The sequence below is a fragment of the Balaenoptera musculus genome, chromosome 2, assembly GCF_009873245.2.
Source record: "Balaenoptera musculus isolate JJ_BM4_2016_0621 chromosome 2, mBalMus1.pri.v3, whole genome shotgun sequence".
Taxonomy (NCBI): Eukaryota; Metazoa; Chordata; class Mammalia; order Artiodactyla; family Balaenopteridae; genus Balaenoptera; species Balaenoptera musculus.
In genome coordinates this window covers 25912986-26039945 of record NC_045786.1, presented here as the reverse complement: position 1 = coordinate 26039945, position 126960 = coordinate 25912986, and the positions used below count along the sequence as shown (strand labels likewise).

The window sequence follows — 126960 nt, the reverse complement described above, 5'->3', positions numbered from 1 at the left end:
TAGCACTTATGTTCCTTGTCCTTAGTAGGTTTCCAATAAACCTGATTTGGAGGGATGATTGAATTTATTGAATGTTTCTACAATAGTAGAATAAAGGGGGAAAGCTTTATCAAGGACAGCTGCCTTTCATCGTTCTCATGATCCTCCTTTTACTTGGAGTAAGGAATCTGGGGCATTGTTGGGTGGAGGCAGAACTGGCAAAGTGGTGTTTATTTTTTGACTTGTAGAACAAAACAAGAGAGAGCATCAATAGTGGAGGAACCTGCCCATTTGGCCAGTGATCTGGCATCATGGGATGAACCTGCTTATAGCAGCTTCTCTCCCTAACCTCCTAACAGCTACTGGCCAAAATTGCAGGTTTATCCATTGTTTATTCTCCCCCTACTTTCCCTGTCTTGTACACATATATATACACACAAGCGTACTCCTTGAAATTGGAATTACTCCTTCAGCTTCTATAATGGAAATTAATTGTATGACTTCACACTCTCGAAAGCCGACTATAGAGGTACCACTCCCTGCTAACCCAGCCTCGAGCTGTGGAGACTCACGCATACATTCTTCACCCTTCCTTGATTATTAGAGATAAAATGGAATCTCAATGCAGTCTGACTCCCTACAACTTGTCTTTTTGAATAAATCTCTAATAATCTCTCATTTTAATTTCATTACAATAATACGATCTTCAATTATGGGCTCCATGTCTGAAACAATCCCTCACTCTCAAGGCCAAGTCCTGTTCCCTCCTCATGGTCAGAAATGCAGCCTCATCCAACTTTGCAAAAGAGGATGACCCTCAAGAATGTTCATGTCGGGGGCCTGAGCTATGAGGGTAACCTGTGTGTGACCTGAGCTAAGTGATTGAACTAGAGCATGACCTCTCTTTTAGGCCAAACACTCTATGATTCTAGAAAAGTTCATGGAAACAAAGGCATTTAAAATACCTAAAGAATATCTGTTCAGGTATATGTAATTGATTGCAATTGTGTGTATGTATATATATATATATGCAGCTACTGAATAAGGAGAATCAGCTTTCCTTGTTGAGTCTCTACTAAACTTCAGATGTTGTGTTAGTTGTACCTTTCCTGGCATAAATCTCAGTCTCGAGCTGCTTACAGACAAATAGAGACAGGCAGGAATGGACCACAGCCAGCTTCAAAGCCTAGGCTTGACAAGGGAAATGGATTAAAATTCACAGCAGATAGGAACATACTGGCTTTATTTCTGATTGATTGATTGGTGAATTGATTGAGCGCAGTACCTGATTAACCTGCAGGCATGTAGACAGAGGTTCCAAAACACGTTTAGGGTTGGGGGTGGCAGAGAGAGTTATTGGCCCTTGGAAGAATGTGGGCTGTAGGCCACCAGGACTACGGACTCGGCCCCTGTGCAGAACCACGGGTCGAGCTCGCCATCCTGGCCCCCCCGCCTGGGAGCACGCTGCCCAGTCTGCTGCTTTGTGGAGAAGTCACCTTGTCACTAGAGAAAACATATCCCTAAGTGGATCTGTTGGTACTGATCACCTTGTCCACACATCAGTAATCAGAGCATGGGATTGTTGCCCACGTTTGGGAAGGCGACAATGGGACAGCCCTTGCAAGTCTACCCAAGAAAGGCAAGTCCCCCCCTTCCCTGGAGGGAGACAAGAGAGCTTTGAAGCTCTGTTTCACGTGGCCCTGAGGAGGCAGCTGCCTCTTACCAGCGGCCCCCAGGAGCTTCGCTCTAGGAATCAGTCAGCCACCAAAAGTCCATCAGAGAGGATCATAAAATGTCTGTGATTCGCCAGGGCACCTGGACCATAGAGACAGGCTGGAAACTTTCCCCCCTGTTTCCACTGCTGCTGGATGCAAAGTCCAATGAAACCAATTTCTGATAGGCCCATGGGAGAGAGCATTGGAGAACCCATATCAGAAAGGACTGAACATGAATGCAGTGTAATGGGTGTGCCATTATTGCAGAAGTACTAATATTAGTAATTAACTCAGTCCTGCCTGTTGGGAAAAATGTGAGTCAAGGCAAGGGTCTCCCCTACCCAACAGACCAGAATAATTTCAGCAGGTTAAAGGGGGCCCTGTTCATTTGTTGTGGGAGATATTGAAACAGTGCTTAGAGGAAAAATTGTAGCTTTAAATGCTTGTATTATAAAATAATAGAGGGAAAGATGAAATGAAGAATTAATCAATCTAGAAGAATACAGAAAAGGAAAAACAGGAATAAAGCAAAGGAAAAAAAAACAGAGCAAATAGAAAGCACACTGTAAAATAGCAGAAAATAATCCAAATACGTCAGTAATCATTATTAGTACAAATGTGTCACATCAGTGATCACTATTAGTACAAATGTGTCAAATGCCTTGTTAATACAGAGATTGCTAGATTGGATTTTTTAAATTTCAGTACATGCCATTTACAAAAGAATCTTGACACAGAAAAAAACTGGAAAAAATGCACCAAGCAAATGTTAACCAACAGAAAACTGGAATAGCAATTTTGATATCAGACAAAGCAGACTCTAAGGCAACCCTTATTTGGCATGAAAGCGTTTGTAGTAAAATGATAAAAGGGGCCATCTGTATGTACCCAACACTCCAAATATAAAGCAAAATGGACAGACTTACAAAAAGAATCGACAAACCCACAAATACAATGGGAGATTAACACACACCCTCTGAAAACTGAGGAGTCAAGTAAACTAAAAATCAGTAAGGGAAATAAGGGGAGAATTGAAAAATAAGGATGAATAATAATCTGTGTCCACGTAAAACTTTATCAAGTTCTTACAAATACTATCTTGACACTGACCTTAGAAAAATAGGAAGATACACTGATCTACATTTTATGAAACAGGAGCAGAGAATGTAAGTGACCGTCCCAATCCAGTCGCCAAGCTAGAAACAGAGGCAGAAGTGAAAACCCTTTCTCCTGACACCAAGGTAAAGCCTCTCTCCTATAAATCAAGCGTCCATCCCAATTCCCTAATTCCTTTTTCTTATCCTTTTTCTTTTACTGCCTAGCTCAGATGTTAAGAAAATAATTATGTTATTATGTGTAAGTGCTTTGGGCACTTTGGTGAAATGAGCTTTATAAATAAGAGCCATTTCTATCTATATATGAAGCTGATCAGATTTTCTCCCCACCTGGGCCCTCCACATACTCTCTACCGAGTATTTACATCCCTCATTCATAGAGATGAATTCATGGAAGATACTGATACCGAGCAGGGCCCTGTGGGGCTCCTAGGCACAAAAGCCTTTCTGTGTCCCCCATTTCTTGATAACAGGAAATAGGCTTCATTCAGCCTCCATTGACCTTCCCTGCAGGTTCAAACAGATGCTAAATCCGGGAAGGGAGGGGACCGGGAGACAGGGGAGGAGCAGTCAAAGAAACAATAGTGCAGCCTTGGGGCAGGGTCCTGGTTCCCCCTCAAGGGATACACATAACAATAACCTTTGAGCTGTTTTGCAGACACTGAAGCCCCCACCAGGTGGGGAAGTTAACTGTGTGCTGCCCACGAGCACGTAGACCCCAGACCGGTTGGAACCAGAAGGTCGATGATGCTGACTCCTACTTACCTCACCACGAACCAATCAGAAGAATGTCCACCAGCTGATCGCGCCCTCTTTGAACCATTACTATAAACTCCTCACTACCCCCTCCAGGTTGGGACACACAGTTTTGAGGGCATCAGCCCCGCTGTGGCCCCCTTGCCTGGCCAAAACAATAAAGCTATTCTTTTCTACTTCACACAAAGCTCTGCTCTGAGAATTAATTCGGTGTCAAGGTACAGAGGCTGGATTCGGCTTCAATACCAATGGCTCACCAAGGCCAGAGAAATGGGCCAGCATAGCAGAATGCTTCATGTGCACTTCAGAGAAGGGTGGGAAGGGAAATCGTCATTTATATGAACCAAAACGCTGGCGATTTTTGCTCACTAATCGTCCTCTTTCTTTCCAAGACTGTCTCCAATCCTGCCTCAGATGCAGCCAGAAGCACTTTTCAAGCTATAAAGCAAACAGACTGCTTCCTGAAGTTTTCTTCTCTAAGAAAAGTACCTTTAGGACCCTTCCCCACTGCCCAGGTCTGTGAGCATTCCTTCTGGAGCCAGCCTGCTCACACCCTCAGAGCTCCTGGGAGCCATCAGCCAATCCCAAAGGTGACCTGGGATGGGCCAGTGGGAACGCAGGAGCCCATCCCTGTCTGGAGACGGGCCGGCAGGCTCAGCAGACAGCCACCAGCCCCTGACACAAAGATGGTTTGGTGCCCTGGAGCTCCAGCCTCAAGTGGGGAGGTTTTCTAGGAAGTTGAGAGGAGTCAGGGCAAATCACAAAAAGAGAAGCCAATGTCCATTGTCTCTCCTTCTAAACCCCATACCCTAGGGCAGTGAGCAATTTTGCCCCCAGGGGACATATCTGGAGACATTTCTGGTCATCACAGCTGGGCAGGGGAGGGCTGATACTTCATCAAATAGCTGGAGGGAAGCTGCCAAACATCAGGGCAGCTTCTCCACAGCACCTGGCCCCAAACGTCAGGAGTGCCAAGGCTGAGGATCCCCGCTCTCGGGGGAGCAACGTTTTTGGTATCCTCACAAGACTGCCCTCCTGGCGTGTCAGAGCTCAGACAGGCAGAAGTAGGGAGTGAAACTCAGACTTCCATCTCTCTACCCCTCAACCTACACAAATTCCTCCATTTACTGCCTCAGGATCTGAAATGGAAAAAACAAACAAACAAAAACAACAACCTTCTCCCAAAGACCAGAATATACGAAGGAATGAATTTAGATCTCCTAGTTTCATGCTGCCACTAATCTCAGGAGGAGGCCAGCCAGAGAGACAGGCAGCTCCAAAAGAAGGAGCGGGGTAGTGAGGTTCCAATCCCCACGTAGCCACAATGAAGGCTGAAGCTGTCAGAGCTTGGGGTCCTTCTGGATAAGGGCTTTCCGTGTGTTTCACACAGATACCTGTGAGCATTGAAGAGTTTTGATAATTCCAGACGTCCACTCACCTCTTCATCATCATAGAGGAATTTCAAGAGCTAAAAGTGCCCATCCAGGATGGGAGCTGTGGTCTGGCCTGGAGACCTGGAGAGAACGTGGTCTTGCACGGCCCTTCATGATGGTTAAGCCCGAGGTTCAAGGTGGATGTGAAAAGAGATCTGGGCCCACCTGAAACCTGGATTCTCAGTCACCAAGCGCCTGTGTAATCCCCACAAGTCACTTCTCTCACAGTCTCAGCTGTGAAATAAGGGGGTCACCTGCCTAAATCCCCTTACACCTACACCATTACGTTTAGAGTAAAATTCAACTCAGAGTACCTCCCAGTGTGAGCCCAGCCTCTGCCGCATGCAGTCCCCCACCTCCTGCCCACCTGCCTCCTGCAGGTCCCTCTCTGCATTGCGTTCTCCATCCCAAACCTCCTTTCTGTCTGCAGCCCCTCTGCTCTGCTCTGGTACATTACCTGTCTCGAGTCTCCAGGACAGGAATGCTCCCTTCCGTGCTATGGCATTTGCCACACAGAAATTAGCCTGCTTTTACATATCTTTCTAAACAGCCCATGCCTTATAAGAACGGGGGGCTTAATTCACTTCGAATTCCTGAGGGTCCTGGCAAGACCTGGCACACAGCAGGTGCTCTAAAGATATTGGATGAACAGATAAATAAAAATGGGTAAAGTTCCAGTGATTTCCCACCAAAAGCTCTAGGTAGGTGCCTACCCCCTCTGCGTGCCCTTTGATGAACGCAAACATCTAGAGCCTTGTAAGTAGCCAGAGAGAACACTGCAAGTCAGGACCCACAAAAATCACAGGACAGCAGAGGACCTTTCTTCTCTACTTTCAAGCAGGTCTTGGTGCCAGGTTTCCAAAAGGAGGGGTAGAGAGACAGGGATGAGGGAAAGCTGAAGTTAATAAGAACTAAGGTGAGTAATAAAACTCTTCAAAGAAGCTGCTTCTCAGTTCAACAGAGTGTTTTTCCTTTTTATCAATGAATCAAGTTGCTAGGGCAGGAAGGGCAGGGGGAAGTGATGGGAGGGCTGGGAGGGAAGGTGGATAGGAGGGGTCGAGGATGCCGGCAGCCTGTCATCTCCATGACGCGGACAGCTGCTTTGGTTGTATTTTAAACGGAATCGCATCCCAGTGTAGACACTGCGTCTGGATTTACGATCCACCCCGTGATCTGTCACTTTTATATACACACACACACGAGGGAGTGGAGTGGTTTCCATAGAGAGGAAATATCACGGCCCACTTACGAACAATACAAGAAAAGGAGCCAGCGACCCCAGCGTAGACAGAAGTTCGGGGGGATGGTCCTGGGGCAGACCTCCCGGTCCTGAAGCTGCTGCACATCTCACTGCGCTTTTCCACTCCGGAGGGAAGTCCACACGCGGGTAAGGTTTTGGTTGGGGACTTCTTTATGAAGGATAAATTGATTTGCCCTAAATTAGGCAGGAGGTGCTGGGGACTGGACGGGGTAAGAGATGAGAGTTGCAAACGCCCCTGGGGGCACCGTGCTGAACGCCAAGGTCTGTGTTTTAAATAAGAAGTTGACTCTAAAGGGACCATGGGGAAGTTTCTCAGGGGGGAGCAAAATGATCCTCCCTTCGTTGGTAGAGAGACCTGCTTTGCAAAAGGTAATAGACTGGAGGCAAAATGGGTTCTTACAAATGTATTTTTCTGAACAGAGTCTAGTTGTGAATATGAAAATTGTGTTTACAAATGGGGTGGATGGGAGAAGGTGTGGGGTAGAAATTTCAGGGTACAATGCCCCGCTGCCTGCCCGAGCCGGAGGATGCTTGCATTTATTGGTTACCAAGGGCATCTCCTTTCATTCTCTCGATGCACGTGTGAGGCAGGTAATGTCTCCTTTTTAGGATGCGACAACTGAGAGGTTAAGTGGTTGATGGAAGGCATTTGAGGGTAGGGGAGGTTCCCAGCCCAGGTCCTCTGTCCTCAAAGCCTAGAACCCTTTTCCCCTGGCTATGCTGGGGACACTGAAGGGAGGGGACAGATGTCTGTAATGATTAGGTGCCACCTGTGAAGGGGGGGGACCATAAAGATGGATGTTTGCTGTCTCCATCTGATGTCCAAGTCTTCTGAGAAATCCTGTCTGCAATGTTCTCCTCTAACAAAGCAATCCAAGAAACACACACCCATACACACACACACACACACACATGCACACCCCTCTTCTGAGAATGAATGAAGTAAGAACATGAATGCGAATGCTGCCAATGACAAGCGTTATCTGTAACATGTCAACTTTCTCCTGGCCGCTCTTCCCTCTTGGGGGGAAGGGTCTTTCATGAGTGAACCCTCTCTGCTCACTTGAGGGTGAATTGCTTGGAAGTCTGCGTGTGTATATGTGACACATAAGCGCTTCCACGAGTCCACAGCTCATTACTATAATACCTTTTGAAATGCTTTAATGCCCCCTAGGTTCAGCAGTTACGTTTTATAAAGGGTTTTCTAATTGAACATCTTATCAGTGTTTGCAGACGAGCTGGGTAACATGGGGACTATCTCCGCCTTCCTCGCTGCTAGAAAACAGGGGCTGGCACTGGGCAAAGCCACAGAGTTGTGCATTTGCCTTCTCGCTTCACTTTTTTCCTTCGAGTACTCTCTCCCTTGCAGGTGCTCTGAATTTCAGGCCAGCCCAGGTTCCTCAGTGCCTCTCATCCTAGGGCGTGACGTGGCTGTCACAGCTCTCAGAAGTAAGTGTGTATCTTCAGAGAAGCACTGCTTATAATAACCCCAAAGAATGGCTCAGTTTCAGGTATCCAAATGAGAAAAATAAAGATGTAGAACTTTACCTCTTAAATCTAACTAGGTGGGGACCACTTGTTTTAAGAGCAGGTAGCAGGGAAATCTTAAACCTTTGTGTTGTTGCACCAGGGTAATGGCAAAAGAATCCAAAGAACATAAGAGGAGAAACTTGCTTAGGAATCAGACTTTAGTGAGGAGCAAAGGACATTTCTGTTCTTTTATGCTGCAAACGCTAAACAAAACTAAACAAGGAGATAGACAGAGAGAAGGGGAAGAGCCTGGAACTCAATCCCCTGATCTCACAGATGGAAATACTGGCACCCAGAGCATTTAATTGCTGAGCAAGTTAGTGGGAGGCCAGGGCTGAGTCTGGTCCATGAAAGGAGTGGGGTACAAAGCGATAGAGTGACAGAGAAGACAATTTCCCCACCCGTGTTAACCCTTTCTTTGTCAATTGGTTTTTGGTTTTTAAAATCTTTTCAGCCTTAACAAGCCCTTTGAAAGTTCTTCCAGGCTTTAAGATGCCTCCAAGGTGTAAGGTAGCTAAAGCCACAATTCATGCTACTTTTATGCAAAACAACTAAGGAGCTCCTCCGTAAATGATAAAGCAGGAAGTCTGGTTATTGACACAATACTGACAGAAAAAAAAAGTCCACTTTTCCACAGTCAACACAAACCCCTGTAAAATGTTCTCAGGGAACTGGACACACAATTCTAAGGAGCTCAGAGATGGATTGGAACACTGAGAAAGTGGTTCTCAAAGTGTGGTCCATGAACCCACTGCCTCAGCATCGTCTAGGGATGTGTTAGAAATGCAGACTCTCAGGTCTCACCCCAAACCTGATTCAGAAATGCTTGGGATGGGGCCCAGCAGCTGGTGTTTGAACAATCCATTCACATGATTCTGAACACTCTGAAGCTTGAGAACCGCTGACTTAGAATGAGTTCAAGGCAAGGAGAGCCTGTCTGGGTTAGGATGGAGCAAATGGTGTATAGACAAAAAGGAAAAGCCAGAAACACAAGACAACAAAGATATGGGTCTGCAGGATCCAATTACCTGGCATATTTGTATATCTATATTTATATTATATTGCTATAATTGATATAATTGATATTTATATTATATTATTTATATAATTTATAGTATATTTATAGATATATAGATATAGACAGATCACTTCTGAGATGGCTGTGTGTGTACTGAATCTTATCCTAATAGGACCTGGAGATGATTTATATATAAACAGTTATGAACCAACCGTCTTCATTAAGTATTTGGTTAGACCAGGAGCTTTTCCATTTTAACTTAATCTTTCACTTAACCTTTATGAGGTAGTTATTATTATCCCCAATTATCAGATGAGGAAATTGACGTTCTCAGAGGTTAACCAATCTGCCCACCGCCCTCAGGCAAATAAGGACCAAGTTGGAAGTTGAGGCTACGCCCGACTAATTGCAGAGTCTGTGTTGCTTTCCCTGCGTGCTACGCAGCTAGTTCATACATTTGGATTGTTTAAAGCAAGGATCAGTCATCATCAGGCTTGTGAAAATGCAGATTGCTGGCCCCAGAGTTTTTGATTGACTAGCTCTGGAGCAAGACCTGAGAATTCTTCGCATTTCTAACAAATTTCCACATGATGCTGCTGGCCCAGAGACCACACTTTGACAACCAGTGAAGTGGAACATGAACAAAGCCCTACTGGATCTGATCCATTTCCTCCTGAGCCCTAAGCCCCCTCTCACACCCTCTTCCCACATTGCTCTTTTCTGCTACAGGGAGAGATGCTGATACCGGCCCACTTCCTGCTGCTACTGCTGCTGCTTCTAGGGGCCCCCAGGACAGGCCTCTCCCAAAAGTTGTACAAAGCCGAGTCCGTCTTCAGCTGCCTCAACACAGCCCTGTTTGAGGCCAAGAAGAGCCAGCTGGAAGGTGCGCCCCTGCTGAGCAAGAGAAGCTTCCCCTCCCTGCCCAGCCAAGACTCACTCTCAGGAGAAGACCAGGAGAAGGAGGAGGAGGAAGACAAGGAGAAAAGGACCTTCCCTGGCTCTGGGGGCAGCGGTGGGGCTAGAAGCACCCGGCACAAATACCTGTCCCAGGGGCAGCTCCGGCGGAGGCTGTACCAGGACAAGGCCAAGAGTGACCAGCGCACCAAGTTCACTCTGTCCCTCGATGTCCCCACTAACATCATGAACATCCTCTTCAACATTGCCAAGGCCAAGAACCTACGAGCCAAGGCAGCTGCCAACGCCCACCTGATGGCCCAGATTGGGCGGAAGAAGTAGAAGCAGAGGCCAGAAGGAGGGCGGCCCATCTGGGACAAGGACAGAGGTCAGGGTGGAGGGGAGGGAGGGTTGGTTCGTATTGGAGGAATAGGCCCTGTTTTCCAGGCTGCTTCACTGCTCAACCCCTCTGCTCCTTCCTGCCTCTGGCCCAGCTCCCTGCTCCTCTGTACCTGCACACACCAATGCAGTACAGTCCCAGCTTCACAGATACCAGGCCATTGATGTCTCCACCTACATTCTGCATCTCCTCTCTCTTCCCCACGATGAGAGGCAAAGGTCATGCACTCCTGTCCTCCATGCTGCACCCTCATGACCCAGTGCCCGAGAAGAGGGCGTGCAGAGCCCCTCTCCCCTCCACACACCCACCTTCCCCAGACAAGGCCAGAAGATGAGGGCACTCAGCATCCCGCCACCAGACCCCTTCCTTCCCCTCTCACCCCCATTAAAACCGATGGCTTCTTGAACCCCTGGCTGGTTTCAATTCCTCTTCCTTCAGCCGGCTGCTTTCAGGTCTCTGGGCTTGGAAAGGGGACAGCTAGTGAGGGAGGTGACACGTGAGTCCATTTCCAACTCTCCCAGGACAGGAATGGTTCCTGGAGGTTTTAGGAGGGCTGAAGAAGAGCTTGGGAAAGGCCAAGCTGGCAGGACTGTGCCGGCTGTCGTTCAATCAAGAGCCATCTACATGGCCTGGTCCCACCCAGGGGCACAGCCTGGGATCTGCTGCTGAGTGGGCCCCTGGGTTTAATGGGAGACACCCCCAGCTCCTCCATGCTTGCTAGGGATTGGGCCACCAATCTTCAGTAGGCGCTTCTTGAACCCATGGTCACTGTCCAGCCCAGTGCTGGACCCAGTGGGGGATATTGATGTGGGAGGCAAGGCCTCTGCTCTCCATGACTCAACAGTCAAAGTGAACAGACAAAAGCAAAATTTGAAAAGAAGCAGATACCACCAGGGTGTATATAAGTGATGAACGGCAACTTGATAGCAATTAGTGTAAAAAAAACCATGAGGAATTCAGAGCAAGATGAGAAGATTTAATATGAGTAAAAGTTCAGTAGAAATGGACATCGGCAAGAACTCTGATGGCCTCTGGCAGCAAAGCCTTCTGCATGGTGACAAGTCATGAATACATAAAAGGAACTTCCGCACGGTAAAATAAACCACATACACACACACCAGCAACTAACCCCACCACCACCAGACAGAAAGTCAAGAGACAAATGAATGACAGATTTGAAAAATGTTTGCCACTCATGTAAAACACAAATGGCTTACTGATCAAATATATAAAGAGCTACTAAAAACTGAAAAGAACAACCCCCCCCCAAAATAAGCAAGGACATGAATAGAGCATACACACACACACACACACAAATACAAATGATCCTTAAATGTATGAAAAGATGCTAAACTTCATTGCTAAGAAAACTAATTAAACTTGCACTCATATAGAATTTGTCACCCATCAAATAGGCAAATGTCCCTGTTTGACAACTGGCCCACACGGTGATTGATGAGGTGAAAAGCCACCCTCCTCCACTGCTGGCTGGTGGGAATATAAACTCTGAGAGGCAGTTTGGAAATACTTATTAAAATCACAAGTTCACTTTACCTTTAACTCAACAATCCTGCTTCTGGTGGACATTATTGGCAAAAGCAAAACTGTGCATTTTTTAAAATGTTAAGCTAAACTTGAAAATTACCCCATCTCTTAACAGAGCCAACGTTCAAAAAACCGAAATGCAACTGTTGTTTCCATCCTGGGAAAAAAACCTCATGATAGAGCAGAAAGAATCCTGCCCGAGACTCAGAATACCTATGTGAGTCTGGTTTCCTCTTCTTATGTGCCTCTGAGCAAATCCTTTAACTTGCCTCAGTGCTGATGTACCAGGAAACCTCTTTATGAATGTGACCTCATGGAGTTCTCGAGTATATTTTAAGGTAGCTATTATTTTTTTCCATTTTGAAGATTTCTTAAAATTTGCATTTAATATTTATTTTTGCTTTAATAGTGCATATTCTGTTCATGCCAAAGGTGCAAAGGACAGGAAGCAGGAGATTAGCTTGGTTAAGGAAAAAATCAGGCAGGTGTGACATTTCCATGAACAACCGAAAACTAGGAGAACTTAAAAGTTGCAGCTGGTACCCCCAAGCACGCCCAAGTTCACAGTTGTCTCCTCAGGACCTTTGGCTAGGTGAGCAAAGCCTTGATAACAGCAGCCTCTAGCGGACTTTGATAAGTGGCTTTAAAAAGTTCTGTTTTGCTTTGTTTTGAATCACGGTACCTGCATCACAAAAGCTCCAATCAAAAGGGTGATTAAAAAAAAAGAAGGCACAGATCATTGCAAATGCCAGATTTTCTCTTGCTCTTTTTGCAAATACACCATCACGTATAAGCTAAAATGTATCTAAGGTGGTGAGGTTTACTGGCAGGGGAAGGGGAATGGCATATGTAACAGAATTCTAGAGGATTCAGCTTTGCACCTGAAGCAAGAGATTGGAGCCCGGAGAAGTGAGGGAACTGTCCAAGGTCTCCCAGCTGGTAAGTGACAGTCAGATCTTTCTGGCCACAAAGCCTCTGCTCATCGCTCCATGCAGAACTGACCCTTCACGTGTACAAAGGGCATAAAAACACGAGCCATGTTGTTGCCTTACAGGGCTAGCACGAGCCCCAGTGAACCACAAACGTGGAAGCAGCTAGGAAAGCCCCACACAGATACTAGGACTTATTATGTCTTCAGCAGGTGGGTCTGGTGTTTAGAATGCCCTCAGAGCCTTACAGGTGATTTAAATGTGAGCAGAAGCATCTGCTTAATAAACTAAGGAGAATTTGCCAAAGCTGGACCCACCAAGAACAGTGGGAAAGCACAGGTTTCCTGCCGGAGGCTCCTGCTGAGCCCAGCATTCTGCTGTCCGCGCTCCAGTCCCCAGAATGGACCCCGTCACAGTCACATCAACAACATGTGAGAAGGTAGAAGGCCACATCCAGAGATCACCACCGCTGCCATCTGCCACCCTTGAGTTCACCTTGTAAAACCAAGATTCACTCTCGATTTCACTTTGTAAAATCATTTGCGGGGGCGGGGGAGGGGGGGGAGAATTGTGTTGAGCTCCCTTGAAAAAACTGGTTTAAGCTCTCTTTTTAAAATAAAGTGAGGCTCAAACGCCAAGTGAACCTTCTCCAAGGAGACAAGTGCATGGATGACATGATCTCCAAATGTTCTACCCAACAAGAAACCCCACAAACAAATACCAACAGCCGACAACGGTGCCTGCTTCATGGCAATGGAATAATTTTGGAAGCTGTAACCAAATAATCAGGGAAAGCCGAGGGATACCCAGAATTCAATCAGATATTTTATGTAATTCCAAGAAATGGGAGGTATGTGAGCTCAAAAGTATGTAGTATTAAACTAAAAGACATTGATTTATATTAAGAGCCAGAGAAAGACAAAACCTAATCAAATGGTGTAGCTAGCTACCTTAGTAAGAACCACAGATGGAATCGGACTTGAAAACTAACCGCGTGACTCAAATCTAAGCGTGTGCTATGGGACACTTCGTTCTTTTTTAAATGTATTTTTATTGAGGTGTAATCAACATACACCGTCATATTAGTTTCAGGCATAGGACACAATGATCCCACCTCGTCCTTTAATTAATGAAGTTTCTGTTATGGACTGTTGCCTAGGGTTCAGCATGTCCATGAGAGCTGCAAAGATCCTGTCACAGCCACACACACACTGATTGATCTCACTTTAAAATCCTGACAAGACGCCTCAAATGGGCTTTTAAAGCTGTTCAGCAATTAGGCCACATCTCTCTACACCATTCACATGCCTACTGTCCTAGACTCTCCCTCCTCTTCTTTCCTCAAACCTCTCATAGATCCTCCCTATCCAGTCTCAGCTGGTGACCTTGCTTCCTACTCCACCAAGGAAATTGGATGCTTCAGAAGCAAAATTTCACAATCCCACCCCACATCTACCTACCTGGACTCACACACTCTTCCCTCGTTTCTACGCTAGAAACCCACATGCCCACCCACTCCTGGTGGAGGGCCACGCTGTGCTCTGCACCAGCTTCCCATCCCCTCTCACCTGCTTACGACATTGAGCCAACAACTGGCCCTTCTTCCTCCCACATCGTCAATGTCACCCCACCCGCTGCCTGGTTCACATCGGCACAGAAACCTACACAACAGCCTACAAGCCCTTGACCCCTTCCGGGCGGTGGCCATCCCTTTGCTTCCTTTGACAGCGCTCCCTTGGAAGTTCCCTCTACTTACCTCTCATTCTCGAAGTCAGACGTCCATCACTATCCTTCCACTGAAACTGCTCACGAAGGTCAGCCAGAATCCCCACGTTGCTGAATTCAGTGGTCAAGACTCCGCCCTCACGCTTCTTGATCTGTAAGCATCACTCGACCAGGTGAACCACCACCTGCCCCCCGCACACACTTTTTTTCCAGCCTGGCTTTCAGGACATCATACTCTGTTTCCCTCGTTCCTCAATAGCCCCTCCTTCTGAGTCTCCTTTGCAGGTTCCGTTTGCCAGGTATGTTCTTCCTCCAGGCATCTGCATTCTCCCTGTGTCACTTCCTCCAACTCCTTGTCAAATGCCTGTTTCTCACTGAGGCCTTTAGTAACCACCCTATTTCAAATTGCAACCTCCTTTCCCCTTACCAGGCTCTATTATTTCCTTTGTGCACTATTGTACCTGTCACCTTTAACATGCAATATAACTTACTTATTTATCATATTTATTATCTTTCACGCCACCTTCACTACCATATAAACCATGAGAGCAGGGATTTTTGGGGGGGCGGGGCGGGAGGGCTTAATGTTTAACCCCGGTGGTCAGAATAATGAGGAACACATGACAGGCACTCAGTAAATAACTGGTGAATGAGTTAATTAAATAAGGATTATCAAAGTTCTTGTGACAAGGAATCTGTGCATAATTAGCATTTAAAGTACAGTATGTATAATATTTAAGAGTATTTGGCCTAAAAGAATCATAGTCAGCCTTATAATTCCAATTTTAAATATGTAAATTGAGTAAATAATTCACACCTGTGATCTTAAATAAAAATCTTACTAGTTTATAGACAGTCTGGAACATATAAGAATACTAATCACCATATTTATAGTTTACTTTATTCTATTTTAAAAGAATTAGGGCTTCCCTGGTGGTGCAGTGGTTGAGAGTCTGCCTGCCAATGCAGGGAACACGGGTTCGAGCCCTGGTCTGGGAAGATCCCACATGCCGCGGAGCAGCTGGGCCCGTGAGCCACAACTACTGAGCCTGCGCGTCTGGAGCCTGTGTTCCACAACAAGAGAGGCCGCCATAGTGAGCGGCCCGCGCACCGCGGTGAAGAGTGGCCCCCGCTTGCCGCAACTAGAGAAAGCCCTCGCACAGAAACGAAGACCCAACACAGCCAAAAAATATATATATATATAAAAGAATTAAATTTTTTTTTAACTTTTTATTTTACACTGGAGTATAGTTGATTAACAATGTTGTGATAGTTTCAGGTGTACAGCAAAGTGATTCAGTTATACATATACATGTATCTATTCTTTTTCAAATTCTAAAAGAATTAGAGTTCTTGGGAAAGTTTGTCAGACAATTAAAATTCTTAAAATAAAATAAATTTATAAATACAACCTAAAATATTTGAGCATTTATCTAAGATTGCAAAGGGCACCAAAAATTCAAACATATTCCCTTTAAAAGTGATTATTTAACTTTGCTAAACTTAGAAATAATAAGATTTACAAGCTGAACTTAAAAATTTAAGAAATTTTTAGGATTTTAATCTTAATTTTAGTAGTTTATTAATTTTTAAAAACAAAAGGAAACTTCTAAATGGTCTTTTCTGAGTTTTCTAAATGTCTTTTCACACATGTGCGCACGCCCACACACACACACACACACACACACATTTAGATGCCCTCTAGAACACTAAAAAAACAAAACATACGAACAGCAATTATTTAAGCATTTCACTAGCGCCCTCCAGTGTCTAAAGAGAGAAATAACACATGTACATAAAAACATTTTTTCTTAGTAAAAGCCTACTAAACGTTCAGACTACTATGTAGGATATTCACATGAAAAAATATATTTCATCAATGAGAATTTACTACAGTATTTTCAATATAGTGAGAAACCTCATAGTGTATCTCCACTCTCCCTATATTCCCAAGGGGCCACAGGCAACAGGTGACGTCTGATCTGGGTTTGAAGTCGGAATTATACCCCACGGTCACAGAAGGAAAGAGGAGAGAAAGTAGTGAGAAGGAGCAGAGGCAGAGGAGAGAGGAAAAAAAGAAAAAAAAAAACGTGCTGGGAAGGGGTGAGCCGTCTAGCTTGAACGGAATGTGTGCGAACCCGGTGAAGAGTGTCTAAACATTACTTCCACCAAACTGCAGTCATTGGCCTCCGTGGTGACAGCAGTGTGAGTTGAAAATAAACAAAGTGGTACATTGTTGGAATGAAGCTCTTAAGGGCCACATCTCAGCGCAGTGATTTTGGTTCGTAAAAGCATCTACCAGGAAAGTGTTAAAGATGGAGCGGCAGTTCTCGGGTCCCGGGGGCACACGCAAGAAGAAGGTGGTAGCATTGCACTTTGATAAATCTCACAACAAGAACCACAACGTTAGGCCTCCAGCCAAGGCTTTAGAGCCTGTTACCTTCAGTTGCCAGCCGGACCAAAAGCACTGACCACGTGGAGACCAAGAGAGCATAACTGGACGGCCCAGGCTGAAAGGTCAGCCCTGTAGATGAATGAGGCACCTGAAACCTACCTACAATCAGCCCGAGAGCAACACCGAAGCCCAAGCGAGCACCTTTGCAGAGTCTTATTTATCTTACTTCCCACTAGTAGACTAGTAGACTAAACATCATGGATCTTTAAAATCTAGCTAGTCGTTTTAATGCATTTATAGCTGTTTTGTCCATTTTAAATTATCACCTGTTTAATACCCAAAGTTAATTCCACGAAGTGGTTTTTGAACTTAAATCCTCAGATGACCCTCCCTCCAATTCCCAGCTCTTCTCATTTAGCAAGTCCATAATGAAGCTCAAGAATCTGCAATTTTTCTCAACGTCTTAAATGGCTCCCATGCAGGGTTCTGCTGGCCATGCTTCCAGAACACGTCCTCAAGGACAGAGGAGCTGAAAGAAATCACTTTCACCTTCTGACCTGCAGGACACACAGATTCAAACTTCTGAAAAACCCAAGAATATTCTTGTTGTTTGTTTATTTGTTTGTCTGTACAAAAAGCAAACTGAGACCTTAAGGCCTTGGAAGAAGGAAAAGATTCATATTGAAAATACTCATTATTTAATCAATGTACAAAATATATATATGGGGAAATAACATTAATAATCATCACATGCTATTTTCCACCTCAGGAACAGGAAAGGGAAAGCATTCACTTTAGGGTTTCACAGTCACTTGGTTGAAAAAGCAAAGAATAAAGCCAGGTTTCCATTCTGACAAAAATAAAAAAGATGAGCCCCAGAAAGTCAAAGGACTCCAAAACTTTGAAGGTTCACAGGGAGCAGTGCTGAGTGACACTAACAGACAAGGAAATGTGGGCTCATTGTTAATATTGACCCATTTGATTGGAACTCGGGGTCTCACTTGACTTAATTTCCTTTTTCTGCTCATCAAGGGAACTCTAGCCTTTAAATGTAAAGCATGACACTTCAGCTTAGTATTCATTGTCACCAGTCAGATCTGCATCAGAAACTTCGCCCCACTTCCTCGTAATCCTTCTCCAAGACTGCCAAGTCTTCCCTGGCTTCTACAAACTCGCCTTCCTCCATGCCTTCCCTAAAGTACCAGTGCAGAAACGCCTTCTTGGCGTACATGAGGTCGAACTTGTGTCCCAGGCGGGCCCAGGCCTCCATGACCGCTGTGCTGTTGCTCAGCATACAGACAGCCCGCTGGACCTCGGCCAGGTCCCCTCCTGGCACTGCCCGGGGGGGATGACCATTGATGCCCACCTTGAATCCAGTTGGACACCAATCTACAAACTGGACAGAGTTACTTGTCTTCATGGCTGCAATTGCCGTGTTCACGTCCTTGGGGACCACATCCCCTCTGTAGAGCAGGCAGCAGGCCACGTACTTCCCCAGGCGAGAGTCACACTTGACCAGCTGGTTGGAGGACTCGAAGCAAGCAGCTGTGATGTCCGACACAGAGGGCTCCTCGTGGTGGGCGTTGTCCACAGAGATGATGGGAGCGAAGCTGGTCACAGGGAAGTGTATTCTAGGGTAAGGTACGAGATTGGTCTGGAATTCAATCAGGTCCATGTTCAGGGCCCCCTCAAACCGGAGGGAAGTGGTGATGGAAGATACTGCCTGACTCAGCAGCCTGTTGATGCTGGCATAAGAGGGGTGTTCAACGTCAAGTTTGCGATGGCATATGTCATAGATGGCCTCGTTGTCCACCAGGAAGGTACAGTCCGCATGCTCTATGGTGGCATGGGTGGTGAGGATGGTGTTGTAAGGCTCCACTATAGCCGTGGAGATCCGGGGGGCTGGGTAGACAGAGAACTCCAGTTTAGTCTTCATGCTGTAGTCTGTGGAGAGCTGCTCCATTAAGAGAGATGTAAATCCTGATCCAGTGCCTCCTCCAAAACTTCGGAAAATCAAAAATCCCTGAAGACCACTGCACTGTTCCGCCTGGGGAAAGTAAACGAGACATAAGAATTCAGCCAAATAAACCCAGAAGCAGTGGTAACCGTGGGACACAACTAGTACCCCAAAACAAACAGAAACTTTCAGAAAGAACTGGTTTACCATCATTAACTCAACACAAACATATTTACTTTGAAACATACTTGAGTAGTTACTTCTGGAGTGCGGGAAGTGCTTAGAGTTTTACTGTAAGCAAAGCATAAATATTCAACTGTCTTTTGCTACCCTTGATGAATTTATCTGTATGTGATCTAAAGTAAGGTCTTTATCAATAACAAAGAAAATGACAAGCAAAATATTGAAGTAATATAATCTCCCCCCCCACCACCAGTAGATGAAGTACCTTTCACTTTCATACCCAATCTACTGTGCTGGTGTAAAAGGTACTGTATTCCCTAATGATTATGCCAAACATCAAAATTTTTACTAGACAAAGGATTCTCCAGACACAGGTCCTTAGGGAAGAATTAACTGTCAGTAAAGAGTAACTAATCTCCAGGTAGGATGTGCTTCCTGTTAACTTTACAAATCTTAGTAACTATTGGAAAATGACAAGTTTTAGAGTTCTTTGGAAGTCTCTGATAAAAAGATAAGCCATGAGTCAGCAGAAGCAAGAGTAGATAGGGGCTAGTCATTAAAAAGAAGGAAATCCTGCTGTTTGTGACAATGTGGGTGGACCTTGTGGGCAATTAAGCAAAGTGAAATAAGTCAGACAGAGAAAGAAAAGTACTGCATCATCTCACTTACATGTGGAATCGAAAAAAGCCAAACTCATAGAAACAGAGAGTAGAATAGTAGTTGTGAGGAACTGGGGTGAGGGGGGAGATGCTGCTCAAAGGGTATATACTTCCAGTTATAAGATGATTAAGTTATTGGGATCTAATGTACAGCATGGTGACTGTAGTTAACAGCACTCTGTTGTAAACTTGAAAGCTGCTAAGAGAACAGATCTTAAATGTTGTCGTCTCCACACACACAAAAAGGTAATTATGTGAGGGATGGATGTATTAACTAACCTGATTGTGGTGATCATTTGGCAATATATTCCTGTGTCAAATCACCATGATGTACACCTTAACTTCACACAATGTTATAGGTCAATTATACCTCAATAAAACAGGGGGGGAAATAAAATAAAACATTTCCTCATAAATATAAAAAGAAAAACAAAATAGTCGATGGGGGCTGTACAGTAAGTGCAAAGGCTTCTTTCCCCTGCCTAGTAAGGAAGGTAGTCAGTGCCCACATCAGGACCAGCCGAGCTTTGAGCATGCGCAGGAGGCTTCCGGGGAGAGGTTGGGTGGTGATGGAGGCGGAGGTAGAAAGTGCTGCTTGGGCAGGTCCCGCAGGATCACAGGCACACAGGCACTGCCTGTGGAAGGAGAGAGGAGCCACTTGCCAGCTTTCGGAGCCTCTCCAGCACCAGATCGAGGATCTCCGGCCCCACAGAGTAGCGACCACGGGCGTAGTTATTTGCAGCATCCTCCTTTCCGCTGACGAGCTGCTCCGGGTGGAAGAGTGAGCGGTACCTGCCTGCACGGATCTCGTCTGCCGAGAGGAAAGGAGGTCAGTGCAGTCCACTCCATCCCACCCCTAACTCTTGCACAGCCCTGTACCCTGACCCGCTTTCTCTCTGCTAATGTCCTATAAAGAAATAGATTTAAACTGCCCAACTGGCCTTTCTTAATCGAGGAAAAGGTATAATTATCCCCATATAAATTGAAAGCACGTTTTTCCGTCATACACCCTTTATTAGTTTCTCAGGGCTACTGTAACAAAGTACAACAAACTTGGTGGCTTAAAACAAGGGAGATTTATTGCCTCATAGTTCAGGAGGCCATAAGTTCAATGTCCAGATATCGGCAGGGTTGGTTCCTTCTGGAGGCTCTGGTGGAGAAACTGCCGCGTGCCTCTCTCCCAGCTTCTGGTGACTGCATACAGTTCTTGGAGTTCTTTGCTGGCAGCTACATCACATCATCTCTGCCCCCATCACAATGCCCCCTTTCCCTGTCCGTGTGTTCTCTCTTCTCATAAGGTGTACTGAGGGGACCACCCTGCTCTTAGAAAATGAGTGCTTTTCCTCTTAGGCAGGAGCTTCTAGGTATCTGATGCCAAGGCCATTGGGGTAGATCTGCATAAATACATGTCATGAAGCCAATTTTATCATTATTACTTATAATTGTTATATGGGCCATATATCATCCATATATGCAACCAGATCATTGGACATAGGGCCTCTCTAATCCGATATGACCTCATCTTAACTATGCAAAGACCCCAGTTCCAAATAAACTCATATTCTGGGGTTCTAGGTGGATGCAGAGTTTTGGGGGGACAACATTCAACCCACCACACATGCGTGGCACTTTTGCATTTTAAGATAAAGAGCCAGCTGTGTGCTGGAAAAGCATACCAATCTAAATGATTAGTTATACGCTTCAAAAGAGGCTTTCACAAGAAAAATAGAGCTGGAGGAATCAGGTTCCTGGACTTCAGACTATACTACAAAGCTACAGTAATCAAGACAGTATGGTACTGGCACAAAAACAGAAATATAGATCAATGGAACAGGATAGAAAGCCCAGAGATAAACCCATGCACCTATGGTCACCTTATCTTTGATAAAGGAGGCAAGAATATACAGTGGAGAAAAGACAGCCTCTTCAATAAGTGGTGCTGGGAAAACTGGACAGCTATATGTAAAAGAATGAAATTAGAACACTCCCTAACACCATACACAAAAATAAACTCAAAATGGATTAAAGACCTAAATGTAAGGCCAGACACTATAAAACTCTTAGAGGAAAACAGAGGCAGAACACTCTATGACATAAATCACAGCAAGATCCTTTTTGACCCACCTCCTAGAGAAATGGAAATAAAAACAAAAATAAACAAATGGGACCTAATGAAACTTAAAAGCTTTTGCACAGCAAAGGAAACCATAAACAAGACCAAAAGACAACCCTCAGAATGGGAGAAAATATTTGCAAATGAAGCAACTGACAAAGGATTAATCTCCACAATTTACAAGCAGCTCATGCAGCTCAGTATCAGAAAAACAAACAACCCAATCCAAAAATGGGCAGAAGACCTAAATAGACATTTCTCCAAAGAAGATATACAGATTGCCAACAAACACATGAAAGGATGCTCAACATCACTAATCATTAGAGAAATGCAAATCAAAACTACAATGAGATATCACCTCTCACCAATCAGAATGGCCATCATCAAAAAATCTAGAAACAATAAATGCTGGAGAGGGTGTGGAGAAAAGGGAAGCCTCTTGCACTGTTGGTGGGAATGTAAATTGATACAGCCACTATGGAGAACGGTATGGAGGTTCCTTAAAAAACTAAAATAGAACTACCATACGACCCAGCAATCCCACTACTGGGCATATACCCTGAGAAAACCATAATTCAAAAAGAGTCATGTACCACAATGTTCATTGCAGCTCTATTTACAATAGCCAGGACATGGAAACAACCTAAGTGTGCATCAACAGATGAATGGATAAAGAGGATGTGGCACATATATACAATGGAATATTACTCAGCCATAAAAAGAAATGAAATTGAGTTATTTGTAGTGAGGTGGATGGACCTAGAGTCTGTCATACAGAGTGAAGTAAGTCAGAAAGAGAAAAACAAATACCATATGCTAACACATATATACGGAATCTAAAAAAAAAACAAAAAACATGGTTCTGAAAAACCTAGGGGTGGGATAGGAATAAAGACGCAGATGTAGAGAATGGACTTGACATGGGGAGGGGGAAGGGTAAGCTGGGACGAAGTGAGAGAGTGGCATGGACACATTTACACTACCAAATGTAAAATAGATAGCTAGCGGGAAGCAGCCTCACAGCACAGGGAGATCAGCTCTGTGCTTTGTGACCACCTAGAGGGGTGGGATAGGGAGGGAGACGCAAGAGGGAGGAGATATGGGGATATATGTATATGTATAGCTGATTCACTTTGTTATAAAGCAGAAACTAACACACCATTGTAAAGCAATTATACTCCAATAAAGATGTTAAAAAAAAAAAGAGAGGCTTTCACAAAGAAGCATGCAAACTCAAATGCCCACACCACTCAGTGCAGTTAACACAAATGCCTAAAGCAGGGAAATAGCGTGAAGATGTCAGTAGTCTGTACAACCAAGCACAACCCTTGCTGGTTTCATTCCCTTTTAAAACCCCGGGCAGCACAAGAAAACATCAAAACACAGCATGTCTGAGGCCCGGGTCACACTCTCCTATCTTAGAATTATCCAAACAGCGTGATTCCTGAAGATTGACGCAGCGGCATTTGAGGGCTAGGGAGGTTCTGGGAATGTTGCCCTGGTTACAGCGGGTGGGATACGCATTGCATAGCAGTTCAGAGCATGTGCCCAAGAATCAATTTCCTGGGTGCATGGCTGGCCTTCCTCACTTAGCTATAGAGCAGTTACTTAGTGTCTCTAAGCCCCAGTTATATCCTCTCACAAATGAGGATGATAGCAAGACCTACCCCAGTGAGTTATCATGAGGATTAAAGACCACAGAGCATGATGCATGGCCCATATAACAATTATAAATAATAATGATAAAATTGGCTTCATGTCATGTTTTTATGCAGATGTACCCCAATGGCCTTGGCATCAGATACCTAGAAGCTCCTGCCTAAGAGGAAAAGCACTCATTTTCTAAGAGCAAGGTGGTCCCCTCAGTACACCTTGCTCTCCTGTATATGACCATGTACATGACCACAATTTGGTACACCCCTAAATGTTTAAATTTAATAAAACTGAGTTGAAATTACTTTTAACTAACATATGCACACCAAAAAACAACCACCAAAGTTGGGATGTTTTAAAGATATATTTACAAACAAGTGGGCATATAATTCCAGGTAGACTATTTGCTTCTCACCTGAAGCAATAAGGCTGAGTTCAGCTTAAGTAGAGAATCTATGGAAGCCTGCTTCTTCAAGACAATGTCCAATTGAGTTCTTGAGGGTGGTTAGTTCCATAAATTCTTTCAGTAAAATCCACTTTCAGGGAGATCAGTGATATAGCACCACCATTCACAAGTACACAAACTTCTGCCATGTTTCCACCCTGCTCAGAGATCATGTACCTGGCCCAGCATCCTTAACCAGCATCCACCGGGACTTTGGTGGTTTTTAAACATGATTATTATTTGATGGTTCCTTGGCTTCCTTACCTCCATTCCAGGTTAAGCCTTCTAAGACTCCCCTATATCAATGTCCTCCTCATTTTCAAGCTGAAACAACACTCACGGGTGTCTGGATGTGTCTTTGCTCATGGTTTCCATTCTCTCTCACCTGTGAACTATTAAAATCCTCCTGCCCAGTCTTCCAGACTCAGAGGAACTATCACTTGGTCCATAAGGTCTTTTCTGATCTTTTCCATAGAGGTAAAGCTCAGGCCTCACTTCCTTCAGTTCCCTACACACCACCTCCTCAGTAAAGCTTTCCTTGACATTCCTTTTGAAAAACAGCCCCCTCAGCCCACATGCAATATTCCCTTCCCCTATGGCCCTGCTTTGTGTTTCCCCATGCTCCGATTGCCACCAGACACACTATTTGGCTTTTATAGGTCTGCACCCCACTAGAATGTAAGCTCCAGGAAGACTGATACTATATATCTCTCCAATGTCAAGAGAGTGTCTAGCCATATGAGGCACTTTTATTTGTTGAATAAAACAAGGAAAATCAGTGCCTCCTCTCTAAACCCTGGAGCTTATGGTGCTTTGTTTGGACCAGCTCAAGATCCTCAAAATTGCCCTCCCTCCAGGCTGAGTTCTAGAGGATTGGGGAATTTCTTCTGGTCTTTGCCTGCAGACTGTCTCTCCTCCAGCTTGCTTAGCTTCTGATCCTGGGTCCTCCTATTTGCCTAGGTCTTTGGATTAGCACAAGTTAAAATATCTGCTACAATATTCATAATGCTGGGATGTGGCCTCTCACATTGCTCCTTCAGCTACATTTACCAAGGTCCTCTGGAGACGTATTCTACCCTGCCCAGCATCATGGCACACCAGACTCCAGCTAAAGCTCACAGTTGCACACTCCCATTTGTTTGAAACAAAAATTCAGATATTCTCTTAGGGCACTTATAACTGAAGTTAGAATATGACGTGATTGCCTCTCTCAGGTTCCATACTAGTCTTGCCTGTTCTTGAAGCCATCAGTAGCTCCTTATTTTTAATTCTTTCACAACATTTAGCGGAGTAATACTGAATCAGTATACATCTTGGCCTTGACATTTCTTAACTTCCACCTATTAATTTAAAATAACCTTTCTATCATTTCCCTCACATTGACATCAACGTACTTTCTCCATCAGTTTGTTACTTGATTCTGACTTCGTTCTGATGAGGAAATGAACTCCAATCCAGATTGTATTTTCCAAAGATGACTGTAATGATATTTCCTATCTCACTTGTGCTTCTAGAACCTCACTATTTCTTCATCAAGAGGTGAGGTCTATATCCCTTCCCAGGATGGATCTTTGTAACCGCTTCAACCCATGGAGGACAGCTGAAGTGACACAATGTGACTTCTGAGGCCAGGTTATAAAAATGCCATGGACTTCTGCCTTGTTCTCGTGGAATGCTTGTTCTTGGAACCCAGCTGCCATGCCACGAGGACGCCCGAGCAGCCCACAGAGACCCCACAGCCCTGGCTTAGCTCTCAGCCAACAGCCAGCCCCAAATCGCCAGCCAAGCGAGTGAGCCACTTTCAAAGTGAATCTTCTGGTTCCCACTTGAGTCTTCCTTCCTGACACCATATGGACCAGAGAGGGGCTGTCCTCTGAACCCTGTCCAAACTGCAGATTCATGGACAAAGTAATGGTCGTTGGTGTTTTAAACTGCTAAGTTTGGAGGAAATTTATTACACAGCAGAAAATAATTGATACAGAGTACCAAACCCAAACCCACCCTCCTCTGTAGTTTTCTCTGAAGTCAGCAAGACCCTTTCTCTCCCCAGCATTTCGCCAGCTCCATTTCAAGTGTTTTTGCACGAGATACTACAACATCTGCTGTTAATAATCATAAGTAATCATTTTATAATCATTAATCATCATTTCCCCACAATTAGAAGAGTTATTTAGCTCCTTCCTTCTTTGGAATCATGTTCAACTATTCTATTCTCTAAAGCAGGTAACGCAAATTTCAGATTCTTTGTCAGAAGCTTCTAGCAACTGGCTTTCAAACCCAGGAAAAGATTTAGTGTTCTGTTACAGTAGATTGTGTGGAGAAACTAACAAGGTTTTCATTCTTTTCATCACACAGAAAAAGGAGCCTAAGCTAGTCTTCCCTTTGGGTTTGTTTGTCATTCTGATCACCCTAAGTGTCCACTGAGAGATGCTCTAAATTTGGAAAAGGGCCATATGATCCCGTTCAGATAGATTCATATAATCTGATGATCCCACCCACTGATACTTGCTTGTTTGGGTTGTGGATCCGGTTAAGTACACTAGAACGTAAAATGTACATTACCTACAACAGTTGGCTCCAGGTCCATGAAGAGTGCTCTGGGCACGTGCTTCCCAGCTCTGGTCTCACAAAAGAAGGAATCGAAAGATGCACCCGTAGGCTCCGTTTTGGCACGTGCCTGCGGATCCTGCCTGCCGTCGAGAACAACGCCATCTGGCTGGATTCCGTGTTCCAGGCAGTAGAGCTCCCAACAGGCATCCCCAATCTGGACGCCAGCTTGGCCAATGTGGACAGACAGGCACTCCCTCTGAAATGAGCCATAGTATTTAAATTACAGCTGTGCACCTTCCTAACATGATAACACGAGCTACATCACTCAGCATGTCCGCTCAGGGCTGAGAGAAAGCAGGCTAACGTACGCCAGCAAGAGAACTTTGTGATAAAGCTAATGAAAACTGTCTCATGGAAACCAAACACCAAGGTACAGGTAAGCTTCAGGAACAATTAAACCAAGGACTCCAGTTCAAACAACATAAATTAAGCACCTATTGTGTAATGGGCTAAGAATGAGTTAAGACATATCACATATGAATAAAATCAAGCTTTCTCACCCAGAAAAAAAATTAGTTACTGGAAAGGAATAAAACCAAAATCAATGTACAGCCTGATACATGTTAAAACCCACTGCAGTAAATCTCATATCTTGAGATTTTACATTTACTGTTCATATGTGCTCTAAATAAGGAAGGATGTTCTAAGCTTAAAAGTAGTGCAAAATTTACCAAGGAAATATGCTATAGATTTAATAACCCCAAAATGTAAAAACTCCATACTATAATAAACAAAAATACTGATGTATATAAAAAAGGATTTATGTATAGCCCTTCATATATGAGCTATACATAAGGCAATTTTATATACATCAATTAAAAAATACTTGAGACATCTATTAGATAAATAGGCAAATGACATAAATGAATTACAAAAGAAAGAAATGATCTAAAATGCAAAGATTTAGGCACAATGGCATTCACGGTATCATTATTTATAAGAGTAAAAACCAAGAACCAATCTACTTAACCATTTACCTATTGTTGGGCATTTAAAGGAAAGTACATCGATACAATGGCATGCTATGCAAACTTTCAATAGTTACCAAAAAATTGCATGACATGGGAAATGCTTATGTTAAAATGTTACGTGAAAGCGTACAAGTTATATAATTGTATATAAAGTATGATGTCAAATACATTTAAAAATAAGCTTACTCAGCCATAAAAAAGAATGAAGTAATGCCATTTGCAGCAACATAGATGGGCCTAGAGATTATCACACTAAGTAAGTCAGAGAAGGACAAATATCATATGATATCACTTATATGTGGAATCTAAAAAAATGATACAAACGAACTTCTTTACAAAACAGAAACAGACCCACAGACATAAAAAACAAACTTATGGTTACCAAAGGAGAAGAGGGGAGAAATAAATTAGGAGTTTGGGTTTAACAGATACAAACTACTACATATAAAATAGATAAACAACAAGGTCCTACTGTATGACACAGGGAACTGTATTCAACATCCTGTAATAAACCATAATAGAAAATAATATGAAAAAGAATATATATGTGTATAACTGAATCACTTTGCTGTACACAAGAAACTAACTCAACTTTGTAAATCAACTATACATCAATAAAAATAAACAAATAAAATAAAAGTAAAAATAAGCACAGAAAAAAGTCTTTAAAATGCATCAAAATATTAACTCTAGTTACAACTGGGTAGAATTTTTTTTCCTGTTTAAACTTACCTATTTTCTTCACCCTCATTAGCCTCCCCTCTCCTATCCCACTTTTAAATTACCATTCTTTTTTTTTTTTTAAGGCAAACAACTTTTTTTTTGTAATTTAAATATCTACTCATCTAAGAGAGGGGAGAAAAAGTTAAATCCTAAAAATCTAAAGGGACAGCAATTGCTGGCTTTAATATCGTTGTGTTTTGATTGCCAATGGTCATGGAACAAGTCTGTGCAGAGGGTCTTACAGGGTGAGAAGTCTGTCTACTGCATCATCAGGACCCTTCAGGCTGTCTGCCTGATATGCTGATAGGCAACCCCGCCCTCCTCTGTCTGTCCGTGGCTGCACTTTCCCAAGGTCTGAGATTCAACCACAAAAAGACCACCGATTGGAGGAGGGGAGGGAGGTCGCTGTGGCCAGTCGCAACCCTGCCTTCTGACCCGGACTCTGCTCACTCTTCTTGTGCTCAGCCGCACAAACCCTGTACTTTGTCTCCTTGAGTCACAGGGCATAACAACACAGCGCTCTGTGCTTTATGAGGAATTCGAGTTCATTACCTGAGTAGAACTTCCCTCTGATTTCTTTTGTATGCAACCATGTCTCTCATGACAAAGGCAGTGAACTCAATTTACAAAGCACTTCACTTAGTACCAACCAATTTTTCCAACCTCTATCTGGCACAGAAAAATCAAAGCAACATATTCCATCATCAACAGCCTTCTAACACCTGAGTCTGCAAAGCACAGCTTCATTCCTCTCTCCTCCCAAAGGACTTAAGATGATCTCAGTACATTAGCTACTGTAATCAGAACAAAACTTACCCCAATTCCTAGATTTAGGTACAAACTTAAAAGTGGCGGGGGGGGGGGGGGGCGGGGCGGGAGGAAGGGGCGGTGAATTCGTTGTTTCTGCGTCATTAAAACCACTTGCGTGTAGATTTCTCTCACAACATCCTTCCACGGCTGTTTCCCCACCCAGTCCACAGGGCATGCACACAGGGCACTTGCTCTTAATATTTACAGTAAAAATAATCACCAACATGAAAAGCAATTGCTGCTCCTCATGGGGACTGTTCTCCCAAGTGATATAGACATAGGAGGGAAACTGAGCTTTTTGAACTTGGCAGGAATACTTGGCCCAAGAAGGACCAATCTTGCCCATCCTGGTTTGAGAAGCAGCTGAGTTTATCTCATAACTGTGTCCCGGGGACAGAAGGCTATCTCCACCTTATTCTTAGCCTTTTCCTCCTTTCCAAACTATCTGTTAAAATATTAGTCACACTATATAAAAAAAAAAGACTGTAAAATGCCCACTGAATATCAGTAGTGATGTCACAGCACATTAATAAATGCTGCTTTAAAGCTTATTGGGAATTACTAGGACAGCACAATTTTTTAATTACCTTTTTATTTTGAGATAAATATGAATTGTAGATTCATGTGTGGTTATAAGAAATAATGCAGAAAGAGCTCATGGATCCCTTACCTGTTTTCCCCCAGTGGAAATATCTTGCAAGATCACACCCAGAATATCAAAACTGATACAGTCAAGACACAGCATTTCCATTACTGCAAGTATCCCTGATGTAGGAAGGCATAATTTTTAAGAGCAAAATATAAAATAAACATCCTTAAAATGTTGGAGAGAGAGTCCAATGGGGTGAGAAGATCAAAGATGAAAAAGCAATTTGAATGCTTGCTTCCGTTTAAGAATTAAAAATTCTAAGACTAAAAATTACTGTGACTGGAACATAAGAGATAACACTATTGGTGGGAACATAAATTGGTGCAGCCACTGTGGAAAACAGTATGAAGGTTTCTCAAAAAACTAAAAAGAGAACTACCATATGACACAGCAATTCCACTCCTGGGTATATATTTGAGAAAAACAAAAACACTAATTCAAAAAGACACATGAACCCCAGTGTTAATAATAGCATTATTTATAATTGCCAAGACATGGAAGCCACCTGAGTATCCATCAACAGATGAATGGATAAATAAGTCGTATATATATATATATATATATATATACACACACACACATATATACACACACACACACAATGGAATATTACTCAGCCATTAAAACAGAACAAATTTTTGCCGTTTGCAGCAACATGGATGGACTTGGAAAATTGAAATAAGTCAGACAGAGACAGACAAACATGTATGATATCACTTATATGTGGAATCTAAAAAATACAAGAAACTAGTGAATATAACAAAAAGAAGCAGACTCATAGATATAGAGAAAAACTAGTGCTTAGCGGAGGGGAGAGTGAAGGGGGGAGGGCAATTTAGGGGTAGGGGACTAAATGGTACAAACTATCAGGTATAGAATAAGTGACAAGGATACATTGTACAACATGGGGAATAGAGCCAATATTTTATAGTAATTACAAATGGAGTATGACCTTTGAAAATTGTGAATCACTATATAGCACACCTGTAACATATAATATTGTACAGCGACTCTATGTCAATTAAAAAAAAAAAAAGGAACCAAGAGAGTGAAAGGAAAGTGAATCATAAGAGGTGGTCCCCAAACAGAATTATTGTAAGTAACTGTATTAATTATTGTCCCCAAAGAACTAGACTCAAGAGAGGACAACATAGAGGTCCCTGCCCTTCACCCAACCTCACATTTATGAGCTCAGCAATGGTGACCTGGGTCTGAAGTCCCCAGAAACTCTGAAAGCATAACTAAAAACGAAGCCACTGATTTCTACAGAAAAACCAGCACACTCGGTCTAAAGCAAAAACTAAAGGAAGGAGAGGATCTTGCCTCAGTGCTTCCGTTAAAGGCAGTGAACCACTACAAATCAACAAAGCTTGTCCTAAAAGCAGCAGAATTATAGGTGAATAGATGAGATTCAGAGCAGATTCAAAGCTGATCCAAACACAGATATTTAAAAAAACAAATGCCTCTTTAAAAATTTCTTCTCTTGTGTTAGGAATCTATGAAGAATTGTTTGGTGGGGGAAAAGAGAGACACACATGATGAAAAAAAGTTGCTACAACTGCTGACAGCAACATAGAAGCCACTTACCATGCTGATCTGCAGGTGCCCCGCTGCCCAGTGGTACTGACAGGAGGAGCCACCCAGGTGAGCTTTATCAAAGGGCAGGAAGTGACTCCACCTGAGGGCTGAGACGCTTAAAGCAGCACAGCCTCTTTTCAGTTTTTCAATTCTCTGGTGTCAGAGGAGCTGTGATGGGCCTGCCTGAACACCCTGTGATAAAGTCTGTGCACAACTACCGATGAATTCTCTAAATCTTATCCAAATCTGCTTGCGATGTATACCTAGGTTGAAAATAACAAATGTCTTTAAGAAAGAATCCTCCTCTTGTATTAAGAATGTATGAAAACCAGCATATGTATCGCTTGATAAGCAGTTTTACAAAAACAGAGTTTGATTTATCTAGATAATATAAGGGAATGGATTTTAGAATGCTTGATTTACGTATTAATTTATATCCATATACTAGTTGTTGAATATGTGTAATATCAACCTGCATAGTGATCGGTGTCATTGCAAACTGCTGAAGATTTTGGAAATAATCTTTGAGGAAATCCCCCCCTAAGAATAGTTGTAAATCTATGGTTGTAAATCTATGGTTAAAGAAATTTGGGTAACATTTAGGTCCAATTAAGATAACAGGAGGGACTTCCCTGGTGGTCCAGCGGTTAAGACTCCGTGCTTCTGATGCAGGGGAGCGGGTTTGATCCCTGGTCAGACAACTAGACCCCGCATGCTGCAACTAAAGATCCCATATGCCACAACGAAGATCCCGAGCACAGCAACTAAGACCCGGCGCAGCCAAATAAGTAAATAAATATATTTTTTTAATTAAAAAAAAAAAGGTAACAGGAATATCTTCTCAGGAAGGGAAATCTAGAGTCTGATTTCAGATAGATAGATAGATAGATAGATGATAGATTGATCGATAGATAGGGACTGAAATTTTATCAGTTTTCTCAAACTCTGTCCTGAAGAATATGTTAAACAGTTTCCTCAAACCCTGTCCTGTTAATACGTTAATATGTCAGGGAACATTTGTCGTGTATTCAGCGCTATCCTAGGCAGGGTAAGACATTGCATTTGGGGGCAGGGACATTCAGACACTAGAACGTTGACCTCTTGTAGGATCAAGACAGTTCACCAGACTTTTCATGTCTTGAATAGCCAACCTTCAGAATAATCCACTGTCCTTTGCTCTGTTTCTATGGTACCCAGCAATTTTCTGATTAAAATTTGCCTTCTATTCACTGCTTTCCTTGTGTATAGGCCAGGGCCTCTTATAATAGGAATTCAGTAAATACAATACTTGTGAGTAACTGAACAAAATAGTAAGTTCACAAGTGTCTGAAAATTGGAAAGGGATGTTCTGACTAAAACAACAGTATTCTAGTCACTGATAAGAAATCCCTCCCCACTGAGAATCCCCACATCCACATTCTGGATTACCTATCACTGTGGGAATTGATTATCACAAGTTCCCAAAGGACTGATCATCTCCTTTTATACCATCGAAGAGCTGAGGACAGATTCTAACTTCGGATGATCTCAACTAAGTACTAGGTTGAAAGGATGAAATTGTTCTTTCTGTGAGTAAAAAGGTCAAATATCAGCAATTTCATATGGTACAATCTAAATCCTTGCATCCTATGAAGCTCTGTCTGGTGGAGACCAACTCCCTAGATGACATTTCTGTACTGTTTTACTCTAACTGCTACAAAGCAATACTTTCTTCCTTAATTTTTGGGGAGAGATAGAATAGAAGTGATTCTTAGCCATGGGCATCTTGCTCTCTAACTTCTTACCCTTTTTAAAGCTAAAACTTTTTTCAATATTTGTAATAACCTATAAGGGAAAAGAATCTGAAAAGTAATGTATATGTAATATATATTATATATATATATAAAACTGAATCACTGTGCTGTATACCTGAAACTAACACGATATTGTAAATCTATATTTCAATTTAAAAAAAAACTATAACTTTTTTTCCTTGTGTCATAACTGTAGTGCAAGTTCAGTACCTCATGATTTAAAAAAATTATAAAACACAGGAAAGTTTAAAAAAGAAATTTAATACCCAAAATCTGACCACCTAGAGAAATTTTAATACATTGATTTCATCTTTTTCCTCTGTTAAATCTCTGTAATTCATAACTGAATATACCTTTACATTCCATGTTTTTCTTTTAAAATTACAATACACTATTCTATTACACACTTCATAGTTAACTTTTATTGGCTGAAATATTCTTTCCAGTGGATCAACCATAATTAATCATTTTCCTATTATTATTTATTTAGATCGTCTTTGTTTTATCTGATATTATAAACAACAATGCCATTAATATCTTCATGTTTTAAGGGAAACAAAACTTTACTTCTACCCTCTTAGGGTATCCAGTTGGGCATGAGAGTTAAAATGACAGAATTTGAATTAACAGGAGAAAAGCAAACAGATTTTTACATGTACAGAGGAGCCTCCATAGGAAAATAAAGACCCAAAGAAGGAGCAAAACCTTAGTGCTTATGTACGAGGTTGGACAATGAGAGGGAATTGTGGAAGAGTAAGTAAAATACACGGGGAGACCAAAGGAAGATAAGAGTTATTTAAACAAGTTCCGTTTGTACAGAATTCTCTGTCCCTGACTCCCCCCATCCTCCTGATATGGGGAGGGCCGCTATCACAGGGGAGATTTATCTCCTGCTTTCATGAAGAAAGGGGGAGGTCAGAAGGCCCTTCTTGCACCTGGTGTTCTTCAAGTGCCTGCAGCTAAAAATAATCCTCCTGCCAAAGCGGCATGTTTGGGGGTGGCATATATTGCCACCCTTCAATGTATATACAATTTTATTTCTTAGGATGGATTCCCAGAAAGGGAATCAGAGTGTGAAAGGGGAGGTGATTTTTAAAGCCTCTGACATAAAGAAAGCAGTATCTTAAACCAAAGAATGTGCTATTTAACAATTTTCTTTTTTATTTGAGAAGGTCCTTTACTTGCTGTAGTGCCTTCTTATAATTAGAGGATGAAGGCACTTGGACTCTCTTCTGCTCTGGAGACAGGAGGTCCCATAATCAGATTTACTGGTTTCCTAGAGACAGCCCTGAGAACACATTTTTCCAATACCTTTGGTGACCCGGGATTTATCTCACATGAATAATTCAGCGTGTGCAAACCTCATTTTACTTTCAACCTCTCCCCACATGCTAAGAAAGATCTAAAATGCTTCCAATTTGCCTTGGCTTGTGATGAAAGTCCTAATGAACTGTGAACTACTAATCGGGCCTTGGAGATTTAGGAATGGAGTCAGAACTAAATCCCAGGTCACCCGTTTTCAACAGGGAGACCCCCTCGACTACCCTCCCCTTCTAGTTTCTATAAAGTTAAGCGCCTGGAGGTAGAAGGAGAGGGGCGGGACTCCACGTTTCCTAGCAACCGCACGCCGTCCCCTGATTGGCTGGTCGCCGCGCAGCCGCCATTTTCAAACCCCGGAAGATGGCGATGGCAGAGGCGGCGGTGGCGGCGCCCTCCTGACAGGAACCCTTCTCCGGGCCGAAGCGGCCGGGCGCCGTGCGGCTCCCAGCGGGCCTCCCGGGCACCCGGCCACCGCGCCGCCCCCTCCACGCCATGGAGCCCGAGCTGGCGGCCCAGGAGCAGAGCCGGCCGCGGAGGCGAAGCCGCCGGGCCTCGGGACTCAGCGGGGGCGGCGCCGCAGAGCCTTCGGCCGACACCCCCGGGCCGGGGCCAGACGGCAGGTGAGCGCTGGGGGCGGTGGCGCCTGGGGACCCCTGGCGTCGGGTCCGAGGCTGGGGCGGGGGTGGGAGGAGGGGAGGGGCAGGGGAGGGCCGGGCTGCCTACTCTCCTCCCTCTTCTCCCCCCTCCCTCTTCTCCCCCCCTTTTTCCTTCTTCTCCCCCTTCTTTTCCTTCCTCCTCCTCTTCCCCCTCCTCTCACCCTCCTACCCCTCTTCCTATCATCCTCTCCCTATCATCCTCCCCCTCGTCCTTTATTTCCTCTTCCCACGCCTCTCCTTACTACCTCTCCCCTTCCCCCTTCCTCCAGTCTCCTCCCCTCCCCCACCTCCCTCAGGGGGCCTTGGAGATCCTCTGCACATCCGGCAGGTTTCGGGCTCGAATTGGGAAGGTTCCTAAATGCCCACGGGGAACTGCTGGGTCGGGGGACAGAAATCGTCCCTCGAGCCAGAGGACTTCTACCAGACGCCAAACTTTTAGCCTAAAAACGAGCATTAATATGAAAAGTTTTGCCGAGGTCAGAGTCCCTCCTTTGGAGCCCTGGCCAAGTCGGTGCTCAGCGCAGCTCACGGCCCCAGCCTCCTGGGTAAAGAGAGCGAAGAGGATGGTCGCCGACTTTTTAGCTGTTGACCCATTTCACATTCTGTCCCGTGTGTCTGCAAAGGAAGGACACTAGCCGAGGGTTTCAGAGGCTGTGTCTGCAAGAGGAGAGGGTGAAAAAGTGCTAAAGGCGTGGCTTTCCCCTCACGGTTTTGCAGAGGGTGGGTTCCAGTGACTGGCAGTTGGACCTTACATCCCTGAAGTTGTGTCCTCATCCATCAAATGGGATTATAAGAGTACCCACTTCCTGTAAATTGTGAAATTAAGTGAGGTCATGTGTGTAACCCTGTACACAGAGAGCTCTCAACAAATGTTAACTGTTATTTGTCGATTTTTATCTATAATTCCACATCTGCTCCATCTTTTCAGAAGCACTGTGGTCCACTTCACATTATTACTTGAGATAAACTGCAGTTCCTTACATAATTTACATTCCAGTCATGCCTGGATGTGCCAATCCCTTTTTTTTTTAAATTTATTTAATTAATTTATTTTTGGCTGCGTTGGGTCTTGGTTGCTGCGTGTAGGCTTTCTCTAGTTGCAGCGAGCAGGGGTTACTCTTCATTGAGGTGCACGGACCTCTCACTGCGGTGGCTTCTCTCCTTGCAGAGCATGGGCCCTAGAGCGCGTAGGCTTCATTAGTTGCGGTGCGTGGGCTCAGTAGTTGTGGTTCAGAGGCTCTAGAGCGCAGGCTCAGTAGTTGTGGCTCACAGGCTTAGTTGCTCTGCAGCGTGTGGGATCTTCCCGGACCAGGGATCGAACCTGTGTCCCCTGCACTGGCAGGCAGATTCCTAACCACTGCACCACCAGGGAGGTCCGCCAATCCCTTTTTGAGAGAAAGGAAAACACCTTACTTTCATGGACAAGGCATTTATAAACTCATTGTAAGTTATCATGCAGAGAGAACAGTATCTTTTTCATTAGATATTGATTTTTATTTTGAAGTTTACGATAACCCTTGCCTGAAACTTTTATACTGATTACAGCCTATATTTAAGAGGAAGTGAAAGAGCAGAGAGAGAGATGTCATCATCTCTGAGACTGAGAAATAGGAGAATCGGGAAAGCCTAGTTAAGGGAAAATGAACATAGAATTTCAAAAACATCAAGTGGGGCAGTGTTAAATTCATTGCACCTGCCTAGTGCCAGGCATTGTTGTAGATACTGGGAATTCTGGTGAACAGGTGAAGTCCCTGCTCTCCTGAAGCTTAAAGTCTGCTTGGGGAGGAAAGACAATAATGAAATAAATAATAAAATATCAGGTGGTCATGCTGTGAAGAGGCATACTAAGGGGGATAGAGATAAGGAGAGGGTCATGTTGCTGTTTTTAAAAGATCACAAGGAAAAGCCTCTCTGATGATAGCGATGATATTTAAACAGAGATCTGAAGAAATTAAGGAACAAAGCCATGTGAATATTTGGGGAGAAAGGCAGTAAGTGCAAGTAGAATCCTATATGGTATGTTCAAGGACTGCAGAGAAGCCAGGGTCGGGCTTCCCTGGTGGCGCAGTGGTTGAGAACCTGCCTGCCAATGCAGGGGACGCGGGTTCGAGCCCTGGTCTGGGAAGATCCCACATGCTGCGGAGCAACTAGGCCCGTGAGCCACAACTACTGAGCCTGCGCGTCTGGAGCCTGTGCTCCGCAACAAGAGAGGCCGTGACAGTGAGAGGCCCGCACACCATGATGAGGAGTGGCCCCCACTTGCCGCAGTTAGAGAAAGCCCTCGCATAGAAACGAAGACCCAACACAGCCATAAATAAATAAATTAAATTAAATTAAATTAAATAATAAAAAAAAAAGAAGCCAGGGTCACTAGAGTGGAGTGAAACAAAGGGCAGAAAGGTAGACGATGAGGTCGGAGAGATGGCTGGGGCCAGATCGGGTAGTATATGGTTGACCGCCAAAAGGACTTTAAATTTGAATCCATGGTTGGGAAGCAGTAGGAAATTATGTGATCTGTCTTTTAAAAGGATCACTTTGTTATGTGGCAAGGATAGAATCCGGGAGACCAACTAAGAGGCTATTGCAGTTGAGACATCCGAGTGGTAGACGTGGTGGAAAATATTCATATTTGGGATGTATTTTTAAAGTAGAGCTGACGGGATTTGCAGGTGGATTAAATGTGGAGTTAAGAGAAATAGAGGAATGAAGAATGATTCCAAGGTTTTTGGTCTGAGCACCAGAAGAATGGGTTTCCATGTTCCTACAAAGGAAAGACCTGGGGAGAAGTTTGCCTTGGGATATGTTATAAGACTCCTATTATAGGAGTTCATCACACCAGTTTCTTTTTTTCCTTTTTCTTTTCTCTTTTTCTGCTTTTTTCTCTTTTTTTAAAAAAAATGTTTTATTGAAGTATAACAGTCGAATGAAAGAGGGCATGAATCGTGTTTTGCTCAGTGAAATTTCATAAAGTGAGTGCATCTGTGTAACCAGGTATAAATTGGGGGGTTGTCAGCAAGCAGACTTGAAATCACAGCATTGCAAAGTCATCTAGATAGCGAGTCTGAATAAAGAAGAGATTGGGGGGCTTCCCTCGTGGCATAGTGGTTAAGAATCCACCTGCCAATGCAGGGGACACGGGTTCGAGCCCTGGTCCGGGAAGATCCCACATGCCACGGAGCAACTAAGCCCGTGCGCAACAATTACTAAGCCTGCGCTCTAGAGCCCGCGTGCCACAACTACTGAAGCCCGTGCGCCTAGAGCCCGTGCTCTGCAACAAGAGAAGCCACCGCAATGAGAAGCCCACGCACTGCAAGGAAGAGTAGCCCCTGCTCGCCGCAACTAGAGAAAGCCCGCACGCAGCAACAAAGACCCAACGTGGCCAAAAATAAATAAATTAATAAATTTATTTATTTTTTAAAAATTAAGAGATTGGGGACTTAACCCTGAGGCACTCCCCACATTTAAAGGTCGGGGTAATGAGGATGCTCGGAGGAGCAGCTGGTGAGGTAAGAAAGAGCCAAGTGAGCTCAGGATCCAGGACGCCAAATGAAAGAAAGGATTGTGAGAAAGGACATGGCAAACTATGTCAAATGTGACTTATAAGGAAGGACTGGAAAGATTAGTTAGATAAGGAATGAAAAGACCATTAAATCTGGTAATGAGAAGAGCATATTGACCTCGGATAATTTCCATGAAACAGTTAAAATATTGAATTTAGAATGTTTGTAGTGGGTTGAGAAGAGAATGAGGTGTGATTTGTTCCGGAAATATGTGAGTGTTAGACACTAGGAGTATGGAGATGGAAAATACTGTCCTTACTCTGGAAGAACTTATAATGGTATAGGGAAGAAAGTTAATAATTACAATAGTGTATGACAGCAGTTACTATAGCTGTATATATATGACGCAAATAAAAGGAGAACTTACCCTGACTGGAGAGGACAGGAAATGATTCCCTGTAGTAATCCCTGAGTCTTGGAGGACCAGTTTAGAGCATAGGTGTAAATGGGTGACATCGTATGGGGAAGGATGTTAAATGTTAAAAGGCCCTTAAGCAAATGAACATGATGAGTTCTAGGTATCATAACTAGTTCACTGTGGCTTGACACTAGTTGTGTAGGAGAGAGGACTCAGACCCAGAGGAGGTAGTGATGAGAGATTATACTGAAGAAGTAAGAGTCACATCATGAAGGGACCTTGTATGCCATGACAGTAAATCTTAGGAAAACTATTCCCTAAAAAGTGCTCATACACATAAAATTTCAGATCTGTGGACCCTTGCAGCCCAACTATGGATACCAAGTTAAAAACCCCCAAGTGAAGATGATGAATTGGTGGGAACTCTATCTGCAGTAGCCTAGATGAATGTTTGAATCTGATGGCTGGCAATGAGATTGGAGAACTTGAAACGCTAAGTGTGGGTTCCATTTTCAAGAACTCTCGCTGCAACTGGAGAGCAAGAAAGAATAATGGAGGCAACGCAAGCTTGTGGGATAGAATCTTAAGAAGGGGTAAACTTGATATGGGGTGGGGGTGGCGGGGAATAAGCAAGTACAGGGAGAGGTTGAAGAGACAAGAGAGAAGAGATGATGAAACCAGCATCATCAGTGACCAGCAAGGCAGAAGAGGATGGAATCCAAATTAAGGGTAGAGAATCTAGCCTGGCTAAGAGCTAGGTAAGTTTGGGGGATGGGGTATGTTGTAAGCAGGAATTTGAGGGCTTTCCCACCAGGGTTCTATTTTTTGTGTGAGGTTGGAAATGGTGTCAGCTGAGAAAAGGGTGGTCAAAGGCAGCATGAGGAAAGTAATGACGTTAGAAGAACCTTGGAGGGGAAGGATGTAAGATCATCTACAAGAGCATGTGAAGTGTGACAAGATAGTGTCAGTTAATAGTGGGGCAAGACACAACTGTTTAAGCATAACATCAGATCCAGAAATCATAAGGAAAAAGATTGATGTATATGACAATGTAAATATTAAAACTTTTTCTAGACAAACTCACTATACACTAATTTGAAAGACAAAAAACATACAGGAAAAGGAAAGTATCACCTTTTTTAAAAACAGTGTTCACATACTATAGTTTCACCCATTTGAGGTGTATAGATTCATAGACGTGTGCAACCATCACCAGGCAATTTTAGAACATTTTCTTCACCTCAGAATGAAAACCCATACCCTTTATAGTTATTCATCCCCCTCCCCAACACTCCTTTCTTGCTTTACCCCAACCTCTAATCTACTTTCTGTCTCTATGAATTTTCCTCTTCTGGACATTTCACATGAATAGAATCATGTGGCCAATTTTAGTGAGCCATCCTTTGCCCATTTTTAAAATTGGGTTATTTATATTTTTTATTATTAAGATATAAGAACTCTTTATTCTGGATACAAGTCCCTTATCAGATACATTGTTTGCAGGTAGATATGTTCTCCTATTCTGTGGGTTGTCTTTTTTTTTTTAATTGAAGTATAGTTGATTTACAAGTTGTGTTAGTTTCTGGTGTACAGCAAAGTGATTCAGTTATACATATATACATATATATTCTTTTTCAGATTCTTTTCCATTATTGTTTATTGCAAAATATTGAATGTAGAGCCACGTTCTATTCCTCCTCCAGCGGCAGCCATGGCGGCAGCTCGGGCATTGTGGGGAGGGGGACGGTGCCGGGCAGAACCTCCCTGAGGGCTCCCTCCTCTGCCTCCTCCTCTCACCGCTCCGCTGCTCCATTATTTCTTCAAATATTTTTTTCTGCTCCTTTCTCTCCTTTCCTTCTGGTACTCTCACTACATGTATATTGGAGCAAAATCTGGTAGATAAAACAAAATTTTAATAAGGGGTATATTTAAACCAAGCAATTATAGGGTTTTATCTTAAGAAAGCAGTTGCATAGCATATGTAGATGTATGTACAAGGAAGTATATCACAACACATTTTTATAGTAAAAAGTTTAGAAAAAACAGGAGAAAATTAAATACATTATACTTTTATACAATGAAATATCATTAGCTATAATAGTTTTTAAAATCTCTTCATAATTCAGATGGAGTTTATTTGGTATACTGTATACAGTATATTTGGTTGTTAGTTTCTTTTTTGTTGTTGTTTTTGGTACATTTCCTCTGTGTATCTGTGCAGGTTTTCTCTAGGGCAGCAGTTCTATAAGGTTGGCATCTCTGATAATCTAGCTTAACAGAGGAGGGCTGGATTCTTACATCGCCTTGTATATAATGTGTTGCAGTGTATAAAGTTGAAGTATATAAAGAATGAAGTATATTAGTAGATAAAGAAAATCTGCCCTGACATTTTCAGTTCAGTAAGGCATGGGTACTTTAATAGCCTTTTCAGATAATTGAGGATATTCTTTGATAATACACCAGAGCTTGACAAGTGGTAGTTTCTTAACAGGTGGCTGCAATTTAGAATCTGAAACCATATCAATGAACTTTTCATTCTCTGTTACATTAAAATCCATTGGTCTGTTAAAACTTTGAATAGATCTTTTTTACCCATCCTTGATTTTGTGACATTATACATTTGTCATTTGGAAAATATTGGCACACGGAGTTAAGCAGATCTTCTAAAGGTTGATACATACTGTTACATGCTATCAGAAAATCACAATTATTAATAGTACCACCAATCTCATGTGAAAGCTTTTAAGTATTGGGAGGATGCCATGCTCATAGTGATGGGTACAGTTGTCAAAAAATTCTAATTTTCATTTGAAAGCCCAAATTTTTATTTGGCAGCAGCAATACTTCATTGTAGATAAATGTCCGCAAAATACTCAAGTGAGAATGACAGTTTATCTGTTAGTCATTCTCTCAAGTAAAAATATTGTTCTCTGCAAAGCTAATTTGGTTCACAACCTGATTGATCACACAATTGCTTTTCCTCAAGACAACCTTATTACACTGGCCATTTTCCCTTACTCAGAAGGGATAGTCCCCTGGAATTTGTATCGTTACACTTGATTCATTTATATTTAATATCTAATTCTTATTCTTTGTCTCTGGCTGCTTTTAAGAGTAGAGAACCAAGGATATGACCCAGTGTACAAGTGGAGGACTTGGCCTTAAATAATAGAGCTTATCCACTATAACAAGAGAGAAGAAAAGGTCTATGGTTGGTAGACTGGACAGTGTAAATATGTGGGATATAATATAATAAGGTGCAGAGTCAAAGCTGTTAGTGAGGTGGGAGTGAGGGAAGGAGTATTGGAAGAGTAAAGAGAGAAAGGTTTGAAATAGTTATGTCAGACGGTAGGCGAGGAAATGACAAGGGAAATCTAATAGCGTTGCTGAGCAGAACTGAGGATCACTTGAAATTTGTGGTCAGGAATTCAAAGTGAAACTAGGCAGCATGTGTGTGTGTGTGTGTGTGTGTGTACATGTACATGTGTGCATATTACTGTTTACAGGGCCTGCCCTTTAGTCAACCTATCCACGTGGTTGGAGCTCATTTCCAGCCACATCCGTTGCCAATTGTTAATCCCAGCCACCCAGGTGAGAAACTGGCTAGACTAGAGAATGAGCAGGGAGTAGAAATGGCTAGGATGTGCAGAGCCTAGGAGAGATGGCTTACTGTTTTAAATCTGTACTAAGTTAAATAACGTATTATTAAGCTGATTTGCCTCTGCTAAATATTGATATGGGGGATTGCTTCACACTGAGGTAAAAAAATTTTTTTGAACATAATGTGTGTGATTACTATAGGATATGGCAGGGGCAAGATAATTAGGGAGAAGAGTGGAGATATCTGGAATCCACTGGGGTGTAAGCTTCTGTGCGGCTGCCTCTTATGTGGCAGGCCTCTCGCTCCTTTTTCCTCTTCCGTCCCTCTATTTTTGTTTTTTTTGTTTTTTAAAAATTTTATTTATTTATTATTTCATTTAATTAATTAATTAATTTGCACCGGGTCTTTGTTGCGGCAGGTGGGCTCCTTAGTTGTGGCATTCATGTGGGATCTAGTTCCCTGACCAGGGATCGAACCCAGGCCCCCTGCATTGGGAGCGTGGAGTCTTAACCCCTGCGCCACCGTCCCTCTCTTTTTGTTCTGGGTAGTAATAGGCCAGGGTCTTGTCCTCAGGCAGCCCTGGGCCCCACCACGTGGCCCATAGCTCAGAAGGCGGCTTGCTTTTCTGGCCCAGTTTTCCTGACACTGAGTTTGTTCTAGCCCCAGCTTGGACTCAGCTAATTATTTTCTCTGGGAATGTACATTCTTTTAGACTGTGACCCACAGCCAAATAAAACATTAGCGTTTAAAGAGTTTAGGCTTCACAGTCAGACACCTTGGGTTCAAACTCTTGCTCTTGAGGACTTAATCTCTGTTAAGTCTCACTTCATAGTGTCTAGCTCATTAGTAGTATCTATCTCATAAGGCTGTGATTAATCTCTTTAAATCTCACTTCATATAGTATCTGTCTCATACGGTTGTGAAAATTATGGTAGGTAATTCAAGTAAAACATTAGAATAGTACCTATACACAGCAAATACTCCAGAAATCTTAAGTGTCATTATTTTTGTTTTCTGCAGGAAGCACTAGAGCTATAACTTACTTACCCTCTATCAAGGAATATTTAGCAATTAGCTCTGTTGTCAGTTTTTGTAGAGGTGGTACAGTATAGCTGGTAACAGCACAATGCTAGATCTTTGACTTTTGTTTTCCTAGTGAAACTGATGAATTTGTAGAATGGACATCCAGGGTTAAAGGTATATTCTTAAGCCAAGCTAGCTGTTCTGTTAACTTAGAGCTGAGGATTCCTGTTGCCTTTAAGGGAATTTAACTTCTTGGATGGACTATTTTTCAAAACATTTAAAAAACTAAATTAGGGTGTTTAAGCACAAATTGAGCCAATCCTTGATAATCCGGGATTGTCATTATTATTACTATTTATATTAATAGTTACTGAAAATAAAAGGATGCCCCCACTAGCTCCTAAGGCTGTTTCCTCCCACATTGAAATGACTGTACTTTTTAACAGTTTTATTGAGATATAATTTGCATATCATAACATTCACCCATTGTAAGTGTGCAATTCAGTGATTATTAGTAAATTTATAGACACAGTTCACTGTTAGAACATTCATCATCCCAAATACTCCCTCACGTTTGTTTGCAGTTTGTCCTTGCTCCTACCCCCAGACCTAGGCAGCCACTAATCTGCTTTCCATGTCTATAAATTTCTATTTCTGGACATCTCATATAAATAGAATTATACAATATATAATCTTTTGCATTTGCATGTTTTGCAGTTTGTCCATATTATGACATGTATCAGTATTTCATTCCATTTTACTGCTAAATAGTATTCCATTATATGAAATGAATATTCCACATTTTGTTACTCCTTTTACCAGTTGCTGGAGATTTGAATTGTTTCCAGTTTTCGCTATTACGGATAATGCTGCTGTAAACATTTACATACAAGTCTTTGTGTGGACATATGTTTTCATTTCTCTTGGGTAGATTCCTAGAACTGGAATTGCTGAGTCATATGGTAAGCTTATGTTTAACTTTTTAAGGAATTGCCAAACTGTTTTCCAAAGGCTACTAGACCTTTAACGACGTAGCTTTTAGATATTTTTCTCTTCCCTCACTCTTACTTGCTGCTGGCATTATCCCCTGTACCCTCTCTCCTGAATCTGATGCTGTGGGCAAGGCAACCTGATAAGTATATTAGAAATTCGTAACGCAAAGGCATTGAATGATAGTCTTGAGTATTAGTGTAGGATGTTGTGATGTCTGGAATGTGTGTGTGCATGCTGGTTTCTAGATGCTCAGCTGTGTTCTGGACTAGAGATGTTCCAAGATGTATCTGTTATTTGGGACTCTCAGATACAGGTGAGAAAACCCCAGTGTGGTAGAGGAGATAGTCTACATGATTATCAGCTCCACCAGGCTCTTTCCAAAGGGGAGAGGAGACAATCCCTTAAGATGCTAAGCAGTCAAAACAGTAGGAGAAGTCTACTTCCTCAGATATTAGACCCAAATAAGTGAATTTTGTCATTGTTTGTCTAATTTGAAAAGCACTTGAGACCCTGAGTAGTTCAGCACCCCAAATACCAGCAAATGTTATCTATAAAGAATAGTTTACACCATTCGATCTATAAGATTGATACATTCATGGTACCCTTGGCATTTACAGATTACATTTTTAATTTAGCTATCTGAGTTACGTATAGTTGTTTGTAATCAGGCTGAGAAATGTGTTTGAGTTGCACCCAACAGCTGCATATCAGTACTACTGTGTTCTTTCTTGTTTTCACATAGGAAGTAATTTTTCTTAACAGATCTGGAGGCATCCCAAAAACTTTTCAGTTATGCTTTGTCATATTTCAAATGCCCCTATGCCTCAAGTCTTCTTTTTTGCTAATTTCAGTGACCTACTCTGCTATACTCCTATCATCAGCCCTTCTATTTTGCTCGCTTTTTAAAAAACATTACTTTGCTAACTCAGTTTGGTTGTTTTCATTGTAAAACCTTAAATACCTATCTTATTATAAGCCAGTATCTTTATACTTTTGTGGTTTATTTTCCTTTTTAATTAGAATAGTCACTTATATTGTCTGGTACACTTTGTGAAAATGTTGCCATTTATAAATCTGCCATTATAAAGCCAATTCAGCTCTTAATTACCTGCCATGATAGAGGAGGGCAGTGACACAAGTCATAATCTCTGAAAATACAATTTGGTTTAAGAATGAAATAACAGGATGATTTTCTTTTGAACATCAACTTTGCCATTTTAATTACGCTTTGTTTAGACTAAATTTAGTTTAGTGTAAAAATAATAGTTTGAAAACACACCAAATGATACAAAAGGAAGTGTGTTAGAGGCCAAGGAATAATCACAATGGGGTTAGTAGGAAACACAATTAATATACCAAGCTAGTTCCTTTAGGTATTTATTTTATGCTTTAACTGTTATAATTATTTGGATATATGAAAAAAGGGGATTGGACAAAAATTCTTGAAAAGATGAAGAACTGTCACTTCTTATTTCAGCCTTTGAGCTCCCTTTTAAATGGACTGTACTGGGTATCTTCTAGAAAGGCCATTTTTAATGTTTTATGAAATCAAAAATTTTTCCCACGAGGATTTAAAATAGCTGTGTTACATTTTGAGTCTGACCCCTGTGAAAAAATGACTATATATCTTTCCGAGATTTTTGAAAGCTAGCACTGACTCACATGCTTTCAGGGCACAATTTGTTTTTTGGGTTCCTGTTTTACATGAGTTTTCAAAATAAATAGGTACTTGTTATTGAAGTAGGAAAAAATAGCATTACTGTAAAGCTGATTACAACTGGTGCTGGAAAGAATCTTGCCATCCAATTGGAAATATTTTTCCAGTTTGTTGACCTGTTTAAAATTCTGAACAGCTAATTCTTTCCAGCTTTCAAACATCAAATTCATTCTAAGGTCAGTATGGACAATTCTAGGGAATAAAGAAATGAATAGCTTTGGTTTTGTGTTCTCCTTAATACTTGTCTTACACCTGAAAGGAAGTGTTTATTGACTATTTTAAGTGCCACTATGATTACTACTTTGTAATGAATATTTGTATTACATTAAAAATAATCTTCTGAGAAATCATAATTGTTGCTTCTCAGCCCAGTCCCTACTGGTGGCTCTTTTTAACCGTGTAGTATATGATAGCACTTACCTAGAGCAGTGTTTTTAAAAAGTGTGCTCTATGGACTCATAAGGTATGAAAGTCCTGTTTTCCCTGTAATCTTTTGGCATTTGCTTATAATATTATTGATATTATCTATGTATACTATAATACTATATCCATGTATTCTTTTTTTTTTTTTTTTTTGATTTATTTATTTATTTATTTTTATTTTTGGCTGCGTTGGGTCTTTGTTGCTGCGCGCGGGCTTTTCTCTAGTTGCGGTGAGTGGGGGCTACTCTTCCTTGCGGTGCGCGGGCTTCTCATTGCGGTGGCTTCTCTTGTTGCGGAGCACGGGCTCTAGGCACGCAGGCTTCAGTAGTTGTGGCACGTGGGTTTCAGTAGTTGTGGCACGCGGGCTCTAGAGCACAGGCTCAGTAGTTGTGGCACACGGGCTTAGTTGCTCCGCGGCATGTGGGATCTTCCCGGACCAGGGCTCGAACCCATGTCCCCTGCATTGGCAGGCAGATTCTCAACCACTGCGCCACCAGGGAAGCCCCCCATGTATTCTTTAGTCATATGAATTATAATTTATTGCTGATGTCTTAGTGTTTTATCAAAAATCATGCTATTTTCTTCATTGTTGCTTAACTTTTCTGCAGTGGCAAGAAATCATCAGTTCCTTAGGTTATTCAGCTCCACTGAAGAGGCCCTCAAAAAATTTTTTGAGCTCCAAGTAATTATTTAGGAAATGTTTGCTTTAAATATCTTAAGATCTTTGTGCATCTGTTTCTAATTATTATTAGTGTCATTCTATTTCGCTATGCCAGGAACCTTAATAGTAACTGAACAGGCCTAGGGAGGAAAAGGAGAATTCTCCATCCAGTTATGCCATTGAGCCCTGTCTCTGGTCTGCTTTTCCTCTCTAACCTTGCTGCTGTCCCTCTGCCCCTTACCATCTGTTGTTGTAAGCAATATTGGAACTGCCTCTTAACTTGTCTTCCTGACCAGTGTGGCCTTCTTCCAATCCAGCCTTCTTGTTACTTAGAACTCAATTGCTGACAGTTGCCGTACATATTCAAGATCAAGTCCATACTCTTTAAGGATTGTATGTGAAGCCTTTTATCATGATCTAGCCCTTTTTAATTTCTTTTGATACTCAAACGTAAGGAACTACTTGCAGTTTCCTAAATATAATTCAGTTCACTCCCCCTTAACATGTACTATTCCCTTTCCCCACAGAGCCTTCCTGGCTCTTGTATGCTTTGCTAATTGCTATTTCTCTTTGATTCAGCTTTATTATTACTTAAGTATTAATTCTTCTGTGAAGCCATTTTGCTATCATTTCTCCTTGTAGCTGTTTTCACTTGTGTTCCTTGTCAAATAAACTTCTGCTTTATATTTAGCTTAGAAAACTACAAAAGCCCCTGTGTTTGATTTAAGCTTGTAAATATTTGTAGAAATAACGGCCATCCGTGGTTTTCTGTAACTTATAGACCCCTTATGAGGGTCAAGGGTGAGAGACAGAATATACAAGTGGACAATGGCCTGACAATGCAGGAAGCTAAGTGCAGTAACTTCTGTAATAATGGGTCCCAGATGGCCAGGACTTGATCAGTAACTGCCAGCTTCCCTAATTTTTGTCCTTGCTTCCAACTTAAAACCAACTAGAGCAAATCAAATCTGCACCCAGTAAATCACATAGGATGCCCTAGTCCTAGTTAGCCTGCCTACAGCTTCGCCCTGCCAGTCAGGGTACACCTGAAGCCTTCCCTTTTTTCCACTGTAAAGCTTTCTCATTACTCAGCCTGCCTTTGAGTCTGCCTAAACGCAAATGATGGTGGCCATCTCCCTTGCCGTAGCAGGCTCTGAATAAATAGCCTTTGCTTTTCTCATAAGTATAGTTTATAAAATTTATTTCCTCTGCTAGCTATGTTTTGTGATTTTCTACATGTTTTATAAACATAGAGGTTTATATTTTATAAAGGTGAAGACAGATTTTTGTCATAAGGATTCTTTGTTTCTTTACCTTGAATGGCAAGATGACAGAATAAAAATGTGTCACTTAGTAGTAAAGAACAAAATCCTAGTCAAATTTTAATCTTACTTGAGACCTTTGTCTCATATAGTTATTCAGAGCTTTTTATTTGGTTTATTAAATCATAATTTTTTAAAAAAATCAGTACATGGAAGAGATTTAAACATGAAATACAAAATAAATGCATTTAGGTTTTATTATGTTAAGAGTATTCTTTTATTCTTATTTTTAAAATATTAAGCGTGAATGCTGAATTTTATCAAGTAATTTTTTGTATCATTTACTGTTTTTTATTTAACCTATTAGTGCAGTATATTGTATAAATATATTTCATATTATTGAGCCATGTGTATGTTCCTAGAATAAACTCTGCTTGTTTTGAATTATTTTCTTTAAATACTCTTAATCTGTTCACTAATTTTATAAAGGTCCTTTCATTTTTGTAAAGTTTCTGAAAGTGACCAGAACCTATACCCTGATTTTTTACATTTTGTGGTTTTTTTTTTTTAACATACCCTTCCTCTTATGTCTAGAATTGAATGACTAATAAGGCTACTTTGAACAGTTTTGAAACTATGAAAAAGATAGCTTTTTATCTGTCTAGTGCTTTATTTTACTGAAGTTACTCTCAGTGTATTTATTGTTTGAATTTTCTGTTAACAGATATTCCCTTCAGAGAGGTAGCTCCTTCACATTTTTAACACCTGGCCCCCATTGGGACTTCACTTTGGTGAGTAGACACCTAGGTTTTTTATTTCAAGACATTAGTTAATTCCTGGGTTGTGTTTCAGTCTGGTGTACAGCTCAGTTGTCTGTACCTTGAAGTACAGAGTTTCTATCACCATCTTTGGCAGCCAATTTAATTCTTTTCTGCTAACAAACTGAAAGAAAATTTTATTTCAATTAAATATAAAATATATTTTGAAAAGTATCAGATCTATTCATCTTTAACTCTATGCAATTCTCTCATCCCTACCCGTGTTAAAATTAAGAGACTATATTAATGAAACGTGAGGCTATTTTTATGCACACACTCTAACAGCTCTTTTCTTGGTTGAAAAATATAAAAATGCTTGTAGATAATATATATAATGAATGAATCATTTCTGTTATTAGTCATCTTAGTATAGAGGGACTCCCATTATTTTTAGAATGAGACTTTACAGAGGCATCTAATCTTGTGCAAAGTGACACCAGAAAATTAGGGGTTTTTATAATTAAAAACTCATTACTTCACAATACTCATATAAATAAAGTATGTACAAATAGAACATGATTCTTATGCTCTTCTTATTTGGGGGAAATAGCAAAAAACGATTCTGCCTCTAGTTTGCCAGACTTTACCTATGTGCATGTATTGATGATGTGCCATTTCATTTGTATTCTGTTCTATTGTATTTAATTTGTTTTTCTGTTGGGGACTCCTGTTCGAGATTTCTGTGAATAATAGAATTTACATACATTAAATGGTCAGTAAATCATTCTTGGTAAGAGTCTCCTGATTTTAATGCAGTTCCACATTTTCCTTTGAAACTTTTTTCATCTTGGTCCCTTTCCCTTACTAGTTGAAGAACCTAAACTTATACAGAAAAACTAGTAGAGAAGTGTCTCCAAATTTGATTTTGCAAGCCTATCAGCAAAAATATTTTGAGCATTACCCCTGATATATTTATTTATAATTTTTAGGTATGTAGCAACTTTATTAGCTAATATCTCAAAACTCAGTACTCACTTAGGGTGAGATTAATGATAGTGGACATAAATGTATATTTCAAATAGTCAGGATAATTTCAGCTTGGGGCTGACTTCTAAAATGGATTTGGTAAGATTGCCATTATCTTTAACTCACATTTTTAAATGTGGTTGATGATGAGCTCATCATCTGTGTATTAAATTTTAGTAAAGCTTATTTTTTAAGGATTAAGAAATACATAAAAATGAAGCTCTAACATTTTCCTCCTGTACTCTAGGAAAGATACCTTGCATATCGTCTGGGATAGATGCATCTCACTTGGGAAAACACTTTTGTAGAGGCCTCCGTGACAAAAGAAATATCTAACGGTTCATGTATTAAAACTTTTGGAATGTGATTAAGGAATACTAAGAGGGAGATTTATAACTTTTTAAATACATAGTTTAATAAGGGAAAAGAAAAATTAAGCACTCAAGAGGTGAGAAAAAGAACAATAGAGTAAATCAAAGAAAAGAGGAGGAGAAGTAAGAGTGGAAAAAATAAAATCAACACCCAATCATGATAAAATTCTTGGCAAACCAGGGATAGACTAGAACTTCCTTAGCCTGAGACCTACCACAAACAACATACATAATGATAAAATGATAGCAACAGTCCCTTTAAATTTAGAAAAAAACAATGCTGTCATCATATTTATTCAGCATTGTACTAACACTCTTAGCCAACACAGTAGGACAGGAAAACAAGTGGTACACAAATTAGAAAGGAAGAGACAGTCTTGATTTTATTACTTAGAGACAGTATGATTGTCTACATAGAATATCCAAGAGAATATTAATAGCAGCTATTAGGACTAATAAGAGTTTGAGCAAGGCTATAAAAGTTATAAAAAGAAATCAATAGCATGTATGTATATTAGTAATAAACAAATGTAATTTTTAAAGATGCTTTTATTGAAATAAAAAAATTTTAAACTAGGAATAAATCTATGAAAAGATGTGTGAGACTTTTATGGGAAAAACTGGAAAACATTAATAAAGAACATAGGACACCTAATGAAATGGACAGATATACCATTTCATGCAAGGAAAGGCTCAATAGCATAAAAATGTCCATTCTTCCCAAATTAATTCATAAAGGCAATGCTGTTCTGTTAGAAATCTCATTAGAATGTAATAGATCCCAATTCATGCAGAGAAGTAGAAGGCCCAGGAAAGGGAAAGTAGTGTACCCATCAGGGAGCATTATGACTGAGCGTATAAGCTATTAAGACTCACTCCAAAGGTACTGAAATTACACAGCATAATATGGGTGCAAGTGTAGATAAATAGACCATTGGAATGAAATAGAGAACCCAGAAACCGACTTATGAGAACTTATTGTATCATAGGCGTTATGAAAGAATGGTGCTCTCAGCAAATGATGTTAGGGGTGGGGACAGTTGGCCAAATTACCTTATACCACAGACATACAAAAATAAATTCTAGATGGGTTGAATATACAAATATGAAAAATGAAACTTTAAAATAGTTAAAAGAAAATACAGTAGAATGTTTTAAAATCTGTTAAATTTCTTTATACATATGCCCACACATGTATAGATTTTATATAAATACATAAGTATGATCCTGTACATGCTTTTTTTCCCTCAGTACAATCTTCTTTTTGCTTGGCAGTTTCCTCCCCCTTTCCTCTCTTCTCCCCATGTAAGTCCTTCCATTCCTCTAGTTCCACGCTAACCCATGTCAACAACACTGTTTGTATCCCTCTATATTTTGCTCATATAATTATTTACAAATACACGCACAGCCTCACAGATAAGATACACATAAGCAGGATTTTTGTTTAGTTTGCTTTTCAAAATTAGTATCATATTATTCATACTTTGCTGCATCTTCTGGATATAACCTTAGGATCAATAGAGATTTCTTGAGTTCTGTCACCTCCTTTTTTAGTTTTTCCCAGTTCTGATTTATATTGTTCTTTCTTGTCTTGTATCATTTTCTTAATGTCTTTTTAGCTAAATTCGAAATAGTATTTTATAGGTTTGCTCTGCTTCTTTGAGCATTCCCTTTTGAGGTGACTTCATTCCCTGTAGGGATGTTATCCTGCCCCTTATTCTCTCTCTTTTTTCTTACAGTTATTTTGTGTAGAATTTGACTTGGGGAATTTTCTGTTCATTTTAATATGAATTTAGTTTTCCTGAACTTTTACAAAGAGGCTTGGTGCAGATAGCTTTTCTAACTTCGTAGAGTTCCCTCTTTTGTTGTTTTCATGGGGCTTGCTTCTGAGACTTCCAGGCTCCGTATATTTCCCCCACTTCTATCTGGACTTTATCTTTCCTTTTCTCAATTGCCCCCATCCTGCTCTGTGTTGATTCTGCTCTCAACAGTTTCTCCTCAGGGTGGGGCCAGGTCCTGGAAGGGAGCCCTGGCTTGTCAGTTTTGAGAGTTCACAAAAGCTAGGCTGTATCACAAGTAATCTGAAAAGTTATTTTGAGGTTTAAGAGAAGAAACGTTACTTAAGGATTCTTTTTCAGTATTGATTAAGGACCAGAAATTAAAGCTATATACACAGTTTTGTCACTACTGGCACCAGTAGGGCTGAATGAAGGTGATGAATGATTACTGGAAGGTACTCCCGGTACATGCATGTTCATTTTCCACCTGATAAATCCTGCTTCAGGCAACAAATCTTAATTACTTGGGCCATGAGAAAAGGATGTTTTTTTCCTAGTGAAATCAACCCCCCCCATAGGGTAAATAATATGTGTTCCTTTTTTAAAAAATTTATTATCTTTATATATAAAACATATTTTACTTTTTCTCTAACAAGTATAGACTTGACTTACATAAGACTTCTGTTCTGAAAACCTTTAGATAAGTAAGTTTTTTAATAGGGTGGAATCACTTCACAGCAAGGGATGATTTAGTCAGAGGGGACTTTTTAGAAAATATATAGTATGTGCTAGCGATAATTTATGGGCATCCCTCATAAAAATAATTTTCTTATGAATACAGCCTAAGACTTCACTTTTTAAAACTGATTTTTCTAGTTGTATGTGGTCTTTGTTTAATGGAGTAACATGCATGCCTTCTATAGAAGAATAAAATTTTTTCTTTTTTATAGAAAAGAAAACGAAGAGCAAAAGATGATGATGTCATAAGCCTTAGCAGCCTTGATCTGAAGGTAAGCCTTACTGCTCTGGCAAGGAAAAGCGTTTAAGAGTATGCAGATAGCATTTTATTTTTGTGCTGTAAAAATAATGAATGCTGGGGTTTTGCATTTTGCATTTTTTAAGTGCAAAACTGAATAATATTGGCTGTTACAGGTATCCTCCTTTTTTCTGTTCTACTTCTTTGTTAAGAACGAGTAGAAAACCTCCCTCAAACTAATAGTGAACACAAACTCACATGCCTAAGGAGACCAGGCGTTGTAGTCTATGCAGAGAAAGGAGTAGGGTGGGGGACTGTGGTGAGCAGAAGGGCACCATGCCTCTCCTCAAGAGAGGTAGCTGCTCCTGTGCTCTAGCCCCCAAATCTGGGGTTTTGTGTGAAATCTCCTAAATTTTAAATGTTGGATCAAATTTTTTCTAAAAAACCATGCAAGCCAAACAACTTGTCTACGAGCCAGATGTAGCCCAGGGGTTTCCAATGTGTGATCTATGATAAACTAAAACCCAGTGCAAACTTAAAAATAATTATTTTTAATAATTGTAATAATTATTTTAATTATTTAATTATGTAAATAATTATATTTAATAATGTATTGTAAATCAATTATACTCAAATAAAAATTTTTTAAAAGAATAAGAAAAATGTAATAATAATTTAAAAAAACTGCCCTCCCCCCCAAAAAAATCCTCTTTTGTAAAATTGTAGTTAAGTCCAAAACTGGTATCTTTGAAATTACTTATTTCATTTTTGTCAGTTGGCAAGTTTTACAGAATCATCTTGGTTTTAAGGAACCTTTTTAAAAAGATTGTTATGGAAAAGTTATACATTTTTAAAGTAAGATTTTTAAAAAATCTTTCACATCACGTTTAATGATGACAGCTGCTGCTTTTTATTTTTATTTTCTTTTTTAAAGGGTTGGAAATTTTTTTTTTTAAGATTTAATTTTTTATTTATTTTTGACTGTGTTGGGTTTTCGTTGCTGCATGCAGGCTTTCTGTAGTTGCGGTGAGCGGGGGCTACTCTTCGTTGTGGTGCACGGGCTTCTCCTTGTTGTGGCTTCTCTTGTTGCGCAGCACAGGTTCTAGGCACACGGGCTTCAGTAGTCATGGCACGCGGGCTCAGTAGTTGTGGCTTGTGGGCTCTAGAGCACAGGCTCAGTAGTTGTGGCGCACAGGCTTAGTTGCTCCATGACATGTGGGATCTTCCCAGACCAGGGATTGAACCCGGGTCCCCTGCATTGGCAGGCAGATTCTTATCCACTGCGCCACCAGGGAAGTCCCTGCTTCTTTTTAAAGACAAGGTATTTTCTAAAAATTAAATTTTTATAGGTCTGCCCATCAACATTTTAGCAAATCTGGCAATCCAGATTTTGTGGGTATGTGTACATGTCTTTATAGAAGAATTATGTGTTTTAAGTGTTAGGCTTTTTGCAAAACAGTTTTAGTTACATTTTAAAAATCTTGTTTTCAAAGAAAGAAAAAGGTGTGAATGACAACCCTGAGTATTTTTAGGTATGCTTCAAATGAAATCATATGCAGAAATAAGAGTTTGCCACAATAAAATCCATGGTCAGATCTACTTAAAGACAGTCCTCCTTTTTTTCACCCCAGCTTCAGCAATAATTAATATACCATCAGATCAGTCTCATATCATCTCTCCACTCACCTACCCTCCCCTGGATTATTTTGAAGCAAATCCTAGACATTGTATCATTTCATCTGTATCATCAGAGTCAGTGTTCTCACTTTCCTTGATTGTCTTAAACATGTTTTGTTTTGTTTTTGTTCATTTTGTCTGTTTGAATTGGAATTCATTTAAGGTCCAGACAGTGAGATTGATTATATCTCTTAAGTATCTTTTAATATATAGGTTTCCTCTCTAGCTCTTTGTTTTCCTGCAAATTTTTGTTGTTGTTGAGGAAACCATGTCTTTTTTCCTGGGGAGCTTTCCACAGCCTGAAGAGTTGTGACTGCATCCCCATGGTATCATTTCCTGTGTTCCTCTTTTCTCTGTATTTCTGATAAATTGGTAGTTAGATCTAGAGAGTGTTTGGGGCTATTATGTACTTCCCTCAGAAGGTATGTAATGTCTTTTTGTGATGTTCCCAACATTAATTATCATTGCCTAGATCCATTTATTCATTGGAGGTTGCAAAGTGGTTATATTGTGCCTTTATCAGTCCTTTGTTTATTAACTGGAATACTTCTGTAAAGAGAAAATTCCCCTCATCAGCCTTGGTTACTCAAAGGTACTGATTTATAATAAAGGTAGGACAAGTGCTTGATTCCTTTCCTTTATCAGTTTTCAAAAATAATGAGTTTTATTCATTAAAATGCTCTAAAAGTAACTAATGATTTTTCTTTTTAATATTATTATGAACTCATGGATATGAACACATTTTTTGTGTTTTGATCCATTTTAGTTATTACTCTTACTATGCTCAAATTTTCCCATTTTTGGCCTCTGGGTGCTGCCTCAGGAGGGCTCCTATGTCCTTTTTCCCCAGCTTTATTAAGATATAATTGACATATAACATTGTATAAATTTTAGGTGTACGACGTTTTGATTCCCTATGTCCTTTTGACATGACCCTCACCTCATATCTAGAGGCTAAATGGCCTCCTTTTCTTCCTGGATGACAGGTTATTCCAAGCCCACTTGTACATTTCTTTTTTTCCTGCTCCATACCTGGAATCAGTCATTTCTAAAAGCCCTGATTTTAGAGGCTAAAATCTGGGCATTTTGAACACTTGTTGCTACCAATTGATCATTGTTTTTAGGCCTTTTTAATGGACAGAGCTAAAAATATATATATAATTTTTAAGATAAAATAAATTATGAGTTTATACTGATATTTTAAATTCAATGCTAAAGGATCTTTTACTTAATCTCATTAATCTTACTGTCTAGATCTCCTTCAACTGCACCGAAAATCTGGTTTCTGTGGGACACTGACATAATTACTCACTTGATTTACCCTTGGTTCAAAGACAAATCTACATTATTACAAATTACTACCACATTACTATAAATGATAAAATTACTGAAAAAATTTTGTTTCACATTTTTTGTTATATAGGTTATAGTGAGGATATATAAATTTTATGTTTTAAAAGTATTGAACTAGTTCTTTTCTATGTGTAATTATGCCAACTCACTTTATTTGTAATTTTTAAGAATTACTGCTTTTTAAATTTAATTTTTCTTATAACCATGTAACAAAATTGTGTAGAATTTCAAAGTCAGTTCTACAAGATTCTTGTTTCTATCCCTGGCTCTTCTACCCTACTTCTTTCTTCTATACAAAATGTTTTTTTTTTTCCTTTTATTAATTTCATGGTTTATCCTTCCACTTTTTAAAATTATAAGCAATTACATATGTTTGTATATCCCACTTTCTTGGATAAACAGTAGCACGTTATCTTTCCTTATGTGTTCTGTTTTATTCTCTCCTTTTTGTTTTACTTGTATGTTTTAGCTTTGTTATATCTTTCAGTATTTAGGAAGATTCATGTATTTGTTCTATTCGTTATCTTTCTATGATGCCTTCACTTCCCTCTGTCTGTTGTAGATTTGTTCATTCCTGTGAGCATTGTTTTAATTAACTAGCACCTCTTCTCCCTCCTCTCCTCTCCTCTGACTGAAGTAATCTCTCTTTATTCTAAGTTAATATATTTAAAGTAATAAGTGCTTATTTTACTTTTCATGTACACTCATCAGTCTCCATTTTTTAAAAAAATAGTTTTGCTGTATCTCCAGGGTCAGCACATTCAGCCATTATAAACTATGCTGTGTACCCTGATAACCACCATTTAGACTTAGTTCTACAGTTAAATATATATTTAATGATCAGCACCAGTCCTTCTCTCTATACCTTTTTAGGTTTTTGGTTTTCTTAAGCTCATTCTTTAGCACAGGGGTCCGCAAACTGTGGCCCACAAGCCATATCTGACCTGCCCATTTATTTACATATTGTTTATGGCTGCTTTTTAAAACACTACAGTGGCAGTTCAGTAGTTGTGACAGAGACCATGTGACCTGCAAAGGCTAAAATATTTACTGTTTTTTTTTTACAGAAAAAGTTTGCTGACCCCTGCTCTAGAGTTGAGTAAATTCAGAGGAAGTGTTCATGGGAGCAGTATTCCCTGAGTTATTGAATGTTCATATCAGTTTGTTTGCAGCCTATATACTTGAAGGTTAGTTTGGATGAATATGAAATCTATGGCTCATATTTTCTTTCCTTGAATATATTAAATATTTTACTCCATTGTTTTCTGGTATAAAGTGCCACTGTTGAAAAGTTATAATTGTATAGTTTCAAGTCATCTTTTATTTTAGGAGCATTTTTTCTTGAATTATAGTTTTTGGTATTTTTTCTATTCTATTGTTTTTGCCTCCCCTCCCTGCCCTTTATACTTAGGTTGGGTCTTCTTTTTGTATCTTTTTATCACTTTCTTTCAAAACATTTTTTTGTCTTTTTTATTTTTAAATTCATTTTCCTTTTTTACCTTCTTTTTCTCTTAATGCATTAGTCATTGGTTTTTTTCATTCTGAAATAATTTTATTTTTAATTCTTTCCTTCTATCACCTCATTTCAAATCCTCCTTTTTCCACTTACCTAATTTCTGAACTTTATGTTCTTTCATAGCTTCTATAATTTTCTTCATTTATTTTAGGCTAAAAAGACATTATTCTACTCCACATTTTGTTTTCTTATAGTAGTTTTAAATGGGTTTCATGATTCTTTTCTGAAGTACATTAAGTTGTCCTTTCCTGTATTTTTAGGTGAGAGGAGTGGGCTATGATAGCCTGTTTTCAGCTTCATGACTCTAGAGCCCCTCTTCTGTTGTTTTCACAAAGTGATTTTTAAAAGTATGGCCTCTTTGTCTTGTTTATGGTTTCCTTTGCTGTGCAAAAGTTTTTAAGTTTAATTAAGTCCCATTTGTTTGTTTTTCTTTTTATTTCCGTTACTCTAGGAGGTGGGTCAAAAAAGATCTTGCTGTGGTTTATGTCAAAGAGTGTTTTTCCTCTAAGAGTTTTACAGTTTCCGGTCTTACATTTAAGTCTTTAATCCATTTGGAGTTTATTTTTGTGTATGGTGTTAGGTAGTGTTCTAATTTCATTCTTTTACATGTAGCTGTCCAGTTTTCCCAGCACCACTTATTGAAGAGGCTGTCTTTTCTCCATTGTATGTTCCTGCCTCCTTTGTCTTTAGAAAACTAAAACTAGAACTACAGTATGACCAGCAATCCCACTACCCATATACCCTGAGAAAACCATAATTCAAAAAGAGTCATGTACCACAGTGTTCATTGCAGCACTACTTACAATAGCCAGGGCAGGGAACCAACTTAAATGTCCATCGACAGATAAATGGATAAAGAAGATGTGGCACGTATATACAATGGAATATTACTCAGCCATAAAAAGAAACAAAATTGAGTTATTTGTAGTGAGGTGGGTGGACTAGAGTCTGTCATACAGAGTGAAGTAAGTCAGAAAGAGAAAAACAAATACCGTATGCTAACGCATATATATGGAATCTAAAAAAAAAAAATGGTACTGATGAACCTAGTTGCAGGGCAGGAATAAAGAGGTAGACATGGAGAATGGACTTGAGGACATGGGGTTGGGAGGGCGAAGCTGGGGTGAAGTGAGAGTAGCGTGGACATATATACACTACCGAATGTAAAATAGTTGGCTAGTGGGAAGCAGCAGCATTAGCACAGGGATATCGGCTCGGTGCTTTGCATGACCTAGAGGGGTGGGATAGGGAGGATGGGAGGGAGGCTCAAGAGGGAGGGGATATGGGGACATGTGTATGCATATGGCTGATTTGCTTTGTTGTGCAACAGAAACTAACAGTATTGTGAAGCAACTATACTCCCATAAAGATCTATTAAAAAAAAAAAAGTATGGCCTTATGTTTTCTGAAATCTTTCGTTTCTGCTCCCTTTCTCTTTTATCTGGACTGTTTCTTGTCTTTGCTTCTGTTACCGTGTTCTGCTCAATTTGGATCCTACTCCTAGAAGTTTTTCTCAGTGCAGTGTTAGTTTCAAGAGTTTCTGTGGCCCAGACTGCTCCAGCACCAATAAACCTTGTTACTTGGAAGTGCTCTTGCCCTTGGTGTAAGGCTTTGATCCTTGGAATCCTTCCAGTTTAGACCACTGTTCGCAGTGCACCATTGTGGGGGTTCCCCTATTCTCGGGGCCATCAGACAAGCCCAGTTGCCTTCCCTTTGCTTCTCTGTGCACAAATGCTGAAACCATGTGGGTCTCATAGCTGTTCAGTTTGCCTCCATCTGACCAACAAAAGGTGTGGGGGGAAGCACTCTCATTTTTGGTATGTATTGGGTTTTCTGTTTTGCTATGGTAGTCACTCTATCTGCCTTTTCTTTTTCTTTAAAGAGTGAAGACCTGTCAAAGATTAGTGTATTAATGTATTAATGAGTAAGCCAACGGAATGGTAAAGCTGGTCAAAGGACTATAGGAAACACTGAAGTATTCTAATCACTGAAAGAAGGAATGGTGGAGTACAATCACTAAATTTGATACAAAATAGATTAATAGCCTCATCTACATGTCTGCCTACCAAATATATTTACATTGCTATCAGTCCCTACAGAGTTAACACCTACCCTTACAGAGTTGTATTTTTATTTATTTATTTTTGGCTGCACTGGGTCTTCGTTGCTGTGCGCGGGCTTTCTCTAGTTGTGGTGAGCGGGGGCTACTCTTCATTGCGGTACGCGGGCTTCTTATTGCGGTGTCTTCTCTTGTTGCGGAGCGCAGGCTTTAGGCACGTGGGCTTCAGTAGTTGCGGCACGCAGGCTCAGTAGTTGTGGCTCACGGGCTCTAGAGTGCAGGCTCAGTAGTTGTGGCACACGGGCTTAGTTGCTCCGCGGCCTGTGGGATCTTCCTAGACCAGGGCTCGAACCCGTGTCCCCTGCATTGGCAGGCGGATTCTTAACCACTGCACCACCAGGGAAGCCCTCTTTTTTTTTTTTTTTTAAATTTCCACAGACATTCATGGAACACCCACAATGTTTCAAGCACCATACTGGACCTTAGAGATAAGACTATATACAAACAGGAAACAAGAACCTCTGACAAAATCATACCTGCAGAGATTACAATAGACTGTGCAGAAGTACCAGTTGGTGTTAGAAGGAGGAATGAGAGTAATAGAAGATATTTTGGAGGTCCTGGTTTGGAGTTGGGTTTTTATGAAAGCAAACATGAACTTGGGAAGACCAACCCAGCTAGAGAAGGGGCATCTACAAATACCAAGAATTAAAATCAGTTATGTTAATATAATGATAAACAAATGATTTGGAAAGAGTCAAAGAAATATATGAAGAACTAAGAAATGAAGTACAGAACGTTAATTGGCCACTTAGTTGAAGGCTATAAATGATAGACTGAAGAATTTATTGATCTCCCATGAAAATCAACAGAAACAACATTCTGGATTCTTGAAATGACTTTCTGAAGTATAGTCTTTCCATCTGTGTAGAAAGTATAGGTTAGTAATGGTCTGGTATAGGTTAGTAATGGTCTGGTATAATCTAGAGGCCTTGAATTGGAGTAATGGCTGTGGAAATGAAAACAGAATTCCTAAGGTTCCATCTTTATCAATCTTTTCTTCTTAGTTAATCCTTCTTGGAGAACTCATTCACTCAATAGATGCTGCTGTCTAAAACTGATGACTCCTAGTCTGAATCCTTAAGCCAGATCACAGTCCTGATGTTCAGAACTTTTTATCCAATTGCTTCTAGGGGTTTGTAACTGGCCTCCCTGCCTGTAGCCTCTTTATGATGCCATATTGATCTTTCTCCACGACTTGGTCTTTTTAGTACCTTGCTTGAGTTCTTTCAGAAGCTGTTTATTGCTTTAAAGATAAAAATCAAATCTTTTACTTAACATATAAACCCCTTTATGATGAGCTTCCCTATTCCATCGCTCCAGAATTTCTCGTATCATACTTCCTGTTCCCTTTCTTTTGCACATCCTCATTCCCTTTCTTTACCTGGCTCATGCCTCTTTATCCGCTATTCAGGCATTATCTCCAGGAGCCCTTCCCAGAGTCTTACCCCTCTTCGTGTATTTCATGCCCCCACCCACCTAGGATGGCTACTTCTCCTATATGCCCCTTGGTAGGGAGAATTGAATGGGGAAGGAGCAAGTTAGGATTCCATGAGGAGGAAAGAAGTTAGCAGTGAAGTTCACAGTAGCATTAAACTGTATTTATACCTTGAAAATAATGACTGGCTAAAACAGAGGTGCTCAACCCTGGCGGCAGGTCAGAGTCACCTGGGAGCTTTTAGGGGAAGAAATGTGCTGCTGGGCCTTATCCCAGACTATGTGAACGTGGGGTGATGGGGTAAGGAATGAGGGTGGGTGACATTGGGACCTAGGAACATCTGGGGAGGAGGGAATTTTTTTGTTTTTTGTTTGTTTGTTTTTAAGATGTCCAGGTGATTGTTACTTATAGCCAGGGTTGAAAACCACTGAGTTAAGAGTATGGCATTCTTAAACTTACCCTTCCCCCCAAAATAGATACTCTGTCAGCTCCCCAACCCCTGTTTTTTGCGTGGGCTTTCATCTAAGTACAGTAGTTAGTATGTAATAAGCTAAATGTAATCAGTTTGTATGATCATTTAATGCCTGTTGCTGAAAATCATTCACTTTATTTCCCTCTATATTTCATAGCCATCTGTTTGATGAGTGAACAGATGAAGTAATATTGGTCAAATAAATGAAATAAGACCTTGGATTTGGGTAAGGATGTAACATGAGCATTGTGTTATGTATTTTGACTTAGGATATCGTATATGAAGAATTTAATATTAATGTTAATTGAATTATCATATGATGCATCATTGGCTGTGAAGCTGTGATTGCTTATCAAATTTGTCTCTAAGTAAAATTTCAGCACTATCTTTTATCAGGTTGTCTTAATACTGTGGTATGTATAAGTTTATTCATTTTAAAAAGAACACACTATTTGTTTTCCAAAGGTGTTTCTCAGCTCTGTTTCTTAGCAGCCATAACCTTGCCTTTTTCTTCTGATAAGGAAGAGTCAAAAGTGACTGTTTACTTTGTTTACTTTATTAATGTGAAATAATACTGGAATGAGTAATACTAAGTCATATTTTTTTAACGTCTTTATTGGAGTATAATTGCTTTACAATGGTGTGTTAGTTTCTGCTTTATAACAAAGTAAATCAGTTATACATATACATATGTTCCCATATCTCTTCCCTCTTGCGTCTCCCTCCCTCCCACCCTCCCTATCCCACCCCTCTAGGTGGTCACAAAGCACCGAGCTGATCTCCCTGTGCTATGTGGCTGCTTCCCACTAGCTATCTGTTTTACATTTGGTAGTGTATATATGTACATGCCACTCTCTCACCCTGTCACATCTTACCCTTCCCCTTCCCTATATCCTCAAGTCCATTCTCTAGTAGGTCTGTGTCTTTATTCCCGTCTTGCCACTAGGTTCTTCATGACCTTTTTTTTTTTTTTTCCTCAGATTCCATATATATGTGTTAGCATACTGTATTTGTTTTTCTCTTTCTGACTTACTTCACTCTGTATGACAGACTCTAACTCCATCCACCTCACTACAAATAACCCCATTTCGTTTCTTTTTATGGTTGAGTAATATTCCATTGTATATATGTGCCACATCTTCTTTATCCATTCACCCGATGATGGACACTTAGGTTGCTTCCATGTCCTGGCTATTGTAAATAGAGCTGCTATGAACATTTTGGTACATGACTCTTTTTGAATTATGGTTTTCTCAGGGTATATGCCCAGTAGTGGGATTGCTGGGTCATATGGTAGTTCTATTTTTAGTTTTTTAAGGAACCTCCATACTGTTCTCCATAGTGGCTGTATCAATTTACATTCCCACCAACAGTGCAAGAGTGTTCCCTTTTCTCCACACCCTCTCCAGCATTTATTGTTTCTAGATTTTTTGATGATGGCCATTCTGACCGGTGTGAGATGATATCTCATTGTAGTTTTGATTTGCATTTCTCTAATGATTAATGGTGTTGAGCATTCTTTCATGTGTCTGTTGGCAATCTGTATATCTTCTTTGGAGAAATGTCTATTTAGGTCTTCTGCCCATTTTTGGATTGGGTTGTTTGTTTTTTTTTATTGAGCTGCATGAGCTGCTTGTAAATCTTGGAGATTAATCCTTTGTCAGTTGCTTCATTTGCAAATATTTTCTCCCATTCTGAGGGCTGTCTTTTGTTTATGTTTTCCTTTGCTGTGCAAAAGCTTTTAAGTTTCATTAGGTCCCATTTGTTTATTTTTGTTTTTATTTCCATTTCTCTAGGAGGTGGGTCAAAAAGGATCTTGCTGTGATTTATGTCATAGAGTGTTCTGCCTATGTTTTCCTCTAAGAGTTTTATAGTGTCTGGCCTTACATTTAGGTCTTTAATCCATTTGGAGTTTATTTTTGTGTATGGTGTTAGGGAGTGTTCTAATTTCTTACTTTTACATGTACCTGTCCAGTTTTCCCAGCACCACTTATTGAAGAGGCTGTCTTTTCTCCACTGTATATGCTTGCCTCCTTTATCAAAGATAAGGTGACCATATGTGCGTGGGTTTATCTCTGGGCTTTCTATCCTGTTCCATTGATGAGTAATACTGAGTCATATTTTTATGACTGAAGTTCTTTAACTCTGATAGTCAATGATCAAAAAACAAACCAAAACACTTCAGAAGAAATCTTTTAAAATATATGAATGGTTTGTTCTTTTTCTGAATGTTCAGATTTGGGGATCTCATTTTCTTAAAAGTTAAATAGCCTATTGAAGTGTTATATTTTGAGTATTGCTGTACTCTGCAATTTTAGATTAAACATAATACTAAATTATGTACTTTATTCTTTAATAACTATGACAGGTAATTGGTTATTTTCCTGGGGCACAGATTTGAAAAGTTTGAAGCTAGCTGGCACACAAAAGCTGGTGACTTAACTTATGAATAAGGCTACCTTACCGCCCTTCACTTTGCATTTTGATATAACTTGTGATCTCTACTGTTGGCCTGTAAAATAATAAAACATTGTTTCTCTGTGACAGAAGTCCAGAAATAAAGCCAACTGCTGGTACAGGTGATAAAAGTTAAGAGGAACCAAAGGTATAACAAAATGGTTCCTCTTAACTTAAAATATGAAAATTAAATATAAAATAATTATTCCTGATAATGCTCTAAAAAGCCATTAATCCAGAGCTATTTATCCTTAAACTTAATCATTCCTAGATAGCTATGAATCATTCCTAGACTGCTGTGTGCATCTAAATACTTTTTTGTGCTTTTTAATTGTAAAAGTAACACACAAATGCATTGTCCTTGTACAAAAGTAAAACAACTTTTTCAAGTCCCCTCTGATCACCTCCATCCTCTGAAGTAACCAGTTATTATTTTATGTGTTCCAGGTCCTTTTCTGTTTATTTACCTACTTTCACACAGTGTGTATAATGGTGACATGTATATGATTATCCTGTACTTATGCTATAGCTTACTTTTGCTATTTATATCTTATCAGTACATATAGGGCTACCTCGTGCTTTTTTTTTTTAATAGTATTCCATAGTATTAAAGTACCATAATCTACTTAACCAGTCCTTTAAGAATGGCCCTTTAGTATATTTTTCTTTTTTTCCCACATTGAAAACAATGCTTAATGTACCTCTTCCTTGTGCACAAAGGAGGGACGATGCTTATGTCTATAATACAGTTACCCAGAAGTGGAATTGCTGGGTTGCAAATTTCAGTTTTGATAATACTGTTCATTTGCCTTCCAGAAAAGTTTGATAGATTTTCACTTCTCCATCAGTCTATGATAATAAACATATCCCTACACTCTTGTTAGCCCTGGATTTTATTAATATTTAAAACCTTTTTCCAATTGTTGTGATAGACGACCAGGCAGAAAATTAATAAGGAAATAGAGAACTTGAACACCACCATAAACCAATTGGACTTAACAGACAAATACAGAACATCTTACCTCAAAACAGTGGAATATATATTTTTCTCAGGTGCACATAGAGCATTCTCCAGGATAGACCATATTTTAGGCCACAAAACAAGTCTTAACAAATTTGAAAAGATAGAATTATACAAAGTACTATTCCAATCACAGTGGAATGAAACTAGAAATCAGTAACAGAAGGAAAACTGGAAAAATCACAAGTATGTAAAAATTAAACAACATACTAGTAAACAGCTGATGGGTCAGAGATGAAATCACAAGGGAAATTAGAAAAGACCTTGAGGCAAATGAAAGTGAAAGCAAAATATACCAAAACTAATGGTATGTAGCAAAAGCAGTGCTAAGAGAGAAACATATAGCTATGAATGCTCACATTAAAAAGGAAGAAAGATCTCAAATCAACAACCTAACCTCACACTTTAAGGAACCAGAAAAAGACAAACAAGCTAAACTCAAAGCTAGCAGAAGGAAGGAAATAGTAAAGATTAGAGTAGACTTAAATAAAATAGGGAATAGAACAGTCAAGAGAGAAATTGAGAAAAATCAATGAAACTAAAATGTGCTTCTTTGAAAAGATCAAAATTGACAAACCTTTAGGTAAATTGACTAAGGAAAAAAAAAGAGAAGACTCAAATTACTAAAATCTAGAAGTGAAAGTGGAGATATTACTACCAATTTACAGGACTAAAAAGGATTACAAGAGTACTATGAACAATTGTACACTAACAGAATGGATAACCTAGATGAAGTGGACAAATTTCTAGAAACACACAACCTACCAACCTACCTAATCTAAAGATTCATATTTAATTCAGCATTGTGAAATTTTCTTGTTTTTTAGTTTATTTTCATCCTTTTATTCTCTGGTCTCTGCTTCTAAAACTCCTATTCAGAAGATTTTGGAATATCTGGAACATCTGGAATTACTTTATATGTTTATTACTCTCTTTTATTCTTCCATTTCTTTCTTTTTTTTTTTAATTCTTCCATCTCTTAGTCTTTTATGCTATTTTCTGGGAGAATTCCTTAATTTGCTAATTTCTCATTAGTATCTGTTCTGCTATTTAGCCTAATTATTGACATTTTTATTTTGACAATTTCTTTTTAATTTCCACAATCTCTAGTTCTTTGTTTTGTTTTCTCATAATAGTCTTTTTTTTTCATTAATATATTTTCCTCTATTAGTTTTCTGGGGATATTAATTATATTTCTTTTAACATCTCCTTCTATTTGCTTTACTAACTAATATAAAATAAGCCATAAATCAAATGAAATTATGCTACGGCCAGTGAAGCTTGTTTAGAAGTTATGAACTCTTAACTTTTGGACTTATCAGTTGTGTGTTACTAGTTGTTTGACTGTATAACTTATATAGCCATTCTAAGCCTCTGTTATCTGTACTTAAAGATAAAATTTTAATCTCAAACTTGATTCGTAGCTCTTCTCCACTCCCCAGCATATTCGGTCTTCATTCATTCATTCACTCATTCATTTCTATCAATATATTTTGGAGCCCCTACTATGTGCCAGACACAGAGAGCAAAACAAAGTCTTTGCCCTCATGAAGCTTACATCCTATTGGGGGCATAGATTATAGCTGTCTGCAACTCTAGAAATTTGTGGGGGAGACATGTATTCTACTCTTTGAATACCTTTCCTCACCTCCTTAAGACCCAGTCTCCTCCAGGATGTTAGGCAGGGAGAAAGGACTGGAAATAAGATAGTCTCTTTACCTTACTGGATGAGATTACAATCCTTTTCATTGTTAGCTGTAACTTCTGTTCTGAATTTCCCTCTATGGGATCAGTGAGAATGAGTGTTGGCTAATGAGGAATCCATTCTGTGAAACTCCCCTAGGTATTGGTAGTCTCTTGCAAGATTTAGCCACATCCTTTTGATGACCTTAGCAAGCAGCATACCAACAGCCCTTCCAGTGCGTGCTACCATCCCAGGGTAGGGTCTGCCTACCCTGATGCAACCATGCCAGCAAGACCATCTCCCCAATCTCTTCTCTGTTCCTCATACTGGTAGAACCAGAAACTCATGTGGAGTCAGTGCCCTATTGGCCCTCTCTGCTCTTGAGAGTCCCTAAAGGAAGGAGGGCTTGAGGAGAAGAGAGAATAATCTCTTTCCATGAAAAGTGCAGGCCCCCAAAGACCAACAGCTTTATTTCTCAGGCCTTTTCTTATTTTGCTGGGATAGTCCCGGGGAGAGACCTGCTGATATGCACAAGTTAAATCATCCTGTTTACCTAATGCCTCCAGGATACTAGCACCTCTGTACTCTTGATAAGCATTAACATGAGACAGGGATTCTCCCACTTTGTGCACACTCCGAAGGTCCATCTGCATGCCTCTTCTCCAAAATATTATGCCTCAATCTTTCCGATTTTGCTCCTTCCAAGTCCATGACCAATCAGCCAGACCATTCACCACTTCTCAGGGGCCTGTATGGATCAGTACTTCATGCCCTTTCTCCCTCTGTATAAAGTGAACAGCCACGTGTGCTGCTTACAGCTCTACCCACTGGAGGTATTTCCCTTTACCATGCCCCTTCAGGACTATCCCTAAAAGGGTCCGTAATGGTGATCAAAACAACAGATGAAGCTAATCCACCTGTGAACTAGGGCCAAGTTTTTCTCCTGTATCAGTTGATTATTGAGAAGCCCACCCCACCCCCACCAACAGATGAGGAGTTGAAGGGGAAATTTCAGTGTAACGTACCGGGTAACATGGCAATCTGTTCAGTAATTTACTTATGCCCTTTGGACTGGTTCAGGCCTGATTCCAAATAGACCATTTCCATGGTACCTGGCCAATCCTGTGACTCGGTTGATATACTTGGCCCTGTTCATTTGGGGCAGCTCTAATTGCATTAGTCACATGATGTAACGTGGGCAGGTCCTCAGTCTTTACTAGGGCTGCTAGCACACCAGGAGCTGCTGTTCAAACAGCAAGTGGTTTCCTGCCATGGAAAGCATACCTAGCTTCAGAACCCTAGGAATCTGCATTGAATTTCTCTTCCTGGCCTTGCCAAAGACGTCACACTGCATCTTTGTCTACTACAGACATCTCAAACTTGATCAGATACACTGGCTCACATGGCCTGCAGGGCACCTGACACCCAGCCTGGACCTGCTACAGTGGCCTCTCTTGCTCTGGATCCTACTCAAAACTGTGAGCGTTTCAGATTACCTCATTAATGGGCCAGAGCAGAATTTCCAAGTGCAGTATCTGCTCTCTCCAACCTAGTGCCATGCCTCTTTCTTAGTGCTGGGATGCGAGGTGCAACAATTTGACCTTTACCTAGGAGGGGAGATCCCAGAAAGCCTCAGGCCATTGGACCTATTAAAATTTTTCTAATATGGCAGCCCTTGAATTTTCTTGGCATGCATTTGACTTCCTAGACTGTCCAGAATACTTGCCATTTCCCATTCACCACGTCCTGTTAGTATGATGTCATCAGTATTCTAGACTAACATGATGCTCTATGGGATGTCAAGCTCCTTGTGGACTCTGTGACAGAGAACAAAAATGTTAACAGCCTCAGGACATGAAATTTAGAGTGCTGTCTTTACCATGTAAAAGATAACTACTTTTGCTCCTTACTAATGGTTATTGAAAAGAACACACAGGCTAGATTAATAGCCGTGTACCAAATACTAGAGATGTGTTGATCTATCCCAGTAAAGGTTCTACATCTTGCACAACAGCTGAGATTAAAGCTACCACTTCAGTTTTCTGTGGTCCACTGTTAGCCATCACAGTCCATCTCAATGCAGGAAGCACACAGATCAACTGAATGGAGATACAGTAGAGACTCCCACTCCTACCTGCTGTAATTCTGATGGCCATCTCTGCTTTTTCTCTCAGTGTGCAGTATTGCTTCGGTTTATTACCTTGGCCCAGGTGTAGGGGGTGAAATTTCAGGGGCTCCCACTTGGCCTTTCCCTCTGTAATGACTCTGAGAACTTGCAGGTTACCACCTGCTTTTTCAGGCTTTTAAAGCAATTAACAAAAGCCAGCCAATTCTGCAATCCTTACAATTACTGTTGTCCCCGTGTTGTTCATTTGTCACTACTGCTACATATGCCATTGCTTCACTGCTCCATCTGTACCCAATTCATATCTTGGTCCTTATCACCATTTTATCAATGAGTGACCAGTTCCAGAATCCCATCCGGTGTGTCTACTCTCTAGGGCCAGTCTCAGTGTCAGTGTCTTAGCCGGTGTTCCCTCCAGAAATCAGAGCCTGAGACGCGAGATAATTGACAGGTAGTCTGTTTTCAGGTGTGGTGCCAGGGAACAGGGGGGCGTCTAATTATGGGACCTTCTAAAGATCCATGTAAAATACACCACACAGTTGTCTTCTCAAGGGTCTGAAGAGGGGCTTTTATCCACTAGCTCCTGTGCTCCATTAGTCAATGGCTATCCCATGGGGTGTTAATCCCTCACACTTCCAGGCTACACGCGTAAATGCCACACTCAGCATCCGAGAAGCCCAGGGTGGAAAGCCAGAGAGGCGCAGCTGAGGCCAGGAGCTGTTGGAGGCGGAGCTGGTTGCTGCAGCAACAACTGGAGTAAGAAATGGGCTGAGAAAACAGGAGGCCGGGCAAGAGACAGTGTTGTTGGTCTTCAGGTTTTGACCTTAGCTGAGTTTCCGGGGAAAAAGGCAGAAAATCCCACTCAACATTTTGTTATATAAGTATAAGCGATCTTTACATGATACTGGAAGATCCCTATGTACTTGAAATAAAAAGTCACCACTAACAGCACCAATACCCAATTTTATTTGCTGTTTGTATTATCATTGCAAAAAGAACCATGGTTTTGATAACACCAAGCTTCTTAGCCTGTCAGCTATTCTTTTTATAGTCTTTCTAATAGTATTAACTGATCTGAGTTGATCTTTTCCCAAAGTAAATTCTTAGTAAAGCTTGGACATACTCAAATTTTAATCCAAATGACTTTTAAGAACTCAGATCCACATATAACTTCATTACTAACTTCTTTCATACTCATCCAAATGTAACTGCCTGTTTTGGTGTTGTTTTTAACTCATTACTAGATATTTTGGAACTCTCATTCCTCAGAAGTTTCATTTTGTTAATATTTCAATCAGTGTTTCCTTTTTTAGTAAGATTTGAAATTCTATTTTTAACTAACCTATTTTCAGTGAGATACATAGTAGTTATTTGTAATCTTGAACCTCTAGAGTTTTAAAGTGGAACATAGTTTTTTTATATTTAGAAAAAGTCCTTAAAATATTTCTTATGAACTGTGGAATCTTTTTATACACTTGTACGATTTTAAAATATATGTTTAATTTAGCAATATAAAACATGAGAGCTACACAGGGCTAAAGATAAAAATTTTACTAGCAATATAAGGTCCTTACAAACAAAGTGGAAAAAAGTAGGTTGGCAATTGCATTTCACAATATCCCTTGTAGAGGGCAGCAGAGAGCTTAGATTTTTGTTTTTTCTTTACCCATAATAAGGCTTTCCTAGCCTAATTTCCAATTGCTTGTTATTGTTCCAGACAAAAGTAAATAAAAACAAATATCTATACCAAAAAAAGTAATGATTATTCTTCAGCTTTAATTTATTTCTAAATTCCAGAATTCTAATTTCACATTAAAAGGAGAAAAAAGGTAAGTAGGGTAATAGTCCTTTTTCTGTAGAGAAGGGAAACATCTTTCTCTTTACCTTATTCAAATTTTAGGAAAGGAAGCATTGAAGGCTCCATACAAACAGAAGAACAGAGGCTATAACTAAACCTCATTTTTGGAAAACAGTAATTTTATCAAAAACTTGATTTCTTAAACAAAGCTGCATTATTACTTTTAGATAACACAGTTATGTTTTTAAGTTTATAAACTCTAGATTTTCTACACAAAGATACTCAACCAATCTGTGTTTCAATTGTAGAAAGTCATATAAATAATTGCTATTAATAACATGATCATTAAAGTAAACCATTGATTGAAATAGGATCTCTTCTAAAACTTAAGCAGCTGGAACTATTTTGTTACTATCTTTTTATTTACCTGCCTATAATACAAGTAATCTCTCTACTGTGGTTTTATGCTTTCCTTCTCTATAGAATGTTGGCAGTTATTTAGCAAAACTAGTCTGGGACTAGGAGATTGGGTTTTAAACCCAGCTCTGCTCCTAACTCGTAGAATGACAACTAGCAGTGCCTGAGCACTGAGCTGTACAGACCGGTGCTGAAGGTGGTACACGGATTGTCTCACGGGGAAGAGACGTTGCAGCCACAGTTGAGCAGACCAGATTCAAACCTGTCCAGCCACTGATGACCCATGCAACTTGGGACCAGTTTCTTAAACTTTCTGAGTTTCCTCCATCTGTAAAATGAAGGTAATAATACATACTTCATAAAGTTGGTTGAATAAGATAATATGCATAAAGCTCCTAGCACAGAGTAAGGACTCACATTTCCTTTTTCTTTTTCCTCACTGTCCAGTTTCCTCCTAAGAAAACTGAGGAGGATGCGTTAATGATCACAAAGGACCTTTTCAGCCCTCGTATTTTATAGAGCATTGTTAGAGTCAAGATTCTCTCAGGCTCATGGCTCAGAGTGCTAACTGAACATCCCTTGTCCATTGTTGCTTTTATAGATGCTGTCTACAGTTGTCTAAATTATATTTAGACCACAAACCTGAACATCCAAAATGAAACTAAGATTTTAGGTTTGGTGAGCTGGGATTTTTCTACTGGGACTATCACTATTAGACCCTACTTGGCTTTTGCAGGCTATTTCTGCATTTAAGACTTCTACCTTTACCCTTCGGATCCTTACCGAAGGAGAGAAATGAGAGATATCCTTTCCCCTCGTTACCTTGGCCTTACCTCTATCAGAACTAAATAGAAAAACATAGTTTGGAGAAAGACATCAGGTAAGAGAGCATGAGAATGCCCTAGCAACTTCTTTCCTCACTCCCACTCTGCGTAAGTCCTTTATTCCCTTATGAAACTAAGTAGCCATAAAGTATTGGCCTTACTTGGCAACCATTTTTTAACTGATGAAACTAACTGAACCAGACTTCTGGGTTCTTATTAGCTCTGAGGGCTTAAGCAGATCAGTGTTCTTACCTGTAAAATTACAGAATTGGATTCCATGATCTCTAAGGTGCTTCCACTTTAATGCTGTATAGCATAGAACTACCTACCACAAACAGCCTCTCTTAAGGCCAACTGCATCACACATGTTGCCCAGGTGTGACCTGGTAATAAAGAATAGTTGATGAAATATAACCAATCACCATTACTTTTTTCAAAAGTCTAAAAGCAGAAAGACAAATTAAGAACATCATCCCAAATGCAAACCACATTGGTGTTTATGTAAGGGCAGCGTTCTTCCTTCCTGCAAGAAGTAACACTGTCCTGCGAACCTTAGTAAATTGTTTTTTATAGATTATTTGTCATTATAGTCTATGCCCACTATTACTCTGCTCTATTCACTCTTCAAACCTTTGTGGTTTCTCTTTTGTCTTTATTCTGCTGAACTAGCACACTTGAGGTCTTCATTAAACTTGTAATCACTAAATCCATGAATCTTTTCTTACCCTTCTTAATCTTTTTGCCATAACTAACACCTTTTCTTCCCTTGGCATCTCTCCAAAGTTAGATCCTTGGGCCTCTTTTCTTTTTGTCCAGATTTTCTCCCCCAGGCATCTCATTCACTTCCAAAGCTTCAACTCTGATCCCTGTGTCTCCAACTCCCCAGTCTAAATCCACCCTCTGACCTCTTCAAGTCCTTGTCCAACATTTCCAAGTTCTAGCTCAATAGTTTTATTAGCATGTTTTTCCACCACCGAAGACTGAGTATATCTAAAATGAAACCCAGAATTTTCTTTCAAAGCTTATTCCTCCGTATTTCTTTATTTGCATTAACAGTTACCCTTCCTAACTTTACAGTCGTTGGCATCTTTGACTTATTGCATATGTTGTCTCTTGCACATATCCTTTTCCTTTCCCAAGGAAAAGGCCCTACCTTAGGCAAAGTTCTTGATCCCTGACTGTGATTTTTGCATTATGGTTCCAGCCATCTTTCAAGCCATCTTAAACACTACCTTACAACATACCTCTCATTATCTCTCTCACGTGCTCAGTAAAACCCTCTGCTCGTCTGTCACCCAGCCTGTGACCTCAGGCTGTGAGTTCGCTTTTCGTGCTCCTTTGGGAAAGCCTTGCACTTTTCCCTTGCTCAGACCTTTGAAAAACATAACATGGCCTTCAAGGCACTGAAACATGTTACAGCCTCTTTCCTAGTGTCTTTGCCACCCTCATCTCATCTGCCAGAAGTGGTTTCTGAACTCCTTGCTAGCTGTACAGCTTATTTTGGACTTGTCAAAAGCTGTCTTGCATTACTTATCTCTTCGTGTGGCCTAGCTTTACACAATGGTCTGTTAGCGCTTTAGGAGCATATATGAAACCTATTTTTTTCTGTCACCCATAGCATCTAGAACAGTGCCTTCTACATAGATTTCTCAGATTTCTCTGACCCTAATAAATCCTAAGAATAGAAATGTTTCTGCAAATTATCAGCATCATATCATTCATAGTAGCATATGGTTAAGAGGAAATCCTACTTTTCGAAATAGAATACAATACTTACTGTTAAAGAAGAAAATCTGCTTTGTTGCAGGCCTACCAAACCAACAGAAGTAGGGTTGCTTCATAGAGGCAAGGCTTTGGACTAGAAATTGCACTTACGTAATACAAAAGCAAGGCCCCTGGATAATTAGGCTTTTCTTTAGTATATACATTATTTAACTCTGAATTACGATTTTCTTAAAGTTGTCAAGTTGTCCGTTCTAAATTATTTTCTAGGAAATAGGGTTTTATAGAAAAAGTATCCCTGTGTGCAGCTAAGTACTAAGAAAGGTAACCTAGATACGCAATTCATTTGTCTTTGGGAATACTTTTTAAATCAGGAAAAGCCTTACAGTAACCCAGTTTCCTTTTCCCCTCTGGTCTCACTATAGAAATTCCAAACCTCTTGATAAAGAGCTTTCTTTGGCAGAGAAAGCGGAGAGGCCTAGGTGTGCCCCGCTGTCAGTTAAGGGCGGTCACGTGTCCCTCGGGTGCCCGCCCACTAGACCCGGCCCAGCCGGCCCTGCCCACAGAGCCTGGAGTGCTGCTGGCCTTTCGAGCGCTCGCAGAAGCCGACGCTACGCTGGAGACGCTGGGTGATGGCTGCGCGGGGCAGCTGAGCGCCCAGCCGAGCCGAGCCGGGCCGAGCCGAGCCGGGCCGAGCCGGGAACTTCCCTGCAGGCGGCCGACTCTGGGAGGACTCGGGCTGGGGGCGTGAGGGTACTCGGAAAGCATGGTGGCGCACGATGAGGTCGGAGGTCTCCTACCTATTAAAAGGACTATACGAGTCCTCGATGTGAACAACCAGTCCTTCAGAGAGCAGGAGGTGAGACTTGAAAAGCCAAAGGAAGGTTTCTAACTCCACAGAACTTTTACGATGTTTAACAGTTTATTAACAGTATATTGTTAAACTTAACTTTGAGCTCACTGAGTATTAAAATGTATGACTTTGATTTACATGCCGGTTTGAAATGTGTTTAGGAACTATTTATGCATAGCGTAGCTTGAGTGTACACAAACTTTTATACAAAAGAAAAACATTTTAAATGTATATGCTGTTCAGTTTGGTTAAATTGGTCACATTTCCGATGCTTAATACAGTTTTTTGTTTGGTTGGGGTTTTTTGGTTTTGGGGGGTTTTTGACCTGCATTTATTTATATTACCTAGTAAGTCTTAGAAACTGCTTTGTGGAGTAAGAGGAAAATAAGAATCCCTTCCTTGCAAGTTAGTGCTAGTGAACAAAATGCCATCTGACCTAGTGTTCATTTTTAATTTTCTTTCCACGTCTAATAAGTTCATTGTGTGTGACTTTTGTTCTTAAGAAAGCAAAATGTGTTAAAATATTTAAGCCAACGAACCATTATTTAGGTGCTTCTGCCCTCCTTGCTTTAATTACCTAAGTCGTTTTACTTTTTAAAAGTCTTTATGAACATTTATCAAAATAAGTGATTTTTATGCCATTTTATTTAATTTTGATAGTTGACTTAATACTGTGTGGGCATTCTATTTATATAGCACACCACAATAATATATACACTCCATGGTTATACTATATTATTATACTTCTTATCTTCATTGGGGTGATGGTTTTGTGGCTGTATACATCAAAATTATCTATACATTTTAAATATGTGCAATGTATTGTATATCTCAGTATAGCTGTGTATTATACATATGCACACCTTTTGGTACTTAGAATAGCTGCCGTCTTTCAAAGGTATGCTTTCATTTGGTGTGATTTGGCTTTGTTTTTTGTTTTTCTGTTTGTTTGGTTTTGGCTTTTGTTAATATGTTTCTGTTTTCTCAAAAGTGGTCATCAGTGTAAATACTAAAACTGAACTAGTGTTTTGAGCTAGTCTTTTTGTTTGGTATCAGACACCGGCCATGTTTCTGGCATACCTTTATTCCAAAGATTAAAAACACCAGGAATGTTGTCAGGTTTTTAGCAACACAACCTTAAATAAATAACTAAATTTGACTATTTCTGTTTCTAAGAGGAAAGGGAAGACATCCTGTGAGATAACTTATCTTTATCTTTTTATAAATAACTTTTTCTTTTCATTCTTCTTCAAAGTTCTTGTCAGGTAGAGGAGAAAATTATTTATCCAGTAACCCAAATGAGTAAAGCCAGACACATACTTGTTTTTTTGTGTGTCTTGATTTGGTTGACTCTAGAAGAGACCCTCCTGGAATATATCTCTTATGTGGCATCATTAGGAGAAAAAAAACGTTTTACAAAAAAACTGGGTTCACAACAGAATTTTTCCATGTTGTTGCTTTTATGTGCAAGGTACATTCCAGTAAAAGACTTGAAATTGATTTTAACAATTTTCTGTTTATAGATATCCAGAAAATATTTTAAGGTATAAAATCTGACTGTAACTGGATTAGTAAAATAAATAGATTGATTAAAAACTCAGTCTCAAAAAAAAAAAAAAAAAAACTCAGTCTCAAGTCAGATTCCCTATAACAATGCATGTGATTGCCTGGCTAAACTAGATAGTGTGGTTAAAAGCTAACCTAAGTAAACAACATAAATGAATATTAGAGTTCGTAAAGTGAACTCTAGCCCTGGTGAAAGGTTGCCTACAGTAGAAAGTTCCTTGAGCATGTAAAACTTGCTGGTGTTCTTTATCTATTCCCGTAGGTTTTCAGATTGTCTTTTGAGGAGGGTGTGTAGTTTCAGTATCTGTACTCGTTCTTTAAGCTTCTTGTATTTACCATAATGCTGTTAACAATGCTCCAAAACAAAAATAAACAACCACAGCAGCGAAACCATTATGAAAGCCTTATTCTGGCTGATGGTAAGATAGGTAGAGTCCTACTCCTCTCTTCCTTCTTTACCTCCAAACCCTGTACCTGCATTGTGTCTGCAAGGGGGCAGAGGTGGGCAGAATCCCAGCTCTCAAAACACCAAACCAAGGTAAAGTGGCTCATCTAGACCTCTAAAGAAAAACTGCTTTTGGTTGTAGCTCACCTGGACCAAATTCTAACCTATAAAGAGACAATTTTTTGTCCCTACCCTATAGGTGACCTATGAATGCATAGTTCATAACACTTTTCCACAAAAGTTGTCTGTATGATTTTTTTCAAATAATGTATTTTTCCTGAAATTGGTGAGCCATATTCAGTATTATGCCTTTACATTTGTCACACTTTTTGAGTTATTTTATTCATTAAAATTCTTCACACTTTTGAAATAAATATATATGCTAAAAGTTTGCGTTGTGTCTGCCAAACATTCATCACATATGAACTTTTAGTAAGGCAGGAAAGTTACTTTTGGATCTTGAAAGCCAGTGTGAAAAGTACAAGGTGTCCTCCCACCCCACCCCCTCCCCCATGTACTTCCTGATTCAGCACTACTTTGGTACAGAGAGATTTAAGAGTATCATGCTGTACTGACTGAGCTAGCCAGGCGCTCTTACCAGACGTTTTAGATTAGATACAGTCCTGAGACTAACATCTCCTTTGTGAAGAAGTGAGATTATAGGTGGGTTTCTAAAGGACTGTGGAACATATTTAATAACAAAATACTGCTTAGCATTATATCCTGCCACCCTAAAGAGACAAAATCCACATTTCAGAGTTTTAGTTTCAGAAAGATGCTTTAGATATATTTACATTTAATTATCTAAATCTAAATTCTGTAGTTTTAATTTTAAATATAACAATTTTAAGTTACCAGGAAATTAATAGTTGTACTGATCCAAAGATAAGAATTTTTTGATTTTATGTATTAAATTAGATATCAAAAATTCTTTTCCTTCCAGCTAAACTAACATTTCCTTTCAAATTCACTGGGAAGAGCACCTTTCCAAAGACTTTTAAATTGAAATTAAATATTTTATGATTTACTAGGAAGTCAAATTGGTTATGCTCTAAACAAGGAAGAGGAATTAAACTCTCTTTCCAAACTATGGAACAGAACTTTCTGACAACTGCTTTGTTTCTAGTTGGCGTTGGCATATCTTACTTTGTGAGGTAATTATATCCCCATTCAAACAGAAGCGTCTTTGTCCTGTCTTTACTCAAGAGAAAGGAATGCCTTCTGCCGCCTTCTGCCCGTGCATGTGTCGCTTCAGTCTCGCACAGATGGGTCTGGTAAAGGCATCCACACATGGCCTTGGCCACACAGTGTGTCATTTTACTACATATCCTGGAGGCTTCTTTTTTGGTTCATTTAACATTGGCACATTAGTGGCTTTATAGTCACATTTTTACTTTGGAGTTAATTATTTTGGCGGGGGAAGGTTGGTCTGCAGCACCACCTCTTAAGGACTCAGGGGCCTGAACTCTGTTGGTTGTCCACAAAGTCTCCTTACCTTAGTGGGTCCCATTCCCTCCTCATATGTGTATATACTTTTAGGAGCTTTAGTAAGTCTAACTGCTTCTTTGAATATTCAAATCATTTAAGTTTCTTTCCGGAGGATTTTAACCCTTTCTGCCACTTTACTTTTAAATTATTCTTAGGGAATTATTTTTACTCACTTTCCTCGTCTCTTTTTTATGACCAATCAGTTCTTTGATGGGTCATATCAAAGAATTCTTAGGAAAAAATTTTTTTCATCTGTCATTTTTAAGTGGTAATTTTTATATAATTTTTTATCGTATATCCTTCTGAAGTCTCATTAAAATTATTTTGTCAAGTATGCCACAATTGTCAAAGGCACCAAATACAAACAAATAATTATGCTCCATAGACAACATAAAGGATAGGCCTGTTTTATGATCTGGCCTTCTTTATCTCAATAGCTGTGTGAGTCACCTAATGGTATGCCTCCGTTTTCCTAGCAGTAAAATTAGAGTAATGCAATTTGTAAAATTTTGAGATCTTTGAATGATAAATTATGTGTTTGCTATACTATTATTATTTTAAAAACAATACATGTAAAATAATGTCTTCTGAATTTGTATATATTTTTCCTTGAAGTTAATTAAATATATGAAAGAGGATCTAATTATTTATAAATACCAACGTTTACATAGTAAGTAGAAATATTCCTAAGAAAGAATGTTAGTAATAGCTAAAACTTAGTATGCTCCAAGAACTGTTCTGAGCCCTTTAAACATACCTTAATCTTCATAACGCCTTTATAAGAGAAGTTCTAATATTAACCCCATTTTACAGATGAGAAAACTGGGACCCAGGATGTTTCCTATCAAGTGTCCAAACCAGGATTTGGACCCAGTCAGTCTGATTCCAGAGGCTGAGTGTCCTCTTAACCACTGTCCTAACTGTGCTAGAATACCTCCACAACAGGGACCTACCTCACTGCCTTTAGAGCTGACCCATTCCAATGTCAGATGCGTTCATTTAAAAGCTATTCTCTAACTGAAGTATTCAGGAGTGAAATGATAGAATGTCTGGCATTTGCTTTAAAATATTTCAGTAGAGGCAGAGATGAAACAAATTGTTACACTAAAAACTGTTGAAGCTGAGTGATAAGTACATGAGGTCCATTATGCTATTCTCCCCTTTTGTGTATGTTTGAAATTTTTCTAAATAAGGAGGTATTTTTTAAAAGTTACTCTCTATATTAAGCTAAAAGCTTCTAAAGGATTTTAGAATCTAACTGTTTTAATTTTGTTTTTTTTTTTCTGTTTAATGATAGTATGTTATGTTCTCAGAGTGATGTTCAGATATTTGACTGGCCTTTCTTATACCATTTATTATTTAATAAATTACTGTTATTCATTAGTGTTCTTTGTATTTCAACAATGACAAACAACATTCATTTTCAGAGTTCCATGTTTCTGCATTTTATACTGTACAAATATCTGGTTTTTGAGAGGGCTTAACTTTGTCCAAACTTGTTTGAAATCATTACACCTAAACACACATTTAGTATAACTTGTTTTTGTTTTCACAGGAGCCAAGCAATAAAAGAGTTCGACCTCTAGCTCGGGTCACATCCTTGGCAAATTTAATCTCTCCTGTAAGAAATGGAGCCGTCAGACGATTTGGTCAAACCATACAGGTAGGGACAAGTAATGTAGTGAGGGGACTTTTTATAAAAGCCTAAAACTTGCATTTTCTTTGAGTCATACAAACAGGTTTGTACTATTATACTTAGACATAACTTTCCTTTTTTGGAATATGCTGGTAAGGCATATTGTTGCCGGAACAATATTTATATAACCTCATTATATTAGTTTGTATCTTATATCAAAGCAAGATCTTGGATAGTTTTTATTCACAGAGAGAATTTTGACTGATAAATATTTTAGAATACTGCTAGATAGAAGCTTGGATAAATGATTGTTTTATGCATAGAGAAATTCTCAGAACCTTGCTTTTAATTTGTCTTTCTATTTTTTTTAAGAAAAAAAATAATAATTCCTGTATCCTCCAAACCTTCTTCTCGTTCACCTCTTTCTTTTCTTTTCAGTCATTTACCCTTCGTGGTGACAACAGATCCCCCGCTTCTGCCCAGAAGTTATCCAGCAGATCGACAGTCCCGGCGCCCGCCAAAAGGAGAAGCAGTGCCCTGTGGTCAGAGATGTTAGACGTCAGCATGAAGCAGTCTTTAACCTCCAGAGAGATCAAACGTCAGGAGGTGTGCCACGTTCCGTAGCAAGACCATGTGTACTGGCTTAAACTAAAAAAAATAGACCCTGATTCTTAAACATATGTTTTGCCAGAAGAATAGCAAACTAATGCCTATGGCAAGATAAACTTGCATTTTTGTACTTGAGTGCCGTTCATAACACAAGCTGAGCAGCACCTGTGATGGGGGGTGGTCATCCAGTTTAACAACTCGGATGGGGTAGAATTATGAAACCTACGGCATCCTCTAATTTGAGATTCCATTCTGAATTACAGTTTTCAGACTGAGTCACTTTAAAAAGCGCCGTTCAAAACGTCAGTTAAATAATGATAAATATGAGTTGTATATAATTTTTGTTTCTCAAAGGGAGGAGTGATCTATGATGTTTGCTGGATTTTTTTTTAGGCAATATATGAAATGTCCCGAGGTGAACAGGATTTAATTGAGGATCTCAAGCTTGCAAGAAAGGTCAGTAAATAACTTTCTATCATGTGCCATAGTTTTTAAAAATTACATTTCACAGATTCTAAAGGATGATTTTCTTACCTTTAGAAGTTGAAAAGTAGAGAATATCTACTGGTGAATACTTCTTTTAGATGAGGTTTATTAGATGCATCTCTTCAAATATGAATATCAGTAAGTCTATTTTGGGCTTAACATATACTTTAATTTCTTTTATGTATAAAATAGAATCCACACTAGTTTTACATAGTTAGTCATGCTTGCATTCAAGTACAGATCTCTCATCATGTTTTATTTGCTTGATCTCTTTGTGTGACACATTTCTCCCCTCTGACAGGCCTACCATGACCCCATGTTAAAGTTGTCTATTATGTCAGAAGAGGAACTCACACAGATATTTGGTGATTTGGACGCTTATATACCCCTGCATGAAGGTAAGATAATGCTACCTAATTTTCATAGGATTCTGAACAGCAGTAACAAGTAATTTTAAATCTAAACTTCTAACTTAGTGCTGAATATTTTTAAAATTTTTATTGAAGTATGGTTGATTTACAATATTATATTAGTTTCAGGTGTACAGCATAGTGATTAAGCTTTTTATAGATTATACTCCATTTAAAGTTACTATGGGGCTTCCCTGGTGGCGCAGTGGTTGAGAATCTGCCTGCCAATGCAGGGGACACGGGTTCAAGCCCTGGTCTGGGAAGATCCCACATGCTGCGGAGCAACTGGGCCCGTGAGCCACAATTACTGAGCCTGCGCGTCTGGAGCCTGTGCTCCGCAACAAGAAAGGCCGCGATAATGAGAGGCCCGCGCACCGCAATGAAGAGCGGCCCCCACTTGCCGCAACTAGAGAAAGCCCTCGCACAGAAACGAAGACCCAACACAGCCATAAATAAATAAATAAATAAATAAAAATGAAAAAAAAAAAAGTTACTATGAAATATTGGTTATATTCCCTGTGCTGTACAATATATCCTTGTAGCTTATTTATATTATATATATTCTATATATTATACACAGTAGTTTGTACCTCTTAATCCCTTGCTCCTTAATCTTGCTCCTCCCTGAATTATTTTTTAATTAAACCTATTATTGGCATTTCTGCTTCTTTACACTTCAGATTTGTTGGCAAGAATAGGAGAAGCAACCAAGCCTGGTGGAACAGTAGAGCAGATTGGCCACATTCTTGTGAACTGGGTATGTAGCAAGTTGTTGCCTTCAGATAGGTTTATACAGATGTGCCAGACTTCTCATTTGTGATCAGTATCACATTGATTTGATCCAGTTACTGGATTCTAAAATCAGATAAATAAGGCATTAAAACTGAACAAATTTACATAGCTGTAGAAGTTACAGTCTCTGTTTAAAAAATATTTCATGAATGATGCAGTTTCATTTGTCTTAAGAATATGTTCCTCCTTAGACAGAATTCCCACATTATATACCATCAGTTATCTGTTTTATTCTCTCAGTTGAGTGCCTGCCAGATGCCAGCCACTGTTCTAGGAGGGGTGACTAGAGATTCAGTGATAAAAGATAGTCTCTGCATTTATAGTCAAGTGAGAGAACAGTCAGTAAATAACCAGTCTCAAGGCTGGTGAAGAATGTGAGAGAGGAGGGCTCAGGTGTCCTGGGAATACAGGAGACCGGCATGTAATTGAGGCTGGGGGAAGTAGGAGGCATGAGTCTTTGTTTGGATTTAGCCATATTAGGGAAATTGAAAAAGGGCATTCTCAGATCGGCCCGAAATACTATCCAACCCCCATTATCACTTGCAGGAAAATTTTCACAGCTTGTTAAAACTTTCAAGAATAGCTCTAAGTATTCTATGGTAAATTATATTAGTTTTTCAAATGTTAAACTGATTCTGAACTGTGATAAACCTCAAAGGATCATATAATAAGCTTTTGATAAAAAAAAAAAAAGAATAGCTATAAGTTTTGTGTTTTGTGTCCACAGTCTTACTAATGGACTAAATTGTAACAGGAACTCATTATACTTTGTTTTCTCTTATTACTCTTCAGTTGCCAGGCTTGAATGCCTACAAAGGCTACTGCAGTAACCAGCTGGCAGCCAAAGCTCTTCTTGATCAAAAGAAACAGGATCCCAGAGTCCAAGACTTCCTCCAGCGATGTCTTGAGTCTCCCTTCAGTCGAAAACTAGATCTTTGGAGCTTCCTAGATATTCCTCGAAGCCGCCTTGTTAAATACCCTTTACTGTTGAAAGAAATTCTTAGACACACTCCAAAAGACCACTCTGATGTTCAGCTTCTGGAGGAAGCTGTAAGTAGTCCACTAAGTGATTCTTACGTTTTTCAAGTTTACATATTAGCTTGCCTGAGAAAGATATACAATGATACTCTCACACTGTCTGCATGTTGAATCAGCACAGTGAAGTTTTCTGTAGTCGTTTTAAGTTCTCGTATGTTACTGCACTGTGCACTAATAAAGAGATGTGTAACACATAACACATTTTATATTTATATTTTAGTTAGAAGACTGGATTCTAATCTGATCTCTTCCATCAGCTAGCTATGTGACTTTGGGCAAATCACCCATTTGGCGGAGGCTGTAAAATGAAGGGACGGCTGAAGTACCCAATTTCTAGAGTCCCTTCAAGCTTTAACATTTTATCATTTTAATGTGACATTTTAGTCCTGTAGGGAAACAGGATAAACTAATATGCTGAAAATGCTACATTGATTTTTTTTGATTATTTTTAGATATTGATAATACAAGGAGTTCTCTCTGATATCAACTTGAAGAAAGGTGAATCGGAATGCCAGTATTACATTGACAAGCTGGAGTATCTGGATGAAAAGCAGAAGGACCCTAGAATTGAAGCAAGCAAAGTATTGCTTTGCCATGGGGAACTGAAAAATAAAAATGGACATGTAAGTGCATTTGGACACTAACGTGAAGTGAGCAGTTACTGCCCTTTTCCCACTGTTTAATTTTTTTCCACATTGATTATGAAGCAGGTTTGTAAAATAAACTCATCACATACTGAAAGAAGGTAACTGGATTTTATGTTATCAGCTTTGGTAAAGCAAACATTTGGTTTCTGTCATTACTGAATAAGTTAAATGTCTTGGTGGAGAATCAGTAATCATTTATTTTTTAGTTTTGAAGCATAAATCAACTTGTTAGGCTAGGGGTTCCTTTCTAAATAAATTATTAGTTTTATGATGTTTAATAAAAAAATTTTTTGAAGAGTTTATAGTAATAGAAGTAGTTTTTAGCACTACTAAACAAATTTTTGCAGCAGATTGAATGAGAGCAAACTTATTTTTTAAATCTTAATTACAAAGGTACCTGCTAGAACTAAGTATAAGCATGGGATGGTATTTTTATTTCATTACGTGCTTTTCAGAAGCCCAATTTGTAAGTTGAGGTTCTTTTTGGAAAGAGTTAATCTTTCATCTCTGATTTCTATCATGAGGCCTCATTGTTCTATAAAAGCTTAAATTTATGTGGGACAAAACAGAACAATTAACATTTTTACCAGCTTACATTTTTAAATTCTCACCCTGTTAGAAGACTGCGGTGTATGGTCCTGGTGTTCCAGTCACGTTACCACCGACAGTCAGGTCTTTGTGGTGTGTAGCGTTTGCTCAGCTGCTGCTGAATCTAATGTTACACACGGATAAAAAAGTTGCATGTAGTCTGTGATGACAAAAGCTCTCCTAGGAGAACATACATAGCTTTAAAATCACCATCTTTGAAGTCATTTGTAAGGGGGATCTTAGTAAATCAATTTGATGAAATTAGTAAGATCAAATCAAATTGTTTTTACAATGGATTTCAGTCACTTAAAGTCACAAAGTTCCATATTTAGGAAGCATTTTTTTTTCTCTCATTTCTCCAGAAACTCTACATTTTCCTGTTTCAAGACATCTTGGTTTTGACTCGGCCTGTTACACGAAACGAGCGTCACTCCTACCAGGTTTACCGGCAGCCAATCCCAATCCAGGAGCTGGTCTTGGAAGACCTGCAGGATGGAGACGTGAGGATGGGAGGGTCCTTTCGAGGGGCTTTCAGCAATTCAGATAAAGGTAAAAATACATGCTTTAAAATAGTTTCAATAATCATAAACTCAGTTGTAATCTTTAAGAATTCTGTCCGCACACAAAAAACTAAAAATGAAATGGGTTCCATCATCCTATACCTATTACACTCCTTGAGTTGGCAGGTGCTGTGCTGCTCTGACACCAGCACATGTACCTAATAAGTAACATCTAGCCACTATGTAATGTATCTGCCTAACAGATGTGCATGCTGTATAAATACCAGCACCCATATTCACTTTATCTAGAATAAACTTTTTAAGTCTGATTTCCATTTTTTTTTTTTTTTAATTTTTATTTATTTATTTTTGGCTGCGTTGGCGTCTTTGTTGCTGCGCGCGGGCTTTCTCTACTTGCTGCGAGCGGGGGCTACTCTTCCTTGCGGTGCGCGGGCTTCTCATCGTGGTGGCTTCTCTTGTTGTGGAGCACAGGCTCTAGGCACGTGGGCTCAGTAGTTGTGGCTCACGGGTTCTAGAGCGCAGGCTCAGTAGTTGTGGCGCACAGGCTTAGTTGCTCCGTGGCATGTGGGATCTTCCCGGACCAGGGCTCGAACCCGTGTATCCTGCATTGGCAGGCAGATTCTTAACCACTGTGCCACCAGGGAAGCCCTGATTTCCATTTTTAAATTTTTTTTTTCCTAGCTAAAAATATCTTTCGAGTTCGCTTCCAAGACCCCTCTCCAGGCCAGTCCCACACTCTACAAGCCAATGATGTGTTCCACAAGCAGCAGTGGTTCAATTGTATCCGAGCTGCCATGGCCCCTTCCCGGCAGGCCACCAGCCCCTCCGAGCTGCAGGGCTTGCCGGAGCCCCACGAGGAGTACGGAGAGAACTGCCCCCCTGCCAGCAATGCCAGGGCCCAGAGACGGGCGTCCACGGCATCCAGCGTGACTCAGGTGGAAGTTGATGGAGATGCTTCCGAAAGTGTCACCCCAGTGCACACAGCAGATGACGCTAAGGGCATGAAAGCGCCCCGAGCCCAGGCTGGCCTCCGAAAAGCCAGGGACAAAGCCCAGGTCGGTGGCAAGCGGAAAGAGACACTGGTGTAAAGGAAGCTCTGTGGTAACCAGGGGAGAGACTTTATTTATAACTGTGTACAGTTGTTCTTTCTTGTAATGTGAGTATGGGAGCGTTGCAGGGTTACTTAATACCAGTCTTCACATTTTCTGTTTTTGGTTGGGTTTTGGTGGTTGTTTTTTATTTTTTTATTTTTTTTAATGGCAGCTAAAGATATATATACAGATTACTGTTAAACTGCAGTCTTTTTTTTTTCCTCAGATCATCTAGAACATGTAAGTCTGGTATTTTTAATCAAATGAAATACTTATGAAATGGGTTTTCTCTTCATTCTGCATTCATCATGACTTTTTAATACCAATTGTGATATTTATAATATTGGCCAAAGCTTAAAATTTTGCAAATACCAGGATTTTACCAGTGTTTATTTGATAAATTTTGCATGCAGAATTTGAAATTTTAACATCAGCATCTAAGATCTACTTGGAATATATGTTTGTAATATTTCAGAATTTATGTTGAAACATAAGTTTCTTGGAAAAACAAAACTTAACAGGTTTTCCATTTTACCAACTGGAATGCTTTTTATTAGTTTGTTTTTCACTGCACATTCCTCATTTTTCATTGATTTAACCTGCCAATTATTTAATTTTTTCATTGTAAAGTAGTTTTTAGTATTTGCTTTTATTTTTTTACTTTGATGCCTTTTCAAATTGGCATGTCTTTAAAGTGTTTTTCTTCCTTGATTAAAAATGTGTGTGTGTGTGTGTCTGTGTGTGTGTGTGTGTGTGTGTTTGTGTGTGTATTTTTAAATCATATTAACTTTACCAAGTGAAATCAAGCCATACTGTTTTTGAGCCAGTTAAGAAAATTGCAATTTTTAAAGTGTAGTATTTCAGGGTTAGAACATACATGAAATGACTCAGTATATTTTGGACTACTGAAAGAAAACCACCTTAAGGATTTCATGGAAAGTTAATATTGTCTGAAAAGCAAGAGGGAAGGCAGTTGGCTGGTAATAAGTATTAAAAAAAAAAAAAAAAAAGAGGGAAAAAGAGTGTAGTTTTGTCTTAAAGTAAAAAATGTCTGGTTGTGTCAGACATTTATGAAAGATAGTAAAAGCTAAACTTGAGAGTGTGTAGTAAGTTGTAGAAGGCTTGAGGGAAGTGAACTGTATTTGCCTTGGTTTACAGTACTTGCAAATAATGGGTTTGAAAAGAAAATGTGTTGAAAATTTGACCATATGAGATCAGTTTTGGCAGATGTATTCATAAGAGACTGGTGAATCTTTTACTATGAAATGTTTCTGTTCAAATGAGATCGTAGTCTTTAAGGCGGGGGGGCTAAAAGCCCTGTGTCATGGCAGATTTGTAATGGTGATCAGCTCAAGTAAATGTTGACTATTATGTGAACTATATTTGGCCAGTGGAAATGAAAATTGAAAAAGACTGTAAATAGTTAAATCCAAATGATTTCTCTGTATAAATGAATTATACAATTAAAAAAAAAAAGTCACACACATAATCACCCTTAAAGGTTTCTTGGCTGGTGGATGTTTCGGGGACGTTTGCCAGAATGCGTTGGTATAGCAAAGGAGGTGATGGCAAGCCTCACAGAGTCTTTTAAAAAGTCATAAATACTTACATCTTTGAAATTCATTGAAAAGTAAGAGAAAGATTCAATTAGGTCAAGTTTTTTGAATCTTATTAAACCATTTAGAACACATTATAATCAGAAACAGCAGTTGAATTGAAGACAGCTGAACATCTGGCCACTTTCTGGATACAATAGTAAAGCTATTAGCAAAGCATCCTCATTAATTTGATTAATTTCTGATTTTACTTTAGGTATATCAGGTTTCTAACTCTGGACATTCAAAGTCAGTAGTGTAGATTATACCAGTGGTTGTGATCTGAAAAATCAGCAAGATTTCTAATCATTTCTAGAGATGATGTTATAAGATACAGTCTCTTCCAGAATTACCTTGATCAGCCTCTGAAGTTGTAGAAACAATAGTAGTTCTAATATTAATGAAATGATGTTCCACTGAAAACTCTAGCTTCCTTGGGTTCACTCAAGGGAAAAAATAAGACCCAGAAACTGAATAATTGTGTAGAATGAACACTCTTCATAAATTGCATCTATATTTGAGAACATCTGATGATTTAGCCTAGTAGTTCTCAAGCCTGTTTGGGCATCAGAGTCACGTGGGGTACTTTGAAAAAAATAAAGGTAACTGAGCCTCACCCCCTAGCTCCCCTCCCCCAATTCCCACACCTGTTTCACTGAGTCAGTATCTGGGGGGGTGGGAGTAGAGGGCTGATAATTTATATTTGTAAACACTCCCCCCTAGTGATTCTGATACAGTGAATTCCTTGGGTCAGCACTTAGTAATCACTGATCTAGCCAGTAGCCATTATGTAAATGCTATATAGTAAGTACTGACATATATCTATTAGCTTCTCAGTTTGCCTTTAAACTCTTCAGAGTCTGAGTTGAAGTAAGTCCAGTTTCTCTTTTAACTTCTTTCCATGAGTGTGTTTGTATATTTTGAGCAAAGGGTAGTCTCTCTAAACGGAGGGCTCAACCTAGGATGTGTGCACACAGGTGGGAGGGGAAGCTCGGGCATCTGGATTAACTGTCAGCCAGTGGGACACCAGTGTCACAAAATCACCCTTGAATGTATTAAGACTGGCATTTCCTCAGCTGATCCAGGAGGCGACTCGCCACTCTTGTGCTGGCTTAGCTCTACTTTATGTTTAGTGCTTGAGTAAACGTGCAGACCCAGCACAGTACTTGGTTTTCTACAGTATATGTATGGCTAACACTAATGTTACTGGATTCATTTTACAGCCATCTTCAAATGCCTGGCTAAGGCTCCCATCTGTCAGTCTTGATGACTGAGATACAGACCAAAGTGGGCATCTCTCCAGTTCTCTTCCTTATTAGAACTCCTGCCTGTCCCTAAAGGGGAAACTTGTGGGTAGTATTGTCTGTTAGGGTTAGAAGTCCTGGGATTCAAAGTAGGTGATACCTCAACCTGCAAACTTGGGCTTTTCTTAATCAGCATTAGCGAACACCCTTGAAAGAATCCCATTCCTTTGTCCATTGAAGCTAATACCCGAGAGAGGAATATCCTAGCAAAGAAAATCTCCCTCAGTCCTAGAGTCTAGAACTTCCTAGATCAGAGGAGTCTGGGGTTTTGCTTGCATATTTGAGCAACTCCAGAACCAACTGCAAGTCTGAGGAACTTACCAGATATGGTGGTTTCCTCAGGTCTGGTGGTACATAATCTTATTTAGCATGAATGCTTTGAGACAATGGGAGCATCCACTAGGGAATAAATGTTTAAATCCATAGCTTCAAAATGATTCTGTAAGAAAAAGCACAACCTTTTAAATCGCCTTTGGAGTATCTCATGAAACCAACTGACTCCTTTGAGAACTGATAAAAAAAAAATCAAGCATTTATTCTGCCCTTTCCTCTACAAACCGTATCTCAGGGTAACTGAACAGCTGAGGAAGGAAAGATTTTCTTTATAGCAGTAGCACAGCTAATTAATGAAGAAGGCATGATAGAATATCACCATTTTGTAAGCCCTGGTGGATTGATGGATCTATATTTCAGCCATTAGTAAAGACCACCAGACACAGAGTACCTCCTGACAGTGGTGCCCCCACCACCTAAGCAGTCTTGCCAAGAAAATCAGCCTGAGTTGCATCTGCAGGAAATTAAGACAAATGACAGTTTCTTCAACAAAATAAAATTGAAAGATGGAGGTATCTATGACTTAAGAGACATGTCAAACCATTGCAATGTATGGACTTACTTGGATCCTAAATCAAATTGTTTTTAAATAAGACAATCCGAAATATCCAGGATAGACTGGATATTTAAAGTCCCCTAGATATGGGTTTTTTTTAATATAAATTTATTTATATTTGGCTGTATTGGGTCTTCATTGCTGCATGCAAGCTTTCTCTAGTTGCGGCAAGCGGGGGCTTCTCTTACTGCGGAGCACGGGCTCTAGGCGCGTGGGCTCTAGAGCGCAGGCTCAGTAGTTGTGGCGCACGGGCTTAGTTGCTCCGTGGCGTGTGGGATCTTCCCAGACCAGGGCTCCAACCCGTGTCTCCTGCATGGGCAGGAGGATTCTTAGCCACTGAGCCGATAAAATTGTATGAGGTCTGAGATTTCCTTCAAAATTACAGGGCAGGAGCATGGTTAGGGATAAAAATGAAACCAGATTGGCCAGCAGTTGAGAATTGCTGAAGCAGGATGAGAGATCATGAGAATTCATTATATTCTTTGCGTATCTTTTTGAAGATAAGTGAAATTTTTCACTAAAGAAGCAGAAGTTAAAAAGAAAAAGAACTTAATGAAATTCCAGGATCCTAATGTTTCCAACTTTTCAATCTCTTAACCTACTCTGAACCCCCAGTCTTCACTTTTCAAAATAAAGGCAGAATGTTTATCAAATATAGATGATTTGCTCTCTACCCTCTCACAGATACACAAACCTTTTGCCTAAATTCAACATATGTGTCCTCTGTTAGAGTTTGGCGACAGGATCGGACTAATCTGGATTCTGGTTTAATCCACACAGCCTTTTCCTCCCTCTACTTTCCTTTCCCTGTATGTCTCCCTCTACCATCATCTGCTTCCTTCACCTGCCCTCTTTCCCAGGCACACGAACGTGTTTTCCACCCTGAGCTGAGGCAGTGAGAAAGATGTTCCCAGGTCCCCAGTGAAGCCACTCCATGTGGCCCGACCCTGAGAATTTCCAGCAAGGGCCAGTTGGTTAACTACATCCCTGCCCCTTAAGAGAGGAGACAGCATTACAGTCTCTGGTAATGTTTGTGCTGCTGAGTAACCCAGAAGGTGAGACAAAATCAGCTACCTTCGAAGAATTCAGCTAACCTTCCACGGAATTCAGATTTCTCTGTAGCTGCTGCTGGGGGCAGGGGTGGGGGTCTTGTTTCCCTCCTTCTCTGGGCAGGGCCAGGAGAGACAAATCAATAAAGTCAGGCCTGGAACCTCACACAGAGAGTTTAGTCTGATCCCCTCTTCACCGGCTGAGGCATCTGAGATCTGGAAACATCACATGACTCGCCCAGGATCACCCGGCAGGTGTGTGGCAGAGCTGAGGTTAAAGGCCTGTGCCGGCCTGTGTGTGTCCCCCGAAGATGCCGCCTCTGCTGCCGGGAGGACCCGCCTTGGAGGAGTCCCACAGACTTTGGAAACCAGTGTGTCATGAGTAGTGACCACAGCAGAGGTTCGTGTCTGGTTCGAATAGGCAGCAGGTACGACCCTGGTCAGTTCACCTATTCACACAGCTCTGCAGAAACTGGTTTCATTCTGTTCCCAGGAGCTGACACTGTTGTCAAATCGGAAACCAAAAACCAGAGCTCTCTCCAGCCTTGATGCCTTATACTTCTCAGACTCAGTGCCATCTTCCTTGTTATGCAGGTGCAGGCTCAGAGTCAAAGCATCACCCAGGGCCTCATAGCTGGCAGGTGACTAAGATGGAGCTGGAAACTGGGCTCGGACTGCTGGTGCTGTTTACTCCACTCACTGCGTTCACAACTTCCCGTCCCAGGAGGTCTGGGGGTGGGGGGATGTTAAAGCTGGGGTGCAGGGAAGGGGTGGCAGAGGGTGGCCTGTCAGTGTCCCCCCACCCAGGTGGCCGCAGGTGCTCTTTCAGTTTGAAAAGGAAGAGGGTGGCGCAGGGCTGGCAGAAGTGTTGGGAGTGAAGGGGAAGAAAAGACGTGACCCCGTTTCCCTGGTTTAGAAAATGGGGCGGGGGGGTGTTGACCTGGGCTCCACGGCCCCAGCCTCTGAGCTCTCTGCTTGTGCCGAGGCCTCAAGGCCTGTTGGTCCCAGCCCTCCAACCAGGGTGCTGCCCCCCCTAAACTAGGAAGCAGAGGCTTAACTGGACATTCCATCTCCCTTTCTTTCCCCTCAAACACCAGCTTCTCTGCGCGTTTAGAGACCCGCACCCTCAGGTTTGACCAGCGCCTGGTGTCATCCGCTGTGTTACCCACAGCCTATGTGATCACGTGGCTCCCTCGTCCCTCTGAATACAGGCCCAACTTGCTGCCTGGTGCCCGCTCGCCCCTGCCCAGCCTCCATGGGCCACTGCCGTCCTGCCCAGCCTGCCTTCCCCCCAGCCCGCTCCCTCCAGGACACAAGCCGCTCCTGGTGGAGGGTGTCTCCAGTGCCTCCCCCCACCCCACTCTGCCAAATCCCAAACACGGGACCTGAGAGTCTTCGTTCTTGCTGTGCTCCGAGCACTCTGCAAAATCAGCCCCATGCCCCCGGCAGACAAGCGGGCACAGCTCGAGGGCCATATGCGTCCGTCCCTACGGCTCCCACTGTCCGGGGTCCCCTCCGGGCATGCCTCGTCTGCCCTTCACGCTGGCCCTGAGCACCTGGAGCTCGCACTGCGGCCCATGTGGCCCCAAGCAGCATGTGCCTTACCCCTCAGCTTCCTCTAAGAAGAGCCAGCTTAAACCCACCATCCCTCCCGTCCCCGGTAGGCCTCGCCCTCTGGGTTAATTCTCCAGATTCGGTCCCTGGGAGCAGGCGCCACCTTCCTTCCTGAAGGCCCTCGTCCTCCAGCCGCCGTGCCAGCACATTCCCCTAGTCCTCCTTCCTCCCTCACATCTTCTCTGGGCCCTTCTCTTCCAAACCTGAAATGGCAGAGAGCCACAGGGCTCGGTCCCCAGACCTCTTCTATGCTCCTGGGAAACCTGATCCATTCCCATGACTTTACCGTCACCAATGCCTGACAATTCCCAAAGGCCACCCCCAGCCCTCACCCCTCCCGTGAGCTCCAGACTCACCACCCGGCACGGCAGCCTCTCCCATGTGCCCACTTGGAAATCTAAGATCTCACATTTGACGTGACCCAAGAGGACCACTGCTTGTCCACCCCTAATCCTCTCCCCCGCCACCCCGAACCTTCCCCCATCTCAGTAGATGACACCACCATCCATCCACCCTTGATTCCTCTAATTCACTCACACGCCATGACCACTCACTCTCTGAGCCGCGTCACCTTGACTTCACATCACGTTCAGAATCCCACCCAGGGTGAGCTGCAGTAAGCTCTGGTCCCCACATTCCACTCCTCGCCACTCTCAGTCCACCCTCCATACAGCAACCAGAATGATCTTTCTAAAGAATTAGATCATGATAAGTTATCAAATCTCTTGATTTTGTGTACTCCACTTCATGAAAACAAGGCCATTATCCTAAACACTAAGCCATTAAGGGAAACCTTTAAAACGTACCTTCAAAACATCTTAGCAACTTGCTAGAATGGTACCTGAAGACAGGAAAATTGGAGATGGGCTGAATTGTATATTTCCTACATAAGGCTCTCTTCTAAGTCTTATAATAAATTTAAAGGTCATGTTTCTACCCTAGATAACAATAATAGTCTTCCTTAAGTAGGTCAGTGATCATCTATGCCAGCTGTATATCCTGGTGCTTATATTTGCTCTCCTGTTCGTTCCTGGTCTTCCTCTGGGTGGTTTTTATTTGTAAGGCACAAACATCCTCTTTTTTTTTTAACTCCTTGCTCTTGTTTTCACATTTAGTTTCAAGTGGCATAGTCCTTATTTCAATCCAGAAGATTTAACTATTTCCTCTGAGAATTGATATTTGCTCTTCAAATATATATATATATATATATTTAAATTTATATATATATATATATATATATATATATATCAAAGCAAAATGTTAGAGCTCTAAAAATAATTTTTTCTGTTGTTAAAAATTATACATTTTCGGGCTTCCCTGGTGGCGCAGTGGTTGAGAATCTGCCTGCCAATGCAGGGGACATGGGTTCGAGCCCTGGTCTGGGAAGATCCCACATGCCGCGGAGCAGCTGGGCCCGTGAGCCACAATAACTGAGCCTGCGCATCTGGAGCCTGTGCTCCACAACAAGAGAGGCCGCGACAGTGAGAGGCCCGTGCACCGCGATGAAGAGTGGCCCCCGCTTGCCACAACTAGAGAAAGCCCTCGCACAGTAACGAAGACCCAACACAGCCATAAATAAATAAATAAATAAATAAATAAATAAGATATCTTCTAAAAAAAAAAAAAAAAAAAATTATACATTTTCGGACTTCCCTGGTGGTGCAGTGGTTAAGAATCCGCCTGCCAATGCAGGGGACACGGGTTCGAGCCCTGGTCCGGGAAGATCTCACATGCCGCGGAGCAACTAAGCCCGTGCACCACAACTACTGAGCCTGTGCTCTGGAGCCTATGAGCCACAACTACTGAAGCCCGCACGCCTAGAGCCCGTGCTCCGCAACAAGAGAAGCCCGCGCTCGCCGCAACTAGAGAAAGCCCGAATGCAGCAACGAACAACCAACGCAGCCCAAACTAAAATAAATAAATAAAATCATACATTTTCATCATGGAAAATTTCAATAACTCAGGAAAGTATAAAAAAGAAATTGCCTCTAGAGAATGAGAAGACCCTCATCTCAGACTCCACAGGCTCCACAGACTGGAAGAAAGTATTTGTAAAAGACACATCTGATAAAGGACTATTACCCAAAAATATACCAAAAAAACAAACAAAAAAACCTCTTAAAAAGAATCTCTTAAAACTCAGCAATAAGAAAATGAACAAACCAGTTTAAAAAGACTTGAGTAGACACCTCACCAAAGAAGATACACGGGTGGCAAACATATGAAAAGATACTCAACATCATAATGGCCCAAATTCAAAACACTGACAACACCAAATGCTGACGAGGCTGAGGAGCAACAGGAACCCTTCATTTATTGCTGGCAGGAAGGCAAAATGGTGCAGCCGCTTTGGAAGACAGTTTTGGCAGTCTAACCAAACTACAAACTACAAAACCTACCACGTGATCTAGCAATCATGCTTTTCGGCATTTTCCCAAAGAAGTTGAAAACTTATGTCTACACAAAAACTTGCACATGGATGCTTTTACAGCATCTTTATTCATGATTGCCAAAACTTGGAAACAACCAAGATGTGCTGCAGTAGGTGAATGGATTAATAAACTACAGCGCATCCAGACAGTGGAATATTATTCAACACTAAAAGTAAATGAGCTGTCAAGCCATGAAAAAGACATGGAGGAAATTTAAAGGCTACATGCTGTATGATTCCAGCTATACTGATGTTATGGAAAAGGCAAAACTATGCAAACAGTAAAAAGATCATTGATTCTGAGGGGTTAGTGGAGAGGGAGGGATAAATAGGTGAGGCACAGAGGGTTTGTAGGGCAGTGAAACTACTCTGAATGATACTGTAATGATGGATACACGCCATTGTACATTTGTCCAAACCCACAGAACATACAACACAAGAGTGAACCCTAATGTCAACAATAGACTCTGGGTGAGGATGACGTGTCCATGGAGCTTCATCAGTTATAACAAATGTGCCGTCTGGTGGGGATGGTGATGGTGGGGGAGGCTGTGGGTATGAGGGACGAGGGATGCAGGAACTCTACACTTTCCACTTCATTTGGCCATGAACCTAAAGCTGCTCTAAGAAAATAAAGTCTTTTGTTTTTTTTTTTAAGAGCAAGAAAAAAATTACCCAGACCCAATGTGCCACTAGGAGCACACATCCTTCAAGGACTGTCTACAGAGATCAAAGCTGGAATGACAGAGCACACGCTCTACACACATTGCTGGCGAGCACCTAGCACAGTGATTCAGGCCCGTCTGGCTGGGTGACCGGGCCAGGAGCCCTCGCTCTCAGCCCACGGCTGCTCGGGGACATTGTGCACCCAGAGGCCAGGTCTCAGGCTCTAATCGCAGGCCCCGCCCACCCAGGGCAGCCACACCTCCAGCTCCTGAAGGGTCAGGATCTAAGGCAGGCACGTGCCCCGGGTGCCCGCAGTCTGGGTGGGAGGGGCTCCGAACTGCCCTTTGTCCACCCCTGCTGAGTCTGGGCTGGAGCCACCTCTGTCTCAGCTGAGCAGGGGTGGACCAGCCCCGGGCAGAGGCCCTTGCCTCTTCTGTCTCTCTGCCTGGAGTCCGAGCGGGGCATCTCCTCCGTGCCCCGTGGACAGAGGCCCAGGGCTGCCATTTGCCCCCTCCCTGGCAGCGCTGGGGGACGGGATGAGGAAGGAGCAGGCTGCAGCCCTCTGGTTGAAGTAATTCTCTCCCCTCCAACCGCTCGGGCTATAGCTGCCCGTTGAACGTGACTTGAGAGGCTGGCACCAGGCCCCCCTCCGCTCCTAGAAACTGCCCCAGGACTGGAAAAAGGCTGTTATCTGACATCGCGCATCTTCGCCAACCGTCGAGCATCGAGTTCAAGCCAGTCCGCCTTCTCCCTACCAGGCACCCCCGCGGGCCCACCTGGATGCTCATCTCGGGCCATCTCCAGGTGTGATGCTCAGCCCTCGGCTCCTCCCCCAACTGTCAGAGAAAACACGCAGAAGCTGTGATGACGGGGAAGAGAGGGAGGGGAAGGGCAGGAGGTTCCCCGAGGTCGACGCTGCAGATACAGGGGAATGAGGTGTAGGGTGGAGCCCTCGCCCCCACTTTCTTCCTGCCCCTCTACCGCATTTCCAGGGCCTGCACTCAGTGCCCTCCAGGCAAGGGACGGGGGTGGGGGGGCACCTTCGCACAGAGTCTCTGCCCCAAAGGAACGTGTGGCCCAAGACAGCCAGCAATGAAGCCCACACGGGACAAACCTCACAAACCACAGGGATAGACGAATAGCCAGCAGGTGATGTTTCCGTAGCATCAAAGGTACATGCCTCTTACAGGGCAGCAGAGGTAGCTGGAAACCCAGCACAGCCTTCACGCGGTCCGGGACCGGCAGGCCTGAGTCAGGTGTGTTCCCTCAGACCTACGCGTGCCTGACCCCAGCGGGCAGTGCACTTGCCCGAAACAAAGGAAAATGACACACAGGCAAGTAAATAAACACCCCCACACCCCCCATCTGAGAGCAACTGGGCAGAGTCCCTGCAACACGAAATGATGTTTGCCTGCACGGCAGGGGCGTGAAACAATCTTTTCCACAAGAGGAAACAATTTCTGCAGTCATTCTCTGCCGCTCTAACTTACAGGCCAGGTCCTCCGGGGCTGGATCTCTGAGAACTTTCCAGTGAGTTTCTTTGTTGCAGTAACAAACAAGTGCAGTTGTTGGCATCTGCCTGCTGAACAGCATGGGTCCAAGGGATGCAAAATAAGGTGCTGAAATCAGAGCAGTGAAAAGTGACACCCTAGCCCGGCAATGCGGGCACCTTGAGCCTCCCTCCCCTGCAGCAGCCAGGCGGGCTCCCCAACCTGGGACGCTGTCCCCCCCCTCCCTCCCCCTCTCTCTCCTTCCCTCTGTCTAGTGACCTCCTACTCATCCTGAATCAGGCTTGTTTTGCCTGTGTACAGCAACCCAAAATGCTGAGACGCCAGGGTTTGCAGCAAAGAGAGGGATTATTCGCAAGGCAGCCAGGTGAGGAGATAGGAAAACAAATCTCAAATCCAGCTCCCCAAAGGCAAGCGGCCACAGTACTTAAGGGATGAGGATTAAAGAAGCAGGGTGGTCTGAGGCGTGGGGAGCGTGGGGAGAGCTGATTGGGAAAAGGTGTGATGATGGTCGTTCTGCGCAGGCGTAACTAAGCTACAGGCCTCTGCACGTTCAAAAGGTCACCACGTGGACACGTGCACCTGCCCAGTTGAAGGGTCAGTGGTCCCACCCAGTCTTAACCAGCTCAGTTCGAACTGGACACAGCTGACTCTTGCTCAGCTGAACTAGACGCAGCTGACTCCAACTTTCTGGAAAAAAACTGGAGCAAACATCTTATTGTTTAGGCTCCATGTGGCCTGGAGGACAAGCAAGTCTTTTGTAGCAACAATTAAAAGAACCTTGAGGGCTTCCCTGGTGGCGCAGTGGCTGAGAATCTGCCTGCCAATGCAGGGGACATGGGTTCGAGCCCTGGTCTAGGAAGATCCCACATGCCGTGGAGCAGCTGGGCCTGTGAGCCACAACTACTGAGCCTGCGCTTCTGGAGCCTGTGCTCCGCAACAAGAGAGGCCGCGATAGTGAGAGGCCCGTGCACCCCCGCTTGCCACAACTAGAGAAAGCCCTCGCACAGAAACGAAGACCCAACACAGCCATAAATAAATAAAATAAAATAACTAAAAATTTAAAAAAAAAACAACCTTGATTAGTAAAGGCAGGTGCGATGGAGTTAGTTAATGATCACCCTCGGTTTTGATCCTTCAGACCCAGCTAGGCCTCCCCCGTTGCAGGCAGCCGCCTCTGACTCCCCTGTAGACCCATCCCACTGCTGCGTCCCCACCGCACCAGGGGTCTATGGCTGCCCCTGTGACATTTAACACTTTCCAGTGTGAGCATCACCTTCTCTACTCATCTGTAAGATTACTGGTCTTTGTGTCCTACCCACCAGTTCTCCTGATGTAGAGAAAGTGCTCGGACGTGTCTGCTAAATGAACCAGGAAGGCTAAATTATCTCAGCTCTGCCTCAGCAAGAGTCAGTGTTACAGGAAACGAACTGGTTGAAGACCTCCAGCCCCGCGAGGGCCCTGTGGCAGCCAGGCCTCCGATGGGCCCCCGTCCTGCAATTCAGACCTTCTCCAGCCCCTTCCCACAGTGCATCCAGGCTGGTCTGCATGACCAACAGAATAAGATGGACATGACAGCATGTGACTTTGAAGCCTCTTCTGCCTTACTCGGTCCTGGAGGAAGCCAGACACTATGCTGTGAGGACACTCACGCTGGCCTATGGAGAGGCCCCCAGGTGGAGGAACTGATGCCTTGCGCCCACAGCCAACACCAGCTTGCCCACCGCTTGTGGGAGACACGGGGTGGGGGGGCAGACCTCACGCCCCAAGCCAAGCCTTTGGTTGATGCAGCCTCAGCCGCTGGCTTCTTGACTGCAACCTCATCAAAGATGCTGGGCCAGAACCACTCTCTAATTTGCTCCTGGAGAAATTGTGAGATTGTGTGTGTTGATGAAGGTTTTGAAGCCGAGGGTGACGGCCTGTTAAGTCCATTGCACCTGTACCTGCCCTCATCTATGAAGCTCGCTTTCATTGCTGCCACGAAAGACTTGAACGTCCTCCACATGTCACGGAGCCCAAACAATAAGATGTTTGCCTGAGCTGTTTTCCAGGAACTTGGAGCCAGCTGTGTCTTGTTCAAGCCCCAGCCACTTAAGGCTGCTTAGGACCACCGACCTTCCAACTGGGCATGCACAAGTATCTGCTTGGTGGTGACCTTTTGTCATCAGGAGCCCAAAATGCCACCTTCAGAACTGCTAACTCCTCCATCTTCTGAACAAGCTCCCGTGGAAAAGCCTGCAGCTTAACACCTGTTCAGAACAACAATGAAACTCACCTTTTTCTTATTTCCAATCACCTTTCCGCCACGCCCCACGCCTCAGACAACGCTGCTTCCTTACCCCATAAATACCCCAGGCCCTCGCCTTTGGGGAGGTAGGTTTGAGGTTTGTTCTCCAGTGTCCTCGCCTGGCTGCGTCTGCACTTTCTCGGCTGCAAACCTCGGTGCTTTGGTGTTTGGCTGCTACGCAAACTGAGCCTGGTTTAGTAACAGTTTTTACAGAATTTCTTATCGTAGTGATAGGTAAGTACAGACCCTGATAGCTGAGCTGGGTTGGAGCTGTCGTGGGGAGACCTGGGGAGAGCCCGGTCCGAGGGGGCTCATAAGCCCTGGGGTTTGGACCAAACCAGAGAGAGTAAGTTAGTCCAGACCTCAGGAAGGAGAAACCAAGGCTCGTCTCCCGGGGCCCCAAACAGGGGAGTAGGTCATAAACATCAACCAGGCGCAGCTGTGGTCTAAGGCCTGCTGCCCTCTGTCCCTGAATCCTGCATCCCACTGGACAAGGCAAACAAGCTGACCTTGAAATCCCCGGTCTTACTCAATCTCTTGACTTTACAGTGGAGGACTGACTTGTCCACGGGGTTGAGAGCTGCGCCCCGTTCCTGTGACTCCAGCCGAGCTGCTCCAGGCTGCACTGCCCCACGGACTGGCTTCAAGGCTGACCGCCTCCCTCACTCATGCCTCACCTGCCCCCGCCTACTGGACAGGACGGTGGTCACTCCCCCAACGGCCTGTCCTTCACGCTTCTGGTGGCTCTTGCACCTCATTGCGGAGGTAACTCAACATCCAGCCTGGGCGGTGTCTGCAATCTCCCCCAGGTTCTACCTGGTGGTCCCCAGGGGACCCCTTAAACTCAGCTACACAGCTTCCCACCCACCCCCAGGCCCGGGCAGGACTCTCGCTACCCAGTCCCTGGAGACGTCCTTTCTTCAGTCTCCAGAGAGACCCTTTCCTCAGAAGCAGGGCTGTCTCCCAGCCTCTGCAGCCATGTCCCCATGGGGCTGGGAGGCCCGGCAGGAGAATGAGATGCAGAGAGGAGAGCCTGCAGGGCAGTCTCAGGAAGGCTCTCTCCCTCTGCACCTCCACACTACACTTCCATCCAGACTTCTGTGTATGCTAGAAGCTTCCAGCAGTGACTTGGCTGAGCCCCTGGCTTCAGAGCTTGGGCAGGTTTACTAGATGACCTGCTGGCTGTCATCTATTCATTCGTTTTGAGAACATTTTCTGGATGCCTTCCTAACTCCCTCCTGGAGTTGCTGAACCGGACCTTCGTTCTCCGCCTCCCCTGGACACGAAGAACAAGCCCTCTCTCTTCTCTCCTCACTTCAGGCCAAACAGTGCCCATCCCCCTCCCAGCCCCTGCTTCTCCGCCTCCCTTTGGGTTGGATGGAAACCTACAGGTCACGAGGCAGGAAGTGGTCCCTGGTGTTCTTCTTGATGAGCAAAAACAAGTTCTGAGACCTCAGGGAGTTTTTGCAAACCTTTGGAAATGAATCAGAAGTTTGGAAGCTGAATCTTTAAAAAGGTCCCCCCGTGGCTGCAGCCAGATTTTGGCCCCTGGCTTGTAGTCCTGAGCTCCCTCTGGTCTTGAGAAAGGGTCAGGAGGGGCCTGTGCTGTGCCTCCTCCCCAGGGGGAGAGCCGAGGTAGGCAGGCTGGCGGCACCTGCAGGAGCTCGAGGCCCGGGCCTCCTCTGCCCCCACCTGCGCCTGCGCTGCCCCCGGCTCCCCCCCGGAAGAGTATGTAGGTGAAGTTCTCTCCTGCATCCCTCACTGTCACTATCCTCTGTCTCATTCTCCAAGGCACTCGCACACCGTCCCCACTACCCATCTTTCCCTCTTGGGACTTGGCTCAAGCCCACCCTTTCCGTGGCCTCAGCCCATCCTCAGTATAATGGAAGGTTCGGAGCACATCCGTGTCTCCAAAGACCCAGTCATTTAGAGCCACAGTCATAATTCTGCATTTTTTTAACCATTCTCTACCCGCTTTTCTTTAATCGACACATTCTGCATTTAATAAGTGTATTTTTAAAATGGTGATTATAAGTGGAAAACCAGCTTCCCTCGCTCTAACCAGAAGGAAACAATAACAATCAGCATCCTGAAAGCAACACGGTAAGTCCTGCCCGAGGCACTCTTGCCTTGAAAAGGGAGGTCACCTCTCTCCTTTGTTACCTTTGCCAGGTTAAGTCCTAAAATCATCTCGGGTACCATCAGGCCCCAAACTCTGGTCAACAACGGACTCCCTTTCAGATCTACCAGTTTAGGACTTCCCTGGTAGTCCTGTGGTTAAGACTCCACGCTTCCACTGCAGGGGGCATGGGTTCGATTCCTGGTTGGGGAACTAAGATTCCACATGCCACGCAGCGTGGCCAAAAAATTAAAAGAAAAAAAATCTACCAGTTACTTTTGTTTCTTTCTCCCCTCTCTTCCCCCACCCCAGTAATAATCATAACATACATGCAAACACAATCCTCTGGTCTAAAAGTGTATATGCCAAAAAAGCGTTTTTGTTTTTTTTCCTTTTTTGCCAGCACCGGCCACGGAGCAAGACACCAGCATTGTCTGGGGAGCGATAACGGGCTGTGTTTCCAACACCCCTGCCCACTGGCCCCGACAGATAACGCGGTGGTTCCTGCCAGGAAATCCCCTCTGCCTCATGGAAAACCCAGAGGAGGAAGCGGAGCCCTGAAGACTGTTCAGACTCCACCCCAAGGTGTCGGAGTGAAACCAGCCCGTCATCTCGGGCCCGGAAGCCCCCGGGCTCTGCACACACTTGCAGGGACCCGGGAGCCTGCGACAAGACACACACAACACCAAGGCCCCATGCGGTTGCCTCTGCACCGTGTTTTACCAGATCCGAGCTGGTCTGGAGTCCAATGACCACTTGCTAAAGCCCGCAGGGGAAGAGCTGCTGCTACCTCCGTTTTGCAAACGAGGAAACCAGGGCCAAGGGCTCTGCCAGAGACCTAATGAGGCCAGCTTCGCTCCCCCACCCACAGTGGGCTTGAGTAAGTCCTCACCAAATGTATTGCCCTTCCTTCCAGAACCCCGAGGCCGCCGGCGAAGCGGGCCTGAGCAGCTGCAGGGGGAGAGCCTGGGTCGGCCTCTGCCTGGTGCCCCCAGCCCACCCCGCCATGCCCACAGACTTCCCTGGGCCTCCTCTTCTGGTGACGGGGCACCCTGTCCTGCCTTCTCTCCCCTCAAGGACCGTGACCCCCATCCTTGCCTGGGCCATAGCCCCAGGGAACAGCTGGGCCCCAGTTACAGGGTTGGGTCCTCGCGTCAAAGACCACCCGCCACCCAACCCCTCTGCCCGGGGCGAACGGGGCTTGGCCTCGGGGGTGGGTGGTGGGTGAAGACCCCACCACCACCACCACCACCAGCCCTTCCAAACCCCTGGCTCTCACTTCCAGGGCCTGGTGTCTGGCTGCGCCACAGCCTGGGAGGCCTCTGTCCTCCCCCCTGCGCTGGCCTCGCAGTGGAGGGTCTTCAGGAACCTCGCATCTGACGCCTCCCAACTTTTCTCCCACCCCGGACCCCTGTTATTCCCCAAACTGTGTTTTCACCGAACAAACCACAGTCGCTGCATCATTTGTTTTCCAGATGTGATCAAGGATGGGCGGAGCTGCTCAGACGTCCCTGAGCATTAGGAGAACCTCGCTGGCTCTGCTGGGCGATGCCCTGGAGAGCCTGGGAGCTCCTTCCTCGATGTGCATTTGTGAGCAAGTGCAGACACTTTTTACCCACTTATACTTGTCTCTTGTGGCTGCTAGAATGAGTGACCGCAAACCTGGTGGCTCTGTCCTCACAGATCTGGAGGCCAGGTGTCTGTGGGCAGGTGGGGCTCGTCCCCGGCGGGAGGCTCCAGGGAGAGTCTCCTCCTCGGCTCTCGGGGTGCGGGTGGCCGTCAGCATCCTCGGCTCACCTGGCTTGTAGCAGCAACCCTCCCATCCCTGGCCCTCCCCACTCTGTCCAGGGTCTGTTTCCCAGAGAAAAATTCACACGTCGTTAGAGTTCAACACATAAATTTGGGGGGACACAAAATACAGCCCGTAACACTCAGTATTTCCAATAAAACAAGGGTCTTTAGACCCACCTTCGGAAACGATTCCCAAACTGCAGAACCGTTGAACTTCACAAATGGGAGGAACATCAACGTCCATCCAGCCCAGGACCCGCAGGATGGGTGAGACTCCTCCATGGTCTTTCCCAAATGTCTCCCGAGCATCTTTGGGAACGCCTCTGTCCCCCGTCTCCCGAGGCAGCCCCAGACCCCTCGGGTGGCCCTGCGGTCCGGGAGCGTCGTCCTGCTGAGCTGCCGTCCGGCTCCCCGCCCCAACTCACCCCCTGCCCCCAGCACACATGCCGGCCCCGGGGCCGCTTGGAGCAGGTCCGAATCCCTTTCCAGGGGCGGCTCTTCGGCTATGCAGCAGCCGCTGTGCAGGTCTTCCTGCTCCGGGCTGAACGCCCCCCCCGCTGCAGTGTCTTCCTGGTCACCCTTCTCTGGGCAGGTTCCAGTCCGTCTCTACCCTTCACCGAGAAGTGAGGCGCCCGGAAAGGAAAGCGATGGCCGTGTCCGTGCTGTTCATCCATCCTATGAAATCAGCCCCGCCGCTGGGATAACAGCAATGAGCAGGGCGCATGGAGTCCGGCGGCCCTGACGCTCATGTTCCAGCTGGCAGGGGCGTGGGGTGGGGGGGGGGGGATGGTGGAGGGAGAGGAACAAGCAAGGGACAGAGCAGAGCCATGCTCCCTGGAGTGGAAGCACAACCGTCGATAGTGAGGCAGGCGCTCTGGGCTGAGATCCAGTGACAAGGGTAACAGCTAAGGCAAAGTCACTAAGGTAGCAGAGACCCCCTCCTGCGCACCTGCTCCCAAAGGCTCCACCGGCTCCTTCCTCTCCAGACCTCAGGTGCCTCTGAAGCAGGGCCAGCCCAGGGGCAGCTCAGCCCGTGCGGGGCCGCCCACGGTCATCGCCCTGGGAAGGAGGCTCATCCTTAAAGACAGAGATTCCAGAATTTCAGTGGCTTCAAGGAGAGAGGATTATGTAGCAGTTTAGGCAGCCCACACTTCTCTGGACAAGCATGGGGTCCGGGTGTTTGGTGCCCTCCCCGAAGGTATGAGGCTGCTTCTGAGCAGGAAGAACCACGAGCCCAAAGATGGGCGGTGAGGGTGCCTAAAAGGGAGGCTCTGCAGCCCCGGCTCCAGTGAACCCGGAACTCTCCCCAAGCCTGAAATGCCTACTACCCACGTGGTCTTCGAAGCCTTGGACACAGAGACCCGGCTGAAACGTCATGTCCAGCTGCCTCTGCCCCCGTCAGGATGAGTCCCCATCCCAGGGGGTACCAGCTCTCCCCAGTGGTCATCCCCTCCCCAACAGCGATCATCTGTGCCCACGTTGGTCCCTGATACAGGGAGCTTTCAAAGTGGAGGCTTTCTTGCATCGCCAGCGCCTAACACTGAGTCAGGAAATAATGTTGAAGGAAGAAAAGAGGGAAGGAGGGGAAGATGCAAAGAGAAAGGAATCCCTGCGCTCCAACAAGAGCCCGGCTCCCGAGGTGAGTGTCGGCTCCCGTTTGCACACTCGGGCGGCTCCCATCTCCTCCTGAGCCTGCTGTGACCTTCCCCCATCCTCACAGGCCCATGAGGAGGCGTGGGGCTCAAGGAAACACCATGGAAGGAATGAATGAGTGAGTGAATGTCACCACCATCACCACCACGCTGTTGTGACCCCACGGGCCTGGATGCAGGAAAACTAGGCTCCTTGAGAGCACTGGCATCCCCTCCCCGAGAACTGACTTCCGTCTGGGCTAAAGGTCAGAAAGGCGGGGGCTCCATGTTGGCTCTTGGGGAGGCAGAGTGCCTGGGGGGCCGCGGGTCACCCAGCAGAGCACCGTCTGTTCCCAAAGTGACTCAGACTGGACTTGGGTGACAGCAGCCTCCTGGTGTGGGCTGCAGAGCCTGTGCTCACTGCCCCGATCCGCCCCCCAGCACTGTGCCCCCTGCCCACTGGGGCAGAGGAGGCTCAGGCCTGGGCCACTGGGCAGAACCGCGGCTTCGGGGCAGGTAAGGGCTTCATAATCTTCTTCGCTTCTCAACCTTGGCCACAGAAGCACCTGGGAGCATGAAGCAGGTGGCTTAGCCCGGGACCCCTGGACCAAGGAGAGGGTCAGAACATCGTGGGAGGGGGAGGCCCACACGTGGCCTTTCTCAAAAACTCTCCAGGTGCTTTAGTTGGCAACCAGGACTGAGAATCACAGCTTATAGCGAAGGCTCAGTCTGGAACGGCAGAGGTGACGCAGGAAGCTCGTGCCAGTGCCCTGGGGCGGGGTCATCTGAGTGGGAAAGAGACCCAAGCGCCCGAGATAGCAAACAGTGGCAGGTGAGCAAGGAGGAGCTTGCAGAGGCACTCGGGCCCTTTCCCAAGTTGTGGTAATGCCGGAGCAGAGCACAGGAGGGGCAGGTGAGGTCACCTGTGCTGGGCAATGCCGGGGGGGGGCGGGCAGGTGGGGGGGAGGCGGGGGGGAAGCAGGCCCTGGTTTCCCAGGAGTGGGCTGCTCCCTCTGGAATCTATTTCCCTCCTACAACAAGAGGGAAAGAACTTTGTGACGGTTAACTTTAATGTGTCATCTTGGCTGGGCTAAACGATGCCCAGAGAGCTGGGGAAACAGTGTTAATGGGTGTGTGTGTGAGGGTGTGTCCAGAAGCCGTGAGCATGTGACCAGGTTCAGCAGATTTCTCTCCCCATTGTGGGTAGGTATCATCCAATCCATTGAGGGTCCCAAACAGAACAAAAAGGGAGAGGAAGGGCAAGTTCACTCCCTGGTTTGAGCTGAGACATCCACCTTCTCCTGCCCTCGGACATGGGTCTGGTTTGAGCCTTCAGACTAAGATCAGGACTTACCCTGTCAGCCCCCGAGGCTCAGGCTTTGGTTTGGACTGAACTACGTCCCCAGGTCTCCTGGGTCTCCACCCACAGCGGGCAGGTCCTGGGGCTTCTCCGCCTCCATAATGCATGAGCCGATTCCTATAACAAATCTCCTTGTGTCTCTACAGACCCTACCGGTTCTGTGGTTCTGTTTCTCTGGAGAAACCGAATACAGAACAGCTGGGATGTTATGATCAGATGCAGACTGTCTTCATGGTTCTTAGAAGCCAGGGCATAAGGTGCCTTCTCTCTCCAGTCACACATCTTCCCGTCGAGTGTGAAGTTGTAGAGATTCCTTTTCAACCCATCGGCAGTACGGGAGCCACCTCCTCCTGCAGAGGTCATGCCTCACGTGGGAGGGAGCCTGCCAGGTCTCCTGGCATCTACTGCAGATGGTGGGAGTGTTTGTACTAAACCAACCCCAATCCAGAAATCCACACGCCCTGAGCTCAGTGGGTTTACAATCTAGGGTAAATGTTGATGAGTTTTATTGCGTTATGTGGGGTCCTGAGACAGGAGACTTGGCCTTGTCCACAAGGAATTACAATACGAGATGCACCTTGAGAGACTCATACTAAGAGGGATAGGTTTAGTCATTCACTCCAAGGGTATATGTTAAGGATCCACAACATGCTAGGTCCTGTTCTGGAGGGCTTCCTGGAGGAGGAGGCATTTGATATGGACCTTAGAAGGCCTGTCAGAAATAGATATAAACTAAGATTTAAAAGATACAGGGGCAATTCAATGAAGAAAATGTATTATTTAGTATATGGAATTTGAAACATCTGTTTTGACCAGAGGTAGCATAATTCATTAAAATTAATGCCTCGAAAGATTTGGAGGAATTTTTGCTTTAGTTGAGATTAGTTTTGTTTTCACCAAAGTGGTTTCACCCCAACCAGTTCCCGTAAAGGTATCAGTTCAGTTCTGCTTAGCCAAATGTCAGTTTTGTGTGTGATTCACATTCCAGGCACTTTGGTATATTTACCAAATACTTAAAACCCATGCAAAATATCCCTTTGATGGAGCCAGTTAACAAATCTGTGAACTGAAAGAAGTACCAAAGCAGCAGCCTGTGTTGAAAATCTAATAGAGGAGAGAAACCCACCCCATCTGTAATCCTTACACACATCTCTGATTCCAAGGGTTTAACTACTCCATCTTGAAATGAATTGGTTCCCCTTCCCCAAAATCAGCCCCCCCCCCCCCCCCAAAAAAAAGACCGTTCATCTCTGTCAGGTTATGGTTCGATGTTCAGGTGAACTGACAGCAACTAAAACAATTTCCAAGCCACAGTCAAACTAAAAACTAAAATATCAATCTAAACAAAACTTCAGAGAAATATTCAACAACGGCTAAGAACATCTTATCCAATGTGAATCTCTGTAATACTACGAAGTGTCTTTAGAAATAATTTTTTGGGAAATTGGGAAATGCCAGCAAGCTGACCATTTGCAGAACTAGTCTCAGCAAATGGATTTTCAGAGAGTTGGCTTTTGGAGCCCCCGGTTTCCTGATGTGGCCTCGAGCCACCAGAGGCTTCTAGCTCGCTCTCCTTATCCTCTCGGGGTCTAGATGGGGCGGGGGAGCTTCAGGACTAGGGGCTGGGTAACCTGGGCCCCCCCCCCACCAAGGTCATCCAGGCCACCTGGAGCCAACGTGAAGCTCTTTTTCTGTGTCTGCAGTGTCAGGTGTAAGAAGAAAGTCACTAAAACACAGGCCGGCAGATTTAAGAAGACGATGAAGCCCTGGTCCCCACCAGACCCCTCCCCAGGGCTCCTTCCTCCAAGGGGGGGCCCACCGGGACGCCTCCTGGAAAGCAGCTGTGCAGGTGGAGCCCTGCGGTCCATCCAGGTCCTTCTCTCATCCGAGGCCTGAAGTAAGTCACTTCCTCTCCCAGACCCCCAGATTCCCATTCTGTTCCCCAGGCAATAGATGAAGAGCTATTTCTGCTGCTTTCTTCCTGCCTTGTGGCCCCATCAAACCCTTTTTGGCAACAGCTTGGCAGGGATGAGCCTCAGGGGTCCCACCTGCCACCCCAGCCTGGCCCCCACCTCCCTGGGCTGCTGGTGGCTTTACCTCTCTCCTTCTCTCTGTAAGTTGTAACCGTCCATAACTGCTTGCAATGTTCTCAGTAGAACATATCTTACACACACAAGAATACGGAGAATAAAATAGCATCCCTGTATTAGCATCCTAGCACCAGGCAGCCTAGGAAACAAAACCTTGAGGCATTGATCGAGGGCCTCCCGGATCCCTCCTTCTCCTCCAGAGGAAGCACCAGTCCTGAACTTGGAGTTTACTGAATAGTGTTTTTAAGGAAAGAAAACCAGTTTTATACTCCACAGACTGGAGCCATTGTTCTCAGAGCTTTGGGCCTCACAGGACAGTAAGATGTCAAAATTCAATGCTGGGCACTTGTGGAATTCCCCACATTTCAGAGGAAGTACGTGAAAGAAAAAAAGAAAACTCACAAAACTATCACCTACCATCATAGTCGCTTCATGAAAGAAAGGACATTTAACACAGACACTATAGAAAGAGCATATTCTCAGAATTTAAAAAACTGAATACATTAGGTTCGTCAAAACGTCTTTATTTTTCTTGTTTCCATACAGAGCCTGGAACACTTCCTCCTGGACCAGCCTGGCATTTAGGAACCTCTCACTTAGAAACTAACTTCTATGACCTGCGTCCCTAAGAGGATGGGGACTTTCTTGGGCGGGGAGGGGGAAACAACCCCATCCAGGATGGGTGCCTGCTGCTGCCGCCCTCCCCTCCTCTGATTGTGCCCCACTTGTCTCCCATCTTATCTCCTCCAGATGCTACAGCCCCTCCCCCCTCGGAACCCTCAGGGACAGGAGATCCTGCTTTTCTTCTCTGCCTCCCCACCCTCCAACCCAGGCCCGAGGAAAGGACTTCGGCCAGACCCTGAGTCAGGGCTAGGATGGACGGGGCAGCCCTCTGTGAGGTCACGGGAGACTGAGTGACCCACTGAAAATGTCCCCAAATGGAACAACTTCATCGATACCATAGCTGCACCTGGGTGGCCTGATCCCGCTCCCACTGCCCTGGGACAGTGCTGTCACTCACCCGCCCACGTGCCAGAATGAGGGGGGCGGTAAAGGGCCAGGCAGGTATTTTGCAATAACCCCTCAGGTAAGCGGGCTCTGCCTTTCCCCACCCTGCGCTGAGAACCTTTGCCTTGGCTCTGGCTAGGATAGTTTTTGTTGCTGTTTTTTTTTGGTTTGTGTTTTTTTTGTTGTTGTTGTTGTTTTCTTTTGGCCATGCTGCACGGCTTGAAGGATCTTAGTTCCCCGACCAGGTATCAAACCCACACCCTGGGCAGTGAAAGCACAGAGTCCTAACCACTGGACTGCCAGGGAATTCCCTGGCTAAGATAGTTTTTAAAGAAACACACAGCAACAGCACAGAAACCCAAGTTCAAATCGCACCTCTGCTTGACATGGTGGGGTGGGTGCTGCAGGCAGACCCTCGTCTCCCATCTCCATGTTCTGGACTCCCCCCCAGCTCCTCCATGCGCGCTCCCCAGCCTGGGAGCCACTTCAGAGCCCCCCGCCACAGAAAGGCCCTGAGAGGCTGCAGCCAAGGGGTCTGGGGGGGGGCCCCTTCCTCCCTGAGCTGTGTCCTCCTCAGATCTGACGGGGAACGCCCTGCCCTTCACCCATCACAGCACCTCTGGTCCTTCCCATTCCCGACTGTCCTGCCCTCCTTCAGGTGGGGCAGGGCCAGTCCTCCGGGGCCGCCACCTTTATTCTAGAAGATCCCATGTCTCAAAGGCAGGACGTGCGCGTGCACACACACACACACACTCACACACACACACACACACACACACATGCTATTTTTTCTTTCAACTCGAGCCTGAAGAACAGTTGGCTACATGCAAAGGATGATAAACTTCGTTTGTGGTGCAGGTATGTCCCAGCCCTTGGTCCAGGCTCCGGCCTCAGGTCCTGACCAGAAGCTCAGGCAGACCCTCGGGTCCCCTCTCTCCCCCTTCCACCCCGTGGCGCTCGCCAGCCTCCTCGTCCACGGGCATCAGAGGGAGATCTGCGGGCCGTGTCCCCCACTAGGGCCGAGTGAAAGAGGGAGAGGCTCAACAGAACCCCACCATCTGGGGCCCTTGGACGCCCCCTGTTCAAGCACAGTGTCACCACCTCGGAGCTCAGATCCCTTTTATTCCGACCACCACGTCACTTTGGGGCTCCTTACAACAGCCCTGCGAGGTAGGAAGCACCCCCATCGCACGAGCACACAAGGCCTCGCCGGGCAGAGCAGACCCCAGGCCCGGGAGAGGCCAGCGGTCCCCACGGGGAGGCACCTCCCACCCACCACCTAGACTGTCCCTTGGCGTCCCCACCTCGGAAGCCGAGCCCCACCACGCAGCAGGCCCGGAGTCGGGCAGAAGGAGGAGGCGGCCAGGGGGCCTCACTTCTGGGTGAGGATGCGCACGAACTCCTCGTAGTTCACCTGCCCGTCCTGGTCCATGTCAGCCCCCTGGATCATGACGACCAGCTCCTCCTGGGACACCCCCTCCAGCTGGGCCATGGACTGCTTGAGCTCATCCACGCTGATGTGGCCGTCGCCATCCAGGTCGAAGGCTTGGAAGGCTGTCCTCAGGTCGTCCTCTCTGGCCTGAACCCCCTTGGCTATCACTGCCAGGAACTCCTGGGAGCTGATGACGCCATCCCCGTCCGCATCCACCCTAGTGACGAGCGCCTTCAGCGCGGCCTCCGACGGGTTCAGGCCCAGCTTCTGCATCACGGCACCCAGCTCCTGGATGTTGATGGCACCGTCTTTGTCCTTGTCGAATATGTCGAAGGCCTCCTTGCTCTCGGCCATCTGCTCTTCGGATAACTGCTCAGCCATGTCTCTCGCACCTTCTACGGAGCTTCCTTCTGAGCTTGCTGCCAAGCCGCCCAAGGGGCTCACGTCAGAGCTGGGACAAGCGGCGGGACCGAGGCTGTGTCGGTCTGAGGACAGAGCTCCAGCGGCAGCCTTGCCATGGGATGGGAACCCCCTCCTTTCCTGAAAGTCCGAGCAGAGGGAGCAGGAAGACTCCCTACCCACCCCACATCCTGGGGTGCAATCATCCTCCTAGGGAGGGACAGCCGGCGGCCACAGATGAGAAATGCAGGAACTGGAGCGGCCGGTCTGCCCAGGAGAGGTGGCAGGGAACCAGCGCACCCCGGCCTCACCCACTCCCGATGGCCAACCACGGCACCCCAGAGGCTTTTGCCCATGTGACTCTCACAGGGACCCTGGCCAAGCTGGGGAGGGGGGCTCAAGAGGGCTTCCCCAATTTTAGAGACAGGGGTGGGAAGGGGAGAGGAGCCTCCCTCAGCGGACATGGCAGGCCCTGGAGGAGTGGGAGGGCTGTGTCCAGCGGTCCTGTCCTCTCTCGGGGCTGCTGGCCAGCTCTCATCCCACGGGGTGGGGCTGGTGGAGGGCAGGTGGTGGTAGAATTGAGTGGGATTCTCCCAGAATGGCACTGCGGGCGTCATCACTCTCCAGCCCAGCGTGGCTGGCAGATCCTTAGGCGGGGATGCGGCTGCCTGCCTTTTTGCTTCGGGAAAGCAGGGAGCCGGTTGCATTCAGAGCCGGGTGCACAGGTGGTGCTGAGACTTGTTTATTAACTGAATGTTCAAAGTGTGGTTTCAGAGCCGAGGGGAAGGCTTCCTGTCCCTGCAGAATACTCCTCCTCTAGCTCCCCAGTTTCTCTGATTCCGTTCTATTAAGACCAGGGTTCTCTACAGAGACACCAGGAAGGAGGGGACCCTTCATTTACAATCCCAGAGGGGTCCTGCCTGGGAGCTGCGGGAAGACTGGAAAGCACTGGGCTGGAGTAGGCAGACCCTGAAGATGCCAGGCGGTAGGAGGATGTAGAATGGGGTGGCTGAAGCTGTGAACTTGGTCTGGCTCGTGGGTTTACTAAGTCAGCCCTAAGCACAGAAACCTGTTTAGGAAACTCCCTGGACCCACGGTCTTACCTGTTTCATCTGTGCCCGCTGCTCTGCACAGCAGAGTTTAGATCAAGAGCTCGGGCCGTGGGGACCCTGCAGGAGGAGGGGCATCCCCTGCCTGGAGGATGTTGAGTCCCTTGCAGTTGTGACAGGACGGGTGACCCCCTCCAGGGCGGCTGGGTGAGCCCTTGGGGCGGGAGAGCCTTCACGCGCAGTAGCTGCGTGTCTGTGCGAGAGTGACGTGTGTGCATGAGTGTGTGTTTGCGAGAGGTGTGCAGGCCTCCAGAGCCAGCGCAACGGTGGGTGGCTTCAGCTTCCCGGGGCCCTGACCCGGGAACACACGTCAGTGCGTTTACTGCTGTTTGGGTTTTGTGGGTGAAACACCAAGGAAACTGCAGGACAGGTCTTGGAGGCTCCTCTGCCTCCCCCGACTTGCAGGGACCTGCCTGTCCCTCCCCCTGTGCCAGTCTCCCCGGGGACGGCCCTGCCCTGCTCTTGCCCGGGGAGATCCACCCCGGGAAGCGAGAGAGGACACCCGCGTGGGAGTCACTGTCATCCCGCGAGAGCAGCCCTGGCTCCGCACCCTTCTTCAGGGGCAGTAGAGACGGCGGGTGATGGGGCTGCCCTCCCAGGAGCCCTGCTGGGCCCGCACCCTGAACACAGCGCTCCCACCGAAGCCACAAAGCAGCTGGTTGATCACTGGCTTTGGACCCGGGAAGCTGTGGGTACAGGGCTGGCTCCCCACAAGCCTGGGGCGGGTAACTTCGCCTCCCCTGTGGTAGATGCCGGGTCCTGTTTCCCACCAGCCGTCTCATGGTTCCCAAGCTCACCCACCCTTATTACCCTGCATCTGAGCACCACCGCCCTGGGTCCCTTGAGCATCTTGCTTCCAAAGCCTGTACATAAGCCACAGATACGTTTCCAGGTCTCTTCTTGGACAAGATGTTTAGTTATAAAAACCATCTACATATTTGCAATGATTATCCATCACTGCAATTCTCCCAACCGCCATGGTTCATGGTCTCACCAATCCAGACGCCCTTTACCTCTCACCCCTAACTCGAATCTCAGCCTTCTTTTTCCTCTGATGGGATCCACTCCTACACCCACCTCCTCTCATAATTCTTTTACATTCTAAGAAGTGCTTGTCGTCTGCTGGCCCTGAGGCTTTTGTCTTATCTACACAGCTGATGTGTCTCCTCTCCGTCCTCCCTCATCATAAGACGCTAGGAGCCATTTCTGTGCCACCATAGCTGCGGTCTCTCTCCCACAATCCTGTCCAGCCAACCAAGTTTCCTAGAAACACAATGTATTTCTCATACTGCTTCTTTCTTTTGGGAAATTGCTCTTTCCTGCTCTGGAGCCTGATATCAGCTTTAACTGGTCGACAGTGAGGAAGAGCTCTGTGCCTGATACAACACGGCCCCTGGTACTCCTGCCACCCTCGGTGATGGGTTGATGAGGACCTTTTGCATCTGTGTTTAGTGATGTAAGTTGCCACCAGCTTTACCCTTTCCTTGGACATCCATCCCCGCCTGTCAACACCTCATTGCCTAACCTGGTAGAGCCACGCCCGTGCCCCTGCCCCATTTATCTGGGGGAGAGGGTGACATTCATATTCACACCTGAGCTCCTGTGTGCCAGGTGCCGTGCAAAGGGCTCTAAAGGGTGATCTCATCTTGTCCTCACTGTTTACTCCTATGTTCCAGATGAAGCAACTGAGGCTCAGAGAAGTCACAAAACAGGTTCATGGAAGAGCCGGGAATTTGCATCTGGGTTCGCCCGACTGCAGAGCCCAACCCCTTCTGTCCCGCATCACAGCACAGCTCAGCTTCTGATAACTGCCCTTCACACGCCAGCCGCTAAGGACAGCCAGGCCCTGCCCCTGCAGCCCTTGGAGCCCTGGCGAGAGCTGGCAGCCAGGCTCGACCACTCCATCCACACCTGTCTGCATGAACTGTGGCAAAGCACAGGCACGGCTCTGCCCAGGGACCTGGCTTTGCTCTGGCAGAAGGGCAGGGGCTGTGGATTGATGGTAAGACCACAGATGAGCCTGAAGGAGATGTGTTTCAATCCCCGCTCTCTGCCTCTCACCAAGTACCTGGCTGGGCGGCACAGCCCAGCTGATGCTGGTTACCTGATTCGAGTCAGTTTTACATCTTAAATTAGCTAACTGGGTCAGTGGATTTGGTACACAGGCGGTTCTCAGGACATATCCATGAAGTCCTTGGAAACAATGTCACCAAGAACGCCATCATTTTGCAATATCCTCTCAGCATCACCTGCATATGTCAGCATGCATTAAGTCTACCATTGTTCTCCTATCTTCCGGAACATTGTGTGACAAGCTGCCCTCTGATTCTTGCTTGACCTCCTCTCTATCTTGAGACCCTCGTCTCTGGCTACGCAGATTTCTTTGAACTTTAGGTTTTTCCCCTAATTTTATTCCAATTTCTTCACCCGTGTTAGTAATGGCTGTGCTTGCTGAACAGGTGGAAACAATGCGGGTTTTTTGAAGATCTCTAGCCTTTAATTCTCCTTTAAGAGCTTTCTTCACTTTTTAAAAGCATGCCTGACCACTTTCTGGCATCTTGAAAAGAGAGTGGAGCTTTTTCTCCTTCCTTGATCCTCCGTTTTATTACAATTTTAACATCCTTCTGTTCTGTTCTGGCAGGAGTTCTCCTTGTCCTGCCCTCCACGCCCTCCCCCAGATCCTGGCTTGACTCTCCTGCTTGATTCCACAGCGTGCAGGATCAGAAAAGGCAGGTGTTTGCTGTTATGTGATTCTCTCTTTTTTTCTTGCTAGTAGAGCCTGTCATTTATACTGGCCCATTTCCCTTGGAGTATATTCCAAGCTGTTATCATTTACAGTGAAAAGTGCTCTAAACCAATTCTAAATATTGGGCTCACAGTCATTTTGTTTGTTTGTTTCCTCAAGCTACACCACTTCCCCCTGAGATGCATTTGCAATTCCTTCCTCCAAATGGACTTTATTTGTATCTAGAAGCCACAGTTTTGGAATCCCCTGTTTCATTTTTAGTAAGGTGTTGGGTGGATTGGGGCACAGCCTGGGGGGCCCTTTCTCTTACTGGCCACCATGAAGAGCTCCCCCGCCCAGCCCAGAACACCCTCCCCTTCCCCAGCACTTCACGTGTCATGCATCATCCATGTCCTTTCTGGAATGAAAACAGTGCCCGCCCAGGGTCTTCTCTCCCGAGGCTTCCCTCCGAAAGGCTGCCTTGGCTTCACCCCGTCAGGTCTAGGGGTCAGGGGCTGCCCAGGCCCCGGGATGCTCTCCAGAGCCGACCACAGAGCAGCCAGCTTTCCCAGATGCCAGGAGGCCCGTCTCTCCTGCATCCAATTGGTTACAGAGACCACACAAATGTTGGTTCTGCTAGCGCCCCACTAGCGAAAATAGCAATTCCAGCTTTTAGTCCCTTCTCTCCCAAAAACTCAGATCAGGCACGAAGCCTGTGGTCTGGGTGAGGAAATGGAGGATGGACGGGGTATTGAGGGTGGGATGTCAGGTCCCCAGACAGACCCTGCACTGAGCTCACCTCTCCTGTCTCAATGTCCCCAGGTGGGCACATGGAGGGCTTTCTGTTGGTGGCTCTCAGAGCCGGGACTGGACCTTGGTTCTCCCTGGGATTCTGGGACCACACAGTTGATGACACAGCGTCATAGGCCCTCTCGCCCCATCCTCCCCATCACACAGGCCACGTGTGGCACCAAGCCCGCCCCCCCCACCCCCGCCTTCACCCAATTCCGGTCGGTCACTCGTCCCGGGAGACCTGAGTTCTATCCCAGCGCAGCCTCCACCCAGCCGTATGACTTTGGTCAGAGCCTTTGTCATCCATTCAACAGATGTGCTGGAGCCAAGCTGGACCTCGAGAGCCTGCAGTGACCAGACACTCTCCCTTCCTCCAGGGAGACTGGGGCTGGAGAGAGATTCCCTCTGCAGCTGCAAATGCCTTCGGGTCCATTCCCCAAGGACAGCCGTCCTGGGCAGCACGAAGAGGACCTGCCTTGGAGCCAGGAGATCCTACTGCGAGGCCCATTTTTGTCCCTCACTAAGCAGTAGTACAGACCTGGGTAACTGCTCACATTTGATGGGTTACAATGTCTGAAAATGAGGGTGTTGCACTGGATGGTAGCTTTCAGAATTTCATTAGCAGTCGAGCCACGTTGCAAATGAAATCTTATTCGTATGACAGATAATCGTTAATATTCATTGGGCTCTTACTGTTCCAGCTACCCTCCTGAACCTTCCACGCATTGATGCACAGTGCCCTGGGCCACGCTGCGCCCAGGTTACAGGTGAGGACCATGAACCACGAGAGCCGCAATTTGCCCAACACAGATGAAGCGGTTAAAAGCAGACTTTCCTGCTTGGCGGTGGGGAAAGGAAGGAAATTGAGTTGCTCCGTTTCACCTTCTCCTGCTTCCTTGGCGTCTCTGGAAGGACCTCTGCAGAGTCCAAGGATCTCCGAGACCAAGTTCAAATCCACTGGATGAATGACCTCAAAGGGAGCTGGAACTGTGCTTTTCCAAGCCGCTTTGCTTCGTCTGAGGGCTTGTCCAGGTGCCCAGCTCACGCCCCAAGCCTCCTGCTTCCTCCACACCTCAGGGGCTCACCAGCAGGTACACGCATTCACACATGAAGGCTTAAGCCGCGTGCATGTCCTCGCGCATGCGCGCGCCCACGCATCTTCCTGTATTAAACACAAAGGTTTTCATCACCAGCGTAAACTACAAAGGCTTGGAACTTGGAACCAACACCTTTCCGGCCTCTTAGTGAGTCCCTGACCCCTCGGGGGAGAGCAGCTTGGTCTCCTCAATGTAATTAGCACCACCACCACCCCGTGGCGATGGGGACTTAGAGGAACAGACGGGCCTCCTTAGCCACTTAGCAAGTGCGTCTTGATATCAAAAGATTTGTAGCACGGAGTTCTAGCCCCTCAGCAACATCAGTCCCTGTAATAGTTTCGGTTTGTCAATTTTTTTCAAAACATCAGATACAACTTTGAAAGGCGGGTGGGTCATACACGTGAGCCCTGGCCCCTCCAGCCTGCTGTCCTCTGGCCTCTGCCCCAAGGCCAGCCCGGAACCCCTTCCCCTGCCCACAGACAGGGCAGGCAGTGAGTCACTGCAGGACGAGCTACTTGGGAAAAATTACTGAGCCCTCAGGAAATCACAAAACATCGTCCTTTTCCCAGGAAAGCAGACTTTGACTTGTTCGGCTACTTTTATTGTGAGATTTAGCACTGATGTGCTTTGGTTTTGGGTGATGGTTTAATCCTGAGTTACTCAAAGTGGCTCTCAGCAGTTAAACACAGGCCACTTTATGTCCCTGTGTCGCCTTGGGCATGAAAGCCCGATGAGGCCCCCAGAGACACTGAGGGTGCAGGTGGAAGGATTAAAGGCAGGTGGGGCCCCGGGGGGTACCCTGGAGGCGGACTTGAAGACCAGACGCCTGGAGAAAGCAGCAGGACCTGCCAGGAGGACCCGCCAACCCAGGAAGACCCAGGAAACGCTCAGAACGATCCAGGCCTTTGGCTTCCTCAACACTCGGTGGACTTCATTCTGCAGGTGAGGCCTCGAATCGTAAACGCAAACCACCCGGCAGCGTATGATCCCTGAGCAGGAGGCACAAGGCAGTGCCTGTGTCCTGGAAGATGACGTACCTGGTTATTTGTCAGACTTCAGTTCAACGATGCACAGCTCCGATCCAGATCAACGGTCTCCTCCCTGAACTGAAACTGCAGCCCAGCCCGACACAGGCCTGGAGGAATCTTGATGATTCACACAAGACCAAGGCTGAGCAAACGTCATTCCCAGAGCTGGCTCAGGCTCTGAGGCTGGAACGGCCTTCGGTGGGAGGTGAGAAAGAACGGCCCAGGCCCCCTGGTTCCCACAGAAGGAGCCCCCCAATCCCCACAGCTGAGAAGACCCTCTGCTGGCAACGAGCGTGACTAAGAAAGTGTTGCTTTTCCCGTGGTCAGTATAAGTCGGAAAGTAGAGCAAAGCGTCACCAGCCCCTCCCGGCCTTGGAAAGTAAGAAGCAGCAGAAGGAGCTGGTCAAGACTACGTGCGCGGTACAGAGGCCACCGCTGTCCCCAGGTGAGCTTGAACTCGGCTGTCGGTGTCTCATCACCGTGTCCCGTGTTTGTCTTTGTCAGTCTTGTTGCTTCTTAGACTGTGAACTGCAAAGATTCCAGAACAGCAATGTAAGCTGCATGCCCCCTGCAATCCCAGGCGTGTCTCATCATTTCTGGGAGATTTAGGGATGGAAAGTCAGAGGTAGGAAATTTAGCTGCTGAGACCAAACACCCCAAAGACAACCTGAGACGAGGGATAGCCCTGCACTCTCCCTGAGAAGAGTGGGTTGGAATCGGGGAGACTCCGAGGAGCTATTGGGAGTTTCCCAGATTGTCCCTAAAGCCACAGGGGAGAAGGTGGAGGCCCTACCCCAGGTCCTTGGGCCACGCTCCACTTCCCAGGACCCTCTCCCACCTCCATCCTGAGCCCTCCCTCTGCCTGGTCCCTCTAGATTCACGCCAGTCGGACATTCGGCTTTGAGGGGAGAAGTCCAGTCTCCGCTGATCTGCCAGGCCTCATCACCCTGACTGTGCTCGGGTCTCTCTAAGGAGCCAGGCCAGCATCCCATAATAAAGAGCAAGTCAGATAAAAGTGCTAGGTACCAGACGGCTTGCAGGGAGTTGGGAGGTAAGTCCATCCTCCTGAGGCCCAGACAGCAGACTGTGTGCATGGGGGCGGGGTGCACCTTTCTAGCGTCAGTGCAGGGGTGTGAAACCGGGGAGAAGCCACAGGTGGAGGTACAGAGGGTAAAGCATCAGCAGCTGCTCCCAGGGGTCAACGCAGAGGTCACCCATCCCCACAGAGCCACTCAGCAAACCTGCGAACAGTAAGGAGAGATGACAGACCACACAGTGGATAAAGTGGGCACCTGGGCAAGAGCATTTGAGGCACCCCATGGGGTTTGAACCAGAGGCAAGGGCTTGAAGAGAGACACGGGTCCAATCCTCCTGCAGGTGGAGGCAAGGCTGACCCTCCTGTACTCTGTTCATTCAGCAAATATCTCCTGGGCGTGGGGGCCATCCTACCGCAGAGGGCTTGGCAGGGGAAGAAACCAGAAGCAGACTTGCCTCTGGTGAAAATTACATGGGAAGAAACAGAAAGGAAGCAGGTCCACAGACAAGATCAATGTAGAAGTAAAAGTTATGAAGAAAATAAAAGAGAAGAATAAAGCAGAAGGGATGAGGTGGAGGAGGGTGGTTAATTAGAAGTGGGTGGTTGGGGAAGGCTTGGCAATGAAGTGATATTTGACTTTCGACTGAAGTGACAAGAAGGAGCGGCCACTTGAAGGTCGGGGACAGAGTGTCCAGGCAGATGGAGCAGCTCATGCAAAGATACCAAGGTGGAGATCAGGATGGGAGCGTTCAAGGAGCAGAAAGTAGGCCAGTGTGCTTGGAGCAGAGTGTTGGCGAGGAGGGCAGTGATGTGGCCAAGAGGGCCACCATAGGGAGTTTGGATTCTACTGAAATCCAAAGAAAGCCCATTATAGTGTTTCAGCAGAAAATGACATCACTGAAGAATACCACAAAAAGGGAGACCCGCTACGAGGCTGTGGCCGTGGTCCTGCCTGGAGATGATGCAGCCTGGCGCAGAGGATGTGTCGAGGTGAAGCTGAAAGATGGGGTATGAGGTGTGAGAGAAAGGGAGGAATTAGATGTGGCTCTGGGATTGGTTCTGAACAACTGGATGGGTTCTTTTTAAGAGATGGGGAGATTGAGGGGAAGCAGGTTCAGATGAGGACCAACGGCTCCACTTTGTCATGTTAACTTTGAGGGTCTTTCCAAACATCAAATGCAGGGGCTCAGCTGGCAGGTGGATCCCCAAGGAGCTTGGCAGGAGGGCTCTGCATCAGCAGGTGTGTCCCAACATTTCCCGCAACGGAGGATACCTACTGCGTGTGAGTCCCCCGCCTCCCGAGTGGGTTTTCCAGGTGCCGAGTAAGAAGGTCTAAGACTGAGTTGGGGAGAACCGCGAAGAAAACAGCCACAGGCAGGGAGCTGTAGGAATTGGAAGGTCTAGTTCCTGAGTTTTCAGCCTGCTGGTCATCTGACCTTCACGCATTTGCTAATTCTCACATCCTTCATCTGTAACGTGGAGACACGAGACAATAGGAATGAAAGTGCCTGATACACACTTGCCACAGAGTAACTGCCCAATGAACAGGCAGTTTACCCATAAATATTCCACTGGAAAGGTGTACTATGCTCTGAGTGTTTGTGCCCCTGCCAAATTCAGATGTGGAAATCCTAACCCCCAAGGTGATGGTATTAGTTGGCGGGGCCTTTGGGAGGTGATGAGTTCACGAGAGAGGATCCTCCATCAATGGGATTAGTGACCTTAAAGAGAGTCCAGAGAGAGCCCAGGTCCTTTCCATCCAGTGATGGAGGACACAAGAAGTCTGCAACCTGGAAGAGGGCCCTCCCCCCACCAGGCTGCCCCTGGGCCTCAGACTTCCTGCCTCCAAGATTGTGAGCAATAAGTTTCTGCTGTTAACAAGCCCCCCAGGGGGTGGCATGTTGTCATAGCAACCTGATAACACTAAGACAAGGTGTTTGTATTTTACTGGGGGGAAAGGAAGTAGATAAGTAAATGTTAGGGCTGGTGAGTGGCTGTATGGAAATGGGGGGTGGGAAAGAAAGAGGGAGAGAGAGAAGGAGAGAGAGAGGCCCGCGGCCACACCCATTCTAGGAGGGCACAGGAATGGAGCTGGTTGAAAAGACTAGGCATCCCAATCTTTATCTTCCTCTATAGCGCCCAGCAGGAGAGGCACAAATTCTGTTTAACAAAAGCTATGATAGCACCAGTTCAGGGGGGAAGGCTACACCTTGGGTCATCTTCTCTTCTAAGGAAGTAGCTGCAGCAGGCCGTGCCCTCGTTGTGGGTCTGTTGAGGTCCTTATTAACACTATACTCTGTAAAGCCAACCCCGCCGTCCCCACCAGGATCCCAGCATCCTCGGTGCCTCTCACCTCCAGCCCAGGCAGTTCTACACCTGGGTCACTCCTGATTCTCAACTCTACCACTGTGGTCCTCCAAGTGTGTTCCATGGATCCATTTGAGGGGAGGGTGTCCCCAACACCCTTTCAGGAAGCCTGGGTGGTCACAACTATTCTCGTAATACCAGACGCAATTTGCCACTTTCACCGTGTCAGCTTTTTGCACTGAGCTCAGAGCCCTGGTGGGTGAAATCACCAGCCCCTTAGCAAAAATCAAGGCTCCTGTACCAGCAGGCATTATAGTCTTCACCACCACATGGTCTCAAGTTTTTAAAAAGCCAGCTTCATTTAAGAACATTCTCGCAGAAGTAGTAAAATTATTATTTCAACCCTTGCATGCACATCCGTAATACTCTGCTGAGTAGTCTAGTATGATTTGTTGTAAGAAAAGCACTTGTGTGCATACATAAGTCACAAGGTAAGCTTTTTTCATGGAACACCAGTTTTTGGGAAAGAACAGCTGATAGACAAACTATGGTTACTAAGACTTGGTATTTGGCATTTTCTCAAAAAGCGATGAAGTGAGCCTGGCACTTCAGGGAAAATAACTGACAGTATTTGTTGCAATAATAAAATTTCAGTGTCCAAATGAAAATTAGAACTTTCTAGATTTTGTATTTGCCACTGTGAGCTTGAGACTTCCCAGTACTTAAAGACTTTTCTAATGGGATTGGTGGTAATATTAATGAATGTGATTTTTTTAAATTATACATACAATGATTCAACGTTCAGAAGATCTGCAGAACTCAGTAAATCAATATTTTCCAAATGACCAATGCATAGCATCACAGAATCATGCATGGGTAAAAGATCCATTCAAAGCACAGGAGTGACCAATGGATTTTTTTTTTTTTTTTTTTTTAGTAGAGTTTTTTCCCTTTTTTTTTTTTTTTTTTTAAATTAATTTATTTATTTTTGGCTGTGTAGGGTCTTCGTTTCTGTGTGAGGGCTTTCTCTAGTTGCGGCAAGTGGGGGCCACTCTTCATCGCGGTGCGCGGGCCTCTCACTGTCGCGGCCTCTCCCGTTGCGGAGCACAGGCTCCAGACGCGCAGGCTCAGTAGTTGTGGCTCACGGGCTTAGTTGCTCCGCGGCATGTGGGATCTTCCCAGACCAGGGCTCGAACCCGTGTCCCCTGCATTGGCAGGCAGATTCTTAACCACTGCGCCACCAGGGAAGCCCCCTGACCAATGGATTTTAATGTAACCGGATGAAAAGTTCATTGGCATGGTTTCAGAGTTCACACTACAACCAACCTTAAAGAAGCTACCGCCTGACAAGTTTTGATATGGTATCAAAGAAGAATAACCACAGTTACCTGAAAGGGTCATTAAATGCTCTCTCCTTTGCCAGGTGTGCATAGCTGTGTGAAGCTGGATTATCATGCACTTCAAATCAAAACATCTTCCCATAGATCAAGTGCAAAAGCAGACATGTTTTATAAAGCCAGGCATTAAAGAGGTTTGCAAAATTATGTTTTTAGGTACCACTCTTATTTTTTTTTTTAACTTTTAAATTTTATTTATTTATTTATTTATTTATTTATGGCTGTGTTGGGTCTTCGTTTCTGTGCGAGGGCTTTCTCCAGTTGCGGCGAGCGGGGGCCACTCTTCATCGCGGTGCGCGGGCCTCTCACTATCACGGCCTCTCTTATTGCGGAGCACAGGCTCCAGACGCGCAGGCTCAGTAATTGTGGCTCACGGGCCCAGCTGCTCCGCGGCATGTGGGATCTTCCCAGACCAGGGCTCGAACCCGTGTCCCCTGCATTGGTAGGCAGACTCCCAACCACTGCACCACCAGGGAAGCCCCACTCTTATTTTTTTATACAGTATAATTAATTTTTTTATAAAACTACGTTATTTGTGTTGACATGTAATGGGTTTTTTGTTTTTTAAAAGTTATAAATACATAAAAATATATTTAAACATTTTAAAATTTTATTAGTTTTAATTTCAAACCCAGTAAATATTGACAGACATTTTAAAAAGCTCTTTAGAGTCCCCAGTAATTTTGAAATGTTTAAATGGGTCCTAAGACCACAAGTATATGCTGTAGGGAAAGGAATCAGTGCACTGAGAGGCCGCAGGGGGAGAATACAGAAGCCTAGGAAATGAAAAACATTCCCTCTGTCATAGTTTCCTAACCAGCGAGTTGCAACAATTTAGTTGTCACAGCCCTGTGCCTTGTGAGTCATGAGCAGCTCTGTTTAAAACCCTCACTGAGCTCCCTTTCAACGTGTCTTTTTGAAGAACACAGGCCATGACCCAGAAACCTGCATAAACCTGTTGTCCACTTACCCTTCGTAGGTGAGGCAGGACGCAGTCCAGCAGCGGGACAGTGTCAGGCCCGAGTTTCATCGTGATGCTGGCCCTTGGTTCCCTAGGATGCTGTCAGCTACACGCCTCTGTCCAGTGCTTCTCCTCCTGCCCTTGCAGCATTTCATGAATACGTCCCCCCAACATGTGAATTTGAGGGGAGACACATTCGGACTAAAGCATTCACTTTGTCATTTCTTTCTTTCACAGATCATCATCGAAACCCAACCCAAACTCAAACTACAAACCTTGGGTTTGTATCATCACCAAACCCAAGGTCATCCAGATTTTCCCCTACGTTATCTTTTAGGAGTTTTCTAGTTTTGTGTTTACATTTAGGTCTATGGTCCATTTAGTTACTTGTGATGGGTATAAGGTCTGTGCCCAGATTCTTTTTTTTTTTTTTGCAGGTGGACGTCCAGTTGTTCCAGCACCATTTGTTGAAGAGACCGTCTTTGCTCCACTGTCAAAGCTCAGGTGACTCTCTTGAGGCTCCCTATTCTGTTACACTGATCTACTCGTCTGCTCTCCAGCCAGCACCACACTGTCTGGATCACTGCAGCTTGACAGTAAGTTTCGAAGTCGGGCAGCATCGGCCTCGTTCTTCTCCTTCAGTCCTTCGTTGGCTCCTCTGGGTCTCACCACTTTGGATTTGCATGGATTCCCACAGGCAAAGCCACCTCTTCTCACTCTGTGGCTGGTCCTTCCCCAGGCTTCCTGGGAGTCGAGCTCTGAGCGTGTGTGCCTGATGGGCATCCCACTTCACCTTCTCGAGAACCGCCTCTTAAAAACACCCCTTTCTTCAGCTCTGTCCATTCCTATTCCCGAAACCAGAAGCTCAGACTTTCAGACATGGCCTTGCTAAAATGTGCAGGGGTTCCCATGGATCGGAGAATTAACGTGAATTCCTCTCGCCTCTGACAAACCTCGCTTGTCTGCCCTTCCTCATCTCCTGCTTTCTCCCCTTCACCCTGGGCTGCAGCTGCACCGGCCTCTTTTCTGTCCCTTGGCCACACCGAGCCTCTCCTACCTTTGGACCTGGAACCTGTTGGCCTCCGCCTGGAAGGCCCTTTCTCCCCCTCAGGTCACCCTCGGGTGCCACCTCTGCAGAGAAGACTTCCACGACCATCGCTGCAGAAGTAACCTCCCCACAGGCTCTCCATCACCACCCTTTATTTCCTTGATAGCATTTGTTGAAAGTATCTCATTATCTTGCGTGTTTCTGTTAGTTTGCTCGCTAACTAGCTGTGTTGTGGGTGGAATACACATGAGCCTCTGGAGGACCTGGGGACAGCCTGCTTCTATCTGAAGAAAAAATATTTTTCTTTTCTCCTCCTCTGAAAACCCTCTTGGGAATCATAAGGTTTTCAGACTTTGTAAGCCAAAGAAAAGGAAAGGGAGTTACTTTCAGGCAAAGACAACGTCTGTTCTTCCTCCTGCCAAAAGCCTCAGCTACAGGCAGGAAAGAGCTCAGAGCCGGTGGTTTTACTGAGTGGAGGGTGTGAAGACTGGGGGGGTTGGGATTCCCGTAGGCAAACCCAGAACTCATCTCTCTAGAGGCTGTCTACCAGCCTCTCTGGAGGTGTCCCCACTGGTCCCGGCGGCTCTGGGCGGTGGGGAGGAGGGCCCGGCCTTTCCCAGAGCTGCTGGCGTCAGTGCAACTAGCCGGCCGGCCCGCTGCCTGGGCCTGGACTCCTGTTCCAACAGGACCCGGACTTCAGGCAACCGCAGGGCGGGGAGTGTGCACGGTGAGGGACATCCCGGCTCCTTCTTCGGCGCCAGCAAGTCAAGCCGGGGCCAGAACGCCAGCCGCCGGCCCCGCACCTGGCCGCCTCCCGGCGCCCGGCCACGTCCGTGTGCAGGACCGCCTCCCCACAACAGTCAGGGCCGAGCAGCTTACCGAGGAGCAGGTGGCCGAGTTCAAGGAGGCCTTCTCCCTGTTCGATGAGGACGGGGATGGCGCCATCAGCACGCGGGAGCTGGGCACCGTCCTGCGGTCGCTGGGCCAGAACCCCACTGAGGCCGAGCTCCGGGACCTGGTGGGCGAGCTGGACCGCGACGGCAGCAGCACCGTGGGCTTCCCCGAGTTCCTGGGCCTAATGGCCCGGAAAGTGAAGGGCAGGGACGCCGAGGACCAGATCCAGGAGGCCTTCTGCGTCTTCGGCAAGGACGGCCACGGCCTGATGGGCGCGGCCGAGCTGCGGCACGTGATAACCCGGCTGGGCGAGAAGCCGAGCGACCAGGAGGTGGACAGGGACGAGCTGGTGCACCACGAGGAGTTCATGCGCTTGCTGGTCTCCAAGGGAGGCCGCAGCCCCCTACCCCACCCCCCTACCCCACCCCCACCCAGGGTGTCCGGGCTCCGCGCGTGGCGCTGGAGGACCTGCCTCCGTTCCCCCTGCCCCTCCGGGCACTGCTCCTTCTCTGCTGGTTGACCTGATCCAGCTGTCTGCCCCCCTTTCCTCTTCTCATTCCTGCCTACCTCCCCCACCTTCTCCTTGCCGAGGATGACACAGGCTGCTCCCAAGCCCAGCAAACCCCAGATGTTACATCCCTCGGGAGCAGAAGCTCAGGGACGTCCCTGTGCACCGACCAGAGCAGGAGGACGGTCACAGCCTCACTGGCCGCTCATGCCCCAGGGAGGGTGCAGTGTGACCTCCGGGGGCCCTCCACGTGGGATCCCTAAAGCGCACCGGGCACCTCCATCCGCTGTGGATTCGGGCGGAGGGAGGGACCAGGGCCCTGGGGCGAGGGGCGCTCTTGGAGGCTGACAACCAGGGTCTGGCCTCCTGAGAAACACCACCTCCCTTCCCCTCCCCCCATTCCCCTGCACTCCCTTGTTCCCTTCTGTCTCTGTGCCAAACCGCGGTGATTTGTCTCTTAAAGCTGGGAGTCAGTTGTAACACGTTTGTATTCGCCTTCTTGGAGGGAAATTTGAAAGGGAGAGAGAGGCCACAGGGGAATAAAGAAAGCGTCTGTTTTTCTCTGGTTCCAACGGAAATGATCCTTGTTAAGTCCAGGGTTTAAAAGAGGCAGGAATCTCTCTTTTTGCGCTTTTTGGAAGTGCGGTGAAATCTTGTATTGATGGGCGTAGCGAACAGAGAGGAGTCTAGGCAAGGTAAATCTTGAGTATTTATGTCAAATAAAATGGAGAAGTTGGCAGCAAAGGGTGGTTAAAAATCCATGTAGAGCT

At 43.9% G+C, this 126960-nt stretch overlaps 5 protein-coding genes across 6 annotated transcripts in view; 3 read left to right on the top strand and 2 right to left on the bottom strand.

Moving 5' to 3' along the window:
• The first annotated feature begins 9542 nt into the window (after nt 1–9542).
• Nucleotides 9543–10043, top strand: UCN3 (urocortin 3). Its single transcript, XM_036839365.1, has one exon. The coding sequence runs from the start codon at nt 9543–9545 to the stop codon at nt 10041–10043; it is 501 nt and encodes a 166-aa protein (XP_036695260.1).
• Nucleotides 10044–17520: 7477 nt separating this feature from the next.
• TUBAL3 (tubulin alpha like 3) lies at nt 17521–34653 on the bottom strand. Its single transcript, XM_036841393.1, has 6 exons — nt 34512–34653; nt 34021–34076; nt 31056–31199; nt 26268–26511; nt 20157–20305; nt 17521–18742 (listed from the first exon to the last, which is right to left on the bottom strand). The coding sequence occupies exons 1-6, from the start codon at nt 34651–34653 to the stop codon at nt 17798–17800; spliced, it is 1680 nt and encodes a 559-aa protein (XP_036697288.1). The 3' UTR covers nt 17521–17797.
• On the top strand, nt 34527–87196 carry NET1 (neuroepithelial cell transforming 1). Of its 2 annotated transcripts, XM_036843610.1 has the most exons (12): nt 34527–34779; nt 49138–49204; nt 53297–53356; nt 79853–79960; nt 80372–80539; nt 80936–80998; nt 81330–81426; nt 82119–82195; nt 83023–83280; nt 83721–83891; nt 84866–85052; nt 85706–87196. In XM_036843610.1, the coding sequence occupies exons 1-12, from the start codon at nt 34652–34654 to the stop codon at nt 86110–86112; spliced, it is 1791 nt and encodes a 596-aa protein (XP_036699505.1). In that variant the 5' UTR covers nt 34527–34651; the 3' UTR covers nt 86113–87196. The 2 variants fall into 2 exon arrangements, with proteins under 2 accessions (XP_036699505.1, XP_036699506.1); XM_036843611.1 differs by lacking the exons at nt 34527–34779; nt 49138–49204; nt 53297–53356 and adding an exon at nt 74522–74804.
• Nucleotides 87197–108979: 21783 nt separating this feature from the next.
• On the bottom strand, nt 108980–111601 carry CALML5 (calmodulin like 5). Its single transcript, XM_036843805.1, has one exon. The coding sequence runs from the start codon at nt 111268–111270 to the stop codon at nt 110830–110832; it is 441 nt and encodes a 146-aa protein (XP_036699700.1). The 5' UTR covers nt 111271–111601; the 3' UTR covers nt 108980–110829.
• A 13018-nt stretch (nt 111602–124619) lies between these two features.
• Nucleotides 124620–126960, top strand: part of LOC118889576 (myosin light chain 1/3, skeletal muscle isoform-like) — a 2674-nt gene continuing 333 nt past the window's right edge. Inside the window, exons 1-2 of the mRNA XM_036841392.1 lie at nt 124620–124667; nt 125300–126960. The exon at nt 125300–126960 is cut by the window's right edge and continues 333 nt beyond it. Coding sequence (XP_036697287.1) covers nt 124620–124667; nt 125300–126202 — 951 coding nt within the window. The 3' untranslated portion in view covers nt 126203–126960. The remainder of the gene's footprint in view (nt 124668–125299) is intronic.

Bases quoted from the DNA above. Each gene is read 5' to 3' on its own strand.
- UCN3 (XM_036839365.1), top strand. From the start codon at position 9,543: ATGCTGATACCGGCCCACTTCCTGCTGCTACTGCTGCTGCTTCTAGGG.
- TUBAL3 (XM_036841393.1), bottom strand. From the start codon at position 34,653: ATGGCGTGGAGGGGGCGGCGCGGTGGCCGGGTGCCCGGGAGGCCCGCT. The intron at 34,077-34,511 runs GTTTGAAAATGG...TCCTGTCTCCAG, and splicing joins TGCCATCGCCATCTTCCGGG to AGCAGAAGAGAGTCCAAGTG. The intron at 18,743-20,156 runs GCAAGTGGCTCC...TACTTTCCCCAG, and splicing joins TGGAGAGGCTCCGAAAGCTG to GCGGAACAGTGCAGTGGTCT.
- CALML5 (XM_036843805.1), bottom strand. From the start codon at position 111,270: ATGGCTGAGCAGTTATCCGAAGAGCAGATGGCCGAGAGCAAGGAGGCC.
- NET1 (XM_036843610.1), top strand. From the start codon at position 34,652: ATGGAGCCCGAGCTGGCGGCCCAGGAGCAGAGCCGGCCGCGGAGGCGA. The intron at 80,540-80,935 runs GTGTGCCACGTT...ATTTTTTTTTAG, and splicing joins GAGAGATCAAACGTCAGGAG to GCAATATATGAAATGTCCCG. The intron at 82,196-83,022 runs GTATGTAGCAAG...ATTACTCTTCAG, and splicing joins GCCACATTCTTGTGAACTGG to TTGCCAGGCTTGAATGCCTA.